General features: G+C 32.0%; 3 protein-coding genes and 8 non-coding genes across 11 annotated transcripts; 7 read left to right on the top strand and 4 right to left on the bottom strand.

The window, feature by feature from the left end:
- Positions 1–2,696: 2,696 nt before the first annotated feature.
- Positions 2,697–81,205, bottom strand: LOC113401060 (homeobox protein dve-1). Its single transcript, XM_026640780.2, has 6 exons — positions 80,992–81,205; positions 41,523–41,703; positions 10,000–10,188; positions 9,502–9,731; positions 5,044–5,865; positions 2,697–4,816 (listed from the first exon to the last, which is right to left on the bottom strand). Exons 1-6 carry the CDS (start codon positions 81,079–81,081, stop codon positions 4,151–4,153), a joined length of 2,178 nt encoding a protein of 725 aa, XP_026496565.1. The 5' UTR covers positions 81,082–81,205; the 3' UTR covers positions 2,697–4,150.
- An 11,350-nt stretch (positions 81,206–92,555) lies between these two features.
- On the bottom strand, positions 92,556–92,627 carry Trnap-ugg (transfer RNA proline (anticodon UGG)). Its single transcript has one exon. It is a non-coding gene; the product is annotated as a tRNA-Pro (tRNA).
- A 1,493-nt stretch (positions 92,628–94,120) lies between these two features.
- Positions 94,121–94,192, top strand: Trnap-ugg (transfer RNA proline (anticodon UGG)). The gene has a single exon. It is a non-coding gene; the product is annotated as a tRNA-Pro (tRNA).
- A 1,034-nt stretch (positions 94,193–95,226) lies between these two features.
- On the top strand, positions 95,227–95,298 carry Trnap-ugg (transfer RNA proline (anticodon UGG)). Its single transcript has one exon. It is a non-coding gene; the product is annotated as a tRNA-Pro (tRNA).
- Positions 95,299–95,758: 460 nt separating this feature from the next.
- LOC135193489 (uncharacterized) lies at positions 95,759–96,637 on the top strand. Its single transcript, XM_064216164.1, has one exon. It carries the CDS (start codon positions 95,759–95,761, stop codon positions 96,635–96,637), a length of 879 nt encoding a protein of 292 aa, XP_064072234.1.
- A 964-nt stretch (positions 96,638–97,601) lies between these two features.
- Positions 97,602–97,673, top strand: Trnap-ugg (transfer RNA proline (anticodon UGG)). The gene has a single exon. It is a non-coding gene; the product is annotated as a tRNA-Pro (tRNA).
- A 910-nt stretch (positions 97,674–98,583) lies between these two features.
- On the top strand, positions 98,584–98,655 carry Trnap-ugg (transfer RNA proline (anticodon UGG)). The gene has a single exon. It is a non-coding gene; the product is annotated as a tRNA-Pro (tRNA).
- A 1,005-nt stretch (positions 98,656–99,660) lies between these two features.
- On the top strand, positions 99,661–99,732 carry Trnap-ugg (transfer RNA proline (anticodon UGG)). Its single transcript has one exon. It is a non-coding gene; the product is annotated as a tRNA-Pro (tRNA).
- A 1,400-nt stretch (positions 99,733–101,132) lies between these two features.
- Positions 101,133–101,204, bottom strand: Trnap-ugg (transfer RNA proline (anticodon UGG)). Its single transcript has one exon. It is a non-coding gene; the product is annotated as a tRNA-Pro (tRNA).
- A 7,484-nt stretch (positions 101,205–108,688) lies between these two features.
- On the bottom strand, positions 108,689–108,760 carry Trnap-ugg (transfer RNA proline (anticodon UGG)). The gene has a single exon. It is a non-coding gene; the product is annotated as a tRNA-Pro (tRNA).
- Positions 108,761–130,760: 22,000 nt separating this feature from the next.
- LOC113401064 (mid1-interacting protein 1-B) lies at positions 130,761–133,305 on the top strand. Its single transcript, XM_026640785.2, has 2 exons — positions 130,761–131,006; positions 132,695–133,305. The coding sequence occupies exons 1-2, from the start codon at positions 130,963–130,965 to the stop codon at positions 133,152–133,154; spliced, it is 504 nt and encodes a 167-aa protein (XP_026496570.1). The 5' UTR covers positions 130,761–130,962; the 3' UTR covers positions 133,155–133,305.
- The last annotated feature ends 10,874 nt before the right edge of the window (positions 133,306–144,179 follow it).

Raw genomic sequence — 144,179 nt, forward strand, 5'->3', positions numbered from 1 at the left:
GATAAAGGGAGAGGGTCTAATTTAACTTGCAAGATTAGATGACATATAATAAACTAAATAGTAAATATAAAGGCAAACATATCACAATAATTGATAGATATAAGTAACGTATTTGTATAGGTAATTATAGTAGATATGTTACATAGACAAAACATGACTCTTCTACTTGGATGCATAAACTGTACTCTCGACTTAATTTAGTACCTAGTATTGTAATATGATTTATGAGGATATGATTATAAAATTTCTTCCGCCAAACAACAATATTTAGTATTGTTGTGTTCCGGTTTGAAGGGTGAGTGAGTGAGTTTAAAAAATATTAACCACCTATCACAAGGTCAATGCACAACCATCCATGGAAACTCTTCTTGTACCTATAATTTTGAACAGGCTACATTAGTTATAATATTTAGTATTTCTGTTTGATGGTAGAGTATATGATGGGTGGGTAGTACCTACCCAGACGAGCCCAACCACCAAGTAAATGTATCAACTTTGAATAATTTATACAGTGTTTCTTCCCTACAATATCTACGAAGTTAGTATTTATATTACTTAGCGTATAATAAATTACTTCATTACGGAACATCATAATCCATGGTTAACTAACATAAATACGCAGCTCCTCTCGCCGCGGCAGTTTGTTTAGATTAAAACTTAATACCTCCACAATATTAATATGGTAACAACAATCTGTAGCTCCAATTATGTATAGAGAGATGTCACATAAATTAGTTACATTACAGGTGAACCATAAATATGTAATCTAATTAAAACCTATTTTAAAATCAATCTTTCAATTGTATTATTATTTGATCGATACGAAAATGTTCTAAATTAACTGAATACCTTATAAAATAGTTACTTCCTTATATTTTTAAGAAAGTACTTGTTGATTTTAAAAATATGCCTTTCAGAATAAAATAGCACTAACGCTCATTGCAGGAAATTTCGAAACGCCTGTTGTAATTTAATATCAAATGCTTAAAAATAAATTATTTGAAAAGAGAATGTTTGAGGCGTTTAATAAGAATTATTATTATTCTACAATTTAATTAGTAGTAAGTACTATTAAATAAAGTTTCTCTTTCTTTTTGAAAAAATAATGGAGTTCATTTTACTTACAATTTACTTGAGTCATATTTTCTTATTAGCTGTCATTATAGTGTAAATTTATTGTAGTTTTTTGTTGGTAAAGAGATCGCCTGAAGATCCAATGCTGTGTTTTTCAGCTCTAAGCTATACAGCTATTCTGTAAAAACAGACTCGGAACTCACCGTAGAACACGATCATGAAATATCAGAAAGTTCTGTTTTGTCATTGGTTTTAACAATTATTATATTTAAACGACAGGCGCGTTTTCAACATTCATGAGTGAGTTTCGAAGTAACTTCTTATAGAAAAGCACTGGTGACCTTTTCTACTCAATATTTTATGTGTAGTTCAACATATTTTGCTTTTTTAAATTACTTGTAATGTAAGATGTATATCAATATAAGGTTCTTTATTTCTATTAAAGCATTATTTCAAATATTGTACGTGAGATTTTATTCAATTTTGACAATTTTAATTGCAATGTCGAAAGAAAACTTGTTGTTTACTATTTACGATATCTATACTTGGTATAACATCACCTAATTTTGGTCCATTCCTAGCAAAGTAAGACATCTCAATCCAAACTTAAACCGAAATACCGAGACGTGATAAAGGCGGTCATTCACTGGCGACAAAGACGTCTGCAGATATCGGTTGCGATTACGAATACTTGCAGTTTGACAGGTGATTTGGGTTCCCGTCGCCTCTTCCGCTGTCTGCTGTTGCAGGTTCGATAACTATTGACACATGTTATGTTATTTGTACATCGATAGTTGCTATAATATTTATAACCGTGTTACAATATATACGCTTCTTAATTTAAAGTAATTAATATACGAAATATTGTAAATTGAGTTTTCTTATTGACGACTGTCAATTCTTAATTTGATTTTGAAAATGTTGTGCTCAGTAAATGAATATATCGTAAGAAAAACAGTTGTATCATATACTGCATGTTTCTCTAGTATACTTGGTGGTAAGACTCATCCATCTGAGTGGGTACCGCTCACTCGTCACATATTCTACCGCCAAACAGCAATACTCAGTATTGTTGTGTACGCTTCAAAGGATACGTGAACCAGTGTACTTACAGACAGGGGTGTAAAATCTATAGTTCTCAAAGTTGCTGGTGCATTCGTGTTGTAAGGAATGGTTAATATATCAAAAGGTACCAATGTCTATAGGCAATTACCACTAACCATCAGGCACATTTGCTTGTCCTCCTACAAATTTTAGAAGCTTAGTGAAAATGCACTAACAAACAGAATAACCGTTGCCTGCTTTACAAATATTTATATCGCCAATGTTTTCTTCTAACTCTCACGATTAATTTGAAGTGTTATAAGTTTGGCGCCTTTACCTGTGGCGGTGTCATAACAGCTCCTTATAAATAAATATTTATGAGTGTGACTATTGAGCTATAGTTGTTATTGAACATAGTTGTTTGTTTTTTTTATATTATGTATTTTTAACACGTATTGTGCTTAATGTAAAAAAAAGTATATAACTCGTTTGTTTATTTGTAACAACACAAACATTTTAATAACTTTTGTTTTTTATTTTTTAACGATTCGGGATAGTATCGCAATAAAAGACATATGTTAAATATCGTAGATACTATATTCATTAAATTTTTGTTTATATAATTGAATGGAATAAACATTTAGCCAATTATTCTCAATATATAAGCAGTAAATGCTTAATTTTCATGTGAGCCTAGTGACGTAGCTTTATGATAAAAACCTTAATTTAACATTAATAAAATATTTACATTATTTGGAAATATCATCACAGCTTCACAAAACAAGCATAACATCGATACAACAAAACATTTTATAGCGGTTACCACTAGTGATGTGTTTAAAAACTATAAAACAATACGAATAAGAAACCGTACGTAAAAACAGCCTCAATATGTAAATGCGTAAATACTGTAACATTGTATTTTTATACAAATCTACCTAATGCTCGGCGTTGCCTCTGTCAATGTTTATAGAATACGAGTAGCGCCATCTATTGTACGTTGATAGTACTATGCGAGAAACATTTATGCAAGTACAACCAACGAGACAACGTTCCAACTCAATCCACGAACTAAAATACGCATTATTTTGTAAGATAAACTAGTCAGACAAATCGGTTACGCAAGAAAAATACGTATTTTCACAAATCTGTGATAAATGATTGATGCAAATAAAAACAAATTCGTGTAACTTTTTTAAAAATTTATCTAATTAAAATTCCCGAAATTATTCTTGCATCGCTCCGTTCATTTATCAAACCATTGTAAGTTTGGTAATATCCTATTTTTATTTTATATAATCAATCTTTGGATTGAGTGTGATAGAGGAATGTGCGTAATCATTATACATTATTAATATCACTTACATTATAATAACATCTACGTAAATACATACAATAAACCTTTAGAGCCCCTATGAGCAAAAAAGAATTCGATTATTCTCATAATGTATGTGCAATATTTTATTATCCTATATACCTTAATGACTCATATTATTAATATTAGAACATTGCTTTTTTAAATTTAATTTTTACATTTTACGTAATAACCAATGGAAACTTTGGTTTCTCCATTTCAATGTTTGCTAAAATTTACAGTTCATACGTAATAATATCGTAATATTTAATAAATAAAACTTAAAGATTACATTACTAATGTACAAAACAACTGTACTAAAAGTACATTTGAGATTCATCTACTATATTGTGAAACTATTAGAAGCGAAGAATAATAATATTTATAACGTATTTATCGACTTATTTGTATAGCTTTAAAATATTTTATTTATGAAGCGAATCTATATCATTACGTGTTGGAAGAATTATTCTTATAGCCTTTTTAGAACCTCTATGCTTTGATGCACTTTCGCCGCCACAATATACACTAGAATGGCACTTTTTATACCATAAACGATTCATAGTCAGTCTTTCGTCTTAAAATTTGCTTCCAGAAACACAAAACATTCTTTGAACCTAAACGATGACTCAAGGTTGGAACTGTTTCGTTCGGTATCGTTGAAACGTGATGAACTGTTCAAACCAACTTCCTTTCGGCAATAGCATGGGGGTGTCCAGGATGTGAATAGTGTCCAGGAGATGTTGGTTCGTATAACGACATCTTCAATCGCTTACACTTTGCTCGACGATTTTTAAACCAAAACTGCACGTTTTTGGACTCAAGTCTCGGAAATTTCTGCCTATAGGGCATCCTGTTTAATTCTTCGGTATATTTGAGTATTAAGTTGTGCGAAGGATGTGTGTTCATTGAAAACCACTGTTCCAAGACAGGAACCTCAGATACTGGATCGATAAATGTACGGTTGCGTTTGCGACGCTCATCGGATGCCCCAGCTAATGCCAAGTTTAATCCGCTGGCGCCTTCTCCGGGAACACCACCTACACCAGGAAAACCACTCATATATTGACTCATGTACATTATGCCATGGCCAAACATTGGATGATTTGGCACCATTGGAAAAGGTAAGCGATCGAGATGAGGCGATGAGGGTCCGTAGTGACGTTCTTGAACAATTTCATCATCAGAAGCGATATCTGGATCATCACCACCTCCATTTTCTTCTTCGGTATTATTATTATTGTTATTGTGTGAACTATCACTATTTTTAGTTGGGGATCGTTGTGGAGAAGGCATATGTTCAGATTTGCTCAGATCCCTTGGTTCTTGTTTAATATCATGAACCTGCAAGACAAAAACGAATATAGAATATTGATTTACGAAGCATTTGTAAAATAAATTAAAAAAAGTCTTATATATTAGGTGGTAATAGTACAACCCACATTTGGTTAGTAACATTTTATATTAAATACCATAAATTAATCATAACTAACTGATCACATGTAAAAGAGTATCTAGGATTATTAAGAAAGAATATAAGATTATTAAGTAAATGTAGTATTTTTAAATACCTTTATTATATCCGGTGGCTTCGGGGATTCCTTAGTGTTTTCCTCCCTATCGTGATGGTTGTTTTTCCTAGTGGTAATAAGAGAAAGTGGTGCATCGGGACTCTCGGGTCTATCATCTGTATTTAATTCCCCACCATCATCTTCTAAATCAGAGCCGGCATTGGATAAATTATCCTCCGACATTACTGACATTGGGTACCTTCCAGGACTTCCCGTCAGTTGCATTGGACTCTTCATAGAATTATGATCGTGAGAACTGTAATTGTCATTACCGACCATTATTGATCCATTGGTTGGACTGTGGCTTCTACTGTTAAAGCCATTAACTCCAAGATGTCCTAGACCACCAATATTGCGCAGTTCTGCCCGTTTTTGAGCTGCTCTAGCATTCTTAAACCAATAAACAACATTATTAACATCTAAGGGTTTTCGCCCTCGTCTCGACTCTAAATTATTTAATTCTCGTACATATTGCTGAATTTGCTGTCTGCTTGGATGCTGGTTGTCGGAAAACCAGCGCTGTAGCTTTGGTAGTTCTAGTTCAGGATCAAAGCTAGTCCTCATCCTAGTTTTCTGGGTTGGATACTGACTTTGAACAGTTTGTAATGCTGGATGTAAATGGTCAGGAAGGGGATTTAATGTAGGGGAACGGTTTTTAGGACCAGGAGACGGATAGCGTCTGGGACTAAATGGCGGAGGTCGTGGTGAAACTTGTGCGCTCCACCAGGACTCAAATTTACGGCGAGTTTCTTCGCTCGGCTCATGAAAATTATGCGGACCAGAGGATCTGTCTTGTCCCCGGCAAATCTGGGCAAGTGTCACCTGCAACAATAAAATATAAAATTAAACTTCAGGTAATACAGACTAAAATAAAAAAGTGTATCGAACAGAACAAAAATAAACAATTTTAGATGATTTTAAAGAGGTCAGTCTAACCAGTAACAGATACAGAGATAATTGTTTGAATAAACGAACGAAGCATTGTTTCACAGAACATCGCCATTAGATTATGAAAATATTAGACCGGTAAGGTTGTTAATGTATGTGTCATGCGCGAGCGACCGACGCGATTCTGATGCGGGAAAGTGTTTACACGGTGGTTAGTGCACATCACTCCTTCGCCGCCGCCGAAACTTCAATCATGGCTTGCTCTAAAACAATGAGCGGGAAGGGCGTCTTTGCAATTAGCATCCACCCACAAGCCTTAACAAAGAGCCGGCACACCAATATGGGCTAAGTGGTTGTACTAAAATGTTTCGACAGAAGCTTGATGAGAAGAAATCTTTTTTTATGTTAAAAGAACATCGTGTTTGAACTTGTTTATAACTAATTGTATATCTACTATTCAGAGCAATGTTACTAAACGTGGCAAAATATATATATTAGTATTTAAATTATTGGAAAATAATTAAGTTAAGAAATCAGATGTCAGATTATAACTATCGCGCGGTTTGTTTATACTGCAGTTATGCAAGTGACTGCTCGTATCATGAGATTACATAGAACAATGCCAGTGATTACATCGTCAAGCGAGTTGTCAGCTCGAGCCATTGCCAAATCAAAAGCAAGTAAACTGTAAGTATTACACATCCAGATTGTGCGTATAAATCATGTCACCGCAGAGGCATTAGCGCCTAGCTCGTGTGATACGTTAATCCAGTTCTTTGTTTTATTTTTTTAAATAGTGCGGTCATATTTGTTTTCAGATATTGTCTGCTTCAGCTGCGCGCACGATTTACGAGAGCTGGCATCTGTGTGATAAGTTTGTCACGTGTAATCTGCCTGCGTAATTCGGTATATTATTGCGAACATAACTCGTTATAAATATAGTTACTAAGGACAAATGAAAAGACAATATACTTAGTGTTATCTGATTATGCGTCCTAGTATTTGTTACGCTACTTCGATGCTACGCTATCCGTGAAGCAATGACATGCTTCTATTTTTCAAAAAGGGAATTACTGTTTAGTAGAAATATAAAAAGTCCCTAAGTAGATTTATGGTTCAAAAGTGATCTCTTATTGGCGTCTTTATACCCCTTCCGTGAAGTATTTCTCGAACGTCTTAAAAGTTTATTCGGAATTAAAATCGAAGTGGCGCAACTTGAAGCGCAATAAATTACCATAATATCATAGAAGCGAGTTCATCTGCCGTTTAACCGAACTTCGATGTTCGAGGTGTTTGATTATCTAGTCCCAACGGGACTCCTTTTGATCATTAACTCGAGACTTTACTGATTGTAACTCCATTTGTACCTTTTAAATTGAATATAGTGGAAAAGTTATTTTATTCATTTAACCGTTTTAATATATTTTTTTAATGTATCTTAAAGATTTTTAGGTAAGAGATAACCTAAAACGAATTAATATATATAACGCTCATTGAGCGCTAACCTCGCGTTTAATAAGATTATACGGCATTATTTTATAGCAATAATAAGATCAAAAGCAGTTCGTACATCTAAAACTCCTTTTAACCCTCTTTCGTTTTAACTCAAGTTAGTAAGACGGGGGCAACACAACGAGGCGCTTTTATTTAATGGCGGAAGCGATTTATAATATTACGCTTCAAAATACATGATAATATTTTTATAACAATAATAATTTGAGAACGAAATATATAAAAAAATATTTGAATATAGAACGTCGGAATAAGTAATAGTATTTAAAAAAAAAAAAGATGAAAAGTAGAAGATTCTAAAAGTGACATAAACTGAATACCTACTATGAAAGAAAGTTTTTTTTTAAATAACTTTAAGTTATTTATATAATGTATGCTTATCTGCAATTCTATACGCCTCCGCACTTAAAATGATTCCGTTCCAACCCTTTCCAACAAGGTGGATATTTAGAAAATATAATAAGATTCCGGAGCGCGGATGAGTCTGAGATTCGATTAAATTTATTATGTATGAAGATTCCGCGTGTGAGGAAGGTGCTCATCGCGATAAATTGCTCTTTCTTACGATACTGATAGTAAGACTGAGATCTTAGTATTAATACAATATAATACATAGAAAATAAACTAGTATTTCATAAATAATACGATAAGTGATTAAAAAATCTCAACCTTGTTATATTGCACGATACATGTACAAAAAAATGTATAAATACATATTTAATATAAATTAATATTAAGGTAATGTATACACAAGTATTTAGCATTCGAAAGTTATACAACGTATTTTTAGATACAAACAATTGATAAAATAAACGCAATAACAAATAGCTCTCTAAATAATCAGTTTATTAATCGGATAGTAGATAAATTGTTATCAAAATAACAAAATCCCGGAATATATAAATGAGCTCGAATAGTCATTGTCATGAAAATTTCTATTAAACATAATTTCGTAAAGACGCAAATACCTAAACATCAAAACAAATGCTTCCTTAATTCTTCCCTCGTTTGATGATCCTTATTAGCAGGGACTTAGATGTAACCTCGCAAATTATAACGACCTCCTAAATTGTATGTCTACTTAGTGGGAGTTTGATAATCTGTCTTCATCGCGAGTTCTTCAAATCCAAGCTGATGAGCACGTTTATGTGATGTTTTGAGAAATACTTAAAAGTCGAAATGAAGCTTATAAGATGTTTGCCTAATGAATGGAAATGTATAAATAAGGCTCTTCTTAAAGGCAAAGCGCTTATAAAATTACAAACAGTAGTACCTACATTCGTATTTTTAATTAGGAAGCGTCTTAAAAAAATACTATCTCATATTAAATTATAGATGTAAATGTATATTAAATAAAAACAGAAAAAAATTGTTAAATATATACACACATATATTTTAATAAAAACAATTACACAATTATTAAATAACATAGCAACAATAGTAATCCTATAGCCACTGTAAATATTTCAATTGGTAGCATTCAGTTAGCAGTTCAGGGGCTTAAATATTGAAAACAATGAGTTGCCCGGTAATAAGGGGGGAGGTTTAGTAGGGGTGTATTGTGTACGGGTCGGGGTTACATTCAGGTATTAAAGAACGTAACATTGCCGGGACAGTGGGAATCTGGCTCAGCTCAGTGTACCGAACGCGCTTTGTCGCCAAGAATTCAGTTTTAACGCGTTATTCGCAAATATTTGTTTTAGTATTACGACTGCGTAAATATATTCAAAGTTAAATGGGGTATGGCATACAATATATGTTTGCACCATTGCTTATTGAGTTTATATACAATTGAATTTTACTCACATTGGACTCGACTGAAATTGAGAGACCGATCGAGCTAAATTAGCATGCGGATATAATTTTTAATAATAAAATTTTCTTTTTTTTTTAATATTATTAATTATATCTGCACAGACTTTTGGTGTCTATGCCAATTGAAATTGTTTAAATGCTTAATCGCTAAAAATAATGTTGGGTATTTTGAAGCCACGCATATTACAGTTAAATAATCTCAACTTTATGGCAATAGATCAAAAGTATTTTTAAATAATTTACCTCATCTAAGGGACACCCCGTGGACATTAACAGAGGTCTACTCTGTACCAGCAGCAGTCTCAGCAGCTTATCTTTGATGTCCTGTAGAGGAGTCGGTCTAGGTCTCAGCAACTGGATTCGAAGAGTTGCTACTGTTGTCAGCTCTCCCAATACTTCGCCGACGGTTGCTAGTGGTCCATCCGATATACGCTCGAATGGAAGCGGCTTCCAATTGTTTATGACCACTGATCCTGATAACAATTACATATTTTATTATAATAATATAATTATATATGATTAATAATCGAATAAGATTAACTTTCTTGCAGGACTGTTCTAGTAATTTACTTATCAAGACGGTCACATATTTGCAATTAGTTTATCTTGTAAAATGACAATTCAAAAGTATTTTGTATGAGCGTATCAGGTAAGGTATGGTTCAAGTTAAATTTAATTAGGTATTCTTTAAGTGTTTTAATATCAATTTAACTATTGTATAATTATTAAACATTTATGTACCCTTGGCAGAGGCAGCCAATTCATGAGGATATCCCAACCTCATCATAGCAGCTGGTACAAGTTCGTGAAAGGCTGTCGCAGCGGGGATAATCACATAGCTGTCCGTCTCCACAACAGCTCGTCTTCTCCAAGCGCCCTCTTCCAGAGACGCAACAGCTTCCACTACGCAGTGAACTGGCAGGGTTTTACCTGAAGAAAAATAATGACTATAGTTTTGATTCATAGCATATGTTAACTGAAAAAAATATTTTGAATTTGAATTTAAACTTGCTTTATTCGGTAAGTGTGTTAGATATTAGAGATTTTTTGAAAGTTAACTTTCTTCCTAAAATATAACAAATACACTATTTTCTATTTAAATAGACTTATAAATTGTACAGATCCCAGTCAAATGGATAGTAGCGGCTCTTTGGTAAGCCACCAAAAAACATACCAAATCTTTAAAATGTCTTTTAAAACAAATTGATTGAATTTTAAGAGGTCTTTTCTTTTGAATTTATAAATAATATAAAGGAAAAACTTCCTCCCTTAGTAGCTGACTGAAAAATCAGAAAATTAAGCGGTAGACGTCGAAACGTTGTCGTTAAGAAGGCGTCTTAATTATTTAGCAACTTTTCAAGTGAAAAAGCAATGCTTTCGACTTGCTTGCGAGCGCGGCAAAAAACCGAGAGAAATGTTAAAATAATAATTAATCCTTGTTCTATGTCGGCGCGGCCGTCCCGAGATTGCTTTGTGCCGATGCTCTTACCATTAGTCTTTGTGAGACGCTTCTTTAACACGATATTAAATAGTTTTTGCCTCACTGCTCTTTTTTACTCAGATGAGTTAAAGTGTACCATAAAATTCAAGAGAAACCCTTTCCTTATAGTCTATTTTTACAAGGCAACTAAAAGAAAATAATTATTATTATGTTCATTCTAGGCAAGTAACTAACACAATGAAACTCGTAACACACTAACGGGCTAAACGAGAATTTATCAACAAATAGTTGTCGCCTACGGCTTCGGTCGCATTTTGGGGTCTGATCGTCAGATACCTTGGAGTTCAAGCTTCATTCCTAATTTCATCAAATTCGATTCATCGGTTTGACCATAAAGCAACGACAGACAGACAGACAGAATTACTTTTACATTTACAGTTACTTTATTAAATATAGATATTTATATGAAACAATAGGTATTCGAGTATCGAATCTGCATAAGACTATCCAGGCGGCTCGGTAATACGGTGGCTTTTGGAATATTATATATTTCAGCCGCATTAATCTCTTAACTACGCGTGCTTAGTCGGGAAAGTTGTAAACCTTTTAAATAGTCTAAATTTCTGTAGCATGGTAATCGTGTAAAGTAACTTTCAATAGTTTTAGTCGGAAAGTTGTTTAGGTGAGATTTCTGGGGTTGTTCGAGGTTAGCACCTATGCTGTAATATTGCGCTCGGATTAGTTGAGATTTAGTCATGGACTCTACGGCGCGGACCGTGGTCACTAAGCCCAGGCTTTGGTTCTCTGGGCTTTATTAATAACTGGAGATACATCGAATCGGACAAAGGCGAATAATAGTTTAAGCTTAATGAAATTTTAATTTAATGAGAAATGTGAAAGTAGATTATTAATTTCGATACAAAATGATTTAATAAGTAATGTAGGCCTCTTTAGTTATTTACGGCATACTTTCTTGGGTCATTTGATATGATAAAATAGTGTAACATCACTTTAAAAAAAAAACCCATAAACATTTTAGCTAGAACTTGAATTCAGTATTAATTAAATATTTTTTAACTGGTTTAGCGAATTAACATAACGTATTATCTCGTGCTTGATTTGTATTTGAATTAATCATGCTTACAAAATATTTGCAGATTATAATATTCACAAGACGAACTAAAGCGCTAAATAAAAAATTTCATCATTATTACGTATTTTCGACCATTAATATTCAACTTATTAGTCTTTTATGTTTATTATATACAATTAATACATTCATTATATATAATATATATGTCAGTACATGGTACGGATATATTTGGCTCTTTTATTGCTCTTGTAGCTTATAAGTTGCAAATCCCAAGATTTAAGGTTTAAAAAGTTATTGTTTTTTTTTGTCTAGATATTCTATTACAAAGCCTAACCTAACCTAAACTCGCGTTGGCTGCGAACTATATATATATGTATATATGTGTGTGTATGTATATACGTAGTCTTTACAACTGAAAATTCGTCTTGCTCGATATACATGTAGTCATCTTCTAATAGACAAGATTAGACACTTCTAACTAGGACGCTAATCGCCTGAAGAACTTGTTCTGTAAATTGCGAAGCCGAGTACGATGTTCATTAGCTAACATAAAACAGCAATTAGGTTGATAGAGTGAGAACGATAGATAGTTAGTTCCCCTCGAGTGAGGGAGAGGGGGCGAAAGCTTAGCCGATCTAAGCGCTCTTGAAAAGAGTTCAGTTAACAAAGGGTACGATGTCAAGAAGCGTACGAGTAGTGTGAATTTTAACTGTAGACTTTGGGAATTAAGTTTGCTAAGTACGTTGACGGCTTGACGGGAAGACAGTCTTAAGTACATGACGATTATATAGATTTCATAGAGAGTCTATTATTTACATAAGAACGTACATAGAATTATATTTAAAACTATTGATATAAAAAATATTTAATATGACAAAATCGCTTAGTGATTTTAAAGTAAATGAATGACGTAAACAATAAAATGGTTTTAGTAACAGCTTTAAAATATAAATCACATAATCTGTACTAGAACATTGACGTCACAAGTAAAATAAACATCACGTTTAGTATTAAAAAAAAACAACTAATTTATAGAAATATAATTGAAATTATTATTTTTCGAATAGTTTATTTTTAATAGTTATTTTTTATTAATAGTATCATGTTAGATTCGAATGTAACCACGGTTGAAAGCACTACGGAAGACAGCGAGAACCATTTTATAGGCTTTTATTTATGTCCGTTACCATGTGTGGGTCAAATCTTGCAACTGAATTTAAAACCAGTCTTACTCAATCAAGATGAAATTTTCCACACAATTTTGTTGTGCTGAATCCGAACAAATTAGTATATATATTTTGTATATACACAGATTACAAATATATAATAATTACAATAATATATTTTTTATTCAGTTAGATAATCATTTATAGTTTGTTTTTAATGTTCTTTTTTTAAAGTTAATAACTTTGAAATAGAACTAAGTATAACTAACAAGCTAATACTTCGAAGAGGTTTCTTCTAGGATAAATTAATTTTAAAGGCGGAGAGGGGTGTGGGTCTATCTCGATCTTTAACTCGGACTAATGAACGCGTTCGAAATGTATTTAAGTTCCGTGTGTTAATCTCAAACACAAACGCAGCAAGACAAATTATGTAAAAATATATAAACAAATCATTCATACTTCATTATATTGATAAGCATATACAAAACTCTCTCGATGTAAGCCATAAATCAAATTAGATTAATTATACAATCTAAGAATACTAACTTCTTAATTACCACATCAATTTGCAATTGATTGCACGTACATTAATTAACCGTAGATATTAAATTATGACCATAAGTGGATAATGGATTACTTTAATACATATCTCGGATCTCTCATTCAATGGGTTGACTATAGCGAGCTTACCGCTACGTAGTCGGTGTCAATATCAATCCGAGTCCATATGTGTATGGTATCGAATGAGTTTTTATTGCATTGTTATTTAACAAAAACTTCATATAATTAAAGTCTTTCGATTTTGTAATCTAAGCACACTTTAACATTCATAAGACAAGTTTTGGCAAATGAGGTTGTTAGCGTGGGTGTAAAGTTAATTAATAATAATTAATAAACAAATTTATTTCATCCATTAAAATAGAATATCAATTTATATTAAATTATTTGTCTAATAAAAAATGCATATTATTTTCTTTGAAAAAATAAAATGATTACACGTCTGTATGGATATAGTTCTAAATGTTATTTGTATATATATAATTGTAATTATAACATCTGTAGTTCATTTAAATGTATACCACATACAAACTTAGTTATTTACGAAATCATACAACTCAATACATATCGTTATGTTAACAAGATTAAAAAAATAGATATGAGTGTATGACACAGCAAGGGATTCAATAGGATTCGCGTGAGTCGCTTTCGTGAGCGATGATCTACTTAGCGGATAAATCGTGGCGTGCCGGATGCTGAAGCCTAGCAAATACGAGTAATCTCGTGCGTTCGTGTCTAAGTGAACGTGTTGTTCGTGTAAATGATGTGTTATACAAGCATAATAGGAATGTCACATCTGTGTCGACTTTTTTACTTCTCGCACTATAATATAAAAAATGCTTTTAAATAAATTACGTTTTAAAACCGTTACGTGAATCAAAATAGTGTACCATTAAACGGTTTTTACTATTTCCGGTACTAATACCGGTTTTGAATATTTGAAGAACAACACTAGAGAGCTGATACAAAGTTCTTTAATATATAATTTACTAAATTAATTATAAAACGATAAGCTTTCACAGGGCAAGAACAAATTTCGTTATTAAATTCAGTAAGGAAGCTCAGAGTGACGTATGGCTAATGTCTAAGCTCGTCCAATAATCCCCTTTCAGAGCCCCAAACTTTCACCTGACCCTCAGACGGACTAATTCTCAACTAAACAATACAACATATGAGTATAATAGTATACAGATAACTTACATTTACTTACCATTGCATCATTCATACCCTTAAAAAACGTAAGCTTCAAGTTTCTATGAGTTGTCTGCATTATTTAATATCATATGTTCATATTTAAATACACATATATTCTTCGTAATCAATTGATACTGCAAAATTAGGATTGGAAACCAATTTTTTAAATACTAAATCTCATTTAAAAAAAAAAACTTTAGCATTCCTAAAAACATACCTACCATTATAATTATTTGTATTGAAGTGTTAAAGTGAAAGACACTTTGAAGGGATCGATTGGATTAATTCGAAGATTCAGGGGATTCGGAGCCCCATTAAAATCAAAATTTCTCAGTGCGCCCATTTTCAAACGAAGGTCTTCTCTTCATGTTTTCATGTTTCATAGTTAGTTACGGACATGTAATTTTCATATGTCTACTATCAAACGCCTGGCATGATTTGCAATACGTTTTTATATAAATTTTAGTTAAATTGTCAAAATACAATTTGATTAAAATGTATAACCATTAACAGGGCGATCAGTTGAACGGAATAAAAATTTATGTACAGCGCCATCTAGTGGTGAATGACAACAAATTGGTGGAAAAATACGTATAATATGTGTAAAATTTCGCGGTGATCGATCAACCTAGTCTATTAATATCAAACTGATATCGACGTCCATGTTATGTATAAAGCTAGCTATTCATCCCGGCTCTTGTAAGGGTCCATATACAAGGTTTAAATTGAAGAACAAACCTTTTTCTCACTTCTATAGTGAAGTTGGAATTCTCTGCTTTTCCCTACTATGATATGCCTGTAGTATACATATTAACAGCAATAAAAACCTTTGCGAATTTTCAAAGAGATAATAATTGTATTTTCGATATTCATATTTCTGCTCTACAATAAAAATCTACAGACACAGACAAGATAGCCGAAAAAACATATCATCTCCTCTAATAAAAATCTCTAAATTTTTTTTTGTTATATGTTAAATTCGTATTTAAGTTCTACGTGTATGTAGAACTGCGTTAAACTTTTGTTCACGTAACGAAGCGCTTTTAAGGCGCTTAAAATAATATATTTAATTTTATAAAAACTGGTTATTACTAAGCTTAAATTCGACATTATTAACAAATTAAATCCAATAATTAAAAGTCTGAGCGGATATTTATCGACTAGGACATAGCCCATAATATTTACAATCGTTTCAATCGTCCTTCAACTATTAAGGAATCTTTTGTATATATTTATTTCTTTAAAACGAGTATTTAGTATGTGTCGGAATAATACATATTAAAATATTAATAGCGTCCACGTGCCGTTTCATGAATAAACATTATACATTAGTAAGAAGTGGTCACATTGACTCGATATTTGTTTAATTGATTACTAGATTTTGTCGCTGACGTCACTGAAATAGTTTCTGAAGGTTCAAACGGTTTGTATTATAATTTATAATCTAATATTATTAAGATATCCAATTTTATAAACGTAGCTTAAGGCGTATTCGTTATAGTCATAGTCTATGGAACAGTTGGGTTTTTTTTTCGTTATATAATTTTATTTTATTTAATATATATGGCAGATATACTTTTCTTGTGTACGTATTTTAATTGCTAATTAGTAGTATCCCATTTCAAAAGCCATTTATTAATATTAAGAGATTAAAGACTCACATTTATATTATGATATATGTTTTAAATAGGTTTTATTTTATATTTTATTATATTTATTACAATATATAACATTTAAAATGCGAATTTAAATTATTCTCTTTCTATTTAGCAATATATCGATGTGTCAACATAAGACGACGAACGTTCGTTCCCCTGGCTGATTCAGTCCACTGCGACAATTCTTTAGTGAAACTAGCCAACACATAACATTTTAGTGCCTTGAGCTATTCATTCACTATTATAAACCAATCCACTACCACCGGTATAATTTTGTAGAACAAATCATGACAAAAAATATTCCAAGGAACGGTGATTTTATGAAGGCAGTCCGTGTGTTCCATGCAATTCATATTTCCAGAATATCCATGACATTGAATAATGTCAGGTGAATGATTATGACATCGGCCTTTAAAAATTCACATTTATTAAATTCTTACACAGAATACCTCAAACGAGAGTAAACAGACGTTATTTAGATAAATATAATCTAACTTACACAGACATCTAAGTTTTCAAGTGATATTCGAATGCCGAAAGTAGAATTATCATAGCAGGATTCGGAAGTCACTATTAGCTCGATATTGACAGTAGCTACTGAAGCGACTGAGGGCTACGTAGGATAGGCTGTATAGGATAGTAAGAGTATCTGAAGACTGATAGTAGCAGATTAATTTCACGATTTAACCATTCGTAAGAAAACTAATTGTTTATTTTTTATTTTAAAAGAAATATTTTATACAACCCGTTATAAAAATACAGTCATTATAAATTACAGTCATTAATTGATTAAAAAAACGCAGGTTGTCGCGTGGGCGATTAGAGCCTAAACCAGATATTTTCGAATGTAGCGTATATGTTCTACATAATTATATGTATATATTGTGGAAAATACTTAAAAAGCACAGTGGAAAAACGAGTTTTATCAGAAAAAATAAGCATTTTAACGCGTTAATATTCTATTTCTCTGCTTTTAAAACAAAATATTTTATGATATGCAGTTAAATTACAAAATAATATCTACTTCCGATAGTAGTTATGAATACTCTGTTAATATTTTATTGCTAGCTACCAAGGAGCTTGCGCTAGATTTTTATCAGACATATGTAATTTTCATCCAATGGCGCGCACGAGATGAATTATAAACACAAATTAAGCACATTAATATTCAGTGGTGCTTGACAAGATTTGAATCCGGAAAGTTTGCTTAAAATTCGAGTGTCACTGGTCCATCTAGGCTTTACTTCCGGTACATAAGGAAATTAATCTGTGTGGTCGTGGCAAAATAATTAATTAATATATCAATTAACATAGATTTTATACACATAGTTTCAAGCCCAGATGAAGAGGTGATAATTAACTAAAAAAAACCACGCGAGCAGAGTTAATGACACTCAATTTACCTACATTAACCTAAGTGTGTTATGTGTATATTGTGATTTTGGAAATATTCAAAATCAAAACATCAGGGGGGATGAAAATAATTCATCTCCGTTACAAAAGTAGCCTATCAATTTATCTGATGCCATGACAACTGAATCTTGTATCACCCCTCGAGATAACTGTAACAATTATTACGGAGGCGTTACAAGCTGTCAAGCATTTGCGGTTTTAATTAAGAAACATTTCATCTTTTGTTGAATGACCTATTTGTGTGTAACTTAATTTGGTGTATATTTACATTTGTGTGTCTGTCTACACACGCAAGTTATTATCAAAGGACGAAAGTAACACGCATAAATAACACACGTAACTAAATGTATTGATGTGAAACTGAAATCCCAAATTCTTAGCGCCTACATCTATTGGCACTGAAATTTTTTTAATAGGATTTTATTATTTTCGGAATAACTGTCATTGATATCTGTTTCGGCTTGTAAACAATTATTTTATTTATTGAATAGATTTTATTAAAATTTTAAATACCTAAATTAATTTTACAATTATTGCGATCCATGTGTTCCACTCTCTTGGTGTCTCAGAAAAATAATAGTTTCTCAACGACCGAAACATACATAAACCAATATGCCTCCACTGACCTGATTAGATTTTGGTGATAGTTTAATTTATCATCTCGGAAACCTGCTGTACAAGATTAATAAATCAATTTATCATACTTGTTTAATTCATTTATTAGCAACGCATTAAGCGGCGCAAGATTGGATTTCAAAAAAAGAAAACGTTATACCTATCTAATATCAAGAGTTGCAAGCGGCCTAATTAATTTACGGTTAGCAATGAACAGGGGTTGGTACGAGGAAACGTCATCATTATCTTAGCTGCTCTTGCGGTAAGTTACAGTGAATACGCGCGTCGTGTCGTTCAGCCTTTTGTCCCGTCCCTCGTCAATCGGTAACACATTTACCCACTTACGACTGGGTGAAAACTCGCGAAACGAACGCTATTGTTAAAATCGCTACAGACACAATACGCCACGGTTCGCTTATCGACTTCTACCCGTCAAAGAAGTTCAAAAGCTCGGTTTAGACCTTCGCTATCGTAACATCGTTTGTCAGTTTCCACCCGGAGCGACGATTGTCTTCGTTTAACAAATAACCTTTTTGAGGGAACACCGTTTCCATTTTAATTGTCATGGCAAAAGTATCATACGCTCCTTGGAGCAACGGAAAATCTTTCAATATGCCACGTACTCGTGAACAAGACTTCGACACAAATGTATTCGACTTTGAGTTGTCCTTGTTTAACGAACGAGTATGTTTAAGAGTCTATTTACGTTACGTCGTGTTCGTTCGTATATTAATCTCATTTGTGTAATAAAATCTGTGTCTTAGCCGAGCCCATGGTGACGAGTGATCCGGCCCTGAAATGCGTGCCTCTGCACGATAATCCTGTTAGGTTAAGAAGGTTTCTACATATTACGTGCTTTGCTACGCCTTAAGGATTAAAACGTCACATAACTCGATACCTAACGGAGGGCTGCGTATACCTTTTATCGATTTTCCGGTAACATAAGTAGAACCAAGACAATATTTAATCAACGCTACTATGAATAGATTTTCATTATTCGGCAGCCCCGGCGAGCCGGGCTTAAGCGATTACCTAAGGCAAAGATGCAACGTAGATTTAAAGCGAAGCTCGCCATGACAAGGTGGTCATCGCAAACCCTGGGATCTTTACGCCGGACATTGAAGACAAAGGACGTTTAAATTATTCAGATAAAGGAAAAGCGACTTTAATAACCCATACATAAATACTATTCGGAAATATTTAACTTTGTCCGTCAATTTTGGTTTAAGACGAGTACTTTGCATGAGAGAAATCGCAGAACGTCTGGGAGCTAAATCTACCCTGCGGGCAATGGGGGGCCTGCCATAAATAATTAATCTGGAACGATGTGCGTCGGGCGGTTTACTAAATCCAACGGTGGTTAGGCCTTTGGGGAGATGGAATCTTAAGGCAAAATTTTTAAACAACCAATTCTACAATCAAAACTCTAAAATATATAATAAGCTTAAGATATGTATGTTTATCATCGTGTTCAATTCTATAAAAATTCATTTCCTCTGATGCGTGAACCTGTCTCAGGAACATGCTGTATAAGGATAAGAACATATTTGATGCTGATGGGTTTAATAACAATCAGAAGAATTACGAATTAATTTTCATTACAAAACTAATTTATTAAAAATCACTTCTATGTGCTTATATTTTATATATTACTGTGATGATGACAATACAATAATTTAATATAATTGTGTTTTTATCTCGTTTCGTTTATTTTGATTCATCAAAATCCAATCAACGATCAACGATGGGCGTGAATATTATTATTTCAAACTGTTGTTTTAATTATTATTACAAATAAACTAATGTACATTTAATTTTATTGTTCAATATATCATATATTTAATTGTCAATAAAACTAAGAAGTTCGTAATACATCATTGTGCGACAATTTTTCTACATCGCAAGGTTTATAGTTCGTGAAGCCCCACTGGCGAGCAACAAGCGGCGTCTTGCGGCTCTACGGATCGGACATGGATTAGGCCGGCTTTACCCCCAAGACACTGTTAGATAACTACACCTATCCATAATACTGGCTGTGTCTTCATTGCTTACATTGTTTCTTGTTAGAAATAGTACTGTGTTTTCATTTTTATTCGAATTAATCTAGTGTTTACAAAAATTACAGCTTGTTAATATTTCACTGATGTGCAAAGGCTGCCATCTTCTTCAGAAAAATGTTTCGAGTGTTTTAAACCACGCTTGGACAGGGACACGTATATACTTTTACTATATAAAGTGCGAGATAAATTAGGAACACATATATATTGCTGTATTTGAACCCGCGATCTTCGGTTCGCATCCACGTTTCAACTTACATGGACTTCTTCACATAGACTAACTTTATAATAATTTTGGTTACTATCCATAATACCTATCATGTATCATTGACATTGATGACTCGTTTTCTTTTTATAAAACATGGTTTAAAAAAACACCTCAAGACATTCCACTCATTCGCCGTTCAATAACACTAGTTTTACTCAAAAGAATAATTTATTCCAAAATTTTTAAGCCCTCTATATTTGGCTTTTCATGCGAAAAATACACAAGCTTATATATTATTGAGGTTATAACAGAATTCTGAATTTAAAATATTATCGATTTTATTTCGTTAAATATTTATGCAAATTGTATTAGGCGAATACAACCATAGAAGCTTTTAGCAAAAAGTTAAGTAAACTCTGTAATCGAGAGGTAACTCGATTGTGAGGCAAGCTTACGACTGGATATTGGATTAGAAACAATTTTGTGCCGAACTTTGCCTTCACGGACTGTATACAATAGTTTATACTTTATAGTGTTACTAGACATTGAATTACTTTGTGCTAATTTAAACATATCATAACATGAGCCGAGATGGCCCAGTCGTTAGAACTCGTGTATCTTAACCGATGATTTCGGGTTCAAGCCCAGGCAGGCACCACTGAATTTTCATGTGCTTAATTTGTGTTTATAATTCATCTCGTGCTCGGCGGTGAAGGAAAAAAACGTGAGGAAACCTGCATGTGTCTAATTTCAACGAAATTCTGCCACATGTGTATTCCACCAACCCGCATGGAGCCGCGTGGTCGAATATGCTCCAAAACCATCTCCTCAAAGGGAGAGGAGGCCTTAGTCCAGCAGTGAAAAATTTACAGGCTGCTAATGTATGTAATGTAAAACATATCGCTCATACTTGTAGTATATAAAAGCCAATGACCTATGAGTAATTATTCCTTCGAATATAATGAATAGGAATGCTTTTGCGAAATGTTGATCCGGTACGTGTCATTTTATATTATATAAATAATATTTATGACAGATAAGTCTCGTCTTCAACGACTATTATTAATATTATATTAAAAATCGAATCGAATACCGAAGAAAATCCTCGTGAGATATGTAATATATGAATATGTCCAAATTAACATATTTACTAATTAATCCTAAATTCGTGATTTACATAAAAAAGAACCGAGTTGCGTAATGGCCGACCAAAACACATTAAATAGCACCTATCAACACGGATTAGTATTCGCTATTCGTTGCTGTCGAAACATTTAATAATTTAGTAGATAAACGTATAGACTGGCACATCACTAAAACCACACAATTCTAAATCGATATCGGTTGAAATGGCAACCAAATAATCTCTATGCACTTAATGAACGCATTTGAAAAGTTAAAAGCCTGTTAGGTCGCGGGCACGCAGAGCGACTAATTAACATCGCGCGGTAATACCGCCCAGTGTAGAAGCGGACTTAGAGGCATTATCGCCTAAATTGTCCTAATGTTTAGTTGCGAGCGCAGGTCATTAGTGATTTTGGATACAAATTTGAATGTATACTTTGATCTCGATGCGAACCAATGGACGGTTCGATAATTGCCAGATTATAATTTACGACCGATAATTATGTAACTGTATTAACGCGTATGATATAACTTAGTGATTTATTATTTCAATTATTAAATATATATAATATTTTAAAACTCCATTTACGTAACTATAATCGCAAATCAAGAAGTACGATCTGAATCTAATAAACGAATTATGATGATATTGTAATCTTTAAATCGATCCTAGTAATTATATTGACAAGGAACTGATAAGTTCATAGTAAGATTTAGGAAGCTGTACTGAAAAATATTATTAATTCGAAACATTAAGGGGATACGAGTATTATGAGAGGAATAGAGGATTAGATTAGCGAACGGGCAAATTGCGTGCAAATGTGAGAGCGGAGCTTTGAATCGCGCTGTATTTAGACGCGGGCGGGCGGCGCGACGCAGACAGACCCGATTTAGTAATTAATTTTACCGCGCGAAGTGCTCTAAATGCACTAGAAACTATAATCCTCATTAAAATGGGAATAGGCGACTATTCACTTTACCATCAAATATAATTTTGGCTTCTAAACACGGAATATTATTATGAATTTCCAGAATCCCGTGTGTGCGCGGCTCGCCTCGCAAATGTACCTATCATTTAATATCAACCAGTACATCTTTTCAATCATTCATTTATCTATAGAAGCAACGTAAATGAAGTTATCATTTTGTTTTCCACGAACGAAAAGCTATTATATAAGGTATTAAATATATTTACATTTGCGGGGTTGTTATGTTAGTTCAGTGTTCTTAATTTAAATTTATTTTTAGGTGAATTAAATTAAAGGCAGGTGAGAAAATGCTTGTCCTTGATTGTCATGTTACGTGGACACCATACTGTAAGAAGTAAAAACAAATACATACACCGTCGATGCATCAATATGCAGGGAATCTAAGACCTTACTCGCTTAGCAATAAAAAGTATTATTGCGAGATAGCCACTCACATCCACCTGCACAAAGCTCGACCATCTGTATTTCCTATTTTATATCCAATGGAACACAAATGAATTACTAAAAAATTGCTATAGTCAACAATCCACACTTTCTACAATATTATGTTGTGAAATATTAATATAATCAATTAAATTTTAAACGTTGGTATTGAAAAGAATTATTTAATTTATGAATGTCAATCCAACAATATAAAGTAACGAAACGATCATTTTCATTTGTACGCCGGGCACTCAATTTTTCGCATAACGCACCACCCAATGAAAACACAAATTAATCTGCTCATTTTTTGCATACAATTTTATTATCATTGAGCTCAAATATCCGAAAGCGATGCATTTCACGACGCGTAATCCCGTGACACAATGATACTTACGGATTACTTGTGACGAGATTGAATTATTTCATCATAATAAAACGGCATTATTACTTTATGAGACCGAAATTGAAAACGAAAAAGCGATTCGTTTGTTTACATAGTGATATGTGAGTACAGCGGAGGTGGAAATAAAATCCGGAATCGATATATAACACGAGTGTGGAGAGCGCCTGTGTCGACGCGATATCCGACATGGGTTGGGATTAAGCGACGTCAAATCCGGGATTAAACAGGACCGGGATAAAGCGGAGCCGGGTCCGACCGGAGTCCGGGTCATCGGGATTTCGTTCGAGCAATAAAAGTGTCTGCAGCCGATTTAGACTGAGCCCGTAGGCAATTCGACTCGGTTACCAATTGCTAGGTAATTTCGGTGTGCGAGCGCGATCTGTCTGCACAAAGCCGTTCTAATGCCCGCCAATGGGATTAGCCTACTGTCGTCCAGCCCTTACAATTTATTAGATCGAATCAGATGTTCAAATTAAGATTAGGCCTCCGATTACAACTGAATAGTCACTCATTGTTTATCGATTCCTAAAAGCGAATTACATCTCGGATAAATGTATATAAATAATCGTACAACGACAAAAGTAGACTTTTAAAAACTCTTTCTTATGAATACATTCAATACCGGGTATTTCTCAATTTGAAAATAAATTATTATTTCATTATAAGCGACTAAAATTATAAATATATTACAGGTATTTTTTAATTAAAGCATATATAATATGTCACCGTAAAATTGGAAATACCGTTAGATTATAATCTATCTCGCGAGATTGTGAACTGTGGATTATAATCTATCGAAGTGCGTATTTTCAGTTAAATCATAAACACTAACCTACCCTAACCGAAATATCATAAACTATCGAAATTTTTGACCTTTTATTTTGAGTTAAATCGCCGTTCACAATCTCGCGAGATAGATTACAATCTAACGATATATACAATTCTGTGGTGATATATATATATAAAGCTTTGTATCATAATATATAACAAAACAGTATTACTATCTTAAATTTTTTCTTTCTCTCTCTCCCTTTAATAGTTTTTAGTAATTAACCGTATATAAGCAATAAATAATAAGTCATTTGAATTATGAAATACATTTTCATATGATTCAAGTCACAATATACAAGCCACACCCCATCTCAATCCATGGATATCGTATGAACTGACACGTATTTTTTCGGTTAAACGGTTACATCAATAGCATCAAAACCAACTTAGCGTCCCAACGATCTGTACGATGACGAAAAAAACCAACCCACCTGTAAAACATTATCAGAGAGGAATGGATGGCTGCTTAATCTTGCAACTTGCTAGTACACTAAATGTTTTTTTTTTTAATTTTAATGTCTTCTTTATATAGGCTGTTACAAAAATTATCTGCTTGCGTGAATCACGTCATATGTTACGTCTTCTAAGAACGTTAGACAGTGCATTTCAGTTTCCATCCTGTACATGGAAACTCTTTAGGAGATAATAATTTGTTTGCCCTCTGATGCATCAGAATAATTGGAGTTTTTCTAAGCTTCATCCGCTCGTTTGCAGCGGCCGACGTTCAGCCATTATAGGGGTACACTAATCCGGATTGGAGATTCATTAGGGCGAGATTATACTCTATTGAAATCTGGCTTAAGCGCGCGGGGATGTAGGGTGAAGGGGGTACAATGATTATTTTATTTAAACACGTAATACATTTTGAGCGGTAAATTTCATATATCTATAAGTATGACTCTAAAAATTTGGTTTGGTAATGAAAAATAATTTTTTGCCCGAAAAAGTTCAACCATTCTCGGAATGATATAAAGGAAATTAAACATATAATTTGTAAAACATATTACATACATATCATGTGAAGGTAAACATGTATAAAAAAGGGGTTTAAAGGTTGAGGATGAGGGCAAGGATATATTGCACCAACCCTAAATCCCAATCGGAAAAAAATTAAGAAAATAATGACGATGATACAATATAGAACCACCCAAAAGATTAGTTATGCGAAATAACCTTAGAATAGTATTCTGAATTTATCACAAATGAAAGCTAGATCAAAGCGAAAATTGCCACGTATTTCCCTGGAACATTACAAGTAACACACAACCCCAAAAATAGCTAAAGCCAATTTATCACATATGATAATATTGGCGTTCGACTAATACCTTAAAAGAAACCAAAGGTAGAGAAAATCAATGGTGGCATTAAGTTATTGGATAAGTCGACGAGAGATACATCAAACGATTTCGAGCGTAGATGTAAACAAAAAGCAAACATTCCACCAATGAAAAGGCTGTGTAATTACCTTGATAAGTCGACGTTATACCGCTTTCGTATAAGAAATATTTGAGTATTAATCTTTGATATTTCTGTATCTATATATCTGAGAGCCGAGATGGCCCAGTGGTTAGAACGCGTGCACCTTAACCGATGATTTCGGGTTCAAACCCAGACAGACACCACTGAATTTTCATGTGCTTAATTTGTGTTTATAATTCATCTCGTGCTCGGCGGTGAAGGAAAAAATCGTGAGGAAACCTGCATGTGTCTAATTTCAACGAAATTCTGCCACATATGTATTCCACCAACCCGCATTGAAGCAGCTTGGTTGAATATGCTCTAAGCCTTCTCCACAAAAGGAGAGGAGGCCTTAGCCCAGCAGTGGGAAATTTACAGGCTACTAATGTAATTTCTATATCTCGTATTTATATATTTATATACCTATGTAATACACTTATGTGGTACTTATGACTTTTTGTTTTGAAGCTAGTAGCTAGCTTTCAAGCGCCCAGCGTTCTGGGTTCAAACTCAGTGTCGGACCAATAAAAAGTTTGTAGGATTTTCTGGCTAGAAATTCTCAGCAGCAATTCGAATTTAGGAAGTTGACACTCTCGTCCCTCGGCCAGAAGGTAGAATCATTAGTCTCGATCATGGTTCAGATTTTACTGGTCATATTAGATTACCGTTCCATCAGAGTGTATCAGTTTCACTTACTTCAACTGCGCAATTAGCTGCTCTCTTGTGAATGTTCGCCGTGACCGAAATGAGTAAGAAGTCCACCTTCACATTTATTATTATTTATTTCACATAAATTATACATTATAATATATACATAAAAATGAAGTATATAGTTATACTTGTCCATATTTATGAAACAAATTTTATATAAAAAATCTAATGACGGCTGTTTATTTGTTTTACGGCTCGTTAAGTGTCGTTTTTGTGGAGAATAATTCATATACTGTAGAGGACATACTAATAAACCTTAACTATTTCCAAGAGAGTGAATCTTAATTTTTAATGTACGCACACATGTAAATATTATTATTATATTACTATTTCCAAGTGTGCGTACACTAATAATTATACACACATAAATTCTTCTATAGATTTAGAATAAGCATTTACTAATCCAGGCATGTCATCTGAGTACTATGAGTTCTATATTTTTAGTAGTTTTTCAGGACTAATATCTATGCCTGGATATCTAATTATAACAAGTGAGAATATTGTAACAACTAACCGATCAGGAAATTTTATAGATTAACGTGATACATTCTATAGTATCATCAGAACATCAAAAATATCTATTATTATTGGTAACTATCTCATTACGAGAACATTTATAAACTATAATGACACTGTAAGTCTTATATGACTATTTTTCCAACTACTAAGAGGAGAGGTCGTGTTATTTCGATGTCAGAATTAATCCTTGTACGAACCAACGTGATTAAAGCAGATTCTTAACCTTTATTAATTTTAAATAGCAATAAAAAAGATAAAATCTAGCTATATATAAATGGGACTGAAGATAATCCAGAAGCAAATTAATTAGTTCGAAAAACAATTTATAAGCCAAATTTAATGTATAGCTTTTGTGCGATGAGATACTGTACATGTTGACTGGGTATTTAGAAGAATAGTCTTAAGAGTAAATAATTATTTTCTTGCCAGTTCTTCCTAATATAATATACATTAGTTTTAAATTAAATTGTATCGTGTAACATGATGACATAATGTGATTTTATAGTCTATTGATGTATATATTATTATGTATACGCTTTTTTATTTTCATATTAAATTCGAAAAAAAATTGGAAGGAAATAAACATAAATTCGTAATCTATCCACTAAACTACCCACAAAAAATCTCATCAAAATCGGTCCAACCGCTTAGGAGGAATTCAGTTACAATCACAACGGAACGTACGGAAAATGTATATATATATATAATGTAATATTTATATGTCTAAGTAAAAACACGAGAACCTTCAATATTTACACAGTAGTAAAAGGAAAACATTTGTACACTCTTCGACAATACTCCTAACCCTACGGTAGGTCGCGGTTAGGGTAACCCATTGCGAGGTTCATTGACTATTCGCACCCCCGAATAACCCATACGCTCTAAATCATACCTTATACTGTTACAAATAGAATACTTTTTCATATGTACACGTTTTTTTTTTGGTTTACAACTGGAAACCGAAGATAAGTCGCTGGATTAGTTCGGTGGAACGTAAAAAAGCATAAAAAGAATTAGCCCGGATTCAGTTTAAAATTTTACAAGCAGGCACGCGCTCCTATATTTCAATTATCGATGACATTTTTTTTTTTTATTTCAATTCCGAACCAGTGTTGTTCAGTAACAAATTTCAAATTTGACGAAAAACTATTGACACGAGAATAATTTAATAATTAGGACAATCACCATTAATTTTTGCTGATATAATGTATTATAATATCGGTCATTGACATAAACATATCGAATTCACCAACGAGTTTCGATATCGCTCTTACAGAATAGTTCAAGGGGATTAAATTTTAATAATAAATTTGATTATTGAGACTCTTTTATAAAGAGTCGGAACAATAAACGCATTATTTGCATCTGATATATTCACCTATTATACATATTGTTATTTATTACCTTTTAAGTCTTATACATTTTTATTATCTTGTTAACATGTTTTATTAAGACACCGATCTGAAACCGAATTTATTATTTATAAAAATTACGTGTTATTTTTTAGGTAACAAAGATAATTTAGTCTTATTTTAAATTTCTTTAATGGTCTAATTATCGTTATATTATAGTAATATACTCATTGTCGCCCGCGGCTTTGCTCGCGTTTTAGAAGCGATCGTCAGATGGAGGCGTAAAAAGTAGCAGATGTCCTTCCTTTGAGTTTAAGCTTATTTCGTATCAAAAGAGCAACAAACAGACAGTCAGACAATTACTTTTCCATTTAAAGTATTAGTATAGATTTTAATTAGATACAAGTGTGAATTAAGAAAATATTTTTAGGTGTTTAGTGTGAATTTCATATTCTTCTGTCGACTTTGTCCGACAGCTAAAGTTGTATTAGGTGTTTAAAGCCTCAAAATATTAACTAATAAACTTCATTACATCATTCCATATATTGAAATATTATAACGCGATACGAGGCGTCATTTTTAAACAAAAATTAAAATGATTTAGAAAAAAAACAAACATATTTTTTATCAGATTCAAATATTAAAATGTTCCTTGAAAACTTACCTTTAAACGAACTCTCTGGACATTCAAAAAGTACGTTATTTATAAACACACGTACATATATATGTTACGGGCACTTGGCGCGGTGTGTAGGGAGATAATCCCATCGTGCATCTCACTCACACACGCAGGTGTTGTCCGCAAATCCTATCCTCGTCCCACTCTAATCCCTTATTTGAATCTTATCAGATCTCAGGAGATACACCGGTAGTGGTCGTACTCCGATGTGTGCATGTTACTTGTGGGTTTATCTCCTAGGGTTGATACTAATAAACTGTTTTAATTTGATTAATAATTTATGCCCATATAATCTTTATCAGTGAGACATATTGTGGCCATTAAAATATAATTATGTGCAAACGTCTATGAGATACAAGTGCCGAAACATAGTGATATTGATATATATTTACGACCGTATACTTACAGGCTCGTTAAGAGTGTTTGTCATATTATGTCCATTTCATTTAAAAATTTTGATCGACATTAATTGAAAAGGTTGTAAAAATTTAATCGGTACGTTTTATATATAAACTAATACCTAATTACCTTTATCGTAATAACGTTCAACTAATTCATACTATACTAATATAGAGGTCGATCTTTATATTCCGTTAATTTAGGCGGAAGATTAGATCAATGAAATGTTTACATCGTATTTATTTTTAATTTAATTCGATATTTTTTTGTGAGAGTATAAGATAGCCCAGGAGCTAGAATAAATTACTATTAAATGAAGATTATTTTCATTAATGTAAAATTTGTCCTGAAGTTTTTCATAATGATTATGATGTTATTTATTACTTTTAAAACTTAAACTGTACAACCCTGTTGTTCAGGAATACATTTAAGGTGCGTCCACACTGAATCCGCGATTAATGGGCTTTGGATGGCGCGATTGAAGCTAAATTTATGTTTCTGCATGTCACCGGATTACACTGACGGAGGGACATAAGCAGCTGCGCTAATCTGCTACTGAACCATCTCTGCATCCATGTGAGATATCGGTTACACCTGTCCAATATTAATAGCGTCGAAGTGTCAAATTAATGCTAAGACCTGGTGCTAAAAGGACCGATATCAATAAACCTTACTTTCGATAATCGAATAGAAACTAAGTGAACAGATGTTTTATATAACATATGTCTTTTGCGTAATACTTCATTTTAGCACAAAAAAATTAATAATATTTAATGATTCGCAAATGACAAAATGTAGTTGACATTTTACTAAAAAGCTCTACTTAGGTCCTTGTAGTACTAGGCCACATAGAAACTAGTAGAATTTTCTACTATATTAGACAGATAGCTACGGGTACCAACCAACGATTTTGGAAATTCCGTGGTATGGTAGGCTCAATGTCTAGTAGAGGCGTGGAGGCATAGATTTACATTGTAAAAATCATAAATAATTCCTAATATTGCCATAAATATAATTCCAGATAATCATGGAATGTGAAACCTTTACAGAAATACAAAATTTATTTATATAAACAGCAAAAATTCTCAGTGTGTCCCAGGATTTATCAAAAGCTTTTTTTTTCGAATAATCTTTAGTATAACGTTGATTTATTTAATGTGTAGAAAATATAATGCCTAAGTATTTAATCCATCCATTAATGTAATAGTAATTATATAATTTACCATTTGAAGTTAATAGTCTGTAACTAGCCATTACTTTGTACCATATATGTATATACACACATAGTAAGGTTTTTTTTATATCACAGCATCATCTACCTACAGTAAATTAAACGGACGGCAATATTTTAGGGCGCGAATTAAAGGTTTATGTATTTCTTGTGAGTATAATAAGATAATATTCCTAACCCTTTGTAGGGATTAAGATTTTGTTAAGGGCGGCTTTTAAGCCTCAGGAGCCAGACGGGTTGCCGTCAATCGCCCCTTTGCTCACTCCTATGGTCTTTTTACGTCTTCAAAAATTTATTATACATAAAAATAATTAATTAAATTGGTGGTATTTTAACGTTTAATATACATGAATAGTTATATGTCTATTATAAACAAATTATATAAAAATCACGTGTACTTTTAAGTACAGGATACCTTAAGCGTTGGATTGAACTTTGATTAATTTTTATTTTATTTTATTCAACTATTTTTAGAAACATGTCGCTGCCTGTGTATAACTACGATATATATAAAAATAAAAAGATAAATATCTAGCGAAATCCTATTTTTTTATTCTATAATTTATTAGTAATCATTGTATTATTTATTTATATCATATCATTTATTAATTATTAACCTTGTTTAGACGTCTTATTTTAAGTCAAAGTATTCATAGTTCGGCTTCAGAGATATCTGTCCTAAATTTGGAGGACAATCAGATTTTTATTCAGCCAATGTAAAAGCATGTTTAATATATGTTACAGCTCTAACATCTATTGCTGGTCGAGTCCACTTACTATCAAGTGGTCCATTTGCCCAGATAATTGCCCATACCAATATTTAAAAAAAAAAGTCTCTGAAACAACTGACTAAGAAAAATAATAATGGAATAATTAACGGTAATTAATACAAAAGTTGAATTAATATTAATAAATAAAGTCCTAAAACTAATAAATATTATTAGGTATACCTTATTGTGTTGACACTAACACCGAAAGGGTTTCCAGTATTTCATTTCAATTAACAATAGTATTGCTTCAGAATAAAATTGACCAATTGATTTGACCCTAACGTACTAAGAATACGTCATTGTTCGTCGAGTCGTTAGCTACAATAGTATGAATCTGCATTGAAGATTGCCGGTTCAAACCCGGCCAGTTGAAGCAACGTGTTGAAGAACTCAAAACGTCTCCTCTCGATGTTTTACTAGCTATTACTTTAGAATTATATAGGAAATAAAAAAAAACTTTAAATAAAAATATATCATATCAAATATCAAATCAAATCATTTTACAAAGAAACAATTATTTAAGTCTAATTCGCGAACGAATACATTTCCTCAAAAATCAAATACCTACGTCGTTAAAATCAAAACAAGTTTTCATTTTATTCCCAAAGCACCTCACCGTATAAGCTTGATCTTGACAAATGGTTCGGATGATCCGTACGAGCGGTCTCGGGTAAGCGTCCACATGACTCTTTATTTTTTATCGATTGATCAGAAGCTCAACTGATTGCGTCTCTGTTGTTGCCGCTGCTTTAAACTGATATATTCCGGACGTATATATACTATATGAAGTGTATTATAATTTAAAACTTATAATTATCGTTATAAAGGCGATAATCATATAAGGCTTCTTTCGGAATTATCATTAATAATCATTGGAACTCGCAAAAGTTCAAACATCGAGTTACGATAGTAAGGATTGCGCTAATTAAACACTACACAGTCGCAAAATTATATGTGTTTACGTTTCATTTTATTTTATTTTCAGGAAATACATTTTTTTTTCTCAAAATACCGTATGGTAATTTATGACGTTATTGATACCAATTGTACAGTATTACAAGGCAAACACAACTTACATAAATCTAACAGCTATATCTATAATCCAATAGGTCGGTATAGTTCGTAGTTATTGGATTTGAGCATTTATTGTTACTCGTGAAAATACTGCTTATAGGCTGTGACACGTTGCTTAATCCTTTGAGAATGTGTGAGTTAAGCTGAATGCATGCCTCAAATTGGGCTGTGCAAGAGATAATCTCTCAATGATTGATGAAGGAGCTACCCTCCGTGCCTTTTAAATATTCTTAACCTTTATCTTAATATCCATTGAGTTAATACTAAAGTATAATCTCGATATTAATATACGAACATTTCATACGATTATACGAATCACGACAAAACGAAATTGGTACTGCGACATATTTTAATGAATTCGTCACGTATGATTTTAGATTTTTAACAAAATATTATGTAAAATCATACAATAGTTTCTTTCAATATTTATGTTATCGTAGATGTAGTTTGACATGAATTTCACAATATCACGGTTAATTTAATATACACAATGATATTTTAAACGATAGAGACAGATGGTTTTTACATTATTTCTATAAACATTTTTTACCACGACCATTGTAATTAACGTTTTGTTATATTATTATAAAATCAGTTCCCTGGCCCAAGCTTCAGTCACGTTCGCTATTCTAAATGGTGATAAACCATAACCCAAGAGATATTGAGGGTACAAGTGCGGGCATGAACATATCCGTTTTCTCACGGCTTTAAGTGCTCTGAGGAACCGGATTGCTCAGTCAAATTACTGCCAATTTGGATCCGAATTGCTATTGAGATTTTCTTTACAAAAACCCAATTCGTTATTCGGGATTCGTACCCGGAACCATATGATCTACAGTCGTACAACCACCGTAGCTACTGTAACAGTTTACGAATGTATTAAAAAAAAACGTTTGTACAATTTTTATGCGTGAAAAACAAAATATGATTCGCATTTTTAATACGGTAAGCCTGCTTATCCTGCTGGCATTACCGAAGGGTTGATCCATGGGGATTATCCTTTATTTGACTAACACTGTCCGTGTTCGGAAGACAAGATCCACATGCGATTTTATACTCTAACATAATTCAATAGAGCTTCTATTGGCATAGCAGACTGATAGCTAGCACATTCGAAAAAAACTCACTTTACATCTTTATAAGCAGTTAATATCAACAGATAGTTAAGTAAATACCTATTATGAATAAAATATTCATTTTACTTGCATAACAGTATAATTTTCATTTTAATTCAGAACAGATTTTATAATTTTCCATTTGATTTTTATACAACTATTACGATAAGTAGAAATTTTACAAACAAAGGATAGCTAGACATAAACTAAGTAAAGCATAGAGCACACATGTGGGCATGGCCGAGAAAAGGATAGAACACACGAGCTAAGTAGAGCTCTTGATCCGGATCAGAGGATTAGACGCCAACCGCTGCCCACCGGCCGGGGATACATCTCCGACGGGATTACTCGAATCCGGATTTAGTTGAATAACTTGCCTTGGATTTATCGTAATCGCCTTTCTAGATAATAGAATCCCGAATATCATATCGTTTATTTGTCGAAGAATGACCTCGATTATAATGTTAATTTTTTTTTAATCACATTTAATATTTCAAGTTTATACGTCACCTTGAACTAATTATTATTCTTGTCGGAAGACGTTCAGTTAGTCCGCGGCAAATGTTAGCCGTTTCTAGGGGTCGCGATAAGGAAGGATTTAATATAATTAAAAAAATAATGGAGAATAATTGTAAGCGACGATGTTTTCACGATGATTTAAGAAAATGTCATCATTACTTTTGAAATTTTTCTATCAAGTATAATATAATCAAACATTATTTTCATAGCAATAACTATTTTTCTGATTGAGTAATGGTTGGTGGCTCTACTACCATTACAGCGTCAGGGACCCCCCTGACGCTGTAAACAACAGCGGCAACAATAAATAGTAGAAATTTGAAAAATCTTAGGCTCCGAATCACGTCCGTTCTGACATCAGCTCATATAAGATCGCGCCTCGGCTTAGACGTGGACGACAGTTAGACGGCGTTGTGCCAGCATAATACTAATCAAAAGTATAACTTAAACTATACATACATAACTATGAAATAATAGTTGTCTAAGCTGCAATTCGTTTTAATGAAATTTAAAGCAGATATACTTGCAAATAAATAAAAACACGATGTATAATGTTCTATGTGCCTAATATAATCTTAACGAAGCACGCAAATATAATATTACAGCTTGATTCTAGTAAAAAACTAAAAACAAGAGCATAATAAAAAATTGTAAAGAACTAAAATACGTACAATTGAAAATAAAAAGTTGTTCAAAATGTACAAAATTTCAATCGGAGCTTAAAAAGAATAAAGAGATATCAGATCAGATGCACAGATGTCTTTGTCAACACTCGTATAACATAAATGTAGCACACATTCACACTACTCGTACTACATTTGTTGATCAGACAAGTACACGCACACGTACACAGTATACGCGGATCAGTAAGTAAGTGACGCACACATCCATCGCTCGGATCAGGCCTAAGTCGGATTACTCGACCGTCGGATCTGGATTGTATCCCGGGGTCGAGAATATTACGGATATTAGCATACAAGATTTTAAGATATAAAGTCATAATATTCGGTAGATTAAAATGTATGTTTAAGGTCTTAGAAAAAATAAAATTAATAGTATACTTTGTAATTTACAAGCATAATTCACAAAATCGTCATGACGATTTATGAATCGACTGTGTGTCACAAATGTATGATTAATAGTTCTATACAATGTTATACATGGCTAGCATATATACATATATAGTTTTTAATTTTGTACTAATGAAAGTAATGTTTCAGTTACTATGTTTTACTTTAAAATAAAAATTAAATAACGTTAGGAATATTTATATACATAAGTAATCAATGATATGGATTTAACGAATAATGGGCGCGGGCGGATTCGTTTTTAAATCACATGCCGAATTGAATGGAAAAAGGACCTGAGTAGGTGTGGAATAAATCGATACACGTACTGGGATGGGAAGCACGATTATCCGGATCATCCGGGCCGGATCAACCTCGTGTCGCCCGGAGATAAAACAGAACTACCCTCACCCCACCTCACTGCATTCAAGATCCACCCCAATATATGATAAATTAGCACGCTTTTGGACTAGTCTTTGATTGCGTTTAAAGATCGTTACTGTTGCTTTAATAATTTTCTTTCTTAACAATGTTTGTAAAAGCCTCGTGTACTGAACGGAATATTTTGTTATTGATAATATTTTGAGCGAAATTGAAATCTGTATATAACATATAATTAAATAAATATAAAAAAGCTAATTTTAGATTATGAATATTGATAAAAAAAATCAAGTATTTCTTTAATTATCTAAGAACGTTTTTTTAATCAATGTTAATAAAAATTATCGTAGTGGAAATTTCGAAAATCATAATAAAATTAAAGTAATAAAATCAACGATTTAAATTGATATCCCTGAAGAAAAGTACTCAAATATATATATGTATTTAGATAGCTGCCCGTTCCGAGATATTTTTAAACCAAAGAGAGATTAATACGTCACGAATTATAATTAGAAGGAGAATTAAAATATAACTGGCTTAATGTACAATTACAAACAGACGCACAACGGAATTGTATATGTATATATATTTCTAAACGAAGGATCAACAACATTTATATCGATTATTAATTCTAGACAAACTGAATGTCACGAAAAAATATTAAAATTAAAAACATTTTCGTGTGTTTGAAATTTAATACAAATAAATTCGGATGTATTATAAATTTTACATAATTTAAATTCTAAGCAATTATAATAAAAACATACATTTATGAGGCGGGATTTTGAGCGGAACTGTAAAAGCTTAATATAATTTTTTAAAATATTTTCTTTATTTATGTTATGGGAAATTATTTTGCTCTATGTAGGTATACTTGACGAGGAAATGAATATTAATTTTGATAGGGTTAAAAGGTTTAATATTTATTTATATTTTAACTTATCCATATTAATCAATTTATTAGTAGAATATATGTATTATTATCTACCAGCGTATCAGCATTGCGCCCGGCTTCGAACGGGTGCATTGCTGATACTATATATACTGCCGAACCATTTGTTTTGTCATTAGACAATACAAACAGCTATGTCCCTGTATTTTAAATAATATCCAAAATATTCATTTAAATTACATGCTGTAAAGAGCCATATTGATCTATATTAAATGCACAGTGAACTTATTGGATAAGGATTAATGCTGTATAGCTTAAAACCGCTTCGTAAATAAGACATTGTTTCTCGTATAAAAAAGTAAAGGATAAAAAATGGTTATTTTGGGTTATCCCTAAGAGATAGACATATACCGTCGCGGACTTTTAGACTTGTAGACATTTTTAAGGTGTACAATACTGTAGTACATTATTTTGATCTATCTCGTAGGGTTCAGCCAGCGTTTTCAATATAAGCGCAAAAAATGTTTTTATTTACGACATCACATTAGAAACCTCTAAAATTATCGGTGTATCTACTATATTATTCATAAATTGTACATATAAACCTTTTAAATCTATCACTTATGTTTAAATCTATTAAAAAAATCGCATCAAAATCCGTTGCATAATTTTAAAATCTAAGCATACACAGGAACAGACAGACAGCGGGAAGCGACTTTGTTTTATACCATGTAGTGATAAATAGATCTAGTTTAGTTACACGTGTATTTAATGTAATTATTCTAAACTTTTATAACAACTAAATAGGTATATCTTATATATAAAATTAAAAAAAAATAGCAATATTTAACTTATTCATAGATATGTTAACTAAAACGAGACGTAGAGGAAATAAATCGGCTTATCTTTATAAAACCGGCTTCATAATGTAGAGTCAGCGGATAAATGAAAAATAATAATAATGAGGATGTCGCATTGAGGAATGAATTATGATTATACTAATTTTGTTAGTTAAAATACATTATTCAAAAGTCTATGGCCCGTGCTAACTTGTCAATCCTTAATATAAAATAAAAAAAAATAAAAAAAACACAAATTTTATCATAACACGATTATTATGATAATCAAATCGTAATTAAAACAGAGACGTGAGGTTAGTATAACAATTAATACATATTTATTTAGCTATCGGTTATATTTAGTAATACGATAACAAAAATTTGGTGAGTATTGTACAAGTATGAAATAACTTTACTGAATTAAAAATACGCCTAATTTGCATTATATCCCGATGTATATTTAATCTTCCTATTTTTGAGAAATAATACAGAAAAAGTAAAAAAAAAAAAAAATAAGATTACGGATTAGTTTCGATTTTTTTATTGATTATTCTGACGGTACCCAGATATGAATTGACAAAAGATACATCTCCGACGTATAATCCGAGGGCATTGTGCAATAGCTAATCGCGGATCGGCCAGAGACTTGAAATTAATAATGATTTATAACACCCGATTAGAGCCGTTCGGCATTAAGTCGCCACCGTTTGACGTTCACGATGTTTTACGCACAATATTGTCGCTACGATTCGATTTCAGCGCTTATACCTGAGACATAAGAATCAAAATCATACGTTCATATTAGCCAGGTGATGATAATACCTGTGTGAGGATATATTTAATGATATTAACTCGCGTTATTCAGGACAAATGGGGCCTATACATAGCGCTAAGAAGATGACAAGCGTTAAATGTATATTTTTAATGTAAAAAAAAAAAAACGATATCAAAAAATCTACATCGGAATGCGTCTGAAGAACACCATTGCGTGTGACTAAATGCAATTATAATTATGTGAGAAAACACTATACTTTTTGCATACGCGTTTTCTCAATGGAAATGATGATCTTGATAAAATACAAAAAGCGTGTTCCAATGGAAGGGATTTGCTGTGAAAGGCTACGGTAAAATCCTATCTTAAGTTCAAACAAATGCAATTGTAATTTTAACTATCGTATTCAATAAAATAATATTACTTAAATATATATGCCTTTATCTGTGATAAGAAATAAATCAATGATTACACATTAAAATTAAAAGATAACGATTGCTTATTAGTTCTACCAACGTATTATTGTGATATATTAATTTCTAATTCCAATTATTTAAGTACTTAAAGGATAATGCTTTTTAATTTACGCTTTAGTCAATTTTCAATACAATTAAAAAAAAACTTGTCGATTTTATATTAATTCGCAGGTATATAAGTTTTTATAAATTTGAAATAGCAGTAATTCATTAAACATTATAAAATAAACTTAACGTCATCGTCGAAGGTATGTGAACCGCGAATGAATTGATGTATAATGCAACGAGTGCCTACTGCGTGTGTTTGCCGGCTTACGCTTTGAGCGCCTTACCGGGCAGACGGGATGTCCCGGATTAGATTTAAGGGGTAAAAGAACTGGAGCGAGACAACACTAGTTGGATTTACATTAAAAAGAAAAGGACGCGATATTGACGGAGATTTAGAGATTATGATTCATAAAGAGAGGAGAATGAAAGGAAAATTATTACGAAGGGGATAAATGGGAATTAAAGGGCAGTGTTCTATGGAAGTTGATAGATTCATGTCATTTTGAATTTCACGCGCGATGCGACGTTAAACTGGTTGTAAAATATGAATGTGTCCATTAATGGCCTTACTTATAAACGTTTTCTAGTGGGTGTTTAGTTAAATAGTTATCCCTCTCTTTCTTTCTTCATTAATTAACAATCAAAAGAAGAAGACACAGCATTGTTTAAATGTGTCCCACTTAAAGGTATTAAGTGTATCTGACATTTGCCTGAAACTGTAAACCAGCTTCAAGGATTCATTAATCTGAGCGGTAGCGGGTGCACGCATATCATAGGTATATTTATTACCTTTTTTAAAACTATTAATTTTTATAGAGATAATTAATTAATTTATCATTTCTAGATTATAATGTATTTTTAAAAGTAAAGCAAGTGTGTATTTTTATTAATGTCTCATCATTAAAAAGATGGACGGTCACTCTTTCCGGTCTTTACATCGGTAACAATGATATATAGGTGCATATATTCTCTTAGATATTATTATATTAGCAAAATCCATTGAACGCTGTCCTACTTGTGTATATATAACAAATATACCAATAGTTATGGCGTTCGCTTGAACGGTATAGAAGCTGATGTGCTGCAATGTCATCACAACAGAACAGATAATAAAAAATATATAGTAGCTTTTAAATATGTACCAATTGTCATAGCATTCGCTAAAATAGTATAGAAGTTGATATACTACAGCGCCATCTAGAGGCGAGTTACAATAAAGTTAATGATAATAAAATAAAACTTTTAATACCGACTTTAATAATACTCGTTAACTTTGATGTAGTCTTATATATATATCTCATAAAGATATACCAACAATTATATATATAGTTATATCTGATTATTAATAAGTTATAGCTGAGATTAACCGTTATATATATCTATCCCGCCAAAAAATGAAATACATTCTCGAGTTCCAAGTACAATCTGTGTGTACAATGAAATCGTTTATTCGGAGTCACGCGCGGACCCCTTTGTCGGGACCGAGCTCATCTTAGCGTTAATCTGACGTTGTAATTGATTCACGGATAACTTTCGTAATCGTATCTCGTGTTGTAAAAAATATTTAGTTTAGTTTCTATTGACATCGATTTAAATAACAACAAAAATATTTTTGTACAATTCAAGAGCTGGCGCTTACTTAGCTCGGAGAATGAGACTTGCGATTCAGGGAGATAATAGAGTCTAGCGTCTTGGGTACAATGCTTCAACACAATTTTTGACAACGCATTTTAACTTATATTTGTAAGTCTTATCTGTATAATTTAACTTACATTTAAAGATCAGAGATAATCCATTAAATAGAAGAAAGTGGACTAAAACAAAGTTTATGTATTTATTCATTTCGTGATATATGTGTACCAAACCACATTGTAGCAGAATGGTGGACTAAGCGCTCAGCCTTCAATAATATTCAGTTTAGAGGAATTTTTTGGTCAGCAATCAATCATTTACAAACTAGCTTTACATAAAACTTCCTGATAATTATATATTCGATATTAAAAATCTAAAATCGTTTTATATGGGCTTGCATAACGGAATAATACTTGATAGCGAAGCCAGGACTAAAACTTTTGAAATATATTTAATAAAAGCAGTTGCTTAAAAAAACTACTTAAAATTCAATCCAAAAACGTTTTTGTTTTATTCAGTCGAATAAAACAAGTGACCGGAAGCTACAAAACCGGCACTGAACTGTATACCTTTTTGTGGCTCGTTGCGTGTGCCGATTGTGATATTAATTTCAGCACCTTCGATTTATGAATTCCAGTCATTTACAGCGTGACTTATTTTTAATCGATACATGCAATAAAAAATTCAAAGGGCTTGAATCCATTGTGAAGGAAATAATTCATTACCATCACCGAATAATATTATCAGCTGGGTTTCTTGTTCACTTAAATAGTTTGGAACTGAACATTGCAACAATGCGCTTTGGTCAGTGTGATTCTTCGTTCGTTAGAATCAACGTATTCATACGACACTTTAAACAACTTAGCCATTTCACGGCAAAACCAAAATCCTTTCTCTCACAAACTCTAAACCATAGTCAAATAGTGAATATGTTTTGAAATTTAACAGAAAGTGTTTCTTTCGTACGATATAAATTACGTAAATCAAAGACGAAATGAGTTTAAATCGACTTTCGACAAATTGCAATGGAATTTTATAAGAAATGTTTATGTCGATATAACATATCAAAGAAATTTTAGTTCCTCATACTAACTAAAACGTAAAAGTAGTAGTCAATTTAACAGTATAAAATAAAACTTATGTATCCTACACTCACCTGAAATTCCTTTATTAAGGAGATTATTGAAGGCTTCTTTTTTAGGTGATAGGTGAGGATTGTGTGGTGTGGTTGTGGGCCGCTCGTGGTGCGCCGGGGCGGAGGGCGGGCGCGGCACTGCACGCTCTTCGGGCGATCGCCGCGGTGGCGTCTTACTACGTCGTAAGTCTGATGATAAAGTCTGTGAAAAAAGTTATTTTTTTTAATATTACTGAATGTATTGTTCTTAAGCTCGTGATAGTAATTTATTAAAACAATTTAAGAATGTAAACAAATTAATTGCTAAGTTATAATAATATGATAGTTAAATTAATATAACGAAAATGAAATTTAAGAAATAACCAAAAGGAATCTGTTAATTTAATAAAGAAATTAAAGTTAAGCATATAGTACAAATGACTAAATAGTTATATTTATGGCTACGAGTATTGTATGTACTCATATTACACAATATTAATAATCAAAAATGGCGTCAAATATATGAATAAATGAATGAAATCAAGATGATCAATATCTTTCACGGTATCTAATCTAACAAAAGTCGAACCACTTAAAACAAATGGAGATCAAATGGAGATTCAAATTGGACACTTGTTCATTGCGTCAGTGTAGCAAACCGCTCACGAGTCGCACTGATTACGCTTGTTGGCCTACGTCTTGACCGCTACATGGCGAATCTTCGCATTTAATAAGGTTAACATGCAAACACTGACATAAATAAAAACTTATGACGTATTCTAAATACAGATAAAACAGCGTTTAATTACTGGTTAATTTTCTTTTAATTTATAATCTGTATTTTGTTTTATTAAATTTAAGAGTATTATGTGCTACTTTTATTAGCAGTCAGTACTCATCAAATTGTAATTAAAATATATATAATACCTTTTATTTTATAAAATATCGAAACATATTTTTTTTTATTTAATAATTTTCATATATGTCATTTATTATCTGTATTTCTATTACATTGTAACAAACGATTATTGCTTATAAAAATAACCCTTCGTACAAGTATAGCGACGAGGAAGCCAATAAGCATCATAGAATTGTCGATTCGCGCCACAGAACTGTCTAATATGGTATTGGAATTTGTAATGCCGTTTGACCCCTGTTAACCCAGATTACTGCTCGGCGCCTGATTCGTCCCCGAGCCTGATTGTGTTGTGACACAAACTGTAATGTATTATGTGTTAACTCTGCTGCAATCACGGCTGCTGGGCACAATTACAGAGGACACGTTCGCCGAACTTACGATTTATTTCGAGCGATTCGTATTCTGTTATTGACTAATCAATGATAAATAAAACGCTTACAGCTTCAATATCACACATTATCATTTAAAGTATACTAAGCTGTTTGATTTAATGTGTTATTTAATAAAAGTATATCACTATTTTTATATACATTTGATTAGTAGTGACGTGCAAATACTTGAACGTGTAATTGTAACGCACAATAATACTACTTCTTAAACCCGCCGCCATCTTTGGGCTGTAATATGTAAAATTCTTGTGCTTATAGTTGCACGAGCTTGCTTTCCATTTAAAACGAAACGACGTCCTCCTAATTGATTTCGGTAACAGTGACCATTTTCAGTCAACCGCACGGGTTATACTGCAGTCTATATCTCATCATACCAAGAATCAGATGGAATGGCTAATCTGATACGACCGGAAGAAAATCAGAAGCGGAACGGATTTTCGTTCTTATACCAAATAGTGACGCACAGAGTATTTTTGGCAGTATAACTGGTAAATGAGGGGGTGCCAAATCAGAAGGGTCTTAAGCACTGACCAAATTATTTTCATGTATAATTATTGTCATGATTTAATATTCTTGGAATATTTATCTTAATATTTACACTAAGTATATGTTCCCACGGTAATTTAAACTTTAAATTTTCTAATCGGCCGATGTAATTATCCTTCATTTAACAATATAAATATTACAATATAAATCACAGATAATAAATTTCCGGCAATCAGTGTTTATTTTCGAATATGTAACGTGGGAATTATTTACTTAATATTATTGATTTTATTTTATCATTATTGCTTTACTTAGACGAAGGGCAATTATTAAAATTACCTTAATATAGAAATTAAATACGGCTTTATCTATAAATGTTGTTTAGGTGTGATAAGTTAAACGATGCTGTTTTCTTCTTTCAAATGTCACAGCAATGGTGACAGAAAGAGAGCAACTGTTTAACTAAACACCCGCTAAACAAGTAATTTGCATGCTTATTAATGTTAAGCTCGTTGGAGTTAAGTATTAAATGTTAACATTTAATGTGATTGGCATATATATTTTATATAAACATATAGAATAAATGATACAAATTAGAAATTCATATGACGAATTTCCATTAATTCAATATCGGCTTTGAACATAAAAATAAGCATTTTTAAATAGGATAATTTGTAGAATAAAAAATTTATTACATATGTATATTATTCATTTTTTAATATTTTCTATTCTTAATTATGTTATATGATTAATGGATTCAAATTTATATAATCACCGCTGCGGAGAAGTTTCCTCGTATGCCGAATGGAACCGGCGGTCTTCGCCTTACATGTAAGTGTTCTATCCACTGAGCTGATTCAGCTTATGAGCTGACAATATTTTATTATTTCATATATATTGTTTTAATATAATAGACTATTAATGAGTATGAAAAATATATTTTTTGTTTTACAATTTAAAACTTCGATTCTTGCCCGTCATTTTATAATAGACATACTAAAACAATGATTAAAAAAATTAATAATAATACAAACAATATTATAATTAATTGCGTAAAATAGAATTACATGAATAAAACGAATTTATATTTTAAATGACGCGTAAGTAAATACTGTTTTAAAAATCAATGTATTTATTACTCATAATTGTTTCTATTAAATGGTAACATAAGGAAAACTTATTTCCTACAACATACTATATGAACATACTAGTTTGTTTTATTTCAAGTATATGTTTAAATTTAAGATATGCTTAAGTGATTATTTCTGTATAAAAATACAGTTTGTTCATTACAAAGGCGATAAGAATTCATTTTAAAAAAGCATAACTGGTCGTGCCATCGTCGTCACAAAAGTTAATATATTATGTAGATACGTATGTTCCTGTAATCTCTATATTATGACCATATTTATTTGTTAATGTACATTAATGAAAATTTTCATGTATCGACTGCATAAACATTTTAGAGGGCAATTCTAAAAAAAATATATGCTTAGTTCACCACGGAAAAGTTAGTTAAAAAAAGATCTTTAAATATTGTATTACAGTTTTAATAACTTTTTAAAAGTATAGGTTAGAATACATTTTATAAACTTTTTTTTTTTGTTAGAATGCAAAGTTAGTATTATATATTATGCAGTGTCGTGGGTACCCCAGACGAATCGCTTACAGAAACAAAACTGACCTAATCTATATATTTAGTCAAAAACATTACTGCCTTTGTAGTCATAACTAATTTTGACCGATAATGAGTTTTGACTGCAACGTGTATATAGGTATTTAAACAAAGTCTTCCTAACAGTCGCTAGACAAATAAAGCTCAACTACTGTCAGTTACCATAATCTATGAACGTCATGTAAGATCACATTAGTAATAATACATGTTTAATTATTTGTCAACTTATCTTCGAATGATATTATTATAATATAAAGTTAATTTTACACTGTCTATTAACAACTTTAAATTGATTTAGAATTTAAAATGATTACAAGAGACATTATAAACAAATATATTTTTTATTTATTATTAACTTTATTTTAAATCATTTTCATAATTCAAGGAGGATTGATGAGCAGTGTCATTTCAAGATACATGGGATACGTGCCCAGGGCTCCAATTGTCAATGGGCCTAAATGAATACTGACTGTATGGCTCTCTAGGTATCTTTTTAATTTGCTTATTAAAATCGAATAACAACATAATTAATATGGACGACTGGTGAAAGAATAAACATTACGAGAATAGTAACCTCCCAGAGAATCCCGCACGAAATGCTACATTGTACATTATGGACTAAAAACGACAGTCTACGTCAGAGATAGATATTTAAATTGCTCACAATTATTATTAAAAGAACACGTATACGTAGCAATAATAATCGTCTTTCCCCTAGTCATCTCTTGAATATTCAAATAGGAAAAAAATGAATGTACCAACGAGATAATAGTTCTAAGTAGCTGAATTGCTTTATTGTCATTAATACCAGTCGCAGTAACTGAAGCAAATCTCAAGGCATACAGATCAAAACATTTCCAGCTTATCTGATGAACACAAGCAACGTAATGGTGACATATAAGGCACCAAAACACGATAGTAACATTTACTATGGCATTAGGCGTTTTGTCTATCTGTGAGCCGCGATTAATTTATGTCCCATTTATTTGTACGAGATAACGTTTAGAAATACCTCGTATTTGTATATCATGTAAGCTTATCTTTTAATTCTTGAGCTGTCAACGTACGGGACTCGAGATTTTTCCACGTTTTAAAACGCACATACCTAAATAATATATACATATTATAAAATTAAATAATGCATAGTGTCTATATGATGTGTACAATAAATTGTGTGTTTTATTGAGAATCGATCTGTGTGGATATTAAGTGTTTGTTCATAAATGACGTGTGATATACGTGTGGGCGAAAATTTAGGCCATAAAAAGGAAACATATATGAATTAACATGTTTTGCACATATATTTTTTTTTCTTTTCTTATTTTCATCGAATTAGGTACTAGTTACCAGCCGACTTCGCCCATGTGTGAGTGGGGTCGGTGGTGCAGGTGTATAATAAGTACTCTATGTGCTATTTCAGACTATAATCTATCTCTGTGCAAAATAATAAACAAATATATAATACGACAGCCAATCGATAGCAAACAAAAAAAAGAAAATCGGTTGACAAACCGAGGGGGGGAAGTACTGAATTGTTTTATGTTTGGCTATTTATTCATCTATATTATAAATTTGAAAGTAACTCAGTATGTCTGTCTATCTGTCTGTAGAATGAAATTTGGTATCAGGTAAGTCTGAACTCCTACGAATTAAATATGACGCCTGACGACCAACCCCTAAAATACGAGCGGAACAGTGGGCGACAACTAGTTCAATATATATATTGATACGAGGAAGGATAGAGGTCTTAGAAGAAGTCATAAACGTTTATCTGGGTAACCAAAGTCCAAACTAACGAAATCGTAAGCGCATCTCGTATCCGTTAATAATATAATCGTTAATTTGTTTACATAGTAACAGGATTGATAATAGAATTGTTCGAAAGATAAAAAGTTAAAAAAAAAAACGGAGATTAAAAGTATTCATTGATGTAGTTCAACTGTTTCCTGATAATCTTATTTGTGTATTTTGTATTGGTTTAGATCAAGCAATACATTATTAAGTTACATCATTAATGAGAAGTTTTTATAAAAGTATTTTTAATTTTTAATAGAGGTTTTATTGTGATAATGTTATCTATGATATTTAATTTTTAAAAAAGTTTTGTATCTGAAGTGACTTATTCCATATAGATTTTTCAGTAATCGGCTGTAGCTCTACCCAGCCCAGCATTATCCACAACAGGCACCCGGGAGCAAAGAATTTCGTTACTATTTTCTTTCCCAAAAAAAAATTATAAGAAACCTTCTGGGACGGCTCATTGATAGTCCAAGATTACATGAGGCAACACTCTAACGCTTGGCGTCTGGTTTTTACCCCCTGAAGTCTGGTGTATATGTAATATAAGCCTAGAAGATTTGCATATATATATACATCTGTATGTTAATAAAACTTACGATATCAAATACTGTAATTGTTACATATTTAAAAATATTTGTATGAATTTTAATATCCGTCATCTACACGTGGTGACATCGAATGGAAGTGTTCATTACAATAATTATACGTCTTCATACAGTTGCCAGATAGTCGCGATAAGAAAAACAAATCACTAGCATCACTAGAGATACAATGTATTGTTTTGATGAATATTTTTAATCGACGACACCGCAATGACTTTGCTGTTTGTATGTTTGGTTGCACATAAAACTTATCCCGATCAATTTTGGATGGCAAATATTATGTTAGTCTTAAACCATACCGAATGGTGAAGGACGAACTTCAATTCATTCATATCTACAATTTGATCGGTTTTCATAAAAGCTGTATTAAGCATCAATTAATTTGATTATTTTTTTTTTATATGTAACAATGATTTTTTATATGTATATATATTTTTAACAATGATTTTTTAATATGACCATATTTTATTTTTAAAGAGATTTTTTTATTATTTTATACAAGCTTATTTCCATTGTAAATATATAAGTAGAATATTTTTTTAACAACTAGAGAAATTGACACATTGCCAGATCCTTCATGTGTGACGTCATCATCGTGGGTCTGCAAAACAGTTCTAAATCGGGATTTGTGTTTTTATTAGCGTACGATTTAATAGTTTACATTAGTGAGTTATCTCTATTGAGCTCTCGTCGTCACAAGTGCCATGGACGTGACCCTATTTTTTTTTCCATCAAAGATCGCGGCTTTACGGATAATATTCGATAAACTCAATGGTTATATTTAAAAGCAAATTTTTTTATGAAATATTACGCAATTCTTGAAGTAATAGAAATAAAAACGATAACCTGTCAAATCTCATCATATTTTGTGTAACTAACTAAATATTAGTTACATATATTATATAGATTAGCTTAATGTCGTCGAAATTGTTTATTTAATAAAAAAATAATCTAAACGAAAATATCGATATGTACGTATTAAGTAAGCTTCATTATATAATAATAAATATATTCTTCTTCTTAAAACTGATATACATATAATTTGTATACGGCTGATAAAAACATGTTGATATGTAGTTTGAAATATAACAATAAATTATGTTTAGGGAGGAATTAGGAAGGAGTAAAATTGTCTTTCGAATGTCAAATCAAATATGACAACGTATTTACATATGGTAACATTGATTTAATTTAATATAATTATAAATCTTATTCACTTAATTAGACAAAGATAACGAAGACACAAATTTTTCATATCCGAAACAATAAAATATTTAACCATACAATCACATTTATGAGGAAAAATATCTTGTCAGCAGAGCTATTCTGTAACAATTCACGTCGTATCTCACTCCTGATATTTTGTTACGTGTATCCTATGAATTTTATAATGATTATAATCAAAACCGCATATCACGTTCTGAAATTTCACGCTCGTGTTCTGCGGTGAGAATTGAGTTTATTCTTTCAGAATAGTTCTACAGATGTATTATGATGTATTGTCTTGTGTACTAAAGTTCCCAACACGATAGACATGTCAACACGTTGACAAGAGGTTGGTAAGAGATTTCGTCAATTTGTCCAAATCGATTTCGAAACCATGTTGTTAAGGACTGGACTACAAGACCCATTAGGTGAATTGACTCACATAGATTATATCCTTATTTAAATTCGTTATTTTTTTATATGAAGTATTAATTACTGCTTATAATAAGATAACCACCGCGCCGTGTGTGTTCGCGATAAACTAAAAACTGGGTTTTTTTACAGTTTTCACTAGTGGATGGAATGATCATGAGGAAGATTTAGGTGTATAATTCCTTAACATTTGGTGTAAATTTGCCAAAATATGTTGACCAATACAGATGTATATGATGTGACCGTTTTATGTTGATATTTATCCTACTCGTGCGAAATCCACTTTATATATATATATATTGTCCGGGTTGACATATGACTCCACTCCACCTGATGGTAAGAGGAATGGAGTCCAAATGCGAAGACGACTTGTACAGTCAGCAAGAAAGAGCTGCACTAGTCACCCTCGCCATGCTGGCCCGCAACTTGCTAATTTGGTAGCTAATCTAGAACCTTTGTTCTAGACTAGCTACCAAACCCCAAAAAATTGATGCCTTTGCATCAGTTCAGTACCTTTTTCTCATCTGTATGTAAATTTGCCTTTTTTTATTTGGTAGTGAAAATTGTAAAAAAGTGTAGTAAAATAAGTACTTAAAAATTTATTGTATCATAAAAATTCATACACAAACGTTTTCCTAAAAATTCTTTGATTATGGTTGAATTTGAACCAATGGGAACACTAGTATTTCTTAAAAGCTAAACGACCTTTCATTTTAAAGTTCATAGTGTTTTGTCAATATAAACCGTTTCTAACATCACAGTACGTATAAATGTTCAACGTATTGTTTACTGAGGTTCCCGATGCGGTAGCCGAGTCACATAATTTAATCCTAAAAAGAGTATTTAGAGATTTACTTAACCTTGTCGATTTAAGGATTTAATATCTTCCTACTAGCTCTTGTTGACGTTGCGGCATTTTTTTAGTAGGTTGAATGTCCTTTCATTATAATTATTTTAGTTTTTTAATACATGTAAGAGTAACTGCTGGAAGTAGTCTCACGACTTAGAGATACGTTTTGGAGTTTATTCAACTGCACTGATCTAATGCGAATTAAATTTTCTAACATCAATCTTCAGTAACAATCCATAGTCTATCAATTTTGCAATATCAGTTCTTCTGTATATACCTATATTTTTTTATATTATATTAGCTTGACACGGAATCTGTTAACGTGATCTTCACAAGTTTCAAAACTAATAAAATTATGACATTAAAATAATTTAATAGTTTGGTCCTAGTATCCTGGCCACGAGCGGCAGAATAAGAAAATAAAAATTAAAAGATTAATGGTTTCCCGTGTACCGTCATCCTAGTGTCATCGGTCATGTGTCAATTTTTTTTTATATTATAAGTTAAGAATTTTCATACCTTCTTCTGTCAATATATTATTTAAAAAAATATATAAAATAACAAAAGGAACTCGAATGTAAACATTTGAAAACTTTCTCACAAAACAACAGTTACGTATTCGCAATGTCTATTCCTATGCGAACCGTACCTGTCGTGGGCTTTCCTCATTATTCCAAGGGCATACATAGAACGGCTTGTCAAACATCCGTCGTAGTACGAGTAGGTAGCGAGTTGAATACTATAAGGCAGTGGGACAAAATAACCGACAAACGGACAGATTTTATTTTACGGACGATCAATGACTGTTAATAAAATTATGTAATTTGAGATTTTATTATTAAGATTTTTAAATGATCGATAAAGTTCATAGTAATAACATGTCTCTATGTTTATCTATGCAGAATGTGATATTTAAAAAGTATCTTATTTTAGAATCGGACTTAAAACTGTATAACAATTTAATCTAACAAATCACAACAATCTATTTATTCGTATATTCTGTGACTGATGATTCATAACAGCAAACGGTATGACGCTCACTAATGCCGTCCCGCCGTATACCGTGACGGCAAGTGACACGATGCTGCCTTATGCCGTTATGCCATTTTTCCTTTGGGTTCAAGCTTGATTCATACCAAATATAATCAAATCCTGCTCATTGATTTGGCCGTGAAAGTGTAACAGACAGACAGCCTTACTTTCGCATTTATAATATAAATATAGTTTATAAATTATAACAAAAACAATAAATTTCTATGATTCACATCTGCCGGTTGTCCCGCGACAGCCACGTATTTTTCTAAGAAACTGTCTTACATGTACTTTTTCCTTTTACGAGTCTATTAGTTTAATTAAACTAGACCAGTTCCATTTAGTAATATGATTTACACTGAATGAGATACGCAAGAAACTGAGCAATAAATTTTTAGCACTAAAATCAGTATGAACAATAATCAACATAAACTTTTTTATATAAATGTATTTCAGGGTCACAATTTCACAGTTGCATTCATTGCGTTGCCAACGATGAGACCTAAAATATTCTCTACAATCTAGTGTGACGCTATATTGTATATTTATGATTTTATATAAGATAAATCTTTAATTTAATTAATGACAATTAAAATATTTACACGTGCTTCCGTAATAATATTGAATATTTAACCCCAAGAATGATGCAGTGACTTCACTAAGTTGACAACTTGATGTAAAATGATTTAAATTACAAATAGATAAACTATTTTATGTTAATCATTCTAATTATAGTTATTCAATTGTTTTTTTTTATATTACGATTAATTATAAGAAGAATTAGAATCCCATATGTTTAATTATTATCGCTAAAATGTCGATGTTTTATTCTCAGTTCCCACATTCGATATATGAAAATAAATATTTACAACGGAAATGATCTTATCACGGTTTACATATTTCATCACTTTAAATCACAATACTTTAGTCAACTTAACGTTATAATTGTAACAAGACGAACAATTGAAAACAATTTAAAAACGTAGAAATTTTAAAATATCAATGTAACAAATATATAATTTCACATGAATAATGGAATTATATTCAAATAATCATTTCCGGCTTATAAATAAAATCTACACGTGTGGAATATTTATTTATTATGCCAGTTATGTTAATCTCGAATTAAGAGAACATCCTAATATACATCCTTCGAATAAAATCCATATTTTAATATTATAAATGCGAAAGTAACTCTGTCTGTCTGTCTGTCTGTCTCGCTTTCACGCCAAAACTACTGGGCCGATTTAAATGAAATTTGGTACACAAATAGTCTAGAGCCTGAGAAAAGACATAGGCTACTTTTTATTTTGAAAAAAGTGCTGTAAAGGGTTGAAAAGGTGGATGAAAGGTTGTAAGTTGTTGAAAGTATTGTCATTTTTAGAACTAGAAGCATAAAACTTATATTTTAGTCTACACTTATAAACTAACATATCATGACACCCACTAAGGAGCGAATTTTGGAAATTCTACCCTTAAAGGGGTGAAATATGGGTTGAACGTTTGTATGGAAGTCCGTAATTTTTTAAATTAGAAACATTTTTAAATTTTGGGATACTGATTAAAAAAGGAGTAGATATTTGTTTAAGTGTTTCTGCATATACTACCCTACGGGAGTGAAATAAGGGTTGAAAGTTTGTATAGAAGTCTATCTTTTTTTAGGATACAAACATGAAACTTTATTTATGGGATACTGATTAAAAATGAGTAAATACGTATTTAAGCGTTTTTTAATATTCTTCCTCTGAGTGGGTGAAATAAGGGATGAAAGTTTTTATGGAAGTCATTCATTTTTTAAAGTTAAAAATATGAAACTTTATTTTTGAGATACTAATTAAAAATGAGTTGATCCGAATTTAAGCGTTTTTGGATATTTTACGCCTAAGGAGAGAAATTAAGTAGACATTTCGAATATCGGATAGTCTGGAAGTTCCTCATTTTTTAAGTTAGAAGCATGAAACTTTATTAATGGGCTGCTGATTAAAAATGAGTAAATACGTATTTAATCGTTTCTTGATATTGTACGCCTAAAGGGAAAAAGTAGGAGTTGACATTTCGTATACAGGTTAGTCTGGAAGTCCGTCATTTTTAAGTTAGATGCCTGAAATTTTATTTTTAGGCTACTGATTAAAAATGAGTAGATACGTATTTAAGCGTTTCTTGATATTTTACGTCTAAAGGAAAAAATATGGGTTGAAATTTCGTATACAGGTTAGTCTGGAAGTCCGTCATTTTGAAGTTAAAAGCATGATATTTTATTTTTGGGCTACCGATTAAAATTGATTTGATTCGCATTTAAGCGTTTCTGGATATTTTACGCCTAAAGGGAGAAATAGAGTTTGACATTTCGCATACAGGTTAGTCTGGAAGTCCGTCATTTTGAAGTTAGAAGCTCGAAATTTTATTTTTGGGCTACCGAATAAAAATTTGTTGATTCGCATTGTAGCGTTTCTGGATATTTTACGCCTAAGGGGAGAAATAGAATTTGACATTTCGTATACAGGTTAGTCTGGAAGTTCGTCATTATAAAGTTAGAAGCTCGAAATTTTATTTTTCGGCTACCGATTAAAAATGAGTTGATTTGCATTTAAGCGTTTCTGGATATTCTACCCTAAGGGCTGAAATACAAACCAATGTGGTATACAAAGAGGTCTTATATTAACGTACTATTTTAAGCTAGTATATAATATAATAAACACATTTGACAGACAGACAGACAGACACTTTGACAGATCACAGTTAATAAAAAAAGTAAAGAATTAATGAATGATGTTTTTCTTTTATCTTATACGGTTGTCATAATTAAAAATCTTAAACTAGATATTCAAAGTTTGAGTTCATTAGATACTCTAAGCCTTATTCGAAATCGGGGCGGTATGAGCAAGGCATTAGCACGGGCCCGCTACATGGGTGTAATTAGTGTCATTTGCACTATTTTTGGATGGGATAAACACAGGCGGGTATATTGTCGAACGGCCATCTAAATTGGAAACAAATGGTTGAGGCCTGGAAGTGCTAACTCAATTTGTTCGGCTTTCGCTAACGTTTGAGCAATAAATATTAGATCTCTTGCTTTGTTGCATCACTCTGTACGATTTGACCAAGTTTACAGTTATCATTGGAGCATTCCAAATTACTTAATGTGTTTAGCTATGACATGTTACTTTGTTTCGATTGTCAGATCAGTGAGCTTCGATAAAGTAGCTAACCGATAGACGACTTCGTTTGCAGAATTGACAAAAATATGTGTAAATTAAATGAGCGCTTATACGTCATAAGATGAACATTTGACGAATGGAAAATAACATAGACAATTGTTAGTTTTTAATAGATAAGTTCTGACAGGATTTTTCAACAGGTTTCTACTACAATCTAGTCAATTGGCCATTTTAACGTGCGTCTTCGATATCTGTATATTATTATTACTTACTTTTTTCATTTACTTATTTTTTTATAATTGTCAATTCGATGTGTAATTCGAAATTGGAAAAAATAGGTCTGAGAGTTCTAAATCGAATAAAAAAGGTTTTATAAATATAATGTATTTATTGACACTTATATTCTTTGTAGTTCAATAACACCGACGTAGGTCCGTAAATTTAACGTTTAATTTCATCGCAGAACTTTAAAAAAATCTTCCAAATAAATCCTTATGCACTCTTACTAGCGATCGCATACAAATATATTCGTTTCATTTTGTTTATCACTATATTTTAGTGCCATATGCCATTTAATAAAGAATTACAATAGTGATGTCAATCACAGCTAAAAACCTAATTTATAAGCTAAGACAATGCTACAATAATATATAATAAGTAAATCATATAAAAATAGAATCGTACGATAAAAATTAAAAACTACACACGAATTTATTATTTCTGCCGATAACTGCGTGCGCATCACTCAAAAATATTATCGATGAAGCAATCTAATCGTACATCGCTTCGAAAATAACGAAACTCTAATCACATAATCTGTTTGAACAATGCACGAATACCGACAATAAACGGAAAATCTCTGCTGCAATCATAGTAATCCGCGGCTCAGCTGATAGCGCTGTTAATTAAGACATTATCGGCCGGTTATCTGTCAGGCGGATAATCTACCCGTGCCTTATCACGAACTTCCTTTCAATCGGGTGTTTTTTTAATACGAAAATTCAGATTAAGCACAATACGATGAGTTTCAATAACATTATTATATCATATTTCTAAGGAATAATAAATTTAAATGTATTTTTTATCTGTTGTCTTGCATATCAAATACTAAATTGATTTCTTAAGAAATTCACTAAATCAAAATTAAGACAAATTTGAATTAGTCGTTAGGTTTAATTCATTTTATTTTATTGAATGGAATTTTCTGTACAATGAACTTCTCAGATTAGCCTCGTTCCTTGTCTGATGTTTTTAAAAATGATATAACATAATACATTACATATAGAATTTAAAAAAAATAGTTTTTTTTAATTTCTTTAGCAGATTTGGTTTGTTTTTATGTAATCTAACCGCAGAGAATTCTTTTTTTTAATTTTTCATACTGGATTAACACAACTATTCTAGTAGGCGGCATTGCGCAAATCACATTTCCGAATGTATCCTGAACATCACCATAATTTAAATACTCCATTGCCAGACAAGTTTTAACTAAACGTTCACGATTAAAATATTTATTAATGTCTTGTTATTGAAATCGATGAAATAGAAAGAGATAGAAGAATTATACTATCAGAGTGAAAGAGAGAGAGAAACTTCTCTTATTTACACACGTAACTACTATATAAAGTCGAGATATCGTTTTCAATTGATAATATAGATAGATTGATATTTATTTATTGGAATGGATTAAGATAGGGATTCAACAAAGGGTTATTATTATTACAAGTCTGAAACAATTGTATTAGAAAAAACGATATATTGATTATCATTTCGAAACCTTTTATGGTTTTAAAATTTCAAAAAAGTAGGTTTTTAAGCAGAAATAATCATTATCTTTATTTTTATTCAATCACCCGAAAAAAAAATTATATGACGTGTTACAGGGCCTTAGGTTAATATTTTACACATAATTGCAGGTATACTTGGATACAGTCACAGGATGGTACTTTATTTTTTTAATGTAATTTTGAAATATGCAAAATAGTTTATCGAAAATATTTATAGATTAAATTCAAAATGATATAAGAATCTGTGGACAGGTTTTAAAGTTAGTGAATTAATCGCCTCAAACTCAAATCTTTTAACATTTTAGGTGTGTGTGAAATATTTTGAATACAAATTTAAATCTTTTATATCTACCAAAAACAAAATTCATTGATTATATTTTATTACAAATATATCGCAAATTGTAACGACCAAACAAACACACCGACTTTGAATTTTTTAGTAAAGTAATGTATGATTTTTTATTATCAATGTTTTTTTTAATCACTATAATTAAAATACGTCATGCGTTACAAACTAATGCATTTAAGTGTGTTGTCTCTTTCGAACATAAGAATTAACTGTTTAAGGAAAAGAATAGACAATATTCTATAAAAAAAAATATTTTTAATACTCAGGCACAAGTTGAAGTCAAATAAATATGTAATATCGCTAAATCTAAATCTCTAGATACCTCATCTACATATTCTCAAGGAAATTTGGTCCATAATTCTAATCCAATATGGTATAGTTTGATCGATTTCACGTGCTGAATAAAAGAGCAAATATTAATATAAAAATTAATAATAAAAAATAATATTAATCAGTGATGAATATTAATCGAAGGGATTATTTAAATGGTTATATATTATGATAATATACTCATTTGTTTATATATTATTTAATACAAAGATAAGCTTATCTAATTCAGCTGTTTTTGTCTTTGCAAACGGGGTTATGGTCATAGCTTGCAACGTTTATGTATAAAATATATTGGCGGACGAGCAAGTAACCATTCCTTACACGAATTCGCCACCAACCTTCGAAACTACGATTATATGTCCCTTGGAAACTAAGATAATAGTTTTGAATGAAAAATTGAATTGAATATTTAAGTATAAATATCATACTTTTTTATGTTTTTTAATACCCTGTAAAATAACATCCGCATAAAATCAGGTAGGTGATTTAAGATTTTATAATTCGAAAAATGAATACAATCATATATTTTATATTCAATAATAGCTTGTTTGAAACTCAAAATTTCTGTAATGGTTCATCGATGTCAATCACTAAATATTATGCATTTAAAGCAGCGTGTTTTCGACTTCAATAAAATGTCGGTAAAACAGGAGCTCGTCAAAGAAAAAGGAGAGTAGTTGATAGTAAAATAAGTTAGTCTTTTTGTAGAAGTAAAATTTAAATAACCAATATTAATACCAGTACTTTTTGTCGGAGTTTCAAATATTAAAGTGTAAGATAAAATTAAACTGTAAGATAAAAGTAATTAATCTTAATGCAAAATATGTGAAGAAATCCCGCTGATGAGGCATATTTTGAATGACTTCCAGCTATTTTGATACAAAGTAACTTTAAAAAAATAGTTATCATTTACTTAAATTTACTTGGATATAAATTTATAGCTAAAATAAAACAGGTTATAGGCATATATTTAAATGGTATCGTTGAATTCATTAAATTTATTCTCATAACTTATACCACGACTTTGAGATAAATATTTACTTTTACTGTCTGCTTCGTATATTTAATCTGTAGATATATATTTTTTAAAATTATAAATACATATTAAATTTTATAATATAATAGTACCAAAAAAAAAAATCCTAATATTGGTCAGTAATGTTGCCCGCATAAATGAAATATAAAAAATATATATTTCTTAAATTTGCTTTTTTATTACATTATTATATATTTTACAAAACTTCCTTCATCAATAAAAAAAGAACCATTTTATTAATAGTTATCACTAACAAATATACTGACGATATAAAAGTACCCATTAACTACAATATCCTTCGACTTAAATTGTAAACAAAATTTATTTGTTACGTCACATGATATTAGATTAAATATATTCAAGCAAACACGTGCCAACTCCTCATATAAAAAACCGCTAATTTATACTAAAAAAAATTCAAATTTTTTTTTTTTAAATTATTAATGTAAAAATGGTGAGATCATTATTTTGCATAAAAAATTACTCATATAATATATGTATATAAATTTTTAACGAAAACGAAATACAATAATTTATTTGCGTAATTATATAAAACGGTTATTTTTTAATTCATTTTTAGGATCCATTAAAAACGAGCAGTCACCACGCAACGCATTTTAAATGTTTCAATTAAAAACAAATTAAATGAAATTTTTTAAAATAAAAAATAGCTTACATTTTTTTTTTTCAATTAAAATGCAATTTGCAATCGTCGATAAATATTTAACATTATATATATCTAATGACGTATAATTCAATTCCATTATATTTAACAAATGCATTTAGCATTAATATATTATCGTAATGATAATCACAGCTTTACCTTATCAATAACGGAGTTGGAATCTAAAAAATTTGAACATTCGTCACGTCATGACCTAGTATCGATAGCAACATTAATAGCGATGTAGGCCTTTTTTAAAATATAACTTTTATGAAATTGCAAATCATGTCAATCTCATTAATTAATAATCTATTTACGTATAAACAAGGAACGGTCGACCTCGACTTTACCTACTTGGATATCAATAGTGGAAAGATGATATCAATTCATGGATTTTACAGATATCTAGATATGAACCACTCTAGATATCTCCACTCAAAGCATTAACTGTCCATAATCTATGAGAAGATTATTTATGCGCCCGATGATTATCTCCAATTAACACTCGAGTGGCATGCGATTAAATGAAATAACCCAGTTAAACCGTTCCGTACAAACGACAGATACGATACGACGATGGAGCCAACCGATGCATTGAATAATCATTCTGATTGTTTTCACGGCGTATGTCATAAATTATGCAATATTGCAATATTTTATAAGGACCGTCTAGATGACGGCGAAGGAACTTTTGAAACGCAACGAGAACAAAAAAGCTATCAATGGGGCCGCGGACGGACCGCAGAACACATTAGATATTGTTGACAAAACTTCCTCCTCAATTAATATGCATCGACAGGTAATGTCGCGTACGTGCGCCTGCGCCGCTGCGCCCCGCCGCGGCGGCCGAGCGCCGCAGACTACATTTTCGCATGCGCGACACATCCATGCAAAATTTTAGGCGGGATGCGTTTGCTGATGTAAGAAGCGTCCAGTAAAAGTAGCCATACTTTCCATTAGCGCCTCTTTGTCCACGCAGTTCATTGGCTCCGGGTTAGACAGAGAAGGAGATGTCAGCACTGATGCGTTTGGACAACGCACATCGCATTCGGTAAAAGCGAGTTTTGACGACCGCCAGTGCGCATTCCCATGCAAGGTATGCCCGCAGGAGCTATGTCGGCAATTTAAATATTACGGCTACTCAAAAACGTGAGATGTAAGTAGCAAGAAAGCCCGTGTGGGCTTCGAGCTTGCCGAAATTTGGATGCAGCGAATCCGGCCAAAAAAATATCATTTTTAATTATAAGACGACATTTTTTCGTAACGAAATTGCAACTTTTTATACAGAACGCATCGAGTTATGCAATTAATATTGTCATGCACGGTTTTCAAAACCATAAAGTTGCCTTAAAGCGAATCGAGATTACGTGGTATAAAATTCTCAAGATTTTCATCCCATTATTATTAACTCGTAAATGAAACAGTGTTGCGACAAAATTTTGCGAGCGATCACGTTAGACGGTTCGTACAGTACCCATTCCCATGTCGGCACGAAAAAATAATATTCAAATGGATTCACGCGCGCGCGCCTCCGTCCGAATTTTGCAACCTCTTTTGATGCGCCCGCGCCGATTCCGGCAAATCCGTCGCGTCGGAAGTGCGTGGCGCGCGCTCCGCCGCCGCTGTCGATGTGTCGATATGCTCACATAGAGTCGTTGACCTCGATCAGGATCCCGATAATAGGTATCATAGACCGTTATTGGGCAGATTAAGGAGCCGCCGAGATGATCAACTCTACAATTACGACCAATAACAAGACAATAGAACCAACACGTGTATAACAGTTCCTATAACGTGCGGTATAAATTTATACACACGATTGTATTTTATCAGCACAGTAATGTGACAAGCAATTAAATTTAAATATTACGATACATACAAAATATATTATTGGTTCAAATTATCGATATTAAGTATTCCCCTCACTAATCCGTGTGATACGTATACGGTCACACAATGCACTTATTATTCGACAGTTCAGTTTCTAAGTAAAGTGCATACGGATTGAATACGGCGTTGAAATGACGTGTGCGTCTGCCCTTCAAATGACGGAATATAGGTTCAAAGAAATTTGTAACAAGCTAAAGCTTGAAACTATGTTGCACTACATTCAATAATCCGCTGCAACGTTAACGATAACGCAACATGTAATATTAATACATGTTAATTATTCATAACGAGAATAGAGAAACACATATAGTTCTCTTGCTATTTTAATCGTCGTGTCATTTAAAAATGAAATCAAAACCTCTCACAATTTCGTACCGACAGTAATTGTCGTACTGCAATTCAAAATATCTGGTTTTAAGATGGAAACCATACAATCAGGGTTTTTGTTTCAAGCTTCAAACGTGTCGGGGAATCAAAACAGAGGTATTCTGTTAAGGCAATTAAGGGGATCTTTCCTGTAAGTGAGGTAGCGAATACCTGGACTTTATTACCGTAACAATGAATACATCTCAGGGCGGTATTGTCTTTCACATTACGTAAAATCTTTGCGGACAATGTACTAGCAAACAGGATCATCACTTTAACGGTAACATCTCGGAATAATTTGTAAAGAATCTACCTGATCTTAAATTTATGGCTTAACTCGAGATATAAATTGGTTGTAGTTAAACCCGACGCTTTACAATATAAACATTTCAAATTTGTATTATTAATTCGAATGTTGGAAAGTTTAATTTTTAAGTTTTAAGAGAAAATTATTTGTAAGAATGCTTCTTAAGCAGATACTACAAAACTACAGATATTACGATTAAAGATCAGACAAATATTTCCAGACATATTGATACTTATATATATATAAGTATCATATGCACAATACACATGCATCAGGCGTATAGTAACAAACGTCATGAAATTGATTTCATTATATAATTGGTTTTAATAAATTTTCTCACAATTTAGAAACATATCCTTGAGAAAGTGCATCGTCGCGACGGGTAGCGAGTCCGTATAGAATTACTAAATATTGAAATAAAATAGGACGCGAATAATTATCATACATTATAAAATAACGAGATAAAAATACAATATTGATAATAAATAAATTAATGGTCAAAAAACATTTTTAAAGATAAGTAAAATAAAAGATTATAAAATCTATCGCCTTTAAATTACATTTAATCATCTATAAATTCTAAATTTTTAATATTAAAATACGTAAAACAATATGAATACTAAAAATATACTACGTATGAGAAGGTATTTATTTTCATCAACTTTTCGGTGTTAGTTAATAACTATAACATAATGAACAGAATATTGTCAGGACAGGGCCGGATCTACCATATAGCTTTTTGGGCTTCAGCCCAGGGCTCCGTGTATTCAAAGGGGCCCCAGCTAAGTCGAGTCAAAGTCAAAAATAGACTATAAGGCGAAACAATCCATAATTTTAATTCAAGTCTACGTTCAGATATGTCTTAGGTAGGCCCCTAGGTAGTGTTAGCCCAGGGCCCCTTAAACTTACAGTCCGGTTCTGTGTCAGAGTTTATCTTATTAGTATTGAAAAATTAAATAGACATAAAACACCGTTAAAAATACGACACGAAATAACTTTTATTACAAAATAATTAGTGCTGAACATTTTTCTTTATTATTTTCATGTGTACTTTAAATATAATTTAAAAATCGAATGTTATTTTTTTTTTAAATTAAATTACATAGCAACAACCTAGTAACAGACGTAGATGGGTAGTATATGCATGTCTGTTGTTGTTTTATTGTACGGTATATCGTATTGTTTCTAAATAACGTCTGTCACTAGGATCGTCGTGATTCATTGACGATCTATCAGTGCGTGCGCATCTCGGGTCTGGATGCTGCCACAAAACAGAGATTAGAGTTCGTTCACACAGGATTTTATTCCTCTGCATCGTATCGATGCGCGCACGCATATCGGTGCACTCTTACTCATTTGTTGTTGTAATTGTAAAAGGGATGGCGGATGAGATAAATGGGTCGATGACATTTGGCTCCGGCCGATTACTACGATTATGCACTTTGAGCGTTGAACTTTACTACGAGCTTTGATATGCAGTTGAGTTGTTGTCTGTAGGTTTACCATAATTGATCGTTTTTAACCAACACTAAACAACTGACAATTAATTTAAACACGAATGTAGTATCTTTAAATAGAGTAATTCATTTTATTCCGCATTAAAAACTGTATGGTTTTAAATCATGTGTTTATAACACTGAGTCATTCACGTATGATTCGTATAAAAGCAACAATAAACCTTGTTTCGAAAAGAATCTTATTTAAAACCGAAAAGTCTATGAAAAATACAAGCGATATCACACCGAGTTGCGACCGCAACGTATTCAATGCGTATAAATTCCCATGTAGAGGCGATAACCGAATCTATCCTGCGACACACCGCTATTACCGCTATCGCTTCCGCTACGATAGCTGTCCGGCGTAAACTATTGTCCTAAACGAGACAGGGACAAAGATAGCTTCATTACTAAATATAACATAAAGTCACAAAGCACGTCTGGGACCCTGACTTACAGAATAATCGGACGCGAAACTAAATTTTGATCAACAATTTACAAAAGCTCAACAAGTTAACAGCACAATTATATACTCGTGAAGTATTATTCATACGAGAAACTGTTTCATAGTGTAAATTGTAGCGCACTAAAAGTTATAAATAAATATTGGACAACATCGCATACATTACTCTGATCCCAAAGTAAGTAACTAGAGCTCTTGTGTTATGGGTAACGACGGTACCACAAACACTCAGACCCAAGACAACATAGAAAACTAATGAATTTTTTCTACATCGACTCGGCCTGAAATCGAACCCGGGACCTCGGAGTGGCGTATGAAAACCGGTGTACAAACTACTCGACTACGGAGGTCGTCAAAAATAAAAATTAGTAATTTGTTTAAATTCTAACAATAATAATAATAATAATGTTACAAATCTATTATTATTTTACTTAAAAGTCTACGTGGATATATAAATTGATTAGTAAAACTAACCTAACATCAACGCGCCGCCATTCAGGATTACTTAGATGTTTATATTCTTTATTCTGATGTTTTAGGAAGGCTGTCGTGTTAACATCTTACACCGCCAATAGGCCGCTAACTACGGTCTTATATATTATCACCCCTGTATTGGTAATTAAAGTGGCTCATTCACCCTCAAATCGGAATACAGCAATAACACAAATGATTAATTTACAATAACTGTTGATTGAGTGGACCCATACGGACGTGCAAGGGACTTACTAACTTACTATCAGTAAAACAATACTTATTTTAAAGCTACAGAATATATTTGAAACTTACTACAAACAAAACATCATATTAACACATTTAAAATGTTTGATGGAAGACAAATGACTTGACGAAACACATTACAATAACAGTGAGAGATAAATTTCTAGGCTGGGGTTACGATGTCAATTGGCTCGCCTTAGCCATAGCCAGCTCTAAAACATTCATTAATCAGTCGCAGAGATTCTAAATATAGGCACTTATGCTATCGGCTATACCGGTGATGTCAGGGAATTAGCAGTTAAATTGCTGTGTCAAAGGGCTGGACAATAGACGCGGCTGAGATTACAATGATAACATCGTGGTATTTAAGGATTAATAAGTAATAATTAATTATTGTAGTTGTCTTGTGGTACACGACCAAGTTTACGAGAAAATCGTTTTGTTATGAATTGTAGAGTTTAACGATATCAAGGATTTAAGGTGCTATTTGGAATTTGATTTGTTTAATGATTAAGTTATCAAATTTGAAGAGGATTTAGTTGCTGGTAGGGTTATATGTAAACCCGTCTCTGAATAGGTACCACCGATTTATCGAATATCCTACCGGCGAACAGCATAGTAAGTACTGTTGTGTTCTGAAGGATGAGTGAACCAGCGTAACTACAGAATAGATTGATGTCAGGGAAGATAGTGATCAGGTGGCCTATCCGTTTTATATAAAAAAAAAGAAAATGTGGATTTGTCTTCTACAAATCACAGATGTTAATGATTTATCATAAGACAATAAAAATCTAATTTCAAATTGATTTCATTCATAAAAAGGAAATATAATAATATGGCATATATATATAATGACTTATATAATATGTTTTTCTGGCAAAACTTTAAAAAAATCGATAACTTAATTTACATTATTCTCAAAGACATGCATAATAATTATTGTGACTATAACTTCTTTTCACGTAAAAAATGCTAAAAAAAGGTCCATCGTACTTTTTGGTCGTATTACTTCGTTTATTATGTTGTATCGCACCTTTTTTCCTTGAAAGTGTCTCTCATAAATGAAGTAGGTTAGACATCAATGGACTCCTCAAAAAGGTTTAGGTTTTATTTCCTTTTTAGACATAAGAAAACAGTTCATTACAAGTTTCATCATAAAAAATACCAGCTCGTAAAACTGATCTATTCGAAGAAATTGTTTAATAAGATGTTGATAGAATTTAACGTATCTGGAGATAACGAGGATTTTTTTAAGATCTGATTTGACCGCTCTTTCATGTTGATATATATGTATATAGTAATATAATTTGATAATACCTTTGAATCGTATCGTTTCATGAAATGACATACTCGTATAGGTGAGTAAATCATCCGAGTTTCATTAAACATCATCAAACTCACGCATTAATACATTTATCGAATATTTTATGTCCTATATCGAGATTAATATGGAAAACATTAAAGATGTTTTATTCAAACAATCATATCTATAAATATAAAAACGTGAGCACGACTTCACCGATTTCATTCATCTTTTTTTTTCTAAGTTTTCTAATACTTCGTAGGAGGTTCTTACGGAAAGAAAAATTAAGAAAAATGCGGCGAACATCGGAAATTTTCAGAAAACTTAAGAGCGTTTATTTCCTACTAGAACTTCTAATATCGACTAATAGTTAGCCAATAAAAAATTTCACTCGTGCGAAGTCGGGGCGGGGCCTCTAGTTATGTTTTTTAATCTAAATACGCTACATTACCTAATAACCAAACAAACCAATTAAAAGGCTACTGTGTTGCACGATAATGTAGTCATAAGTGAAAATTAGCTCTGAATAAACTGTAATTACACTGATATCGATGACGGCCACCAATTACGCGCACCTTGCAAGTGCATAGATGCGTGTACAATTACACCTTGTCGCTTTGACCGTGAGTAAATTTAATATTATACGAGTTTTTTCACCTATTTATTATAACATCGCGCACCAGACATTGTAACGATTAATAAAAATTATATCGTAACGTATTTTGATGATCAGCCCACTTTTTTAATTTTATTACAGACTTGATACATTTTGGAAGGCATCATTTTTTATAGAGGACAAAAGTATTTTGTCCAGCGAATCGATTACAAACTGTCATCTTAATCGGCCTCACAGAAATTAGTCACGTAGTTAGTTAAATACAGTTTTTTTAAACGATAACGATTTGAAACGATATTTTTAGTTATAACTTGTGAACGGTTATTTTTTATTGTTTTTCAAGCGTAAACGTCTCAGGCTAAGATTGCGCGTCTAGTACAAACCAATATTACTTTTGGTCTTTGAATTAAATGTTGCATAAATCAAACTTTTATTATTATCAACAGAACCTAAATCAGTAGCTAAAAAATAAAAGTCTTTCACCAATATATCAATGTTGATAATTTGTATTATGTTACGCGTTGTGAAATATTGTGCTATTGTTTCATAAGTGAAATCCATCACCTTCTTTATTCTTACAGAAAATAACTAGGACACATTTTTTTTTAAATTTTTACGCTAATTCGTTTTGACCAATTTTCTGTATAGAGTTCAATTTTCTAATGTTCACAACAAAAGAACAATAACAAACTAACCAATTTTATTACCATGGTGTGCCTGTCAGCTGTACTTGACACACGCCAAACGACATAACTCTACTAGTGTGCATGTACTTAGTAGCCAACTGTTGGCTACAATTTTTTTCGACTCGTTCTCAGCTTCGTCGTATATCTAGATGTATTAATAATCAAAGAGTATAATCTAGTTTGAATATTTATTTTTGTGACACAGTATAACTTTAACCCCTCGTGTATCGCAAGTGCACTTCACGAGGTGGTCCGTTAATTAGGTTATACGTCAGACTGTCTGTTGAGTTACAATAATACGCTGTATTTATTCCATCATAAATGACAATAAGTGATTTTTAAAATATGAATTAAAACTAAATACTAAACTGGTACTTTTGCTTATACAAGTTTTGCAGGTCTTACCGTTGATAACTGTAGCTTTGACCACATCCTGTCAACTCTTCAATCGCATTTTTTAGCTAACCCTCATTCAAACAGAATGTGACAACAACGCTAAAATTCCCACGTGATTCAAATATAGATAATCAACGGAAAATATTCAACGTAATAACCGACGTTTCGACATGTTTTTAATATTGATATGAACACGATTACTTTTATTCCGAGAAAGTTTATAGAAAAATCTCGTGGCTCTGAATTCCTTGTTATATTGTATACAAGACTCATTCGGTGACCCAAGATCTAGCTTTCTGAGCCTATAGACCGAATCTCACTATTCAGATCGACAATAGTGACGCCTTCAGTGTAGATCTTAGTTAATGTTGTACACTTCTTAATGAGTGTTGTATTAAGGTTTTTTTGCCAACAAGTTATCAGAGGTACAGAAAAAGACACTGGGCCTACCACGCGTGAGAAACCGCGGGCAGATACTAATGGTTGTTTTTCTAGTTAAGATTCCAAAATATTTGTAAACATTAAAACGAATTATGAAAACTCGTAACCCGCATACGATTATTGGGAGCTTTAGTGCTTTACCTCACTGTCCACCATGTGTATCCGTCTGTGTCGCCACTCGCCGTACAGGGCGGAACTTACATCATTAATTTTTAATAAATATATTTTCAATACAATTTATTTATTCAACACAAAGTATCTATTTGATATTTAGGCTAATTATTATCATGTTTACTTGAAAACTGCCTCGGTGGTCTAGTGGCTGCAGATCTAATATCAGATAAAAGGTATATTAACAATCAGATCTTGAATTTATTCAAGTTATTCGGTCATCTAATAGAAGTGCACTCGATGGAACAACTTGATCATGACTATTGCGAATGAAAAGTATTAATACAAGGTTGATAAATGATTGAATGAAAATAATCGCAATTTTGAACATCTTTGAAGAAGATAATTTGAGTTTGTTAAATGTATTTTTGTAAATAAATTGAATTAAATGGGTACTTTATTTTATACAACGCAATAAAAAAGCAAATTATATGCGTCTGCTACAACCCAATAAATAAATTCAAAAAAATTTATAGCTCTACAAGATTTTCAATATTTCTTTGGAGTGTGTCAATTATGACAATTTATATTATATTTTATTTATAATCTGGATAAGCGTCAACCCTAAGGCACCGTTTATAAATAAACAAAAAAAAAGTTGCGCCTAATCCGTCCCCACGCACACGAGTACATTTCGCGTAAACAAAGCGTTTGCATGTGGGGGTGCGTACATGTGGGTAGGTTAATGATAGTGGGTTTCCGTCCGTCACACCTGAGAGCCCCTAACCGCCATCGGGTTATAGATACCTAACCCCTCACCCCTTAATTCAGTTCGGAACGCACTTTGCGTACTAAATTTATATAGAGCTGCTATTATTATTGTTATATTTTTTCAGTTAATGACCTTGAACTTCTTTCTTTTAAGAATTCTTTTTTTTATAAACCGTTATAAACAGTAGATAATAATAAATTAAATTGACGTATATTTGTCAAAATTTGATTATTTAAAATAAGTCAATATAAAATCACATTTAAAATTGCCGTTCAAATATATTCTAAGAAATTCTTGACAGTTATGGCTGTAGTTTTTCCAAAATACAAATAAGGAACCTTTTGTTTCATAAATATCAATCAAAAAGAATCTCGAATAATGATATATCTATTTATTCATTCATGCATTTCATTTAACGATGAAATAAACTATTTTGCATTAACTTAGACTATTTATAATATAATGCTAATAGTTGGATCAATAAGTAACAAAACGTGCTAATGGAGGTCGCCAAATTTAATAATCATCTTATCATGGATGACGCCATGATCTTATTAGCATTTTATTTACACGTTATTGATTCGAATCTTGCAATATATTTGTTTAAAAAAAACCATAAAATCCGTTATATCATCTCCATAAAATTCCCCGAGTGACATGTTGAACGAATTACGCGCGAAGCATAAAGACTCTCAGAATTAAAAGGAAAAAGTTCAATTAATCCTAATTTGCTCGCTAAGATTAAGCTGGCGATATGGCATTCTGTTGAACCCTTTACTTCAATTCCCTGCCCTATTCTCTTTTAAGCCGCTTTCAAAAGGAGTTCGACAAACAAGGGACTTATAATGCGTAACGAACTAAGAACTTTATAAAGGCGCATCAAGATCTGCGGAATTATTTATTCAATTTATCGATATCGAAATAACATCTTTTTTCTATCTGCTAGTCAATCGGCGATAATAGACGTATGCCTGCTTGATTCCCAACCGTCAATAGACCAGTCAACCTTGCCAATTACGTATGCCAATGACAACGAACCGAGCCCCCATCGGGAATCAACCGCATCGTTTTTTCCACGACATACAACATGCAAACTACAATGAAAATAATTTCCTTCTTAATTAGTACGATTATTTGCATAAACAAGTCAGTATCCCATACTAGGACGACCATTATTGTAATTGTGCTTTTTTACGCGAAAAACTTACGCCGTGTAACGGTCAGCTCAGCGATGGTAATCACGGACGCATCCGCCGATAGATCGATAAACAAGGGCGCGACTGTGACGAGTTTCACAACGATCTGCCCACAAATTATAATAATCGCGGCTACTGTTTTCACAGCTAACGGAGTTTTGATTGCTGATTGTTATACGTTCGATGAGAGCGCACCGCAGATCGTCGGCCGATACGTCCAGGGCGGCATTAATTACTTAATTCCGATGCGTGCGTAAACGTGTGCGATTTCTAACGCAATACAGCAATTACGTATTTTTTTACGTACTAGATAATATTTTTTGAAAGCTTATCGCTCCGTGCTCACGGCTCGTGACGCTATTTACACGTTCACTTGAAATTACATTAACGCTTTGAAAGACCGATATCGGATGGTCGGGCGAAACATTGTTTTGATTCTGTCTTCTATTAAACATAACAGAGGGCGGTTAAGTAAAACATAAATTAGGTAAATATATCGTGCGTGCGTCGAGACAGTCGTTATGCCGAATATGAATTCACGACTTCCTTTACGAAACGATTATTTAATGCTCGAAAGTAATTCTTTACAATGAGTGCGTGACAAGTGTACAGACGCATTTTTTTTTATCAGCACACATGTCGTCCACTTTCGCATAGATCTTATCGTGTTTCAAAATAATTCATAGTCGAATACCGAAATATTCTTCGAAAGTGTTACGTATACGATTTACGTATTTTCTGTTACGACTGTTTCGATGCCGACAATCCCTACCTATAGCTATATATGTATATGCAATGCCAGCTCCTATCGACTGACTGACTCACTGGCAATGCGCAGGTTAAACTATAACACATATTTACTTTAAATTTGTTTGGTAGGCCTTTGTTTTGTAATGTTTAACGCCTTGAAGAATTTCTGTTCTGCATTTGATCATTGATAGTTTTTCTATCTTTAATTTTACCCCATCGACCAGTTCATAAAATGTTTATTTTCTTCTTCGATAGTTTTTATTATGTTTATGGAGAACAATAATGTAAGTATGGGAAATATTATTATTTGTACGTTGATAGTCAGATCTTGCTACAATATGAAAAAAGTAAATACAATCGATGTTACATATAAATACTCTAAGTACACCTATTATTTAATAAGAAAATCTAAACATAATAAATTTCATACGAAACTCTTTTGTTTTTTAATTTCCGAAATACATGATAGTTTTAAAAGACCAAAAGTCGCATCTTAAATATGACAATTATATCGAACAATGTCGCGAAGATACACTTGATATGGAATAATATTATGTAATACTGAAATATGTACAATTATTTGTATTTTTTTTATAAGTACTAATCAAATTCATTGCATAATATTTCCCGTCTTAATGAATGTGAATAAAAACTCAAAAACGCTAGTTGAATACGTATCGTTAGTGATGTATAAATTGATTTGCATAGAAATGTTTTTAACAATGGATTAATAATATCGGCTTTAACTTATCGCTAGCTGTCGGATGTGTGTGCACGCTATGTCTGCGCGTGTGTGCGTTTCCGTCATTTCCCTGCGCAGGAGTCGTCGATCGCAATGATTGCTCACGCGTTTCGCATCACTCACCCCTACCCTCGGGATAACTCGTTTACTCACAATTTACATACTTACCGATGCACTCTATATTTTTTTTATTAAAACGTTAATCTATAAAAATGGTTCCTGCAATCCATTAATAGTTATTGCCGTTAACGTATGCGCGTTCTTATAATACGGCATCACATGATTGTTTTGCAATCATTGATATTACTAGTGTAAATAAATAATTAAAATCTATTTTCTTAATACTAAAATGTAATATAACAATAACGGTCAAATAATTATTTTTGTATTCGAAATTTAAAAATTAATAAAGCATACTGCTAGACAATTAAGCATTACACCCGTATTCAATTATACTTAAATTCTACGTTTAATTTCACAATACAAATTAATTCAACGAGCGGTAACGGCGCAGGCGCACATGGGCTGGGCGTCGCCGACTCCCCATTGTTTATCCCACGATTAAAACCAATTCAAATACTAACTCGCACTCAAAAATTAAGCTGAAGCACCACTGAGGACCTATTGTTTTAGCCACAATACACACTTGGTGTGCCACCGCGAAAACTATGAACGAAACAAATGTTGATCCCTCGTTTTACAGCGTGCCTTTATTGTTATCACATTAAGATTATTGCCATATATTTCGAGAGAATATATGGCAATAATTATTATTATATTCCATGCAAACTCCATACTAAATATCTAAAATGAAAAATTGTCATTAATAGAAATTATAAGTATATTTAATATTAACGATGATTTTATAATTCACAAAGTTTATTAATTCGCACATAATTATATGATTTAATTTAATTTTAAAATTACAATAAATTAATTTAGTTTTAGTCTTAGTAATAATAAAATAAAATTACGTAATATGCATCGACTTAATATATAATTGAATACAAGCCGAATTTAATTCAATAAGTTCGAAGTAACTGTGGTTAGATTTATAAATTTTCGCTAAATATGGATTAAATAGGGCATTGAAGCGGTGTACGCACTCTTCAGGCTGCGCTGGCGCAGACGACAGCTGACGGTGAGCTCTTATGAGAGGCGATTTTAGCAATTAACCACCCTGCCGTGCCATTGTGTATCTTATAGATGTTTATCAAAACCTTTTGTAGTTAAAAGAACAGTATATTCGTACCTTAATGCTATCATAAAAACACATTTAAAACAAAAACAATTCCAAACTCTAATACTCTCACGGTCACCAACGCGCCGTATCGTGTTGCCTCGTAATGGAAAAAGTGGTTTATAATCATAGCCAGCATACAATATTTACGCATACTTTATCGTCAATCAATAATTAATATCTGAAGGCTGGCTGTTCAGACGCTCCCGAATTTCGCGGAGAATGATGTGGAGATCGCGTTCGAGTAATCGAACCGGCAAAAAACAAAAAATGAAACAAATACGAAATACTCCATTACTGGCACGCGGGCAGCTATGGAGACGTTTTGCGACGAGATATATTGTTCTCTTAATACGTAGTGACCGAATTCAAAGGTGATTGGGGACAATTGTCAGGTAGTCGGTTCACATTTTAATGTAAGTCGAGAAAAACTAACCGTGTAATGTTCAAATGGAAAATATATGAAACGCTTGTTTAGACATGTGTGCAAAACAAGATATGTTGTCCAAAAGATTTTAATGCGGTTATTATTAAAATGTTTATACAAAAACTACCTTTCGGTCGCGGACCTACTCTTACGAACGTGTGGGGGGTACAATTTTGTAACTCAGCCGTATGAGACAGTCATACGATACGACAAAAACTCAAAGGACACTTTTTGATATACGTTCTTTATATATATAGTATTTGTTATTTAATTGTACTTATTTATTCAAATAGAGTAGGAAAGAGCCACTCATTTCAATCAACACAACAGTGTTGATGGAAAAATAGATTAACAGAGATCCGCTATCATCAACCGAGCACGTAAGCTCCTCAACCACACATGGGGAACCAATCCAGCATCAAAAGTATTGTCAAGGGTTAACGTCAGATGTAGTTGTGAAAAAAAATATTCACATCCTTTCACCGGAGAAGCACAATATAATATTGTATTAAAATCATAAATCTTGATTATTGTTTGACCTTAGACTAAATTATTTTATCAGCAATTATACATATTTATTACTTTAGTTAATAGTTTATTTTATAGTTAATATTTTGCGCAAATAATAGATACGATATTACTAGTAAAAACATCATGCTTTGCGTGCAGCTTAATATATTACGTAAGGTTTTTTTTTTTAATTTTCATCAGAAACTCAAAACAGGCAATTACGACACTAACAATTATAGAAAATTCACCACTTTAATAAATTATTAGCTTAAAATGTAATTGTAATAGATTTTAAATATTGTTATCAATAATGATAGTTAAATTTTTCGAAACGACTCCATATCGCTGTAGTTCTTATGCGTACACATTATGTATGCAGGGCGCGGCTGGCCGCAGGCCACGTCAGCTATTTGCTCGTGACCAGAGGGCTAAGCCATTCAAGGCTAAGACACGGGGGCCAGTTTTTGGTCGACTTGATCCACGACACCCCTGCGCCCGCGACGTGCCAACGCGCCTCACACGTTCGTCTCCCAGATTCAAGAGTGGTTGACAAAACCAATCGGACCAGTGTAACATACCACGCTTGCTCTTCGAAAATATATGACGTTCTTTCGCAGCTCCCCAAGGAGTTCGACCGCGGTTGGTAAAATTAGCTTCGATTCATTAATTACTCTTTAATGAATCGAGTTATTTTAAATACTGAATCGATGAAATATCATACGAGTTAACGATGTATAGGCTTAAAATGAATACATTAACAATTAACCGACGCAGCTCCCGAGAACAGGTACCAACCCATTAGATTCCGCAAACGTTGTAATTCCTTCACCCTTATGATAATCTTAACAGTATTTGCGCAGATCTTGAGTACGTAAGCTCGTCCATTATTAATTGCACTTCTCAGGTGCGAAGATTATCCTTATTATGGTACCGCAGGGCTGACACATGCATCTCCTTACGCGATCCGGAACTTATCGAGAGGGTAGACTAAGTATCTGAACAGTAGTTAAATAAGCCGATTGAGGAAATCCCAAATTAGGTATGCTTAACCGATCTTCATCTCATCTACCGCAAACTTTTAAATAAATGTTATGTACAGCCTACATTAAATCATTACGTGCCGTTGGAAAATGAAATTGTTATTATTTTATAATTTAATGTCACTTGAGCAATGTTGATATTAACTGAAAGTGTGCCATTCAAATTAACAGCTCGGTCTTTATTTTTCCTAACCGACTGACAAATAAGTTTTACTATTACAACGGAATTTAATAGAGCGGATTAAGTAATAAGTATTTAAGTGAACAAAGATTGCAAAACTGCTAGGAATTGCGAAAGGTAAATTAAAAATCGAATTGGCTTTTGGTTCGCCGCACCGTGTTCAGGCGTTCCCCCCTCCCTCCCACTGTAATTGCGGGCGGCGCGCGCGCAGATTATCAGAAGCAAGTGCGTTCGATAACGCATGCGCACGAATGCATGTTATTAAATTTATTCCTTTTTCGCCAGAATCTGCATAATGAGGGGGGGCAAAAAAGGCACGTAATCGCTAGATTGCACGTCGCCTTACCCTGGAGAAAGGCAATATATTACTGCTGTAGGTACCTGTCTACATTTTGATGAATATTTTAAGAAGTGTTACGCGTTTTATTTTTTAGGTTAATGTGAAGCCAGACGGTTACACGTGATTATTTCTTGTCATAGCGAGGCATCGACCGTCTTAAGGGCGATGTGTTATGTTATGGTTATATTTTAAAGTAACGAAGATATCATGATCGCCTACAGCTGGAGATCCTCTCACGTCAACATGCTAAAAGTGAACAATCGCATTACGTTTGCACGCACCCTTAACATCAATACAGTTTACATTGGGACGAACTCTGCATAATTTATATCATAATGTCTGATATTGATATTTCAGATTAAAAATATGTATCAGAAAGATTTACAATTAATTATGAGTAGGAAACAAGTAGGAACATCAAAAATATGTGATGTTTGATTTATGACGTTTTGATAAGATCTTTTCAAGTAACATATTATGACAATATTTAATATTCATAATGTATATCTGTTACTCTAATGTTATATTATAATCGAGATATTTATAACTGATTTATATTTTCTTCTTTCAGTCCAACCCTGGTTAGCCGTGGGCTACCGAAATTCCACATCCGCGCAACACACCGTTTTTTCCAACTCCTTATCTTTCGTCATTATTTAAAAAGCCAATACAATATTTAACAATAATTTTACGAGACGTAACAGGGTTCAAGATCGTTCGGGAAATCGACTATACTTAAGGCAAATTTGCTCGAAAATTTATCAGTAACGAATCGTGGTTGCTCTTAATTTTCGAACATCATTAACGCGCAATTCCTCAAAGATGTGCTTCTGATGTTCGTGAGAAATTTACTTTGTAACAGGATCAGGGCACAGTAAAAAAGTTCCGCGCGTGTCGTCGGCAGCCGTCCAGCAAGTAGTCCGTAAATTATGGTTAGTTTTTGGGCACGCTCGCGCAATGCAGCCTCGCGGCTTTTCGCTTCGCCCTCCCGCCCCGCTGTGCCAGCCTCACCCGGTCACAGACCTCGCATCATTTCGTCAATCTCGACTACTTATCCGTCCGCACCGATCCCTTATATTAATCATTTTTCCAAAAAACGAGGCGCAATAAAGATCCTATCGTCTCAGCTGGGACCTTTGCGCGAGCGCTTTCGAAACTTTAGAATTGACAAACCGATATCGCAACTTATATTTATCGAAGCATGTATTTTAACTATGAGCCGTTCATTGTACCGCCAAAATTAATCTCGAGGGTTTAGCTGCGTCACAAAGGCGGCATGCCGGCGCGTACGGTGGCTATTACGGACACCACTTTATAATTACCTTTTTAAATAGTTTTTTCAGTCACTCAACATATTACAACGTCAATGTAAATAACTTGTTAGCCGCAATCTCATTTCTGGCCGATTGGATATTACAATAGTGTACGTGATTTGAGAAAGGTAACGGTGTCGCCGCATTATCCGCGAGATGGAGCCCATTAGCGGCGACGCGAGCGGCAGGCCGGCCCAGCGCAGCCGCGGAGCGCAGCGCGTGTCTAACGACAAGGCTACTCGACCGACAAATAGACTTACCTATAATGAAATCGATTTGTTAATCAAAATATAGATTAATCTTTTCATGTCTATTACACAGTTCAATTCAAACATTCATGCCCGGTCTTAACTGATGATTTTGGCCATGTCTGCAAAAACAGAATTTTACAATATCTTTAAGTCAATCGACTTTCGAGGCAATAAGAGCAAGACAACTTATTGCTGTGAGACGCAAAAAATATGATACTTCACTTGAAAACCATAAAAAAATGATCCGCGTCAAATATAGATCGATTATATTATCACAAAGAAACTGGCGCGCGTGGCGCATAATTAGATCTGAACCCGTGCTTTGTGCCCGAATCCAAGGCAAATTGAACCACGCAATATTTCACCTGACAGTGTCGTACGTGTGTAATTGCACGGATTTATCCACTGTAAACTCGAGTTTTTGTAGTACTAGTTTGGCACGCGCCCACTTTCTATGTAACTACCTGGAGATGTAATTTGTCGAGGTTTTTTTTTTCTCGATTAAAATTATCCGAGTCATCGTCAAACTTCCGTAACGGTGTTCAATAAGTAATGTTCACTTTAGACGTTCTATGTTTCTGAATATATATTATACAGACAATATACAATAAATATATTCAAACTGATCGTCCCCAGTCAAGACTTTTTAACTGTCAGTACATAATATTATCATGTAAGTAATAACGTGTCAATTTTAATATACAATTTTGAAAATAAATAAATCCAAACCCGGAAGTAACTACCCACATTATAATTACGATTATATTTTATAAAAAAATCGTAACAAAATTTTATCCTTCAATATTTCATCGGCGTTTAAATCTGAATGCATTTTATTATTTCAAACTATATTCTGGGTGGCCACTATCAGTAATAGGTAGTTCTGAGTTATCGCTCGGAACCATAATCCGCGATAATGGATTAGCGCAATGGTGAATATTTATAAACACTAGGTATCGCCAAATCGGTTGAAGTCGAACGCTATTATGATTTTTTTCTTCATTTATAAATTATAACAATACAGAATATGGTCAGAATTCGATTATGTGTAGAACTAAATGATGTGCGTGTGTGTTTTTATACATATGTAGGTGTGTATATAAATACGTGATGCATGTTTCGTCTCGCATATGATAACTCAAAAGTAATTTCACCCGTTGCGTTATTGCATAATAACATTTATTTATTTATTTGACACTTTATTACACGTACCAGATATGTTAAATATTATGGTTTTTTTTTTTGTATAGGTAGACGTAACTTATGGATAGGTGTAATATTTGATATATCTTTCCGTTCATATTATTAAAAAAAAACGTAAATACGATTTGCTTCTTACACAATAATATATAATAGTTATATAAAACCGAATTTTGAAACGCGGCTAACAATAAAACCTGTAATTACTGTAATTTTTTAATTTGAATTGAAGTCAATTCCTTTGTCCAACAATTTAACAAGTACCTAATTAAGTGCAAACTATAAAAACAATTATTAAGACTATTAACATTATTAAAAATCGTGTTTGCAAATAATTCCTAGTATAACCGATAAATAATTTACTAATGTCATAAACCATTTACTTCCGACGCCGTTACTCAGATAGAATAATTAATGTTATTGTCATATTTCTTTGGCTGAAGAATGCGGTTTATACAACCTTAACTATTTACGAAAAAAAAAGTGACTACTTCCATTTTCAAAACAAAAGACATCTCTATTAAAAACGTATTAAATGTTATTCATTAACGATATTTAATTGTATTGAAAGCTTATATGAGCTAATAAGCAAAAACACTAATAAATAGGTAATGTATTTTTTTTTTAATTTAAAATAATGTTACAGTAGCCTATATTTACTCGTGACATTAAAAAAAAAATAACAAAAGTTAAGATATTTATCTGTGCACTAAAACGAATAAAGTATGATGTTGTATTGTCACCTGTACCGAAATGTGTGCAAAATTTCAGCTCAATCCGTTGTCTCAAACTGGTTTAACGTTCAATTGCAGGATATGCAATATACCCACACATACATACATACACACACAATGTAAAACGAAATAAAAGAAGTAAATTAAATACTATAACGCAATTCCATATAGGTAATATCACCTGAAAAAAATTGTAGTCATTTTAAATAAATTATACTTTTCATATTGAATCGTTATCGCCTTCACATATAAAGAGCGATAACGTTCGGAAGCCGCTGATGAAATATCATAGAAGCGTACTAAACATGTTTGGCTGCAAATCCTAAAGTCTGAAGCATCAATTATGTCAAAAAAAAAATTAACTTAGTTGCATGACTGGCGGGAAATGTTATGTAAAAAGTTTAATAAAATCGTTAGTATTATTATTACAATAAATACGAAACGACTTCCAAGAGACGCAAGTAACCTGTATATCTAATTAATTTCACGCAAAACAACAGCGAAACTAGTATCGATTAAAGATTATTTTAGTAGTTAGTAGTTCTTTGAATAAATGATTAATTTATCTATCTATTAAAAATACTGTAAACGTAATTATCTAATTATATACTTTTGCTTGACATTGTACTTGCTTATAATTATAAATTATTTAATACAATAACTAAGGTACAAAAAAAAATGTTAAAAATTCTTAAACGTATTATTTTATTGTAATACAAAAAAAATAGCAAATTAATTTCGTTTAGTGGTTAAAATCTTAATACATAATTGTAATACCGCATAGCCGTAAATCGGTTTTAATTTAGTTTTTTTTTTTTTAGCAACATTCAAGTATATCCTTCTAAGCACGTTTGAAACGACTTAAATTTAGTTCTAGATGATAAGCCATATCCACCATTTAAAAGGAGTAATGTTCCGTTTATAATTGATTCAATTACTTGGCAAAGGCCTTTCTAATAAAGATATTTTGAATTCAAATAAAAATGCTGATAGCTTATTATAGAACCATGACCCATTAAAATTGCATTTTGTAGTGCAAATTAGTGTAATTAATACGTGTTAACTATTAATGTTAAAATAAATTACTCCAGAGATTCGTAAAAAAAAAATACCGAATTCTGACGAGTAGACAACATTAATCAAGTAAATACTTATGTATAGTCATCGTCTAATTTATTCCGTTCATGCATTTGTTAAAGTATTTTAATTTCCGCATGAAATAATTATTAAACCATATGACACAAAAAAAATATTATTTTTTTTGGAAAATAATAATAGCCTCAAGCCACTACTCCTTCGTCTTGCTTCTTAGGAGTAATCAATTGTGGCATACATCCCATGGTATGTGAGGATGTTGTCCTCGTAGCCGAAATGTTCCCCTACAGACATTTCAGTCGTAAGGACTGACTAACTGCGGAAAATATCTTAGTTATATGTGTGCAACACATCTCTGTATTCCCTAAAAAATATAATCTGATGGAACGGCAACCTGATACTGTGACACCCTTGATCACCCCATCAAGACATGTCCTGTCCTGTTTTACGCGCAACGCAACGCGCCACAGCTTCCTAAATCCAGCTACTGTGAATTTCTCGTACAAAAACATTTGGAATCTACTACTTAAGGTAATACTAGCCACTAATAGTACTGTTAGGTATCGAGTACATGAGCACTGCTTTACCTAAAAAAATAAAAGATGTCGTCTACTTTTTTTGCCAATAAACTAATTCAATTCACTAATAAGGTACATATAATATTTAATTTTTATTTTGTATCATTATATACTTCTTTATTCAGGTTTATCTCTAATTCGTGTTATTATGCCTAACTTATATGGCATTACTGCAAATATTTTATCATTAACGTAATGCACATCACATACAATACAATAATATTAAAAAGTTATTGTATTGTATAATAATTTTGATAATAATTATGCAATATTTTTTTAATAAATGTTATTTCATAATTTTATGTTTAACGGTAAATGCTTGTATTAATATAAATTACTTATTAGATTAAAATATTGATAAGAAAAAAAAAGTCACCATAAACATTTAAATTTAGTTTTTTTTTTCTCTTGAGGACGGTGTTCATATATTGCACTATAAGGCCTTGTCTTCAGTATTAGTTGACTATAAGTTTTAAACCTTATCAATGATTTTCGAACGAGACAATATAAAATCAAATTTTATAATAAAAATACCATCACAGTTTCCTTCTTTGAATTTAGAAAAAAAATAAACAATACATTAACATTTTTGACAATATCAAAATATAAATGTTAACATGTGAATAATATTTAAATTTCTTATCGCAAAATGCAAAAAAAAATAACAAACATAGTACCGTTTAGCAATATTTATCGTTTTAATGATAATTAACTATTCTGTCCTCTTCGAAAATGCTTTAATATGGATTACCTAACGACTTCCGATGATAAACTAGTTAACTGTATGAAATTAGATTCACTAACTACGGCTGTGACTGTTAAAATATTTAATCTTACAATAAAAACAAATCAAAACAATAAATCAAATTCATTGAAAACAATATATTATACAAAACTTCATTCTGATCCATTCATTTGTCATTCAGTTAACAAAGTATAATATATATATAAATATTAGCATAATATATTTTTTAAATTAATTATCAAAGGCATCAAGGCCGTATTTTATTGTTTAATATTTATTAAAATTAAAACGAATAAGAATCGATTCCAATTCAAAAACAAGCAAAGTAGTCATTAATAAAATATTGTATAAATATAAAATGTTACTTGTAATGAACAAAATAAATGAATTCGAATTTAGAACGATTTGCCTTATTATGTTAATAATCGTTAATTTAACGTAACTAAACGTATACGTCACTTTTAATAAATATTCAAGCACCAAATTTTGTCCGATAATATTTATTAAAGTGACCTTGTCCAAAAATCGATCAATACTGTTCAAATTAATAATTCAATTATGTATGTAAGTGTTTCATTATATTTATGCTAATTTTGGTTATCAAGATGAACTTGGCAATAGGACTTATTGTCCGAGTAGAACAATTAGACAAACTGCATCTATAATATACATCTTATTACTGCATTGTTTATAATTCCTAATTAGCAACAAAACAACTTAGTCAATATAATTATGACATTCAATTAATAGATTTCTTTCTATTACTAAATACTATTGATAATATTTTATATATATTTTCATAAGTTATCTTAACATAAAGAGTTCTCTGTATCATTAAATTACCGGCGATTTTTATTAGAAATTAATAATAAGGATATAAAAAAACTGACCTGTGAAAGATCGCTCGGAGCTTCCGACTTGGCGCTATTGGCCGCTGCCCATGCTTCCGCGAACGTCTCCATAGCACTCTGAAAGTCCATCTTGTTACGATTCACGACATCAACATACCGAAATTTCACACATGTGCCCGACACGGCGAGCAGAATCAACAACTCAACACGTTCGCTCCAGCCGGCCGGCGGCGCGCTACTGGCGCTCGGCCCCGCCCAGCGAACCGCCCGCGTCGAGAAAAACCGATACCACCCGAGCCTCCCGTTTCAGCGCTTTTCTTTTTAAGCCGCTATTTTAACGAGTTTTTTTTCACCCAAAGCCCAGCCCACGGTGGTGGTTGGGCGTCCTTCGGATTATTTACACTTGTAATTCAGAGATTGCTACACTGATATTTAATTTGTTGTGCCGAGAGGGTGTTAGGCGTTATCTTGTTACGTGATTATGCTCCGAGATAGGCGTCTTTACGTCGGATCTCGTTACGTATGAGACAATACGCTCATTGTTATGATTGATATTATCGCCGTATCGGTGATTATAATAATTTCTTAAACGCATTGACGTTCGTCGGGTGCGACGCTGCGGGCATTCGACAGTTAATTAGATCGTGAATATAGTCCCAATTTAGCAATTTAAAAAGCTATAAAAGTAGCTAATTGCAATATCCTAGCGAATGGCCGATGTTAGAAGGCATTTTTATTCATTAAATAAATCACGACGGCTTTCAGACTCTGCGATGTAAGAAAAAATTGTCACGGCTTCCTATAATTTTGTACGTGGCCGTTTAAGCAGAATTACCTTCCGGCAAGCGGCATTTTATCTTAATTTCTATAGCTTTCACGATATTAACTGCTGGCTTTGACAAATTGTAATGTTCGACTTAATACTTAGATACTTCCAACGATTTTTTTAAAAATATATCTTTTCGTTGTATATTATAGGTATAGGTGTATACCTTCATCGATATATAAAATAGAAAAATATTTTAATATGAGAACACTCGCACGCACATTTGCTAAATCTCCATATGTTTCCTATTTTAGAGTATATTTTAAAGGGACACATTTTTTAAAATTTTGAACTTGTCAAAAGGTTTAACAGAATTAATCGTAACAATACATCATTAAACGCTTTAAATAATATCTAATCTAATAATATATAGGTAAGAGGTACCGCAGAAGATACATTTATGTGTTGGTCCAGTAAGTAGGGCATTGGAGCTTTGTATCGACCGACATTCTTTGTGGATAAAACAATGTACAACTTGGGTTCTGTAAAGTATCGGAGCGATTGAATGATGAACGAATGAATGAAAGATTGGATGTATCTATGATAGTCAGTGCTTTATGTATTTTCCTAACATGATTTATGAGAAATATTACGAAATAAATTTGTATTTTTAAGAAATGTAGTATTATAAGTACTTTGTAGTATAATACGATTCTACTGAAATGGACAAATATTTAAATAGTTGCGTAAGTTTTTTTTATAGGTATTATATATACGTATAAACCTACTAAAACGAAAAATGCAAAACAATGAGATTATTTACCTAAATCTAACAAGCGATCGTAATCTGTCACTAAAACGAAAAAGTTGAGATATTTCTCGTATATGGCATGTTCTGTAGATAGTAGGGCGTGTTATAATTAATAGACATGATTAGTTTTGCGTATTACTGTGAATAACTGTAAAACAAGAAAAAAGAGATACTATAAGGCAAAAGGAGAAACTAGAAAGAGATAGATGGGTGTGTGAAGGATGAGATATGCAAGAAGAGAGTTAAAAAGGGAAGGAGATATAAATGAAAGAATGTCTTAATAAAATAACGTTCTAGAATCCAATCTGTATTTTAGTTTTTTTTTTTTTAACAAATTATTTTAAAATTCGAATTGTATTGTTGCTGTCAAAGTATAAGGAACGTTATGTTATATTTTCAAATTGAAAATAGTTAAAGAAGATAATTGAAGATGATTACGTATTGATTTAAAATTAGAATATCGGATTTCTCATTAATGAAATTCGAACATTTTAACAAAGAGTGGGTCTTATAAATGTTGTTTCTAAGAATACAATTAGGTACCAGCGTTCGCCAAAATTTTATAAAGGTATTATTTAAAAAAAGAAAACATTTAAATTTTATTAGGGCTTTATTTGGAGCTCATCTTTAAATAAATACAATTTTATATATCTACAAGTATTGCACTGTACTGGATGCTGTGAACAACAGCAGAGTGTTAATAATTTCAGCAAAAACTGTGCGTTGGAGGTGATTTAATATTTTGTTTAAAGACACACTTACCTAAAGGGTGTAGGTAATAGATAAGGATTATTTACTAATAGGTATATAATCTATTGGAAAATGTAAACGAACTAACAAACATAAATAATTTATTTTTATACAATCAATTAAATGGCATAAAACAAACAATGTTATAGTATAAATAATTTAAGTAATTTAACAGAAAAAAATGCTATCTCTTTCTACAAGAGTCAAAAGTTGTAAAAATAGTTTTGATATATCAAATTCCTTCCTTCGATAGGTATATGTGATAAACAAACAATAAAACGGTCGTATCGTCATGTCAAAGTTATGTTAAAAATTACTGACGTTCTTTTTGACATTTAAGTTTTTTTTTTTGTAATAATGACAAGGTATCGTCCAGCTGAACCTAATTGTTCTTATATTTCGAGTCAATTTTTTTTTTTTAATATTGATAGGGCGAACCTATGTTTTAAAAAATAATTATATTGAATTTGAAATACTGCTTTAGATATCAACTGTTACGTTGCATTGTTTCTACATTAATTAATAAAATCTACAAAATGTTAAACCAATCCATTGCCTATGTCTAATGTGACGTTGGCAATATATTTTCCGTTCAAAAAAAAAAACGTCACAATGATATATAAAATCAATTGACTCACGATTGAAAAACACAAGTCGCCTAATTGTATGAACACATCTCGTATAACTGTACCCAATTATCATATGAACGAAATCTTTTATCTATTTAGCGACTCCCGATTTCTATTTTAGTAAAATATTTACTCATACACTTAGTATTGTTATTATTTTTAAATTGACATGCCATTTTATGTCTTATGTCATTGGCTTAAGGTTCTCGTGAACTCTTTAAGAACAGCCCGCTTAGCTCCCTTAAGCAGTAGATCAATGCTAACTCACGCGCATCCTCCGGTTTTCCCATTGTCATGTTTTTGTAAGCGAAACCAAATATTTTATATAATAGGAGGCCAATGACATATGGAGATTGAATCAGTTCACGTCGACACGTGGAGTAAAACTTGAACTCTTAACACGATTAAAGCAGTTAGCTCAAGTTGATAGGTAGGTATATCAAAGAAGAAGAGATTAATTATTATCCAAAACCAGTTAATAATACGTTACAAGTAAACGGAATATATCCTTCCTCCTTTATAGATACACTATTATTAATCAGTAGCGATATCTGCTATCTAAGTGTATACCTAAATTAAACAACATCGTTTTTTTAAAGTAGTAATTAAAATATATTGGAACCCTCTGTCAAGAAATTATTACCAGCCTAGTTAAGAAGTTGGCTGTGTTACACTCTCGTGACTCTGTAAATGAGGAAAGCTCTCTTCGTTCGCGTCTGATTGACATCCTAACGATGCATTAGATGGAGGTCTGGTCTCCATTCTCTATTGGGAATGACCACCGTAACTGAATTTACGTTCATTACGTTCATTAGGACAACAACATGCTAAATTGAGCTCACTAGCTTGTATTTTAGTGCCATGACATATCTCTAGAATAAATCATTTGTACCTACGTAACAACGAAAGCATTCTCCCAAATCCCACCTCACAACCCTGATCGCAATAAGTCGGTCTAATGTACTTAATAAAGGTGTGACTAAGCTATATTTTACAATATAGATATCTATACATATGGAGGTAATAGTTAAGAACATCATAAACATATTAAAATTTTGATTATGAGATTGATCCCAGTAGTCAAACTGTGTAGGTATAAAATAAAACATGAGCGTAGACTAAATTAAGTAAGGTAAGCATTGTGAGGTCACAGAAAACGACATCCTTTCCTCCGACTTTTTTTTTTTACTAATTTTAAATGTAGATACAAAGGCTTGAATTATAAATTGCACACAAAATATATTAAGTGTTACGAAATTTGTATTCTCATTTTATTTACTATAATTATACCTACTTACATGATAATTGGCAACAGTTATTTATTAATGAAGATCAATTTGTAATCTCACGTACCTACTACGTTTAACACAAAGATACTGTTAGTAACAAACGTTGAAGCTCCTTATAAATCGAAAGCGCTAGTAAATTCAAATACGAACCCACCTCACACCTCCTGAAGCGCTGAAAGCGGATTTTACATAAAATTTTCTTACATATCCTAATCCGCCTATATCCGAGATACCAATAGCGATCGCTAGGCGTCGGCATTCGGCAAAGCCTCCTCCAATACGGGTGTGTTCGGGTTAGGTTTATCCTTTATCCGGTAGATTAGGTGCTCTCTGTCTGGCGGGGGGCGGGGTCGCGCCACGCCCACCGGTCGATGCGGCGACCACCGGCAGACTTGGCTCATTGTGCCGTTATCTATCAGAGACGCAGCACGCTCATCCGGCCGTCACAGATAAGCACCGGTAACTCTGGTTTGTGACGTCACACGACATGCGAACCACATACATCCGTCGAAATCGACGCATGCCAACACGACATACGATTACAAATACAAAACTAAGAATTAAGATTTTAATTATATTCAAAATGTAATTAATTTCAAAACTTCAAATGTAATAATAACGACTTTCACCGTTGTGATATTAATATTAAGACGGATATAATAATAAACAAATACGTTTGAAATAAAACGTTTCAAGTTGATAAATTGTTCGTGAATAGACTTGCAAATGAGACTTAATAATATAACATTTAAGATTACTTAAGTTAATAAATACACTCATTTATTTTTCTTACAAATTCATTAAGACTGTATAAGAAAAATACATTACCTTAGCTAGTTACTGAACAGACATATTCTAATCTCCACGTAAGGAGAGCGCTTTACCGTGTACGAGTGGGTGACCACCCACCCTCCAATATTAACCTACCGTGCGATATAGTTTCCTTTAAACTACAATTAATAATATATATCCTACGAATATATTATTATATATCCATAAATTAATCTTAATAAAATAAAGTATACGTATCAACATACCTATGTATATTGAATAATGTATTAATTAATTAATTCCTGAAATAACGATTAAGTTTCAAATTAAAACATTACAAAATCGTATTCATTAGTTGATATCTGCTGGTAACAGGTGCGCGTTCGGTGTTGCTCATTACAATTTACATTAATCAACATTCTAGTTCCTTACAGCAAAAGTACCTACACACAAAAATGTACACTCTACTTTATAGCGAGTCACCTCTTCATATTTTTTAAATACCAGCGTATGTTTCTAAAGCTTTCAGAGAACAGTACCTACCTACACTAGACACAATTACTAAACTTATTTGTTTAATGTCTATGGGCGTACCAAATTTAAAGATTTTAAAACAGAGTAATATTTTAAACGAATTTCTAATGTGACCTTGCCTTAATGAGGAGGCGAAGTGGGAGGCAGGAGGCCTCCCTCCGATAGGAATTTGTTATCTTGGCAAAGTAATACGATGGAAGATTAATTCTTACGACATGATAGACGCTCTCAACTGATCTGAATATTGACTAAGTATTTATGAAACACGGCGAATACAAGTTAGATATGTATTTATTTTGTATCATAAAGCAAGAAACTATATTGAATATATTGACATAATGACTATCGTGTTTACATATAGAGTATATATCTTGACTACTTAGGTATTATATGTAGGTATTTAATTATATCCATCTAGATATTAGCAAGCATATGTTTCAACGCAAGATTATTAGATAATAAAAGATGATACTTATTGACAGGATATATTATATATATATAATTATATTTAACTAACATAACTTTGTATTTTAAATGCTGAAAAAGTGTAGCAATTGAGTTTCTTGCCGGTAGAATGTTCATTCCGAACCGGTGGTGGTATCTTTACTTAATATAGTTCTGTAAAATGACGATTCAAAAGTGCTTGTAAACCCTACTTTAATAAAGTACCTATATTTTTTTTTTTATTTGAATTTGTTCTATTCTCAATTGTCTATGAATAGTACAACAAATTCGCTTTCTGTTTTTGTCTGTGTCTCCATTATTTTCTTCTAAATCATATATCTTAAATTTTTTTTGCTAGACGCACTTATTTATTTAAAAACTTCACTTTGCTTTATTTATTAATAATATTGAAACCTTGTATATAAAACAAGCCCATGTCCTACCTTGGGGTTCAAGCTTGCTTTATACCTAATTTGCTTCAGTGGCTTAGCCGTTAACGCGTAACAGACAGATACAGCCAAACAGAGCTACTTTCGCATTTAAATATCAGTATAGGTTTAGAGAGTAAAAAATTTGTAAATCTCTACAGCGTGGGTAAGGTTTGAATTTAGAACGTAAGCAAAAACGAACATAACGTCGAGTAATCATATAATCATCAATAATCCAAAAAACGCCAAAACGGATAACTATCGCTGGTATTCATACTGAACTGCAATTATGCAATGTATTCTCAACCTCACTACAACGTAATAGAGTATAAAGCTTAGAAGAAATAGATAAGATTCGTCTATATCGCAACCCGCTGTGAACTGGAGATCATCGATGGTGAGATTTTAGGATTATTATTAATGTTACGTCACTCAAATTCGATTTTTACCTGTGCTGGTGTTTCTGTAGAGTAAATAGTTGCTTTTCAAGGGAATTATTTAATTGGTTAAAACTTTTGTAAATATGAAATTATAAAATCAACTCAACTTTAAACATTATGAAAAATTACATATATGGCTGTTTAGGGTGACCGGATAAGTACTACCACACTTCCACGAGAATGGTTAGTTGACAAATTTCAATTGATATGGGGGGGCTTATTAATTTTTCCTACTATAAATGTACTTATGTATTACAAATCTTGTCCGCGTGGAATGGTGGCAAAAATACTAGCAGCATTTTCCCGTTGAATCGTATATCCGATCCTCTAAAACTGAAGCATCTCTCCTGTCACCAGTGGAGCCAATAAGGCAGGGTATACTTTTAATGAAGGTTTTTGCACTATTACTCCAAGGTCTAAATGTTTTAACTACAAATCAAACAAAGGCATAATCTTCTATACATATAATAAAATTGGAGTGTCTGTTTGTAATATAAAAATAACCGCGTTTTACTAAATGCATATGTATGTATACACGGTACATATACCTAAATAACATTTTTTACAATTTTTGTCTGTCTGTTTGTTCCGGCTAATCTCTGGAACGGCTGGACCGATTTTGACGGGACTTTCACTGGCAGATAGCTGATGTAATAAGGAGTAACTTAGGCTACTTTTATTTTAGAATTATATGTAAAATAATAATAAAGTCACGCTTTTTTATTAAATTCAAAAGCGCACGAAGTCGCGGGCACAGCTAGTTTAGAATAAAATACGAATATTAGCATCGTTTGCTCTCTATAGCTTTGTCTGTATCCCTGTCTCTTTGTATCATCTTTTATTTTAATAAATAAATCGTTTTATATATATTTACTAGGTATACACTTACGATTCAAACTAATTCATATTTATTAATAAGAGTTGTATTTAATGACGCATGTACCTTTATTACATGTTTTATTAAACAAGTATGCCGAAATATCAAAAAGATTTCGCCTGTTGCTATGATAGCCGCTTTTATCTTCAAAAAGGTAATCTCCTTATATTGTTTGTAAACAATTTAGAAAGATTATACTTCTAAGTACACAAATCCAATGTAACGACAATTGAAGCTCTGTCGAACAATCGTCGCTACTTTTTATAATCTGCAACAATATTTACCTGGTGTTGTTTATGTTTTCTTTTGTTTCTTGATAGTTTTAAAGCAAAGATATAATTTTTTTTAAGATTCAAATTTCGAATTCAAAAACCTTTTAAAATTAGTAAGTCACTTTACGCGTTAGAATCTGTAACGAACATCGACGCCTAAACCAAAAATCAAATTTAGAATGCGACGAATTTGACAAGTCATTGATTTTTTCCTACCAGATTATCTAGTCGTCTTACCCCACTCGATCAATCTTATCGAGGTAACTATGATTTTCTCAGAATATAAACGTTATATCTCCTGATAAAATTACAATTAATTTGAAGCCTTATTACTTTGTAGTAAAATATTAATTCGATTTTGATTTTCAAAACTTAAGCGTAGAGCGATGGCTGAATACTTCGGATCATCACTGGATTCCGGGAAATTCGCCCCGCGTGAATACCTGCATTTACAGGTAATATCGCGAGTTAGCAAGTTTTAGAGGAGTCAGTAGATTGATAATATATAATGTTGATGTACTATATTTTTATTAAATTAATTTTAAATTATTACAATACAGTACATAACTTATAAAGTAAAACAAATTCCTGTTAATGTACCAATGACGGACGAAGAATTTTCGTCCTCTGAAGGTCGAAAGCTTGAACATAAGGTTTGGATAATATTCTATCACGCTGCTCGGTCCTCCAGTTTGGTTTTTGTACGCGACGTGAATTGATAAACAAAAAATGCTTTTATTTATTTCTATTCATATTCAATAGGAAATAAAAATAGGCATAAATGAGGTTAATCAAATTAATAATACCTAATACAAAAAAAAAATGGGTAGGTACCTCTATTGATTTTTATCTCTATGGAAATATGACTTGCTTTTTGACCGTGGCCGAGTTGCATTCAGTGTTGATCCCAACCCAACTCACCCTTAAGCAAATAAGAAATGACCGCGCGAATCTAAAATTAATACAACTCCATAATGTTTCCGTTTGACGAGGGATTACGACTTCGCGGAACAGTGTAGCCTCCGTCTTTAATATTATCTGAACCCACGCAATGTTTGCACTAAAGAGTATTTTGAAGATATCGTATTATCGAAAAAAGCTTACTTGAAATTGTTACTTGCAAATAATATTTATATTAACTATCCAAGATCTATACTTAAATAGAATTAAATTTGATATATATTATTTTGACTTTAAAATTTCATAATATAGACTGGATATAAAATGACATTGTCTAACGTCTCGATAAAAAATGACAACATTGTCGTTGTATGACACGTTCTCATTTCAAATGTATATTTAATTTCCAATTTTAATTATTAACGATATCAATCATTGTTGTTGTGGCACGCGGTTTCACTCGCTTTTTATGTACACGCTAATTGATACCGTTTGTCATACTGTCAAGAGCTGAGATGGCCCAGTGGTTAAAACGCTTGCATCTTAACCGATAATTGCGGGTTCAAGCCCAGGCAAGGTGAAGGAAAACGTCGTGAGGAAACCTACATGTGTCTAATTTCAACGAAATTCTGCCACATGTATATCCGCCGACCCGCATTGGAGCAACGTGGTGAAATATGTTCCAAAGGGAGAGGTTTCCTCAAAGGGAGAGGAGACCTTAGCCCAGCAGTGGGAAATTTACAGGCTGTCAATGTGTAATGTGTGTCATATTGATTGCCGTTTATGATTTTTGTTCTGCTCAATAAATATCTAACGCAAGTACAATTGTTTAAACCAGCTAAGTAGCTCCTAAAATGGAAGCGTTAAGAAATACCAACTATAATCTCAAAGCTTTGTACATAACTTACAACCGAGCGAAAGTAAAACACTAATAACGGAAGGATATGAGACAGGTACAGGGACGCGCATCCTAACCAAACACGAAGTAAAAGAATCGACTTACGAGACAGTGGTAATTATGTGATCTGTAGTGAAACTGCAGTGATGAACAGCGAACTGTTCCCCATGTGGTTGTCTCTGTCTCGCATCACACGACGTAGACATCACTACTTCTTCTATGGAGGAAGGTCTGTGTATATCGTTAAGTACATAAAGGCAGAATGACTGATGAACTATGACGCTGTTTAATCCAAAAATAAATTTTCGTGCGCTGACATGGTTAGAGCCGTCTAAACCTTACACGTAACATCATAGTCCCCAAAGTTGATTTCTTACAGCAGATTAAGGAATTCTTAATATTTCTTACAGCACCATTGTCTATGGCCGGTGGTGACCATTTACTATCAGGTGTTTGTTTTTCCGCCTATCAATATCATAAAAAACACATTTTGGTAGACACAATCAATTTTGATACTATTCATATTTCTCAATTTTGACTTATCTTATATATATTAAAAGAAAACATGACATCAATAAGAAGGATTCAAATTTATAAAACGATAGCATAATATTATTTTTACTTGCAAAATTTGGTATGGTATAAACTGTCAAAGGATTGTGAACCATAACACACTGCTTACAACTTAAAGCATTATGTTTCGGTATAAGATATCCAAATTTTATACTTTTTCTTGTAAGTTGAATCACAATTCACAGTCTTTCGACAATTGACAGTATCGCGATTTAGATTTTCTAGATCTAGAAACGCTTACCTACTGTACAAATGACGTGTACAAAGCTGGCCAGAATGAAGTATTTCCTTGTTGAATAGCAATGGCGATCCTCTCCGCGAAAAATGAATCAGCCCTTCTGTTACCAGTTGCATTAAGACAGAACGTTACATATATATTTTAGGGTTTAAATTTAGTAATACATTTATTATTGTACGTGTACGTATTTGTTTACCAAACAAACAACAGTAAAATAAAAAGCATTATAAAATTTATATGACAAACAAAAAAATTCCACCTCTCAATAAATAAAACTTAACATAAATTACAAATTACGTACTTGAATTATCTCGAACGACGAACGTATTCGTCAGAGCGTATATTTCTATTCGAAACGTTTCCTAATACATTTTATTACGCCTCATTCGTTGTATCTCATACGAATTGCGTTTAAACGGGACTTTATTATTTTCAAAAGCGGAGCGGGCGCAGATGTGGGCCTTGAATAATTTCCATATACGATGCTATGAACCGATACGTTCGCAATAAGAATTTTCTCGTTTAAATCTAAATATGTACATTTAAGAACCGATGGCGCACTGGTTAGAACATCTGAATTTTTGTTGGTTCAAAAATTCCTGATTTCACTGAATTTTAAAGTGTTCGTCGTGAGTATAAACACTATAGACTATAAACACATTTATACTCACGACGAAAATGTGTTTATAGTTCCTCTGTAATATTGCTCGAAAGATAATGTGAAATTCGTGAATGAATTAAATTCTGCCCCGCATATGCACTAAATCAAAATTGGAGTAGCGTGGTGATATAGGCTCCGAACCTCCTCAAGAAGAGGAGGCATAAGCCCAACAGTGCTTTTCCAGAGATTTACTTTACTATGTATACTTAATATGCAAAATAAATAAATAAAAAGTAATATTGTATAAATTATTTAAAAGATTAAATGTCTATGTATGACGTCGTGTAATATAGCAACACATAAAAAGTGCAGTCTTAAAAAAGGGCTCGTCCGGGATTTGAACCCGGGACCTCTCGCACCCAAAGCGAGAATCATACCCCTAGACCAACGAGCCGGTTGACTAACATAGACAAAGTAATAAATCGATTATAAGTCAAATTTATGTAAGTTACGACTTCAAACATTCGAATGTGGAATGTAAGTTATATGAAGATACGAACTAATTTAGCGTAAATTAATAATTAATTATTAGTGTCTGTTTGATTAGCTGTTTTATAAGCTACTAGGTTTGTTTTATAAGATACTACTCCGTCCACGTGTGAGAGATGGCGGTATGCAGGTGTTAGGCCCCTTATTGAGATAATAAGTAATGTATGTTCTATTCCAGATTATAATCTATCTCTGCGCAGGATTTAATGCACACACACACACATCTATTCAACCAAACTTTCACATTTATAATATTAATAAGATGGGTTCCTTGGATCCTTGGATCAGCCAGAAAGCGTAAGAATATTTTGTCCCTCTCTGAACCTTTTTGTTTTCAGTCCGTCTATTTATTTCTCGTGTTTCATCTTGGTCGCTATTTTTACTAAAATATTTTCAATTCAATTTCGAGTATATTTCGTTATGGTTACATTTTAATGTTTGTTAATCAGTCACGCCAGAACGGCTGAACGGATCTCAATTAATTTTGGTACAGAGATATATATTCCCCTGGCTGTATACGCTCCTGGAACAGCACATAGGTTACTTTTTATCCTGTAAATAATGGGCCTAACATTGGAATACCTCATCCCTCACACGCTCAGATATGTCCTATTATAGGCATATAGCCATCACCTCCTTGTTCTCCAAGGTAATGGAGTCCATTATAAACTCCAATATACCGCGGTACCTACAGGAGAACCAGCTACTTAGCGACCGCCAGTATAGTTTCCGTCGGGGTCGCTCAGCCGGTAACCTCCTAGTTTACCTGACACATAGTTGAGCGAAAGCTGTTGAATTTTTGGCAGATCGGAGCATTAAGATCATTGTCGACAGTGCATGCTCTGACTTATAATTCGTCAATTCTGGTGTTCCTTGAGGCTGCGTTCTACTACCCACTCTGTTTCTTGACTTGTTGCAAATCAGCAACATTCACTGCTATGTAGAATACAGTACCATAGACACCTTATACACCGACCGTGCTAATAAATTCAGGCATTTACTGCCTCGCACAACCATTCTGTGGAACTAGCTTTCGCCGGCAGTTTTTCCGAACCGATAAGACTTGGGAATCTTCAAGAAACACACACCTTTCTTAAAGGCCGGCAACGAACCTGCAAACCCCCGGGGAATAGGGTGTTGCAGATATCCATGGGCGTTCGCAGTCACTTTGCATTAGGTGAGCCTCCTGTTCGTTTGTCACCGATACCTAAAAACGCGGACGGAAACTAGTACCTTATAAAACAGCTAATCAAACAGACACTTATAATTAAATATTAATTTACGCTGAATTAGTCCATATCTTCTTACAACTTACATTCCATATTCCAATGTTTAAAGTCGTAACTCACATAAATTTGAATAATAACCGCTGTATTACTTTGGCGAAATTAGTCATCCGGCTCGTTGGTCTAGGGGTATGATTCTCGCTTTGGGTGCGAGAGGTCCCGGGTTCAAATCCCGGACGAGCCCGTCTTTTTGTTTAGCAAGAACTCTTATATTGTTATAGAACAGATTTTACTACACGTCGGTATATATATTATATTTAATCGTAATCACTGATCGATAATAGAAGATACCATTAAAATATAAATTATAGCCATACTAATTGCATCATTTTGAACTTAAAACCTACTTTATCATTCTTTCGAAGAGTATAGGGACTCCTCGCACAGGCCCCGTTAATCTCCCAACCAAATATACCTCTTGAAGCCCAGAAGCTTAAGAAAATAAAAATGTTTTTTTTAATTCTTGCTTAGGAAAACTTTAAACAAAGCCTATTTTAAATTACACAATGTTATAGGCACTTTTCAGGAGCTAAAAGTTGAAAGGACGTAGGAACACTTTTGCAAATAAAAATAAAAATGCAATCAAAATGCATGGAAATTGTGGTGTACCTACTCCAACCTAAAAGCTATAATGACTCAGTAGATGCAACATATGGAACTTAACTGACGAGCGCAGATTCTAATTCGAGCAAGCAACAAATATATTTTATTTGTGCTAATTATTTTCTAGCTACCGAATTCAGCCAATTAAAACAAATCATTAATTTGACATTTAAATCTTCCGCATAAATCACTGTATCCAATAGAAATAAAAACGATATAAAAATCCGTCTGGTAGTTTTTGAGTTTATCGCGTTCAGAGAGGCGGACAGACAGGGGCGACGCGGGCAGTAAGGTTTTTGTTGTGTAATATATAATCTATTTGTACAATATAGGTAGGATATATAATGATTTCGTTATCGGAAAGAAGTTATATTAATATTACGAGGAATACTACATGTGTGGGATGAACCTAACTTTTACCCAGTAATACTATATAGGTAATCTGCAAATAGTCAAGCACTTGTCTAAACACACTTTAAAGAAATTATAAATCAGAAATGTTGAAGCTAATTTAAGCCTTATTAATATCATGCTAACGCATCAAATTCATATTAATATGAGAATGTATACTTTCTATAAATGTTATTAAGCTTTATTTCTTGGTATCAGTCAAGCGGCTCGTTGGTCTAGGGGTATGATTCTCGCTTTGGGTGCGAGAGGTCCCGGGTTCAAATCCCGGACGAGCCCTCTTTTGAAGTCAAGGATTGAATTTTCCAAACTAGATAATCAAAATAAATGATATGGAGTTGACTATATTTATGTATATAAAAATAAATTACTGTTCGTTAGTCTCGATAAAACTGTTTTTTTTTCTATTGAATACGGCGGTGGTCTAAAATAAAATAAAAAATAGCGACAACCCAAAGGAACAGCTAAATAATCGAAAAATAAAGTTGATAATTTAGTAAGGAAATTCAATTCGTATAATTACTACACTGTACTTTTAACAGATATTTTTTTTCGCAGTACCTACTATACATACAAAATTGTTATTTCTCCCATGCATTAAATGTTAGTTAGTTAATTGATGGTTGCGCTTCAAAATTCCATGCAGTGAATGCGGGGGTTCCCCAGGGTTCTGTGCTTTCCCCCACACTCTTTCTTTTGCACATCAATGATATGCTAACCCTTGGGAACATACATTGCTATGCAGACGATAGTACAGTGCATGGGGGTTACGGACCACGGACGTGCAGTAACCGGGCGGGCCGAAACTGAGGAGAAGCGGAGGGATCTTGTTGTTGAACTCGATAGGACGTTAGAGTTCATTACCAAATGGGGTTCTGATAATCTTGTCGAGTTTAATGCCAAGAATACGCAGGTATGCGCCTTCACAACGAAAAAGACACCATTTTCACTTGTTGCTTCCCTCAGTGGCACTACGCTAGTGATACAAAGCCAAATTGCCGTACTAGGTATCGACGTTCGCTCTGACCGTAATCCAAGGGATTATATCGAGGCTGTTATCAATACTGTTTCACGGAAACTCGGGGTCCTGAACAAGGTACGGCGTTTTTTCACGCCACAACAACTGCTCCTGCTGTACAATACGCAGGTGCGATCTTGCGTTAAATATTGCTCGCACCTCTGGGATGGCTCCGCTAAGTACTTAATGGAAGCCTTGGATCGGTTGCAGCGACGTGCGATCCGCATTATTGGCGACGTAGAGGTCACAAACACCCTCGAACCTTTACGCTTGCGTCGAGAAATAGCAGCGCTGAGCGTTTTCTATCGACTGTATCACGGCGAGTGCTCTGAGGAATTATTCTCTTTAATTCCTGCTTCCCCTTTCCTTCACAGATCTACGCGTACTGGCTCGCGATGTCACCGCCTAACTGTGACATCGATTCCATCGCGAACAAAGAAATTTGGCAACTCTTTTCTTTGTCGCACCGCCAAAAAATGGCAGCACTCTTTACCAGCACACGTGTTCCCCTCCTCTTATAACCTGGGTGCCTTCAAACGAGGCGTGAAGAGGCATCTTGCGGACTGGCATGGCGAGGGTGACTTGTGCAGCTCATTCTAGCTGACTGTACTAGTCGTCTTCGTGTTTGGATTCCACTTCCACTTACCATCAGATGGAATGGAGTCATATGTCTGCCCGGACATAATGAAAAAAAAGAACTACTTTGGAGTCATGCTGATGTTATTGCGTATTATCAAAGCTCACGAGATCTTACTCATCGAAGACGTCAATCAACTCCAATACATTGACAGAGACAATCTCTTTAGGTGCAAATCTCATGTCCACCATCTCAGGAGAACTGTTTTACACAACTATTTGTGCCAGTCTACGAAAGCATATATTCATCCGTCAAAGTAATAAGTAAATATTAATTATTATTAAACCTCAAACTTAAATTGTGATGCTGCTTGGTAATAAAAACATACAGGCACACAAAAATAGAAAAACAAAAATTTAAGATAAAATGCCGCAGGCACGGACAGCGTGTCTATGGAGAAACAAATGTAAGAAATAAGAAAAACTCAATGGATTGAAATTAAGAAGGAACTGCTACCCAGCCAAACACCAGTTGAAAAACGTGTCATCACACACTGAGTTTTTAAACAAAAGATAAATATATTATAATCTTCATTACAAAAATACACATGTAAAGCCGAGTTCGTTGTTGGATGTATTCAGTTATATGCATTCAGCAAAAGTGTGGTTTGCGTCATGCACACATTTCAGTTTAGTTAGTTTGCAAAATCAGCGTAGATAAAATTGACTTTTCCAGGTGAAATGACGCCAGAGCGGCTGAACGGATCTGTATTAAATTCGGCACAGAGATAGATTATAGTCTGAAACAACACACAGTACTTGTAGTTTTCATCCCTTAAATAAGAGGCCTAACACCTGCATACCGCCATCTCTCACACGCGGATGGAAGCTAGTACCTTATAAAACAGCTATTCAAACAGACACTAACCATTAATTAATTATTAATTTACGCCAAATTAGTCCGTTTCTTCCCACAACTTAATCATTCGGCTCGTTGGTCTAGGGGTATGATTCTCGCTTTGGGTGCGAGAGGTCCCGGGTTCAAATCCCGGACGAGCCCGACTTTTTGTTTAGCAAAAACTTTTTTATTAATTTGGAACAGATTTTGCTATACGTCGGTATATATGTATATTATCGATAATAAAAGATACGATTGAAAACGATAGCCACATTAATTACATCATTTTGTACTTACGACCTACTTCATTCCTACGTCGAAGAGTTGTTTCCTCCTCTCTATCCTCCTCGACCGTGTTATGTTAGTTATTTTTAATCCTTATTTAAGAAAGCTTTAAGTAAATCCTAATTAAATATATATAACGTTTTAGGCATTTAACAGGAGAATTAACACAAAAACATAATTAATTATAAACCTAAATGTTCCTCATAAATCACTGCGTCCAATAGAGAGAATCATGTGAAAATCCATCCGGTAGTTTTTGAGTTCATCGCCTTCTGACCGACACACAGCCGGGCGCTGCGAGGGGGGTTTTGTTTTACAATATGTAATAATTTCGTAGTCGAAAAGAAGACATTAACAGGAAGACTATATGCGTGGGATGAATATCTGGCAAAGGTGTATACGTATCGGGTTGGTAAGCTGCATTAGAGCGGCGTGCTCGAATAAACTTCAAACCTTCTGGATAAGAAAGAGATCATGCAACTAAGTCCTACAGCTGATATTTATGGACAGTTACTGTTACTGCAATTTCTAGCTGGATGGAGAATAACATACCTACTTTTCATTTCCGAACTGATCTGAACCTGACTTTTACCCAGTAATACAATATAGGTAATCTGCAAATAGTCAAGCACTTGTCTAAACACACTTTAAAGAAATTATAAATCAGAAATGTTGAAGCTAATTTAAGCCTTATTAACATCATGCTAACGCATCAAATTCATATTAATATGAGAATGTATACTTTCTATAAATGTTATTAAGCTTTATTTCTTGGTATCAGTCAAGCGGCTCGTTGGTCTAGGGGTATGATTCTCGCTTTGGGTGCGAGAGGTCCCGGGTTCAAATCCCGGACGAGCCCTCTTTTGTAGTCTAGGATTAAATTTTACTAACTAGATAATCAAAATAAATAACATGGTGATACTTCTTACTATATATAGTTAGAGTAATATACGAACACATTTTCTTTTCGTAAAATGTTTTTTGTCTGGTTATATGTTGTTAAATTGTTTTACTGTCTGTCTGTGTGTCATTGAAAAAGCAAAAACTTGCTCTTACTTTGTGTGATTAAATATTTACCCCCTTTAATTTCCATAAAATGAAACAATTCATGAAAATTTATTGATATCTTGAGATTATCATTATTTTTTCATGATAAAGGTATGTGGACATGCAAATGGGCCACCTGATAGTAAATAGTCACCACTAGAAATGTACATTGGCGCTGTAAGTAATATTAACCATTCCTTACATCGCCTATTCGCCACCAACCTTGGGTACGAAGATGTCATGTCCCTTGTGCCTGTATACACTCGCTCGCTCACCTTGTAAACCGGAACACGAAAACACTAAGTATTATTTTTTGACGGTAGAAAATGTGATGAGAGGGTGGTATATACCCAGACGGGCTTGCATAGAGCTCACTAAGTTAAATAGTCAATAGTTTAACATGCTCTTCTTATATCCACGTTTTACCTCTGGTATCATAATGTTAGATGGTCGATTGCAATTAAATTTTTGCAGCCTTATTTGGAACACTGATCTCACAATTCATAACATTGCAGTGGTTTCAAAAAACTTAAACAATAAATATTATATTATAATTAGATCTGTTCTTGCGGGAGGCCGACTACTGGATGCTTAGGCGCACCTTGGGAGAGGCCTATGTCCAATAGTGAATTGCAATTGGTTGATGATGATGAAGTTATATGTATGCATATGTGCGTAAATACATTCCGAACCAACTTTGAAATAAATAACTATGTCATTTTAATTATATATTATATAATTTTAAAAAAAACTTGTTTAAATGCATGCATGTGTCTAAAAGCCTTATTAAGCCTTATATTCTTGATCTTAGTCACGCGGCTCGTTGGTCTAGGGGTATGATTCTCGCTTTGGGTGCGAGAGGTCCCGGGTTCAAATCCCGGACGAGCCCAATTTTTTTTTATAGGTTGTACACAGTCCATAAATAGCTCTGTCAATTTAAAGAGTCTTAAAATAAATATTCCAAATTTAAATTTTGTCTCTATGTACATGAAAAGTTAGGCTGTTATTATAAATTTTAAGCATTTTAATACGGTTTGATACATAACGACAGGCTATACATATACAGCTCACTTACCGAGTTTGGTGTTTTATTTTAGACGTTTTATATTGACCCTGAATGTACGAATTAGAAAATCAATCATAATAAAACGTAATTATTCTAGACTTAAAAAAGGTAAGCATATGAAAAGGTTGTGACTTTAGTCTGACAAAAATGCCTTGAAACTTGTTTGATTGCTCATTTCGAATCGCTACTCTTATTAATTATTAATTATTATCTATTATAATTGCCCGTATTATTTTATTCTTAATAATATAATAAAATAATAATATATTTTTCATGTAATTTTAATGTAAGACTTGAAACAAATTTAAACGTCTAGATATAATTCCCTGAATTTGTATTTGAATATAATAAAATATTTAAAACAAAAATTGCCAACAAAAATTTAATCGATTCGATCTAACGATTCCATCGATTACCTATTCTACTGTTAATGAAATTCAAGGAAAAATATCGATGTATTTAAGTCAAACCGATTCTAAGCATGACAATTTATTTTAAAAATATCTCTATTCCAATATATAATACTAGAAATGATTTAATATTATAAATTTCTAGAATTTAGAGAAATATTCTGTACTCAATACTTCTAAAAATAAATGTGTAAAAATATAAAGATTTTTTTTTCTATACTGTGCGTCGGAGGACATTTTTGTGTAAGTTAAGTCGGGGGCTTTGATAATTTATATATCTAAAACAATTTGACGTTAGGCGAGTGTCAAGCGTAGCTATCACGCACACAAAGATAATAAAGTTGGATCGTTTGTTTTAGTTCTTTTGTATTACGACACCCCATCTGGATATAAGTATAAATAATCTAAGGTCACCATTTTGTTTTGCTTTTATCAAATGAACTGAGATTCTTCAAAGGTGATGTTTATGAATTACTAATTGCACAATTAACATATTTAAAAAACGTGGCGTCAATTCTTGTGCATTATTTTTCAGGACCAAGACCCATTCAAAATCCGAGCATGTCCTCTCTGTATTTATTAAAATACGTAAATAAAAAACTAACGTCAATTCTTACAATACTAAGTTACCGATTTATGTATTAACACACTAACATAAAGACACGCTAGCAACTTGTAGACAAAAATACATTCTACGAAAATTTAATTTAATCTTTTCAATATACATACTTCTTTTTAGGTATATACAGTTAAATTCCATATCATTTTTTTAGATTTTTTAGTGTGACAAATTTATTCCTTGATTACAAAAGAGGGCTCGTCCGGGATTTGAACCCGGGACCTCTCGCACCCAAAGCGAGAATCATACCCCTAGACCAACGAGCCGCTTGTCTAAAATAAAGAAATAAGGCTTGATAACATTTTTCGAAAGTACATTCACATATTGATATTAATTCGATACGTAAGTGTAATATAAATAAGGTTCAAATTAGCTTCAACAGTTCTGGTTTTTAATTTCGTAAACGTGTGTTTAGACAAATGCTTGACTATTTGCAGACATATTATAATATTTTATCACTGGGTAAGAGTCAGGTTCAGATCATTAATGCGATTCTGCAAAAACCACGTTAGGATTGTAAACAGTTTTCATTTCTGAACTCATTTCGATACGACCTTGAATTGAAAAATATTTGATATACTTTAACTATATGACGTCATATCGTGTGAAGCGAAAACTGTGAAGCGAGATGATAGTGCAGCTACTTTTATTGCCGGTTTTTAAAATAAACATTTTCGATTAGAAATTTCTAAAAAACTGAGAATTTAAAAAATGAATGACGTCATAATTCTTGCAAAATATGTTATAAATAATTTATTTTATAGTATAAAATAATACAAATTCTTCGTGAAATATGTGGCGTATTCAATATCGGCGTAGCTATTCTTTTAACTACTTCTGAAGCTGTATTACTCAAATCACAAGGTCCTGTTGGTTGTTTACCTATTATATTTCTAAATTGCATGAATAAAATGTTTTCGCATCCACAAGAGCATAGATTTTTATTCCATATTTTGCCGGTTTATTTGCAATATAAACCCTAAACTTACAGCGGCCACGGAACGACTCCAACATTTCGTCGATGGTATAGTACTCTCCCAGTATATAGTTGGCAGTATAATGTCCAACAAAGCTTTCAAATATTTCTCGGATAGGAGCCAGATTATCTAATTGCTTTCTTTCATGTCGTGTATTCATATCATCAAACCTCAACACTCTCAATAAAAAGCGTTTTATAGAAATGGTTGCTTTAAAAAAATCACACGCTGTACCATCATCAAGCCACATTTCTTTTACATTTAGATGACTTATTTTTTTCAATCCAGCCATATATAATAAAACAATTAATGCTTTAATTTCAACTAAATCTGTTTGTTTACAATCTCTTTCTCGAGAAAAATTTTCTTGTAGTTTTTTTATGTATATATTTGTGTAAGAAACAATTTTTTCTAAAATTTCATCGTCCACAAACAATGAAATAGATTGCAAGGGTGTCGTGGCGTTTTTAGCTACTTGTTTGACCCCGGGTAAATGTGTTACTATATTGCAGCTCCTAGTGCGCACATTACGTAAAGGCTTATGGACAAGTCATTTTGTAGTCTTATCTTTTCCTGTATAATATGGTATCCTACTTCTTGGTTCTTACATTCCGTCATTCTCCAATTTATCTGAGGACTGTTCAGTATCGTCGTCGTGGAGGCCTTCTATTACTGGACTGTTACTTTCAGCATCATCAGCACGATTCACGCCTATATCCTCAAGATCTAATGGCTCTTCTTCCTCCGATTCAAGGTCTTCTAGCCAACTAAGAATTTGAGCCTCCCGTTGATCATTCATCTTGACTTTTTATACTAAAAACAATTGACAGATATATTAACAATATTTTTACTGGGATAAATTACAGAAATATGCATAAAAAACAAAATACACGTTAAAATAAATTTTATTACTAACAAAAAAATACGAGTACTTACGTGGATAGGCGCGCCATGTGCGAAATGCCGCAATGCACACAAAACCCTTGCTGCGCGGACGCTGCGGTACTGAGTGGCGCGCGAATAACGTCAGCGGAGATGGAATGTTGGGAAGGTACTGAGAAGCTCGTAGTGCTTGAGGGTTTCTAACATAGATAATAATCGCAATAATATTTTGCGTGAGCAAAATGCTCATAGCGCGCCTTCTCACGGGTTAAAATCGAAATCGTGTTTGAGAATCGCAATTAATGTCAAATGATACAGTTCTCATTGAAAATTAATTCGTATTACTTACAATCTCACAAAGTGGCGCTAGTATATCTTTAATTCGAGTTTCTGAATACCAAATATAGTTTTCATTAAAAATTCCACATGTGGAATCGAAATATGTGTTTCAGAATCACCTAGCTGTTCGGGATTAAGAAGTAAGTATTAATCTAATTTCAACCCAGCTAGGAGTAACAAAAACAGCCCATTAATGTCACACTGTTGGGCAACGGTCTCCGCTGTCGTCTTATTGAAAAGATTTAAAGCTTATTCAAGTACTATGCCCATATACATTCAAGTACTATGCTGATGTTCACGTTGCAGACAAATTTCAGAAACCGGTTTGCTTTTTATTATAAATAATATATAATAAATACTATTAGGTATTTTAACGCTCATATCTTACAAAGCAACACAATATAATTAATCTCATTTAAAAAAATTCAAGACACTACACGTTATACTAATTTTGTTCATGGACAACAAATTATACTAAAAGAAAAAAATTAAGAATCAAATCTCGCAATATTTTGCCGAAATTAAAATTTTAAATACTCTATAAATCTTTTTAAATGGCAGAGTATTTTTTATCAATAACAGTACTCAACAAAATTGAGGTCTTTAAAATGTATTTAAAAAACGTCTGTATTTTATAAATGGAACGCGACGACCCGAACGAATCCTGTAACATCTCGATCAAAACCCTCAAAGGAAATAATCTGTGTCCTCGATGCATTAAAATATAAACATCGTCGTTAGCAAATCATTAGCCGGTACATTTTTCCTCTGAAGGATCGCTTCACTTCCTATCAATCGCAAACGATTCCGTTCAACTAATGTCGGAAACTTGGCGAAGGAGGTCTTAAATATAATGATCTGATGGGAATTAATATGAAGATTTAGATAAAATCGATTCGAAGAAACTTAAAAGTCATAGAATACGAGAGTGATAATATTTATGGACTTTAATCATTATAAGATTAACAGGTTACACGTACCAAAATAACTTATATCGTAATTCTGTTGTCAACAATTCACGAATGATATATAGTTAATTCTTACAGAATAGTGCTGTTGGGTTAAGATTTTTAACTATAAATAAAACTTAGCATTAGTGGTTTTGTTTTTTAAAGTTGCTTTGAATTTGCTAAAAGCAACAGTAACGTATACTTACGTTTCCTCCTTCCAACACTGACAAAAGAGTCTTCAATTCGGCGCGTAATCGAATCGACTACGATCAATAATCAGAATGTTTTCTGATGTTCTATATTCAAATATTTCATTAATTTAAAATTCCCAACAGTTGAAAACACTGATAGTAGCTTGGAGCTTGAGCTTATTGAATGTATATATTATGTAGGCCACGTCGCTCGAAAGATTGAAAACCGAAGGGAATAAAAAATAAGCTCAAAGAAGAAAAAGACACAAAGAGAACACAGAACTATTGTAGTAGACCTAAATAATTATATGTAAACTTAAACACAATTTTATGAATTTGATACATTTCTGTTTAGCCTAAAGGTTGTCTGCCTTCTTTGATACATATCTAAGTGTTTTAAATAAAATAAATTATTATGAGCGATTTGATAAAATAATTGGAATAATTTGGAGAGCATTAATATTTCCGCCATAATTTTTAATTCAGAATGAATATATGTGCGATAAAGGCTTATAGGCTTATATCAACAAAAATAGAAACCATTCTTAACACTGCTAAAGATATGCCAACGATAAACTCTAAGAAGTTACGCGTTTTGGCCTGTAGTTTAATTACTTTGTCTTAATCAACCTACAAATCGAAGCTTACATCAATATAAGGTACGGATATTTAGCGGAACAATATTTGTTTACATAAAACACATTACAATACACCATAAACTAAATTAAATTATTCGTAAAGTTATGTATAAAATATAGACCAGAGTTCTGTTAAAATTTCGAAAGGAACCTCTTAATGACAGTCCAAAACACAATTTACAGCCACTTTCAAACTCGACTTTGCATTCGGACATTTGAATGTTTTAACATTACCTACTTAAAATACCTAAGTTGGCATGCTTTTGTTCGGGGGAACAGAATCATCTTAATGCCAGTAATTATACGGATTCAACGAATTACTCGGCCATAAGTAAACAAATGAAATGCCCTATTTACAATCGTAAATTTCGCGGGCGTATCTCCGAGAAACTCGGCGTAGCTCTTGCCTTGTTTTTATTCCCCCTCTTTACTCCGAAACTGAAAACACAATTACTAGGTTATTATTTTAAACATTAATATTTAAATTTGAGTAAAACTTACTTGTAAATTATATTGGGTCGGTTTGATTCATTAACTTCAATCATATCAGAAACACCTAGAGAACTTCGTCCTTTATATTATTTTTATATAGTATATTACAATTTCTGAATCAATTCTAGGGAGAAGTTCAACTTCGGATTTGAAATTAGCTTTCTTTATGTTAAAAACCATTTTTATTAGTATTACATGAGCAACGTTAACTTTGCGGGAGCAAAGCAACGTTAACCAAACTTTGATTGCGTGATTGCTTAAACATTGATATATAAACTTTATTATTTATTATGACGTGACTTTGTAACTAAGTTCAGTAATAATTAAATTAAAGCAATATTGACGACTATCACAAACACGCTTTGATCAAAATAGCGTGTCACCGTGAGTCGATTATCATTTCGAAGTGAGTTCTTACAGAATAGTATTGTAGCTATGGATATGTCCTTCTAATTACAATAATAATAATTAGTTAATCGATAATAGAATTATGACGTATGACCAATATATCCAGCGGTTTTTCTTATGCTAATTTTTGATCAGAAGAAGTATTCTGTAAGAAGAAACTCAGTCAGTCATAATATAATAATAATAAAATGTATTAGATACTCGTATCAAAATGGCGTATACACACACAGTAAGACATTTGTCAAAATTTAATTGGTGTGCTTCTCTTACAGAATTTCACTGCTAGTGATCGAACAAATATTTTGTCACAAACTCGTCTAGGTCCTTTCAATTGATATTTGTTGATTTTACTATTTTAGCATCAAATTTTAATTACCAATAGTAATAGTTTAAAATATGAACCAATAACGAATTATGTTTATGGACTTAAATATGAACGAATTTAGAAATATCATTCTGTGGTATAAAAAAATGATTTTGTTCGGTTTTGACAGTTCGTATTTAAGCAGTTGTCATGGTCCTTTGTAGGTGTCAGTTGTTGATAGATTCTGAAAATGAGCGTTGGATCCCGAACCCAATGAGATGTTTATGCTGGCAACATTATTAGGTAAGTATACATTATAAGTTGAGTCGATATCCTCTTTGTATTATTTCTTAGCAGATATTTGTAACGTATCCGTATTTGTTGTTAATTAATATTTTTTTTACTATTACATACCTTCAATTGTTATAATAATATAAATTGCATAAAAATATAGTACAGGCTTACTTAGTACACAGTTATCGTTGTTTAGTAATTACTTACGTCGTAATTATTAATTGATTTAATATTATAAGAATCCCATTGTTAGTTTAAGTAATATCTTCATTGTGGTTTCTGCAAAACGCTTGGTGTTAGGGCTTTGTGCAAACCCTTCTAGGTAGGTACCACCCACTCATTATATTTTCCATCGAGATCATTTTCAACGGTGTTATTCGATTGAATAATATTAATAAGATCACCGACGTCTTTTAATGAAATCGGAGCAAGTAAGCTAAAGTTTCTATGACCTTAAATGAGTGGTTAACAAATAATAACGTACTCTGCGGTGAATGGCAACGTGAGGAAACTTGCATGCCTTTGAAGAAATCTAATTGGGTATATTGCAACCGTTTTTTTATTAACTATTTGTCTTGTATAAATATGTAACTGAACCAGGTCCAAGTTTTTACATGAAATATGGGAAGATTTTAAAAATTGATCATTTTCAGTCAGTCAGTCTTGAAAACTAAGTCGAGTAAACGTTCAATGTCAGTTACATTGAACGTTTACTTGCAGTGGGACAGCAGTGTTAAGTTTTGATGTGTTCCGATTTGTAGTGTGCGTGAGGCAGTGTAATTACAGGCACAAGGAACATAGCTCTCAAGAGTAAACTTCTCACAGTACTGATATCTACCTATGGGCAGCAATGACCACTTACCATCGGCTGACCCTTTTGCCTGCCCGCCTACTCATAACGTCAAAATTTTTATTTTTTTTTACTATAAACTAATATTTAATAAAATAAGTAGACAACGATTGCTAAAACTGTTCTGAGTTTGTTCTGTTTTAGCCTACGAGTAGAATTAATAAAGTTTTCAGCGCTTCGTCGAAATCTGCAATTAATTAATAGTCTTTCATTTTAATAATATTATAAACTACTTAGCAACATTAATTGTAATCCAAATATAATGTCGCTTATCATATTTATCTTTACCAACAACGACCGACAGTCCTGCATAATCTCTTTAACATTTCACTCATAAAGGTGTTTTATGTATGTTTTTTTATATCCAAGAGCAAGAAATATTTCTTGAGACTTTTTTTAACAATTAACTTTCTACCTATTATTAATCTAATCATTAAAATAATCGTACTATATGTCTAATAAATAATGCATTAACAATCCACACTAACGAACAAGAAACTACTGAGCAGCCTGCGCTTGCTTTCCGTTCCAAAACGTCATATATCACTCTCATCGCGCTCGGATTAGACACGTATTAACAGTCTTTCTGAGGCGTCTTTACTACTCAATACCTGTCACTTCTGTTGACAGAATACCACACAATGGTTACACATTTTTCGTTCACACAAACACATATATAGTATTCATATGATTTTCAAATTAAGAATTCTTATAATATTAAATATTATGGCAACATTATTTTAATGAACCTTTAGAGAGCGACAAGAACGGGTCTGACATCCAGTCGTACAACGTCATCGTATTTTTAGTTAAGATAACATAAGGGTATTGTTTTAGTACGCTAGAGATTTTAAAAGTTAAAGATATATTTATCTATTTTAATATTATAAATGCGACAGAGTTACCTCTGTCTGTACGTCTTTTACGCTTTCACGACCAAACAACTAAAGCGTATTGGGTATGAAGCTTGAACCCGAAGTAAAGACATAGGTTACTTTTTATACCTAACACCTGACAAGAAACTCCTTAAACGCGAGCGAAGCCGCTGGTAACAACTAGTTATAAGTCAAAAAGAAATTAATACAAAAAATGCTTATAACTCGCCCAGATTAAATATTAGTTATAGTATTTTAATTATATATAATAAAGTTCTGGAATTAATTTAATAAAAAGTTTATCAGATATCATTATTTGTTAACATGCTATGCGAGGAAACGTTCACAAACACACGTACAAAGTGACGTATCCGTAAACACACTGCACACATATGTACAATTTAAGATCTAACTTCGCGCTCAATACAAAAAATGATCGTGCGCGTGAGTTACATATAATTTCTTGTAGAACTAATCTTTAGAATGATAATTTTAAAACTATTTTTCTTGTTTTAATTAAATTAAATATAAAATAAATTTTAAAAAAGTCGGGCTCGTCCGGGATTTGAACCCGGGACCTCTCGCACCCAAAGCGAGAATCATACCCCTAGACCAACGAGCCGGCTGACGAGTGGTAAGAAAATATAATTTAGATACATTTTAAGTTTTTTTTTATGACATAGATACCATTAATGTAATAAAATTTTATTTGTAATAATTTAATCTTTTCTTCGTAAACATTTGAGACCACTTTAATTCTTAATTAAAAAACCCGAATTGTTTTAAGACTTGGGATTAACCGTTTCATAGCTTGTATATTTTAAATATGTATACTAAATACTTACACTAAGTAAACATTATAATAAGTTTGTAGGTATTTACTACATGTAAATACCTACAAACTTATCCAATATAATATAACTAATTAAATTAGAAGTACCAAATGGTGAATATTAAATTTAAAAAATCAAAGTAAGCATGACGGTGCGTGATTCTAACCTATACTAGTAATGGTGTCGCTCATCTAGCTTAGTTTAGTTTACGCCATTGACTAATTTCTCCTTTTACTCTACGACTTTATTCCTAGCGGTTAAATGTTTAATAACATAAATATATTCTTCGTAATTACTGCCTAACTTGCTCTAAGACTCTGTTTCCTCTTTGCGTATTCTATTTTGTATTTAATGTATTCGTGTTTATGTTATACCTATATACTTATTATTTAAATTCAATCAAACATAAAATCAACTAAGCGTTATGAGTTAATCCGCATAAACCACTATATTAACTAATTATAATAAGTTTTCCTTATTCAAAGTGTTATTATAATAATGGATAATAATCGAATAAAAAACACACATTATTAAATATTTTCCATATCGTCAATTGTTTATCAGCGTGACGAAATCACTTATCGTGTCGTTACCATATAGTTATTAAAACACACAAGTATATATAATACCGATCGCGTTTTTAATTAATGTGGTAACGTCCTTATTATGTTGGCTTTCTAGCTAAATGACTAGCACAGTCGCGGCCAGCTAATGAAATAAGATCCCAGCGCGCAGCTAAGGAATGGTGGAATTAAAACTACATAAATGAACCCGCGCCAAACGGAAAACTCCGAAGCTTAAAATGATTCTTCGGTCTCTCCGTCTTTGTGGTGTTCATAATTTTGCATCATTCTCGAACTGTTATTTTGAATAGTCTTGATACTTCGTCTGTGCTAAATCACATTTTCTTTTGTCATGAGGACTTTTGAGAAACAAAAATCTGTCGTATTTATAAGCTACGACCGGTTTAAATAATTATATTTTTGATGCGAAACGGTGCGCTAAGATTTAACCTGTTCGTCTTATTATACAAGAATTGTATACACGAACATTTTGCCATCTGCAAACTTAAAATGTCTATATAAATATCCTATAGGTAATTTCAGAGAAAATATTGACGAAACAAAAATTGTTGATTAGTTTTATCAGGCGTTTTATTATAAAATATATTTATCCATATTATTTTAGTATCTCATTGTTTAACGCTTTAGCACCTGCAAATATTAAGTATGTGCACTATTTGTACCAATTGCGTAGGTACAATTATTTGGTTATTAAAGATAAATATATATATTATATATATATATATATTTTTTATATATATATAAATCTATTTCGGTTACCTATACCAACTCGTATCATGTTATCTCGCTGTTTACATTTTTCATTTACATGAAATTCGCTATTTTTTATTCAATAATTAATTATTAATGAAATTTATTTTAATCCATCAAAACATCAAATTCTATTGTCGTAATTTGATACTTATATTTTGTTCTTTGGTAACTTAATATCATGTATTTTGAAATATATTGTGAATATTTCCCTTTACAGAATAATAGTAAATATAGTAGAAAATAATAGATTTTTATTAAACTGACAATACTAACTTCTAGGTTTTTCTTGAATCTACACTCGTAATCGATGCCAGCTTTACATTTAGTTCAGTACTGTCACACGAAGAATAAAATTTAAAGTGCCCTTATGGGTTACCTAGATAACTGGTACCAGTATTGGGGAACAATTTATTTTTTTAACTCAAACACTTATCCACACATCGTAAAGTCCGTCCGTAACTTGTCTTTGATTCGTCTACCGAACTATTATACAAAAACATCCAGTACACAAAGCTCGTAATAAGCCAGTTTGAATAATTCACCCATATTGTTATGATAAAATTGAGGCCATACATTTGCTAAAACTAGAAAAGAATGCACTCAACTCAAGGTGGAGGACGACAAAAGAAAAATTCTAGACATAATTTGTTGTATGTTGCAGCGTTGAAAAAGTCTTTTAACCTTGTACTTAAGTGACTATATAGTGATCGCGTTTCTTGCGTCACTGAGACGTAAGTTCCACAGACTTAAGAAAGGAAATCTGAATCGTCACAGGTTATCAGCGGAAAAAAATTGCCACTAATAATCTTCATGCAAGAAGTTAAGATTACAACTAAGGTATACACATAGCCTATGTCTAAATTATATATACCCTAAGTGTTAAGGACATTATTTAAAATTTCAATAAGCAATATAAAATATAATTTAAATCCCGAGTAAATAAAATATATTAAACTATATTCCATTGTCAAATTCCATATTTTTTTTCCGAATTGCCTCGAACAAAATTTAATTCCATTGTAAACATATATTGAGGAAATGCTTGATTTAAATTTATTTTTTGAACAAATTAAATGATGTCGTTTTATGAAGATCGCATTATAAGATCACGGTACGGTTTATTTTACATTATTGAATATTAATATCGCTATAATACGATATGTAACGTTATTATAGCGATAATATACATTGTAACTAATCTTATACGAAAAGTATTCCCACGCTATATAAAATTATAATTTAGAAAACTGCCATTTATTTAATTTTATATCTAAAAGCTGCTTTTTTATTATATAAGTAGACGGGCAAGCAAATGAGCCATCTGATGGTAAATGCACTGGCGCTGTAAGAAATATATACCATTCCTTACATCGCCAAGGCGCCACAAACCTCGGGAACTAAGATGTCTATTGTGCCTGTCGTTACACTGACTCACTCACCCTTCAACACAACAATACTGAGTGCTGCTGTTTGGCGGTAAAATATCAGATGAGTGGGTGGTACGTACACAGAGAGGTTTTAAAACCACCAAGAAAGCTCTGCTTCGTTTTTATTACAGACCGCAGACCTCGAGGTTCAAATCACAAGACGGGTCATTAATGTTATTAGATGTTTCTCTCAAGAATATCTAAATATCTGACCAGAGGTTAGGAAATTATCATTGTTTCCTTGCCTCAGAATGCACGTAAATTGTTTAGTAGTGCAGGTAATCTATTATCCAACCGTATCGAATTACCTTGTCTTCGGATTATGGAAGAAAGTACATAAATATGTATAGAGAGAACTTGAGTCTAACCACTGTACTACCTATCAATGGAGACCAGCGAACTACACAGTACACTTTCTATTCCCGCACTCCTATACTCCGATAGGACGGCAAATCCAACTCGACTGTTAAGTATTCAGACACAGGACCAACCATTTAACGTGCTTTCGTCGGTACGGAAGTGTACTCTTCCAAATGTCAGACCAGGCCGTTTCTGAAAATATTGGGACAGAAAAACCCATTGGCGTTTTACCGGTCCGACCCCGGAATCAGCGGTCGTATAGCTAGATATAGTAGTAATGTTTTTTGTGAATTCTTTTATTTTTGTTATATTTCGCGGCGGAACCCTAAAATTAAATATATCGAAACTCCATTATACACTAGGCGCAACGGCTTATAGTTCTACTTCAAAGAGCGGCTCTATAATTTTAAATGTTAAAATATATACATAGATTTAAATTTTAAACTTAAATATATTTATTTAAGATTTAAATTTTAAACTTAAATATATTTAAGTTTAAAATTTAAATCTATGTTTAAGAGTAAAAATGTGGAATAAAATTCTGTACAAAATTATATTAAACACAAAAAACGTGAAGTTAAGAAATATTCCTCGACCTTTATTTTAAGCAGAATATATTTAAAAAAAAAAAACTAGTTACTTGGTCCCTTTCCTCTCCTCTCCTCTTTATTACAATATTATATATGTACGATTAATTTGAAGCATTAGTAAGAGTACAAATAACTTGACCAAAATTTATTTCTATTTAACCAATAGAAATTTAATAACTGAATAATAAAATATATGTAAATGATTATTATTATTATTCATCGGAAAGGATAACTACGGATTTGCTTGCCGGTCCCCCACGGGAACTCTACCTACATTCTGAACTGGTGTTTGCTTTACGTTTAATATAAATTATATTCAATTTTCGAAGTAAAATTATGTTTTATATATTTTTTTAACATCAAAGCATATATATGCCGTATATATGGTGCTCAATATTGATATACTACGTGTACATGACTACGGTGCACGGTTATAATGAAATTTCATACTTTTCATAAAAAGTACACATGAAATAGATATTTTTATAAAAAAAATCATATTAAAAAAAATATATATATAGGTACATAAATAAGACAAACCCGGAGTATATCATTAGTTAATCTAACCTAACTCATATTGAGGACAATGTAATTATTGCTACTTTGAAGAAGTACAGATGAAAGTGAGGGCTTATGAAGCCCTTTAAAAGAAGTCATCTGACCCATTTGATTGATGGCACCGCAGATTTATTATGTTAATTCTTTGAGGTCTCTGCTAAGTATACTTTTAATGAATTTTGCATTATATTTAAGGAATAAAAGAAATCATTGTTGTGCAAACAATAGTGAATTTCCATTCCATTTGTAATTGCTTTTTAAAAGTTTTAATAATACTTATTAATGGTTCCGAAAGACCTTTTCGTTCTTAGAAAAAAATATATTTAAAAAATCATCAATCGGAATACAGACGTTTACAACAAATACTTAAATCGAGCTTCTTTTTCAATTTGAATTATTCTTAAAAAATTACGTCATAATATCTTGATTCTGTTATAATTAAGCGTTATTTCATCTTATTCGCAAGGCTTTTAAATATTTCAAATTAATAGGCGGCGGTTACTGGGTCGACATACCTACGAGGCAAGGTGGTAAATACAAGTATGTATTTTCAATTTATATAATTATTACAATGACGTTGATTAATAAACGACTTATCCTTGTTATGTAAATACTCCACTGTCACTTGGATACGCTATGTTAGTTTCAATATAGTTGTACATAACTTGTTTAATAACTTAATATATTGTTTCAATTTATACCTTTTTTGTTATGTAACAATCGCTATCAAATCTAAATAAATAATACTTAAATCTAAATCATAATATTTTTTATGGCTTTTGCACGAACTACCTCCGTTTCGAAATATGTAATTTTTATGGTCTCCACTGCCATCTACGTTGGTACTTTAAGAAATATTAATAAGTCCACATATCATATCATAGGAAAATATGGTCTACTGGATTTTAATATATAAATAAATTATAATTAATGTTATTATCAGCAGTTGAAGCCGCGTGCCGTCATGTGACAGCGCCTCGGGAAACGCCGGCATCCTGCATTCAAAAATTCATTAAGTAACATTATTATCGGTACAGTAGCGCCTGATTGAATCATCTATCAACCCTCGTGGCGCCCACCTGATTTACCGAACGTTCCTTTCATATAATTTTAACCCTTGCCCGTCGTAGATAAGTTTATTTTGAGCCAGTCGAGTGCCGTTGTTCGTTCTGTTTAAGTGCTTCTTTTATAACGACATTCCGCTATCCCAATTAACCCTGGCTGGAAGCTCAAAAATTAAGTTAAATACTCCGACTTTGCCAGTGTTTACTTATTGGCAATTGACGATCATAACTTCGTAAATTAAAACTCCCCTGGGACTGATACGGGGTAAGTTTTATGCGAGACGAGTTCGTTTTATTTATTTTTTTTGTGTCGTCCGTGTAAATCAATACGGTTCGTTTTTCTCATCGAATATATAGAGAGCAGCCGCTCCAGTTGCTAGGAGAGCATGATTTTTATTAAACTATGCAATCAATGAATATATAAGATACTGCCTATTTTCCAACGTATTAAAGTCACTGTTTTATTTAATTGATAATAATAACTATAAAGTTTTTATCGAAGAATAAACATACAAAGATTAATCACTCGTTCTCTTGGGCCAGGCCACCATTTTGAATACACCAAATTTTGATCACAATCAGATGATGAATTAATATAATATAATTAACTCATAAAATAATTTAATAACACTAAGAAACTATTCTTTATATAGTTATTATTTTTTATGTAATCGGTACAACTAATGTTCAAGCTCGTCTTGTTAGATACCACCTACTGATTATATTGTATCCTACCGCCAAGCGGCAATACTTAATACTTAGTATTTGGTGTTACAGTTTGTGTGGGTCAATGTAACCACTAGTACAAAGCACCTAACATCCCAGTTCGCAAAGTGCGTACATTATTGGTTATGTAAGTAAAGGTTTAAGCTTCACACAGTGGTGAACACTTAGATCATCGCGATCCATTAACCCGTACTTAAAACATTATTATATGAATGTCATCTATTTAAAAAAACACATTATATAAATAGTTACATTAAAAAAACACATTACTATAATAATAAGCCAATTATTTTCGAATGAGTAGATACAACAAAATTACTATATAATTTGAACATAATAAAATACATCGACATACTCATTGACAATTAAACAATCATTTTATAAATATTAAAAACAAGATAAGAATCAACGAATTTATAATAATTAAATATCAATATTATATAATTAAGACTATATATTTTTTTTAATAACATAATATGATCTGATAATTAATAATATATACTAATATCATAAATGCCAAAGTAATTCTATCTGTCTGTCTATTGTTCACGGCGAAACCACTGAACCCAATTTGATTAAATTTGGTATGAGGCAAAGTTTAACTCCAAGGAAGGAAAAAGGCAACTTTTTATGCCTTACATCTTACGACCAACCCCTAAAAAGCAAACAAAGCCGCGGCAGACATAAGCATACTAGTTAAGTATATAATTATAATTTGTATCACCGATGTGGCAAATCTTAATCGATGATCGAATTCAACCCGGAGTATACAAAGTTTATATACTTTTATTAGTTAGTAGTATTTCGTTAGTTCGAATTTACGTTCAAAAAGGTTTTATATTATAAAATAAACTGTTATTCTTCTGGTTGTGGCCGTAGCAAACTATTTTTTTTTATCAAGTCGCAATTTGTAATTGAAATTGGAACTTTCTTTTCATATGTTTTATATATTATAACTATTGTAACTTTTGTTTGATGTTTTGAATAAATAAACGACGTGTGACGTGATGGATGCAAACCAAATGTGATGAGGCTGCTTGGTCGGAATAAGGACGGTGGTGTTAACGACGATGATCTCTATACGAAGCTCCTAACTTACAAGCCAAAGTGACATCAAATCCGACATGACCGGAAATAATTAAAGAATTCAGGCGCAGGACCAACAGCTTAACGTACCTTCCGATACAAGTAACAGAAAGCAAGCAACAAAAATTTCAAACTCCAGACTGCTAATGAAATTTTGTCATTAGATAAAATCAATAACTTTTTATGGGCACAGAACTTCGGTCTTTGAGGACTTAGAAAAGAAATAATCAAGAATAAAATTACACACAAGATAAAAGCTCTTCTCAATGAATTGCAACTTTACGAGGGAAAGAATCGGCTCGTATGCTTACATCCTGTTACCAAATAGTTCACGATACACACGTTTCCAAGTAGTAAAACTTAAGCTCACCAGTGTAAACTTGGCTTAAGTAAGTAGCGACATATTTCACACGGGCTTTGCTACCTGCGCCTAAAACAATCAAACAACCACTTCAGGCAAACAACTTAGCGGGGCTTAGATTTAACTAAATACTAAGTTCAGCTTAAGTAAGATAAGTTATAAACAATCTCATAAAAGGTAAAACCGGGTTGATGCCCGATTGCAATAGAAAATAACGACTTCTTGTCTACTTTATAAAATTTTAATATGACTGACTGTAATACAACGCAGAGCCTTAGCCACAGACACAGATCATGTAAGTTTGCACAGGAATTCATTATGGAATGAAATTAACTATTAAGAAAGATTTTTTTCAATATTAAACTCCTAAAGGGATAAATAGATGATGAAAAAGTGTGGTAATAATATTTTTTGGAATTGATGCAGGATAAGGTCTATTAATTGTATTTAATTAAAAACGCATGCAATTTAATTGATGGAAAAAGTAACGGGGTCTTGTCTTTGCTTCTCAATAGAATGTAACGACCCAGCGATCACTTTATATTCTTGTAAAATGACGTTTGAAAATTACTACTAGACACATATTCATGGGTTTTCTTTTAATGATCGCTAACGAGAAAATTGGTGCCAGACTACTTGGAATCTAAATACCTTGTTGGTCTAGTGTGGAGTCTGTATTGAATACTATTTCTGATAGAATAGACTAATCCCTTCAAGTCAAAAACAAATTAGTACCCAAAAACGTTTGTTCATTAATTAAGAAACATCATTAAAGCAGTATTAATAATCAGTCTCCTCCGATGTTGCTCAACTTTAAAATCATTAATTAAGATATCGACAAAATATTTCTTTGTCTAAAATCTAATTATTACATAAATCCCGAGATCGAATTTGAAATCTTTCTTAATTATAAATTATTCGTTTCTCGTGTTTTTTTTTTATATGCGATTTGTCAAGATCTGACAAGCGTGAAAGCGATGTTTTAAATTTCGCGCTAACATTCGAGTAATCCTCAGAATAAATTAATAGTACATTAACCATCAATCGCGGTATTCGCATTAATAAGTTTATACACCGGGCGATTCGTGTTAAATTGCGCCACCCCAACCTCCCCGCAATTTATTTAAGAATGTTATGTAAATTTGAACACAAGTCTTTGATCGTCCGCATCAAAAGTCCAAGCAAAAAACTTCCACTAGAGCGGAGAAAAAACGAGAGGAGCTTAAGAAAAATAATGATTTAATCTTACTTTTCGCCGTCTCGCATATAAAAGCACCGAGGAGAGGGGAGGCTGGGGCGAGAATCGTTTTTAATCTTTGCTTTGTAAAGGTGATTATGAGGGATTATAGGTTTGGAAGTATGGCTGAAATTTCGCGGCTGAGGAGGCGGGCCCTTCTGCTCGTTTATGCGATATTTTTTGAGACCCAGGTGGGGTTGTGGTCGCGTCCCCCTGGATACTTCTCAACTTTTCCTTATTCTGCGACTGTTCAAAGGAAAGCTTTCGTTTAGTTCGTCTCCGCGATCGAATGGGTTTACCGTTTTTGAAGGATGAGCTGTGGTCCGAAGCCTGTAACAATTCCCAAAAAGTTAAATTTTCTTAACTGCAGAAATAGTAGACCGCCACGGGGGTATTATTGTATTGATTTTCATGTCTCGGTACTCTTGTCCAGAAATACAATACCTATCGTCAAAATAAATTAATGTTACCTTGAAAACCAGGAATTAGTAACTCTCTTACGATTAATTAAAAAAATCTCACATACGAATTATTTGCAATAAACATCAAATCAAATATTGATCTTATAAAACCTAAATAATAATTAACATTAATTAACAACGTCCTTAATATTACACTAATTGTAAACTTATGAGCATAAGTACTTTAATTTTATTTCATTCATGGAAATAATTAACACATCCGATAATATTATGACTCTGAAAAACAACTTAAATTATTTTTCTTGAAATATCATATTTATGATAAATTTATCTTTCCTATTAATTATTTATTTATTTTAACGTTTTAAAGGTTACGGGTGACTATTGATTGATTAACCTTTGATTATTATACATGACACAATAATTATTAATGTGCTTAAATATTCTTATTAAAGATGACACGAGCCGAAATGGACTAGTGGTCATATGACGTAAATCTTAACCGATGATTGTGGGTTCAAACCTGAGTGACTTTTCGTGTGCTTTATTCGTACTTGTAATTCGTGTTACGCTTGGAGATAAGAAATAACATCGCAGGGATAAAACTCACATCGTTCTATTAAAACCATGTTGAAGAAGCATGGTGGAATAATTCCAAACGATCTCCTCAAAGCGAGAGTAGGCCGCAGACCAGAGGCCTGACATTTGGGTGATGCAAAACGTATACCCAATAACCATTTTTCTAAGGAAATCTGATATGAGCCGTATATTAATTATTTTTGCGTCCAGTACAACATTTTGCTGATTTAATAAAGTTGAAAGGGTCAACTTTAAGTAATGTTTGTAGAGAGGTAATATTTTCTTGTAAGTTTTTTACCAATACTTCTTAAAATTTATATATTTATCATTTATATATGCGTTGGTCAAATATTACTGATAAAGTCTAGGGCCTGATTTTGAATTGTAATTTGAAATTCTTTCCTCGTGGATTATCAGAATTGCGGAGAGCAATATATCTGTATTTGTTCACACAATTGCGCAACATTAACCGCCATGGTCGAAATCAGTCAGGAAAAATCTAATCAGAGACGTTGATGTAGAAGCGAAGTAACTGTGGCTCAATATATATACCAATTATGATTAGAATCCCTTTAAGAAACATTTTAGTTAGCGATCACTTTAACCAAATTATAATATTTAATATACTAAGTAAATTTTTTGTAGAAGCTCTACATATATAGCACCAAGTCTGTGCTGAATTAAAGCTCGATCGGTTTCGTGCTGCTGGTTTATCTATCTATTTCTACTTATAATCTAATGACTTTAATTCAACTTGTAGTCATCGCACTCACATATATGTATATACCTATAAAAATCTTCACAAAGATGGATAAGTGTGTGTGTGGGAATAACATATATCTTTTGTTTCTTCAATTGGTGTCAATTCTACAATCGCGTCATCAAGACCAAGATATATAGATATAAATACAGCTAGCTCCTTAAATGATAATTGAGCCAATATGTAGATAGAAGTATAAGCGGACTTAATTATATTGCTTGATCTTAGCGGAGAAGGCGGGGGTCTCATCTCAATCGCAAATCGGCCATCTTGCGCCCCCGGGATCGCCGCCCCCTACCCCCTCGTCCATTATACTTTTTAAGCTCCAATCTCGTTCATTTAAACGGTTGGCTTTAGATGGCAATCGCATTTTTCCACTGCAGGTCACGTCTCGACCCGTCTCCTGGTACGAGGGCTTAAATCAACAAAAGAAAATAATAAGATTCGTTCAAATTAAAAGTGTAATGTCGCGAAAGTGCGCGGGTGGTCGGTAATCCCTCTGGCACTCTTCATTAGGCGGACGCTTAAGCGAACGCTTTAAAACATCTCAGCGATTTTTCTTTATTCATAACGTAGATTAAGAGAAATGCAAATGAAGCGAGACGTCGCGTGGTTACTTAGCTGTGTCAACAAACGCTGTTTGGTTCGAATTAAATTGTTCTTTCGTTTCGGAAGATTAAGTACAAGTATTATATACATAGCGGAGCTCTTGTTATGTGTCTAGCGAACTGAGACGAATCTGCTCACTACCTATATTATACTCTTTTATATTTACACAATTATTTATTTATGTATTTATTATTTATTATCACAATGATCTCATCCAATCAACCCACACACGTATACACACATATACAGGTATTGCCCATATTTACTAGGTCGTAAAATTCCTAATTACATAATATATTTTCATTGTAAATCAACAATTACAAACAGACTCTATACACTATGTATCGTTGGTTGGATTTAAAAACTAAAATAATATTGTAACCAAATATCTGCATGGAAAATCACAATTCAATTAGTTGTATAAAATTTAGTCACACATATTAAACGAAGTTTAATTAAAACTTTTTAGAAAACCATAGCAGATACGGCTGTTCTGTCTTTTAAAACACTATCATATATGTAATATTTTTAATAATCATTATTATGCGAGCCGAGATTGCTTAATCGATACAACACGTGCCAACATAACAAAGATATACTGTGCCTTAATCTGTGTTTATAAATCATCACTTTCTGCTCGATAAAACCTTACACATATCGAATGAAATCCTGACAATGTCTCTTCACCAACCTCCATTGACGCAACGTGATGGAAAAGTTCCAAAATCTCCTCCTTAATGGATATCTGTTACTTTATATTAATACAGTAATACATAGTTAATTATTATATATGGCATAGCTGCATTTTTCCCAGTTTCCTTTTTCACTTAATACTTTACATAAACAATACATGTATAATTGTCTATTAAAATAAAAAGCAAGATTTTGCTCGTAAAAAACAAAGCACAGTAACAACGTTGGACGCTTTTCTTAGCATTAAGATCTTTTGTATCGATCGGTCGATTCATTTATTTGTTCATCCAGTCTTAACGTTTACGTTGCTCGCAACTCTTTCGATGGCGGTCGTCGTCTAGGGATGTGACGTGTACCTATATAAATATATGTACATATCGATATAATTTAAAAATATTAAGGTCATAATGTACCTAACATTATGAAAAGAGAACTTTTAAAATTTTATTTTTTAAAATTTGTTAATAAGTAACTTATTCATAATGTATCCAACTTAAAACTAAAGATAAGCTACTGACATTTTAGGCCTTGTCCATAAAAAAAAGAGATAGACATATACCATGGCGGACTTTTTTATAGACCCTTTTAAGGTGCATAATACTTTAGTATATTATTTCGATCTATCTCGTAAGGTTCAGCCAGCAGTTGCAATTTACGACATCACATTAGAAAACTCTAAAATTATCAGTGTTTCTCTTCTATATTATTACACATATAAACCTTCATAAAAAACGCATTAAAATCCGTTGCGTAGTTTTAAAGATCTAAGCATACATATAGACAGACAGACAACGGGAAGCGACTTTGTTTTGTACTATGTAGAGATAAAAAATAAGCGAAACTATTTTAATATTAAATATGAATAATATTCATTAAACGAAATTTTAAAATAACAGGCAATCATCGCGGATCATAAAAAACGTAGTCAAAACAAAAGTTATTTTAAACGTTATTAATTGTAAACATTCTTAAAAATATATAACTATATTCGTATTAATAAAATAGTAATATTTATATTTAATATATAAACAAAATTGAATCGACAATCGCTATTACATAAAATAGAAGTAGCTACAACACTAGAAAATACCCATTCAACTCGACAGAGAGTATTTTTATTCGGAATTTATATCTACCAACGAATCCCACATTATTGTCCCCGAGCATTTATTTTCTGATGGGCATTAAAACACAAACCCCTTTTTCTTGAAGGCGATTTCATTTTAGCTAGGTTTAGGAAATTTAAGGCCCGTATTATGGTGCTCCGATATTGTGCCCTCGAATGGCGGCGAGTATAATTAATTTACGCTGTTATTATTCCGTCCCATTCAGATAATATTGCGATGGAGACAAATACTTGGAGTGTTAAGGGTTTCGTTCTCATTCGATTCTAGCTGCTTGGATAATTATTATGGTACGTTTTATGAATGATATGCTAGTTATCATGAGAACAGACTTATACATTAAATGTCCTACAACTGGGCTAAGGCCTGTCCACTTGAAGAGATGGTCTAAAGGATATTTCCCCCACGAACCACGCTGCTTCAAGCACATGAAAACCCCAATATATATATAGTTATAATATATGACAAAAAAAATATAAATCGAAATCTCTGATGGTAAGTTATAAATATTGACAAACCTGGAAATGGATCACCCGATGGCAAGTGGTCCATACCGCCCATAGACTTTGGCACTAAAGAATATACTAACAACCTTCGCATCGCCGAGCACCCACGAACCTTGGAAACTAAGATTTTATGCCCATTGTGCATGTTCCTTGCTTCCTTCACAGGAATACAACAAGACTTCGTATTGCTGATTGGTAGATTATATGATAACCTACCCAGGCGATCTTATACAAAGAAATATCATTATAACAGTTGTCATGGCAAAGCCATACCACCGGTAAATTATTTGTAAAAAATTGGATTCCATAGGATTTTTTTATAATATGAAAAGTATAGATTTTGCTTACCAGCGAGGTATATATAGGTATGTATATATGGTATAAGTTCGACAATCATTTTTTTCTGCCATACCAATAATACATTATATGTAATTTTTATTTGTTGAATACCTCGTTGGTCTAGTGGCTAGATATAAGGCCGCAGATCCCTATGTCCTGGTTTCCAACCACAGCTAGGACCGATAAAACATTATCGGGTTTTTCTGTCGAAATATTCTTAGTAATCGTCCGAAATTTGGAACTTTAGACACTCCCGTGCCTCGGAAAGCACGAAAAGGCGTTAGTCCTGCATCTGAACTGTTTCCAGCCGGATGTCGGATTTTCTGGACCATCGGTTTATGAGAGTGTACCTGTGTAATATATCCTACGTAGTTGGTTTCTCCCTTGAGATTTGCCGCTATTGCCGAAATCGGTCAGGAGGACATCATGATATTTATGTATATATAACAAATACAATGGAACTTTTTGTAAAATCTATTTCATGAAATAGAAAACAAAATAATAATACAACGACTGAATTTCATTATCTCAATCAAAAAAAAAAAAACATAACATGTTTTTTTTATTAATTACTTATAATCTAAGTAGGTACTTCCGAATGATTTGTTCAGAATAATTAAAGTGATACATTTGAGGCCATGGCTCTCGTGACGAATCAAAGCGCGCAAACGTTCCGCCTGTTTGCACACTCGTTCATATCCCGCCCTAGTGAAATCGCCCGAATATCCGGATGGATAGGTTAATATGGAAACGATTTTTCTCATAATAAAAACAATTATAGCAGAGACCTTATCTTATTAAATTTCATGAGTATCATACATAGAGTTTTGTGTCTCTAATCAAGATTAATTAATTTCCATTTTCCAAATTTGTTCTTAGTAAAGTAACGGCCTGCACATGTTCCGATCAGTTCAAATAACTCTCTTATAATAATTACATATATATTAAAGACAAGTAGGTAACTTAAGAGTACTATTAAATAATAATACAGTTCTTAGCTGACATTTTAAAGACAGTCTACTTTTCAAAACGACTAAACTATATTTAATTTTGTAACAAGCAGATTAAATATTTTTAATCAATTGAAAATAATAGTCATTAGTTAATTAGTTATATTATAATTACTTTATGTTTTTATTAAGCTTTTTTTCATTTACTAACCAAATAAATAAGTAGTTAATTAAAGTCTATAAGTTCGTTTAAAACAAATTCAAATACTCTATTCGAATACAACAAAACTAAGTATTGCTATTCAGTAAAATATATAATGGTGAAAAATAAATTAAGCAACGCCTCTTCCGCATTATCTTATCTGCGGTATCCCGAGCTTAATTTGATTAGCGGCCGCAAACCGTGAGAGCGCTCTCCACGCCTCCACGGCCGGACAGCAAACTTTGACTCTATTTTACTTGTTTAATCTCAATCAATTTGATTGCTTCAGCTAATAAATACTCGAAACAGATTAAATAATATCGTTTCGTAAAGGAGTTTGGGCATTTAAAGGTTTCATTTGAAATATTTTTGTATACTATTCGACAATACATTGATCCAGAAAAGTTTAAATTTTCGTCATAAAATATATAATATAATAAATAACATTTTAGACATGGGCACACTATTCAAGGTTATTTAAACGTTTGTTTAAATAACCTTGAATAGTTTAGACTAGCCCTAGTCTCCAATACGGTGCTACGTCATAGGATATCATAATTAATTATATCATTAATAATATCACATATAATAAATATATACAATTATTATTGTAATCGTGATCAATTAGATCAATAATTTGTACAACTTTAGTTAATATTATTTTATATGGAATAACATTTAATACTGGCATGTAACACTATTTCTTATTTTAAAAATGATTGAGCTGTCATAAGGAAAACAATTGGATGATTGTGAGGAATTTGTAAAGAAATATAGAGAGATTGGAGCATCATTGTAAAACATCATTTTATTTTGCCATCCCGAACTACTGAAATTACACGTTACTGTTTGTCAAACGTTTATTATGAACTATGATTACGAATTAAAATAATTAATGGTGATTTTAAATACATGAATAAATACAGTAGGTCAACATTTTCTCTCGGTTTTGATTCGTCTGCAATTATGATATACTTACAGTTCTCGATAAATCGTAATTAATAAAACTGTGGTCTCGTTTTTTAAATGACAAATCAATATTGACTAAATTAGAGAAATCGGTTTTAAACTAATCATCCGCTAAAAACGATTGTAACTCCTATTGTAAGTACCTAGTCGTTATACATTACACATAAATGTTCATAGGAGTAGTGTCCTCAATAAAATTAAAAAACTAAATTATTAGAACATAAATTAGATTTAGATAGATATGAGAAACGGGAACATAACCACCAGCAAACTAATTATGCATCATTTTAGTTGAAAAGGAATTATGAAATATAAATTTTAATTCATTAATAACTTAATAAAAAGGATATTAATAGTATATTTGTATCTAATGTAACTTATATATTTACACAATTTTAAGTATGTATCTATCATCTATTTCATAGACAGTTATCATATCAGTAGGCAGTAGCGACATCTAATATTTTAACTTTGCATTATAAACATAATAGAAAATAATGCCATCTATGGATATTCGTCAATACTTCTAGATAAAACTTTTGTGTATGAAACTTAACAATTACCAATTTTTCCAACAGATGGCGTTAAATGTAAGTATTACAATACTTCTTTAAGTATAGATGTCACTATTATATACACTTCATTTTAAATTACATCACTAGATGGCACTACTAATACTTATTATAAAAACTATAATAATAACGTCATTGAATTTAAATAATTGAAACCTTTAAAAAAACAAATCTCATCAAACAAATCGGATCAGAAATTCATCAAAAAGATATAAAATTTCATTTATTTAAAATAAAACTTATATAAAAAAACTTTTATTCTGTCTAATTTTATCATCGCACTATCAGCTCTCTGGGAGGGGTATAAAGCCGTACAAAGTCGGCAGGGATGATTACCTACTAATTTGAGGACAAAAAACCCCGTTGTAATATAACAAGAAACAGGATAATTATAAAAGCAGATTTTTATACCTATGCTTATTTTCATATTTTCATTCTATAACATCGAAATTATAAACGAAAAATTACCGGTTAAAAGGTGACTTTCCAAATTTGAAATGAATTTAAAGTTACCGGTAAACCGGTACAGGAGACTAGAATCGGGATGTACAGGTTTTGAAAAAGTTACAATATTTATAGTACTTATAATACAGCGCTAACATGGCGAAAAAACTAAATAAAAATATACTTTTAAGTTTTTACTCAAAAGCCTTAATAATAAAGCAATTTAGAACATGACAGTTATGAACTCAATTACCTACTGATGAAAAACGATGTAGGAATCTACTTATATGTATTTTTATTGTTTTCTCTAAAATAATTTTTTATAGCTAAGCTAAAAAGTATCTTGTAAATAACTAAGTAACTACATGATAAAAATATATTAATTGAAATTTTTAAAACTAGCAGTAATATTTTTCAAATTAAATGTAGGATAAAAATTATGATAGCAATTGAAATTATTTAACAGTAAGTTTTATCTAGAATTGACTATTAGTATTAACCCTTTCTGACACATCAAATAATAATTTGACACATGAAAATTCACAACCTGACTAACATGGGAAACATCTCATTTGGCAAACATTGTAATAACTCATACTTGTTACACTTACTTAGAAATATTGATTCATAGGCCAATCATGAGAAATACACTTATAACATAAGTGTTTCATAAATTGTAAAAACAACGATAGACAAGCGAATACGGTGTTTTTATTGCTTTTTGACTTTAAATGACATTTCAATTGTTTCGCTTTTATAATAAAAGACAAATGTATTGCACGTTACACTTAAAAGGCTTTTATAATTTGCTTTATATACTTAACACATTATTTAGTTCCAATGAATACAGACACAGGTGTTTTTTTTTCTGATGACGTTACAAAAATTAGGCAAATGTAAAATTACAGAATGACAACTGTATGAAGTAGGTACGGTATTTTTTTTTTTTTCATTTCTATTAAATTAATAGTGTGAATAAGCTTTAGAAGAGCTCCGTCAATATTAATAACATCCTTAAGAAGCCATGGAAAATATAATGAAAATTCGATATAGGTATCTATAATATATTTTCATTAGTCAAATTATATGAAGACTTTGTAATACGAAATGAAAACAATACAGTTTGTAATTGGCATTGTATGCAATCAAATCAATCGATTTAGGACTAATAAATAATTTATTACAATAATATATTAATTTATATAACCTACAGTCCTGTACATCTACGCAACGATGTTAATCAATGCAGTATTTTTGTAAATAATACATTTAAAAATTGTTATCGATTGAGGGCCAGAAATACAAATATAAAAATAAAATGTCTATAATTTGTCAGTCTGTCCTTTTGTTCCTCGGACCACATGAAAATTATTTAATAGGACGATTTTTTTACGCGAATCAGCACATTGAATCGAATCAGCAAATTAACAAAACGGTATCACTTAAAAAAAAACGAAGAAATATTTATTTAAGAAAAAAGTGTTTTCCACACAAATGCAACAGTAGGTAGTAAAGACAAGTTATTAAAGGAAAATAAATTTCAATTATACATAATATTGTACGTACCTAAAGTAGGGTTTTTATCATAGAATATGCTAGTCCATTGTTTTGAATAATGGCATGGCATAGATATACTATGTAGGTATAACATAAACTATTCAGCACCTAAAAGAGAAAATGATTATGGCATGGCCACAGCACTTAAAATATTGAAATGAATATTATTTTAGGACTAAACACAATATAATTTCCGTATTTAATTAAATATAAGGAGAAAAATATTATAAATATTAAGTGTAAGTACATGTTTGTACATTTTTTTCACCGTACGAATTCGGGATTGTCAGCAGCCTAAATGTAATTAATAAAATTTAATAACAGTCAATTATTTCTTTACTGCGTATTTTTAGAGTAAAAATGATTTTTAATATTTATTACAACAACAAATTAAATTAAATTATTTTTCACAATAGAATTAGGATCTAGGAAATATAATCTAAGTAAGATTAAAAACTGAAGTATTATTTCTCACACGTTTTTATATTGACAGGGAAAATATTTACTACATATATGTATATATATTTTGTCTAACTTGGAACTATACATACCAATGACTATTTATACGTTTGAAGAGTTAACTATTTTTCTTTTAATGTATAATTAGAAATATAATAATGATGACATTGGTTAACTAATGAAAATAAATGACTTTTTTTGTATAAAAATTTTTTTGAAGTCTTTTCACTTCACATTTTTATTAATAAAATAATATTTAAGTCTTTTATATAGTCAATATAATATTTTGTAATTATTGTATTACGTATATTTATACACGTATTTACTTAAATCTCCAGCCTTTTTACGTCAAATCTTGTTTAAGTTCACGATCGTTTGGTCTTGCTACAAACATGTTTTTGAAGGCAATGAAATATCAAATAATCACCACTATAAACACATATGACGATTGTAGGCGTGTCGTTTTCTTACGAAATATAATAATAATAAATCGAGTATTATCTAAACGAGATAACAGTTGTAAGTAAAAATAAATTATATTATCAATTGCTTTCTTAGCAACTAAATGTTTAATACTGTAGATGAGAAATACGCATTAGTTTTTTTATTAATTCTAGAATTTAGCTACGTTACACTATAACTTAAATTATGTACATAATATTAAAAAATAAAAATAACACCGTTGTAATATCCCACTGCCGTGCTAAGGTCTCCTCCTACATAGGACGTTTAAATTGAAAGACTTAATAGTAGGTTCTAGGTACACTTAATAGTACAAAAAAAACTTGTTTATCTATGGATAGAAAACTTAACGGGTTTACGCAGAACCAAAATAATCACATTTGTATAATATAAATTGATTTAGGAAAGTTTAGAGCACAAACGTAGAAATAAATATCATTTCTTTATCTATAAAAAGAAACAATGTTTTTATATGTTAAGATTAAACGAGATGTTTCATAGAGTTTGCCATATTGGTTTAAATTTATTACTACTTATTTACTGGTCTGTCATTTAGGGTGGTAGTGTGCTATATATAGTGTGTATAAGTTTAAAACTTAATTACGCTAAATGAATTATTAACATTGGAATAGTACTACTTTATTAGCGAGTTCAATAATAACAATAAACAGATTAATTTTTTATATGGTAGGCGCGTCTATATGGAACTGTTAGACTATTCTTAAATAAAATAGGACTCAGTATAGAGTATTTAATATAGTAAAATATGTGTATTGATCATAATTTCTATTTGAGATCTCTTGAAAATGATAAGATGTCAAACATACATTTTTGAATTATATATTACCTACTTTTACTGAATTAATCAAAATTGAAAATAAACTTTATTCAAGTAGGTAATCTCTTAAAAGCAATTTTGAATCATAATTTTAAAAATAGAATCACAAGAAGTCATTAAAATGATCCCATAGACAAATACTAATTTTTAACTACCCAGTTAGCAATATTCATTACAAACATTGATTTATTGGATACATTAAACTGACTTACTTTACTATTTAGTTTTTAAGGCGTTTTAAATACATAATTTAACTGTAAAATCCCAAAAAACGCTGAAACATTAATTGAATTGTTTACGTTTCTTTTATTAACCCTTTTAGTTACGAAAGGTAGATGATCTAATATAAAAGTGTTATTGTCCATACACAACGTGCCACAGTGATATAAAATACATAATATTAGTAATTTAATTTAGATCCAATTATTATATTCTTCACGGTCTAGAAAAGGGAATAAACTTCACTACTAAACTGTATAGGGTATTCCATTATCGTATTTTCCAAAGTGCACCTAGGGTAACATGCTAAGTTTTTGTTTGTCAATTATTATGTTTTTAAATTCCCGTTGATGGAACAAAGGATATAATCGTGGGTCTTCAATTTTTATAAGCTTAATGTAATCTATCTCGTTCTAAACTCTAACTCTAAAAATAATTTATGACAGGGAAAAATGTTTTACACAATAACTTAGTGTTTAAAAAATATATACATAATTAAGTTTAATCATCACCCATTCCGTTGTTTATAATTTAAGTTTACACATAGCTTCGTCGGCATTGATATCGAATTAAATAAAATTTCCTTGATCCTTACAAAAAATACAGATAGGTATACCTAGTTACACCTAATAGAGGCTTAATAATTATTTATTCCGCTTTAATACAATTTTATTATTAGAAAATATTTTATGTTAAGTATTTTATTGTTAAATGAAAGTACAAACAATAAACACATAATGATCAATAAACTAATTCAAATATTAATTTATACTTGTGCGTGAATACGTATAATCAACGCTTATATAATATTTCCATACAATGGACACAGGAATTTTATTCATGATCTTTCACCTTTATGTTCTGAAAGAAAGCATATAGAATGTTAAACCGGACTTTTTCTTAAAAGTCCTATATTTTATCTGCTTTCAAAAATAAAATTAGAAAAAGAAAATAGAAAAATAATGTACCGTGAATATTAAAAAATATATAAATTAATTTACAAGTTGTATTGATTTTAATAATAATGATGTCCATATTATATCCAGAAAATATTTTTAAATAAAAGCGCGCAGTCCGAATTTTGAATTGGCCAATAAAAAAAGACAATGGTTTAAGACAACCAATCGCAAAGCCGGTATGTGGTGTGACTCCGGTGGGACGCGCCTGTGTATCAACATCATTGTTTTGACTATTTTTTTCTCATAATTTAAGCCTTTCGTTAATTTAAACAACAATATATTTATTTTATATAATATATTAACAATATATAGAGTATTCAAAATCAAAAAACATTCAACAACATAGTGATAAAATAAATTCTGTGTTCGTTTCCCCCGCATCGTATGATCCAGCCATATAAAAACCCGAGTGCGCTCCCCTCTTCTCGTCAAACGTTGAACAGTATTCTTGTGTGCGGTCGTTCGCGCTCAGTGAAATATTCGCGACGTTTCGTAAGCTGGTATTGCAAACGTCAATTCAAGTGACAAAATCTAGGGCGTGTGTGTTCAGTGATATTTAAAATCATTAAATAATACGTGAAGATGTCTTTCAACACAGATTTATCGACTAAACTGGAGAACAGCAGGTACGGAAAAGAAATTATTATTAAATGGCCGTTGAGCCAACCACCCAAACAATTTTGATCCCAAGCTTTCCCCCATCCCTTTTTGATTTGATAAAATGATGCTATAGTAATTGCATACAACATTTTTATAGTATATGTATGAAAAATGGTGTAAAGTAAAGAAAGGTTAATCGATCGTGATGAAATCTTACATTCCTTTCACATTTGGTTTAAACATAAATTTACACTGAATACATATTTTTGAAGGTTTTTATAGCTTAACGTTACGGAATAGTTATCGGATATCGTGCGTTTTTTCCAAAAGTTTCGTCAACTAGGTTAACCTGCATTATGGGACCTAGTGGGCGTGCGCAATGTGGCTGAGTCATCTCAAAGTTGAGATGGATTTTTTTTTATTTGCATTAGAATTTTTGGCTTGCATAATCATTAAACGTGGAATAAATTGTATTCTAAACTTTATTGGCATACAATGTTTGAGTACAGGAATACTAACACAAGTAAAAGTTGTTACTTTAAATTTATATTTGAGTGAGTAATTTTTGCAACTGAATTTTTAATAATCCAATATATAAACATAGAACAAATTATACTTGACCCAAAAACATAACAATTAGCTTTGGTCCTTGTGTGTAAATGTATATTAATTGCAAAAAAAAACATCTATAGCTTTATATGTAAATACAATTATAATATAAATTGTGTGTAGACTTTACGAGTTCTTTCTTTTCTAAACTCGAACCTATAATACCATTTTAAACATACAATGCTTTATTCAAACCTACAATCTTAAGATTTATATGGGCGAACTTGATGCATTTTTATTTGAAAATCACATGTATTAAATCTTTACTGCGAATTACATCAATTTTGAACTAAGTTGTATTAACACTGTAGGGGTTGGGTCGATTCCACAACTTAAACATTAAAAGATAACCTAAAATAATTTGAGTCGAAGAAGTCTTACTATGAAGTGCATCTAACATTGCAGTTAGTTAATTATTGTCTGTGTCTGTTCTTTTTTTTTATTACTCTAATATCATACAGTATATTGGTATATTTATAGTGATGTAGATAAAATATTATTGATTCCAATGCTAACAAAGCATGTGATGTAACAAAAAATGCAGATGTTTGAGTTGTTATATTTTGAGGTCACTGTTAAATTATCATTGTCAAGATGAATGTTACTTATAGAGGATTTTTTATTTGTGAGTTCTTATTGAATCTTGTAGATTTTATGGATATAATTTAAAACTACTTCTTCTTAAACAATGACATAAACTAATATACAGTGAGCCAATGCAACAATAATCTACATAATCATAATTGAATTCCTTCTAGTAACCTACCATAAACAGTGTAATAATATTTCTATTGGCAAATTGTATTCATAGTTTACTCAACATAATAACCATGGAATGGGACTAGCAATATATTCTATTTTATATTGCATTTATGCTGTTTAGATCCCTAATTAGGTATTTTAATAATAATATTATAAATAGTTACATACCAAACCTGTCATTAATATGCCAACATTCGAAATAAGAAAGTCACAAGTCACTCATATTTACAAAACAACAACTGCTATATTACATACACTAGTAGTGCATAATTAATAAGAAATTTCTTACTATTCTTTATATCCTTAATAAGACATACTAATTTTGTTGTTTTTATTGTTACAGAAACACTTTAAGGAAGATAGCTAGAAATGACAACACAGAATTTTCGAAGCAGAGCATATTGAACGACATGGAAAAATTCGTCAAAATGGTCAATACCATGGATGAGACTGTACTGGTTCCCAGTCGGCTTATGAATTTACCACAAGAAGGAGATGATGACCCATTCTGCCTATTCGCTATGCTGAATGACCTAAAGACTGAATTGCTGTGGGCAGGCGAAGTAGATGAGCAGGTGGAACGCGGGAGACGTATATCCGACATGAGCGACACTGAAAGCGATGCATCCAGTGCTGCGGGAGATTCTGGTATCGAAGGTGAAGATGAGAGGGAGTCTGCAGCCCACGCTGCTGCAACTTGCCGACGTCACCTTCGTGGCCTTCGTCGGTGTCTCCGGCAACTTACTTCTGCTGCTGCACATCTCACAAGATCTTATCAGGAAGAAGTTGGTGCACCTGTGTAATTGCTACAATAATCCTGTGATCAAGGCCTGTCCCACACGCTTGTACATATAGAATAAGTAGCCCGCACTGTAAATATAGGTTATAGGGCTGGGCGTGTTGGTGAATCTCTTATAAGTTATGTGGTTATTTAAATAAAATTAATTTTCATTATACTTTAGTTTCATTTCACATGATATTCAGTAATAGTTTTGGCTTTAAAACATTTACTTTATTCTATTTAAAATGCTTACTTTGAATCAAATGTTCTGTGTAAAGATTGATCATAACTCGTTTTGAAAAATTATTTAACAATAATTCCTAGTCTGCGTCTTAGTGTACAGATCAGAGATAATATTAACTTCAACTATACAAACTTCGAGCTTTATAATATGAATCAAATATGTTGTCTTTTGAAACATTACATAATTTTTGCCACAAATATATTGATTCAAGACATTAACTAATTGATGTCGTGGCAGTCGCCATGCGAAATCCTTCGCAAACTGGTATCAGAAGGCTATAATAATTATTTAGCTAAGTGTATATTGTATATAGATAATGTATTGCTTCGTATAATTATTAAAAGTAAATCAAATATAAAGATAAAATTTGCTAAGTATACCAGCTAAAACCAAAAATCTTACTGTTCTGACACCACCAGACTGTTATGTCGACATTAAGATATGAATATTAATTAGCCCAGTATTTTATGTAACCTGTTCAAAGGGTTACGACTTTATTTCCTAAATATTAATATTATTAGTTAAATATAATATGATGTTTCAAGGTTTTTTTGGTTAATTTTGTTGTTGAACAGCTTAGTAATTAGATATTTTTCTCATAAATTTTGTGCCACAGCTTAATTATTAACTTTAAATTAAATATCGAATTATGTTAAGTTATAATTATTTAATAAGAAATAATCGAAGCAAAATTTGCAGTTATTAAATTAATTAACTACTAAATATTAAATTATTGTAATATAAATATCAAAAAAAAGTTGATATTGATATATATACTTAGAAAGTTTTTATTAAAAAATCTACATATTTTACTTGTACTAATATCACTACATAGTATAAAACAAAGTCGCTTCCCGCTGTCTTTCTGACCCCGTGTATGCTTAGATCTTTAAAACTACGCAACGAATTTTGATGTTTTTTTTAGAGAGTGATTAAAAATGAAGGTTTATATAATACATGGATAGTATAATATCGTTACTTCTGATTTTCCATAACACAAGTGCTTTAGCTACTTATATTGGGATCAGAGTAATGTATGTGATGTTGTCCAATATTTATTTATTTATTTATAATAGAGAAACAATGATAATTTTAGAGGTAATAAATCTAATATGATGTAAATAAACACTTTGCGCTTACATTGCAAACGCTGGCTGAACCCTACGAGATATATTCGAATAATGTAATACAGTATTGTACACCTTATAAAGGTCTACAAAAAAATCCGCGATGGTTGGCTATATCTTAGGGATATCCTACAATAACCATTTTTTGTCTTATACTTTTTACAAGAAATAATGGCTTATTTAAGAAGGGATTTTAACTAAGACAGCATTAATCCTTATACAATGAACTTAAAATTATATTAACCAATTAAGTTAATTCTGCATTTAATATATGTAGAACTATATGGAAATTTACTGCATGTGATCTAAATAAATATTCTCGAAGATATTACAGGTTCAAAATGCAACCGCTATGACGGTTTGTATTGTCTAATGACAATATAAAAGCTGTGAACGTTGTATCTAAAGACATTCTGTATTATATTAAGTTGTCAGCATTGCACCCGTGCAAAGCTGAGGCGAGTCATTAGTATTATTTATAATGCATATAATACGTATAAATATAATAATTCTTATATATTTTTTATAGTTGTACTTACATCATGAACATTTTATAATCGCATTATTAAGAGATAAAACGACGTGTCTAATCTACTTTGTTTATGACTTTCGTCATAAATTTATCATAGCTTAGTCCGAATCGAAACATATCATTTACAATATAAAATACAATACGCGCAATATATCGAAGCAACAACGAAACCACATTCTAATTATCGAGCTATGTTAGTTTGAAAACCTACGAAAGTCATAATGTCAACGATATTTTTAATCCGACGAATTTTTTACTTTTTTTTAATATAAAATGGATATAAAATGAATAAAATGGAAATTCTAATTCTTAATTATCCACTGAAAGATTAAATTCCATTGAAATTCAATAAAATATACCATGGAGTAGACCTACTAGGGATACCACGTTAAAAAAACGCGTCAAATAAGTACACTGCCTCATACGCGTGAAGTGAAACGTGTGCTTGCATATTATGGAGATACGACTTTAGTGAATTTTAGAATAGCTTTTTCCCGAGCGTCACTCAATCGAATCAAATGTAATGCACGCGACAATGAGTTAAAAGTTTAGGGGCGCGCCTTCGTTAGTGAATCGATCTATATTGTACTTTCAAATTACTCCAGGACTGCCAACTGTAAAATCATTAAGCCGCCAAGTATTGGGTTTATAAATGCCATTATGCCATGCTTGGACAATTTTGAAATGTGCTAAGCGTATGGAATAAGATTAACGTTAAGCTACATGTTTAAGAGCCAAACAACAAAGCACGTTACAACCCTGCATACTATTGTCACCAGACACAAACTTGTTTCCCAATTCTCAACAATAAAACGCCATTATAAAGAATGATGCAGGCAGTGGCTAGTCTTACTTTGACCCGGCATCAAAATCATTTGTGCACAACCTCACGTTTAGTTAATCAAAAATATAAATTAATATAAAATATTGCATGTAAGTATATACGTATATTTTTTATATCATTTGTAACTTTACCATATCTTGTTTACCTGTTGATACTTTTCAACAGTTACATTATATCGTACGATAAAATCGCAATAAAATTTAAAGTGACACTTCAGATTATAACATTGTTTAAAAAATATTTATATGCATACTTAATTCAGACAAACCAGTGATAGTAAAGTGCATCAAGAAAATAAATTGTTCGGGTTAAGGGCCAACATTACGCTAATTCCTTTTTGGCGATACTTTTGTTACTTTTCGGCCACCATACTTCGCTTATTGGATTTTTGATGGATATGCTCAACTAAAAAATCCTTTAGTCGGCTCTTATGACACCTATAATTTGATATTAGGTATTTTTCCAGAATCACGTAGCGAATATTCTCACTTTAAATTATATTGTGTATGTAAAGTCAAGAGCCACAATTTGAAGACGAAATTGGTGTATTGTTTTACCATTTCAGGATTTGTAGTGATTTCTGAAAATTACCGCAAGCTCTTAACTTCAAAATAGCACAAAAATATACGTATAGCTCTTGACTTACAGCTTTCGTGGAAACTATTAAATCTGATACTCGGGTATTATAAAAATATAACTAGGATGCTCTTTTTTAGAGCCGAAATGGTCCAGTGGTGACACACACACGTGAATCAATATCGATGATTGGGGGTCCAAACCCGGGCAAGCACCACTGATATTTCATTTGCTTAATTTGTGTATATAACTCATCTTGTAAGGAAATCTGCATGTGTTGGATGTGAATCTACCACATGTGTATATACCAACCCATATTAGAGCAGTGTGATGGAATAAGCTCCACACCTCAACTGGAGCCTCCTTGCTGAGGCCTTAGCGCGGTACGTTTATATATAATAGACTGATATTTGATATCTTTACGATGTTATATCTTGGTTGCCTATGATATTTTCATATTTTCGAATTAGCGGCGGATGAAGGGCAGAAAGCTTGCCATGATTCGTGTCTGTGTGTGTACCGTGTAAATGCACATAGCCACTATATGCAAACTCCGAAGCTTTGTTTTGCAGCGTCTGAAGCACGAAAATTCTAATATAAAACGAGTATCAATTAACAATCATTTTACAAAATAAGTTCGAGAATTCAAAAATATAATAAATAGTACACATTGAGTTTTTTCAAATATATTTACCTAATATAATATAATTAATGAAAATGACTATTTACTATCAAAACTAAAAATTGTCGTTGTCGCCTTTCGAATTTCCTTAATATTTAAAAAATTATATTTTATGTGATGTCCTTATTATATTTCTTTTTTTATATTTTATCTTTATTTGCATATAATAACGTCAAACGCGCGTTCATATTGAAAAAACAACGTCGTAAAATTTGTTTTAATTCACGTATATATATAAAAAAATACTATTAACAATAATCTCATACAATAATTACATCAAAATTACGATGAAACAATGTGAGCAATTTACTATTTTTGATAAATTAATATTTATTGAAAGAGAAAAATTATAAAATAATTGATGTATTAAAAACTGTATACAATAAAGCAGTCATAAAGCAGAAGTCTGTTAATCAAAAAAAGTATTAATTCATAACACATCTCACACATGACAATACTGGTACCTACTGTACCAATATAATTTGCTCGATTTTATCTTACCGGGAAAAACTACTCTTCGTTTCGAAATGGGTCAAGATTACTGATTTAACCTACATCGACATTATTCATCTATATTAGTAATATGATATTACTCGAAACTGTTACACTCGGAAATATTCATTCGCAGTAAGACAAAGACGTTTCTGTTTACCAACCCTCTTTTTGTTTTTGGTTAAAGAGCCCGTGTGTATTCAATATTAAAAAAATATGTAAATAAAACAAATACAAGATTTTTAAACAAGCAATTTCATATAATTATGTTTCATATAATTCATATAAGTCGAGAAAGACGCGTTCTAGCAACATGCCAAAAAACTACAAGCAAATAGAATGAGTTGACGATAAAAAAGGGGCGTAATTCAATAAACATAACTTAACCCTTAAATTCAAGATGGCGTATGACGCAACGAGATGCGAATCCCGAAAACCAAAATATAGACTGCCAGTGACCTCTCCTAACGATTTCCAAGGGAAAATTACTAAATTTAATTTTTTCGATGTCAAATCCTAATTCGACTCGTCTAATGTGTATGGTCAAATTAAGGCCACTGAGCGTACTAATTGAAATTCGTAAGAAATTCCCTCAATAACTCTTTGATAATAAACTTATCTAGGCTGTAATATTCTTCGTATAGCCTACATAATGAAGGTAATACACCATTAACCTCGTTGAATAAACTGATGTCATAACATTACGACATGAAACCTCATCAAAACAAGTGCGATGCTATTTTTTCCTAGCATCTTTAACGCGTTGATTGACACGTGAGTGCATAAATATGTTTTACAAATAGGGTTTTTCACAAAATAATTGACATATTCATTAATCATACATATTTTCCTCGCCGTTCATAACAATGTGAAATAATCTGCAAGGAAAACCAAAGGGATGAATCTTATTCATACTTGATACCACAATGGTGTATAATCAATGGACTTTAACTAACTTTTAATTTTATTTTTTTCAATTGCTTAACAACAAAGTTGTTTAATATTATTTATCGACGTCAAAACTGAAATAGAATATAATATTATTTACGATAGCAACCAACTGATGCAGTCGATAACAACAATAATATTATTGTAATCAAACATTGCATTTGCGATAAAACTGACGCAACATTATCACCGAACGTCCAAAGGTTCTTAAAGGTCATGGCTCGAGGAGGCTCGACGTATTTACAAACCGATACTGTACATATCAAGTCCATGTACAGTCCTGCTAAATCGCGTTTACGTCAAAGAATACAGAAGGAATGTAAACAATAGTTCAATTGCTTGTACGTGCGTAGGTTGACACATCATAATATTTGGGTTCCCACTTACAAGTCTGTTTACACTTCTGCGAATCATCTATTCAACCGAACATAATAAGATATTAGTAGTCAACTTAAAATAAAGATAGAATTTAACATTTTATTTTGTTTTAGGTAGTGTAATGCTTGCTAAAAGGTTTAACTGGAATCATTGTTATTAAGTTCGCTTTAACATTAGTCACGACAGTACTCATATGCTTTTCAGGGCTTGCTCCTTAGGGGACAACAAACGCTACCACCCGCCATGAATCTACCACTGTCAATAATTACATTTTAGTTCAATTAAATAATAGTTAGTAATTTATATTACGGATAAATTTATAACAATTTAATGATAATAATTAAGTAAATAGTTTCAAGTTTAAATAATTTGATAATTAATTAGGTACGAGCAGCATATCATTCACTCAGATCTTGAGACAAACATAAATAATTTTTATTACAATATATGTATCGTACAATTATTCAGAGATTTCCTTTTAATTTAGTTTGCACGTTTCCGATTACTAACTGTGTAGCGATGCCTCAGAAGGCGATGCAGGCACGTCCTTAGCCTACAAACGTTCTATATTTGCTGACTTTCTAAGCCAGTGATAAATTTATCATAAAACAACCTTTGATATTAATCAAACGTAATAAAACATAACATATGAATACTTTTTAAATTTATTAAGTATAACATAAAATACTTGAGGATATGTTCTTAATGCTAAAAACATCTGAAACACGTTATACGAATAACTAAAAATGCATTATTTTAATGTATTAATATATGTACAAAGTGAATTACCTTAACTAAATACAACAATAGATCTATTGTATATAAGTTATCGTCAACTTAAGACCATTTAAGACCATATGCCTTTATTTTAGTCATCTATTTACAAGGATGTTTCAATCTACCGAGTACATACAATTATTCAATCGCTATTGTCCATTCCGAAGTAGTTTCTTTACGAAATAGGTTGCGACTCACGAAGTGCACCAATGTCAAGTGTACGAGGATAAAATTAGGCAACTACTATTAGAATTATCGCTTTGAAACGTTTAAGTGGAATGCGTCTAATAAAAAATAGCAACAATTTGTGCGAGCAAAATTTCCGTATACTGGCCTTCGTAAGTTTCTTTGCGCAATGCGTTGCATGCGATACGAGTCCTCGACTGCTTTACCAGTTGAATAGACAGAGTGTACTGTGTCGATTATGTTCAGGTGCGTAGTTTAAAGTACACGCAACGATGCTATGTACCTATGTAGTTTATTCTAATCGAAGAAATAATAAAGATATACAAACCTTAGATTTACATATTTCATGCGATTTGCTTATAGCTCGGCTATATTCTATACTACCAATAGTTCTTGATCAATATGTTTCTTTTTCATTTCGTATCAACTTTAATTTTAATAACAACTTCGACGTTCAAAACACCAATTTTTTTTAAATCCATAATAAATATCAAAGATTATACAAGCTCTCGACCAATGATATCGTGTCAATTCAATGTCAAATGTTTGTTAATTTGGCTTTTGTCCTCTTGTGGTTCGAATAGACTATACTTATTTTGCAAAACAGGATTATTTCTGGCTAAATATATATATATGTGTGTGTCGTAACGTATAATTCCAACATTAATTTGGAACTTGAGTAGTTATTATTACCTATGAAAAATTTATTTTAAGTAAATTATTATACGCTAGACACTTTTTACGCCTGATATTATTAGCCAAGTTGTCATTGACGTAAAATTTTCATCTACGCGTCTTCTATTAATAAAGATCAGATGTTTGGCAATCGTACGTATATTTGCCTTTCACGTAAGCAACTGGATACTATTGAACAATCTTATGCTTTATCAAAATCTGAAAGTTCCAACATTGCGGAGAAAGGTGCGAGTCTAAGCTAACGACGCCTCCATCAAACCATCATAGATTTCTTAGAATGCATTTTGCAAGGTGTCGAAGCGAATAAAATTATACTTTGGAATATACATAACGATGATGTCTTAAATCTAAGTAAACATAGATAGCAAAATGATAGCAACAAACAAAAGAAGTTGACAAGCCAGTCATGGAGACTCGACGTCTACAAATTTATGCAAATTAAAAATGTGTTTTTGTAATTTAAAACAGCGGTGTAGATCTATTCACTTGCGAAGGTGCGCCCCGCCACGCTTAATTATCAGCATGAATTATTATGAGGCCCGTGCTCACAAGATGTCTTAGCGTGCGTGAGACGTTTAACATAAGATTAAACGCAACAAAATTAAAAATTAGATTATATTTGATGATGCATTGCAATGCAATGCAATGGCGGGGCGCGCCTTCTTGAGTGTACAGGTCTTCACCACAGAGTATACATAACTAAGTTGAGTTGCAGGCTTTGGTTGGTGTGACGTAACTGACGTCAGGTCAGGCATCACGAACATTCCATAGTGTCGGCGGTCGTCAGACATGCGCCGTGCTCGTCTCATTTAATGCGCAACTTCAATCGAATATAATTGCGTGAATAAAACAAAGCAAATCCATTATTATCTGTGTCTAATATATATTGCATTATCTGTTTTGTAAAAACGCAGATAAAAAATATTGTTACAATATAAATAGTGTTAATTGTTACTAACGTGTTAGATGTAAATTATACATATTTCTTTCTGAAGAAAATCGCAGTTATGTGAACTTTTTGTCATATTCATAATGTCAAATTTAATAGTAAAAATATGTTTTAAAACTAAATATTTTATATGTATACAAAATTTCGTATTTATGCTGTTGACCGTTGAAGAGTTCTATATTATGAAGCCAATCCTGGGATCATAATCAGGTCAAACTTACTATAAAAATTGTCATCGGAACTGAATCAACATGTGAAATTTCAACTCCGTAGGATACGAGGAAATTATTAATAATTCAGCTTGTAAGATTCAACCAAAACAAAAATACATTGCAAGTTTAATTACCTTGTAAAAATATAAGTTATTTTCCTTCAAAATTAAATTAATATTGAATACTGAATTCGTACTATTCTTAAAAAATATATCAATAGTAAATTAAAATTCCTAATTTTATTAGCTACGAACAAGTTTGCTCATTCGGATTTTATCTATTTCATTTGGGCGAGCGTTCAATGACCGATAGGTATATTTAGAAACGATACTCAGAATGAACAAATGAGAGCCCTTACACAATGTTTACTATAAAAAATGTAATTAGATATCTAGGTTACAAGGTTTTTGATAGAGATTGTAATATTTTATTAGTATTGAGGTAGTTGAAGTTTTATTTTTATTTGATTACATAACGAATACTATCTGAATGACCACATATAACCTATGTTACTTTAAAAAAAGAATAATTGGTTTGACATTAATATTTGATCTACTACTAAGGTAGGTGTTCTGTTAATTCAAATATATGATGACGATGAAGATAATAATGTTGATGCTGTCATCTAACCATACTCCTGAGTCGTGACTTCGCTTCTCTGGTGTCATGGCTAGCTAAGACGGCTACAGCTTTCGAAGTCCCGAGTCACACTGTTCTGTAATTGATTAAAAAATAAGCTTAGAAACAATTTATTTATACATAAATTTACTACACAATCTTAAGCCGATATAACGCAATGCATCTTAAGTAAAGATCGGAATCAGCTGATTAGAATGTGATTTAATTGATTTTTTATAATTAATATTGTACTCGGTGGTGAAGGAAAACATCATGAAGAACACTACACGAGTTGTATGATGTTCTGCTACGTGTGAACCCCACTGAAGTAGAATGATGAGAAAGTTCCAACCGATTTTTGAGGAGAGAATTTCCTACGCATTTTACGTATTGTGAATTGCAGTTTTGTGAAATAATTTATAAATTAGGTGATTTTAGACGATTAACGGTCAATGTTCTAATAATGGCTCGGATATGATGGGCACCCAAAAAGGCCGAGATACAAGTTCGCTCTACTGGATAAAGGTCTGTTGGTTACAGTTTTATTACCAAGTCACCAATTTAATTCTCTACATTCTTGGTATCAATAAAATTCCAAAAGTACATGCATACATGCATATATTATCACAGTGACATTAAATATATGTAACACTTCTCGTTATATTTTTCATAATAGTACAACAACAATTACAGTAGTTTTATTTGAGAACTAAAATAGGGAAACTTGCTTTAAATATTATTCGTAAGATATCTATAATAATACGATGATAAAAATCTTATACCCAATGAGTCAACGAACCGATTATTATCAAATGGACGTCAAACATTTAATTGTTATTGAATACTTGTTATAGCAACAGTCTAAAAATATGAATAAGTATTATCTTTTATTTAAAAAATGCCAGATAAAATTATCAAAATTACCATTAGGTACCGTTTTTGTTTGACGATCAATCGTTATTGTAAGTTTTATTTTTAGAAATAAAATGACACTTATCATGATAAACATACTATATAAATATAGACATTACGTATACATTTTTATAACGTAACATCTATTTAATTAATCAAACGTCTCTTTAAATTGTGCCTACATGAATTGGAAATCTTGCAAGCACCTATATTTATGACTGCTGCGCCATCTATTGTACAAAACCTTCATAGAAGATTCAAATTTTTTTCTCTAAATGTAAAATATTGAGGCAATAATGAATTGGCATTTTTAAGATGAGATACGCACGACTGGGGTCATATTTTTTTTTTAAATTACATAGAACATAGGATAAGGTTTTAAGAATCCTATTGTAGAATATATGAAAAAAAAACTATTTATTAAATCATAATAGTTACGATTACTCATTTACTTATTATATCCATGGCAACGATAAGAACGCAAATAAACTGGTTCTATTTAAATGAGACAATATACAAACGTAGATTACAAAAATATACTACCAGTAACATTCCGTGACCAAAATATTCCATAATGTATAAGAATCATACGATTTTTTTTAAAAGACAATGGTATTTTGAACAACGTAATAAACATTATTTTAAAATTTATCTGTTTGCCTGATTTTTTGCGTTTTAAGGTCAAGAAAAACAAGTAGAAGAATTGCAAATAAGCTTGTCATGGAAAACTAACGTAAATCTTCGGAAATTTGTTGAAATATATAATTATAATATATTTAAATTAAATAAGTTTTATTATGGAAATATAATAAAGACGGCAAGTCTATAGATTGCATGTGTTACGTCACATTTAATCATATTGATTTAATTTAAG

Source organism: Vanessa tameamea, chromosome 2 (genome assembly GCF_037043105.1).
Source record: "Vanessa tameamea isolate UH-Manoa-2023 chromosome 2, ilVanTame1 primary haplotype, whole genome shotgun sequence".
In the NCBI taxonomy this organism is placed as follows: Eukaryota; Metazoa; Arthropoda; class Insecta; order Lepidoptera; family Nymphalidae; genus Vanessa; species Vanessa tameamea.

Excerpts from the sequence above, each read along its gene's own strand:
- LOC135193489 (XM_064216164.1), top strand. The coding sequence starts at position 95,759 with ATGCAGACGATAGTACAGTGCATGGGGGTTACGGACCACGGACGTGCA.
- LOC113401060 (XM_026640780.2), bottom strand. The coding sequence starts at position 81,081 with ATGGACTTTCAGAGTGCTATGGAGACGTTCGCGGAAGCATGGGCAGCG. Across the intron at positions 41,704-80,991 it reads CTCCGAGCGATCTTTCACAG|ACTTTATCATCAGACTTACG; the intron begins GTCAGTTTTTTT and ends CTTTTTTCACAG. Across the intron at positions 9,732-9,999 it reads ATTGGCTGCCTCTGCCAAGG|GATCAGTGGTCATAAACAAT; the intron begins GTACATAAATGT and ends AATTGTTATCAG.
- LOC113401064 (XM_026640785.2), top strand. The coding sequence starts at position 130,963 with ATGTCTTTCAACACAGATTTATCGACTAAACTGGAGAACAGCAG. Across the intron at positions 131,007-132,694 it reads ACTAAACTGGAGAACAGCAG|AAACACTTTAAGGAAGATAG; the intron begins GTACGGAAAAGA and ends TTATTGTTACAG.